The sequence below is a fragment of the Mesoplodon densirostris genome, chromosome 4 (genome assembly GCF_025265405.1).
Source record: "Mesoplodon densirostris isolate mMesDen1 chromosome 4, mMesDen1 primary haplotype, whole genome shotgun sequence".
NCBI classification, from domain to species: domain Eukaryota; kingdom Metazoa; phylum Chordata; class Mammalia; order Artiodactyla; family Ziphiidae; genus Mesoplodon; species Mesoplodon densirostris.
In genome coordinates this window covers 45,425,606-45,569,784 of record NC_082664.1, presented here as the reverse complement: position 1 = coordinate 45,569,784, position 144,179 = coordinate 45,425,606, and the positions used below count along the sequence as shown (strand labels likewise).

At 37.0% G+C, this 144,179-nt stretch overlaps 2 protein-coding genes across 4 annotated transcripts; one reads left to right on the top strand and one right to left on the bottom strand.

Annotated features, from left to right (window-relative positions):
- Positions 1–57,595: 57,595 nt before the first annotated feature.
- EXOC5 (exocyst complex component 5) lies at positions 57,596–112,475 on the bottom strand. Its single transcript, XM_060096160.1, has 18 exons — positions 112,192–112,475; positions 96,819–96,913; positions 96,046–96,193; positions 94,473–94,667; positions 90,782–90,846; positions 88,489–88,517; positions 84,187–84,296; positions 83,630–83,674; positions 83,379–83,519; positions 82,305–82,387; positions 80,448–80,657; positions 78,993–79,140; positions 68,955–69,063; positions 64,871–64,991; positions 63,590–63,676; positions 60,919–61,027; positions 60,507–60,722; positions 57,596–59,847 (listed from the first exon to the last, which is right to left on the bottom strand). The coding sequence occupies exons 1-18, from the start codon at positions 112,216–112,218 to the stop codon at positions 59,659–59,661; spliced, it is 2,127 nt and encodes a 708-aa protein (XP_059952143.1). The 5' UTR covers positions 112,219–112,475; the 3' UTR covers positions 57,596–59,658.
- On the top strand, positions 112,131–136,271 carry AP5M1 (adaptor related protein complex 5 subunit mu 1). Of its 3 annotated transcripts, XM_060096161.1 has the most exons (9): positions 112,132–112,969; positions 119,455–120,100; positions 124,335–124,562; positions 125,136–125,275; positions 126,222–126,307; positions 126,398–126,516; positions 129,367–129,463; positions 132,116–132,194; positions 134,312–136,266. In XM_060096161.1, the coding sequence occupies exons 1-9, from the start codon at positions 112,896–112,898 to the stop codon at positions 134,328–134,330; spliced, it is 1,488 nt and encodes a 495-aa protein (XP_059952144.1). In that variant the 5' UTR covers positions 112,132–112,895; the 3' UTR covers positions 134,331–136,266. The 3 variants fall into 3 exon arrangements, with proteins under 3 accessions (XP_059952146.1, XP_059952144.1, XP_059952145.1); XM_060096163.1 differs by lacking the exon at positions 134,312–136,266 and having other exon boundaries at positions 112,131–112,969; positions 129,367–129,493; positions 132,116–132,198; XM_060096162.1 differs by having other exon boundaries at positions 112,134–112,969; positions 132,116–136,271.
- Positions 136,272–144,179: the final 7,908 nt, after the last annotated feature.

Here is a 144,179-nt window from a genome sequence, read left to right as displayed (position 1 = left end):
GACCGATGTGTGGTTCAAAGGCCCTGCCCCATCGAGGGGAAACTCTGAAGGACTATCCTCACTCCAGAGCTCCCTGAAGGCCAACTGAGACCTGGACTGAGTCTGTATGACAGCTCAGCTTCACCCTCTGCACAACCCTTGCCCTTACCTTCCTCAGTTGTTAATCCCAAGAGCTCTCCTAATAAACATCCTGCATGCTAATCTCCATTTCAGATTCCGCTTCCCAGGGAACTCCACTGTGACAGGATCTGATCAGGTCACCTTTAGAGGAGAGAAGATATGCTCTAGTTACCTCTCTACTCACTCACCACCCGTGAAAAGCAGTGCATTTCCAAAGTGTGTTTCAGAAGAAATATTTGAGTGCTGGAGGAAAACTTAATTGCTAGCCTATCTCATTAGGAACTATATCTCACTTTTCTTTTTCTCCATGTCCCTGGTTCTCTTGCCTTTTCATTCTATTACATTGTGAGTTGCTCAAGGGTAGGGCCATCTCTGTACACCTTTGTGGCATCCTTGGTGCCTTGCAGAGATCATGAAGTGCTCAATACCAGACTTAATGCCTGTGCTCTCCTCTCATGCTGATTAAGTCCCAAATGCATTCATGTCTTATTCCTGCTACTTTCCAGCAGTTCCTCATAAATAAATTATGGGCTAAGGTGATTTGGGGGTGAATCATATGTTAATCATTTATGTATATGTTTCAACATTAAACCCAGACTTTCTACACCACTGCTTTAGAAATCTTGGGACAAGGATTAATGTGTAGTAGGTTGAATTGTGGCCCTAAACAGGTATGCCCACTTCCAAATCCCCAGAACCTATAAATGTTACCTTATTTGGAAAAAGGATCCGTGCAGATGTACTTAAGTTAAAGATGTTGAGATGAGACTATCCTGGATTACCAGGGTGGACCCTAAATCTAATGACAAGTGTCCCATAAGAGACAAAAAAAGAGAAGTCATAGAGAGACAGAAGAGAAGGCGGCAATGTAATGGGGAGGGGGCAGCAGAGACTGGAATGATACAGCTGTAGGCCAAGATGCTTGGGGCCAGCAGAAGCTGGAAAAGGCTAGGGACAGAATCTCCCTAGAGCCCTCGATTTCAGACCTCTTGCCTTCGGAACCGTGAGAGAATAAATTTCTGTGGTTTTATGCCACCAGCTTGTGGTGACTTGTTATAGAACTCCTGGAAAACTAATACTTCTGGGAACTGGAAAATCCAGAGACAGTTCTACCTCTACTGTAAGATCTATGTGTTGGGACTTGGATTTCTACTCCAGCCATTCCCAGACACCACCCTGTGTCTCCCCCTTTGCAGACAACCTCAGCAGCATGCTCATAGGGAGGGCATTGAGGTCACCCAGTAGATTTGCAGATGCCTCTGATGCCTGTGGTGCAGTGTTGGTCAAGCCAGGGCCTAAAGAAAGGCCAGAGCACTAGACACTCCAGAGGAGGGAGACAGAGCCTCATTTGGGTGAATTTTCCAACACTTAAAGATTTTATTGAATTAATAATCCAACGCTCAAAAAAACCAAAACAAACCTCAAGAAAAGGCAGTACTGGGACTTCTCTGGTGGTGCAGTGCTTAAGAATCCACCTGCCAATGCAGGGGACATGGGTTCAAGCCCTGGTCCAGGAAGATCCCTCATGTCGTGAAGCAACTAAGCCCATGCGCCACAACTACTGAACCTGCGCTCTAGAGGCCGCGAGCCACAACTACTGAGTCCCTGCGTGCCACAACTACTGAACCCACGTGCCTAGAGCCTGTGCTCCACAACAAAGACAAGCCACTGCTATGAGAAGCCCACGCACTGCAATAAAGAGTAGCCCCCGCTCGCCGCCAACTAGAGAAAGCCAGCGAGCAGCAATGAAGGCGCAACGCAACCATAAATAAATAAATAAATAATAAGTCTTAAAGAAAAAAAAGAAAAAGGCAGTACTATCAAGTAATGAATCATAGGCCTTGCTGGAGTGGAAAGGAATTTTTAACAATCATAAACCAACCTTTATTTTTGATGAGAAAATTGAGGTGGCAATGTCTTGATGGCCTATGGCCAGATACCTAGTTGGAGTAGAGCCAGAAGCAGGAATTCTAGCCCAACATTCTTCACCATATACTAATGTAGAATCCTGGAACCTCTTTTGTTGGTCATCTTAACATTTCTAAATTACCACAGAGGATTACTTGTCTATGTATTTCAAATGAGCTATATAAAAGTAAAATATTAGTCTTGATTTTGAAAATAGCTGTGTTTTGGATAGATATTAAGAATTCCACACCAGTTTGCATCCTGGTGACATTCAGCTAGATGGAAACAGAAGCAACAGACAAAAGAAAGGCTTAAGAACTGACCTCCCAGCTGCATGGGAAAATGGCTTTGAGATGGTTAACCCCAGCTAGGAAGAGCCCGGGGAAGCAGCATGTCTACACCCTACCCATACATATTCAGATGCTTTGTCAAAAAAGCCCAGTGCTGGAGGATTTCAATTAACAAAGTGGGATGGTTTACCTGATAAAATGCTCCCTGCGTGAGTGTAATTACATATTTATACCCCACAGAGATTTTTTAATTTCTGTTTGGTTTGTTTGCCTTGAAAGTGTTTGTCACTGGGAGTGTTCTTGATGTGCAATTTAAAAGCAGTGTTGGCCAACTGTGTGGCTTGTTTTCATTTTAGATTCATTACAGTTTGAAGATGATGCTTTTCCCCTTGTCTACACACAACAGTGATACTTCCACAAGAAGACAATGCATCAAGGAACAGGAAAAGCATTAAAGGAATACTGTCAAGTACCTGTCTTCTGGTTCTCCCCTAGTAGTTTTCTCTTTTTTAACCCACCAGCAGCTATTAATTGAATCTAAAATGCATGACAATAGGTCTTCTTTTTTTGCAAGTTTGCTTGTTTCCTGTCATCTGTTCATAAAGCTTTTCCTTCACTCCTACCCCATCAATATAGCAAATAAAGCTGAAAGAACCGCAGTCCTTTCTGTAGTTCTCCACCCCTCCATTCCCTGATGAATACACAAACACGCAGATACAGATTGCTGATTCATTGGAGTTGCTTTCATTCCATCACTAAGCAGCAGAGCCCCTGCTATGGGCCGGGGACCACTGTTCAGCTTTGGATATACAGAGATAAGTCTTGGTCCCTGACCTCACGGAGCTATAGGCTAGCAGAGAAGCCAGGCATGGAGAGAAGCAACTATATAGCCTAGCATAGCAAGTGCTGTCACCAAGGTGTGTGTGAGGCACCGTGGAGACAGAAATCAGTTCTGCCCAAGGCAGGCTTCATGGAGGAGGAGGTGTCTCTTAAAGAGATCACCTCGCAGACATGCAAGTTCACCAATTGCTCAGACCAGAGATAAAGCCCTGAATAAGACCAACATGGTCCCCGAATTCATTCTGCTAGGAGGGAGCAAACACTAAGGAAGAGAACAAAAAGGATTTTTCATTGCAAATAATCGTGATCAGTGCTGTGAAGGGACTAATGATAGAGATGACATAAGGAAAGGAACTCCTTTATATGGCTGGTCAGAGAAGGCCTCTCTAAGGAGGTGACATTTGAGTTGACACATGAAGGATGACAAGGAGCTCATCCCGTGCAAAGCTAAGCGGAGGGCAAGTGCCAGGCCCAGAGAGGGGCTGGAGCAGGCAAGAAGCAGAGAGACAGTGTTGCCAGTACAGCAAGGCAGAGAAAATGGGGAGTTCAGCTGGAGCCAGGTCCCAGAGGGCATTCGAGGACGTAGCAAATGTTTGGATTTTACTCTCAGAAATGCAAATCAAAACCACAATGAGGTATCACATCACACCTGTTAGGAAGGCTATCACCAAAGAGATAAGAGGTAACAAAATTTGGTGAGGATGTGAAGAAAAAGGAACCCTTGTGTACTATTGTTGGGAATGTAAATCGGTGCAGCCACTGTGGATAATTCATGGATAATTTTTTGATATTTCTCAAACAATTAAAAATAGAACCGTTGGGCTTCCCTGGTGGCACAGTGGTTGAGAGTCTGCCTGCCAATGCAGAGAACATGGGTTCGAGCCCTGGTTTGGGAAGATCCCACATGCCGCAGAGCAACTAGGCCCGTGAGCCATAAATACTGAGCCTGCGCGTCTGGAGCCTGTGCTCCGCAACAAGAGGGGCTGCGATAGTGAGAGGCCCGCGCACCGCGATGAAGAGTGGCCCCCGCTCGCCGCAAGTAGAGAAAGCCCTCGCACAGAAACGAAGACCCAACACAGCCAAAAATAAAAATAAATAAATAACGAAATAAAAGGAAATATAGTAAGCCCATTACATGTTAACACAGATAGCATATTAAAAAAAAAAAAACTTAAAAAAATAGAACTCTCATATGATACAGCAATTCCACTTCTGGACATGTATTCAAAGGAAATGAAAATAGGATCTTGACAATACATCTGCCCTCTATTGCTCATAGCAGTACTATTTACAATAGCCAAGATATGGAAACCACCAAAGTGTTCATTAACAGATGAATGGATAAAGAAGATGTGGGGTGTGTGTGTGTGTGTGTGTGTGTGTGTGTGTGTGTGTGTAATGGAATATTACTCAGCCATGAGAAAGAAGGAAATCCTGCCATTTGCAACAACATGGGCATTATTCTAAGTGAAATAAGTCAGACAGAAGAAGATAAATACTGTGTGATTTTATACGTGGAATCTAAAAAAGCTGAACCCATAGAAACAGAAAGTAGAATGGTGGTTACCAGGGGCTGGAGGGTGAGAGATATGGGGAGATGTTGGTCAAAGGGTACACATTTCCAGGTGCAAGATGAATAAATTCTGGGGATCTAATATACAGTATGGTGATTGTTGCTAGTAACACTGTATTATATACTTGAAAGACAGTAGGTCTTAAATGTTCTCACCACAAAAAAGAACTGGTGATTATGTGGTGTTATGGAGGTGTTAACTACCATTATGGTGGTAATCAATTTACAATATATATGTATCAAGTCAACACCTTGTACATCTTAAACTTATACAATGTTATATGCCAGTTATATGTCTAAAGTTGGAAAAATTATTACAATAAAAAAGAAAGATTTTATTCACAGAGAAATAAAAAGTCATTGAAGGATTTTAAGCAGGGAAAATATGTAATTTGATATAGTCTGCTAAAAAACATCAGTTTGGCTACATTTGGAGTATGGGTAAGGGAGAAAGAGTTGAAGCAATGACAAAACTGAGAGGGTAACTGGGTAATTCTTTGGTTAGTGTCTATACTCTCTAACAGACTGTAATCTCCATGGGGCAAGAGCAATGTAACAACTCCAGACACATGGTAGGAATTCAAGAAATAATTACTGACTGAATGAATGAATAAATGGCATCCTGCATCAAAACCAGCCTATGCAAAGGCAAGGGAGCTTGCTGACTTTACAGCTTATCACAGACCAGAATACTTTCCATTCTGAGAGACAGAATTTGTGCCATGGCCAGCCAAAGGCATTCCCATACATGCCCACAAGGGAGCCAACCTGCCCTGTGCTTCTCTCATGCAGTTCACCTCACTAACTCAAACATTCATCATCACTAACTCAACATTCATAACTCAAACTCACGGAAAGGGGTATGCATGGGGAGAAGAAGCAACCAACAGACTGAGTTGTGCTGGGCTAGAAAAGACAGTAGTTTAGTGCCATTTAATGCCTACAACTAGATGCAATATGGATCACTGAGTCAAAGACGCACAGACCATGGCATCCCACCCCACCGCTAAGCTGCCAAGTTTTATTCCAAAACATTCTGAGTGGCTCTTGGAACTCCTGTTTTGCTCTGCTCGGTATTTTTTTCTCTTCCCCTTCCTTCCTCGGGAAAGCACCCCTATTTCCTTGTTGATTTCAAATGATTTTTAGTAGAGTTCTTGATCACAGTAAATCACTCTGCTTTTGGCCACAGAGCTGAATGTGTGACTCAGACTTGGCCAATTATGGTATCCTTTGGTCCTGACCAGACAGACTGGTCCAAGAGATAGTACTTGGTTGCTAGTGTCTACTTTCCCTCCACATGGCAAGAATTCCTCTGCAGCAGGAAAGAATAAGACGAATATATAATACAAAGAGAAGAAGAAATAAATGCACAAAGTCAAGAGACAGAGAGAGACAGAACAGACCTCATCCCTGAGGTCCTGGATCCAGCAATGCCTGACCTCCAGGTAACATGACTTAATGGATTTGTATTTGTGTTTAATCTAACTGAAATTGGAGTTCTGTTGATTGCAACCAAAGAGTCCATTTCAGTCCTCTCCCTAGCTCCATCCAGTTCTCCTGTTTTAGTAACCTAGAACAGAAGCAGTTTGCCAGTAGGCAGAGATACTCAGTCGAAAACTACAAGTCAGGTTGTCAATTCTAGCTGAGAGCCAGAGAAACAAGCTCCACATAAAATTATGCTAATTCCATTTGCAATAGGTCTCTGAATTTCCAGCATTCTATATTCATAGGATAGCCTCTTTTATCACACCCAGAAGAGTCCCATCAACAGGGCGTCCAACAGAAGTCCTTAACTGGCTACTATGAATATCTGGGCCTTGAGTTGCTCCCTTCTTAGGGAATTACCTTTAAGAACAAGAGTACTGACTATTTTCTAATAGTTGTGCCAGCCCATGGTGAAGGCTCACTCTCTGGGAGTCAGTATATCTAGATTCTGCCACTGACTGTCATTGTGATCTTAAAGAAATTACCCTTTGCCATGTGACCCCTGCTCCCCTAATCTTCCTAAACTGTGGTTTTTTTTAACTTTTAATTTCCCTTCAAATAGAGTGAACATGCCATTGGATGTTCCAATAAGCTCATGATGGCTACTATGGAGTCAAATTGAGGGTTTCATTACTATCCACTGTTCACTGACATAAAACCAATCAGCAAGATAAAAACATATGCCAAAGAGTAGAGAACTTTGAGTAGGGATGTGTTGTGAACTAGACAAAGGACTTCCCTCATAATCAGATCTTTATAGGGTGGCCTCAACATTTAGTCTGAATTTTGATGCTGAGGACACCTGTAGCCTAAGGCATACTAATATATAAAGAACATACAGACACAATCTGATACTAATGAAAAACGATTTTGGAGCCACTTAGCCTCCTTCTAGGCATTCCTCACTGTTCTTTATCTTTAAAATTACTCTCAAAATTTCACCTAATGCTAATTTTGCCTTAATTTTTCTTAATTATAGTTTACCAGCTAACCAGTCAGTAAGTATGGACTGGGAAGCTCCTATGTATCCATGTTCTGGTAGACGCTCAGTTAAGGGAATAAGGAACAATAGAAGTAGAAAAGGCATGGGCAGGAAGGGTGATATTTGTGGGAGTACAGATACTTCCACAGACTGGCAGCTTTCATGCCACCCCAAGAGGCTGACATACAGATGGAATAAAAGAACCACATGGGATCAACCTTGAGGACCACCATATGGCAAGCCCAAGGCTGTGCAAGTTCTTACCCTGGAGATATGGAGCGCTACCTGGAGAATGTCTCTGGGGAGTGAGAATGGTGGGTGGGAATAATATAACTGGGCAGGCCAACCAGAATAATATAATTGGGCATGGTTACATATTAGTGGTCTCTTGAAAATGTGTCATAAAGCTAGGTTATATGATAGCAATTAATCACTAGGGTTTATTGAGCATTTACAATGTGTTCTGCACTATTCCAAACACTGTACACACGTTATTTTACCCTCACATACTATCCCTATTTTTAGATGGGGAAAGTGAGGCACAGAGTTGTTAAGTGACTTGTCCAAAGACACACAGCCAGTTGATAATAGAACTGAGACTTGAAGTCCATATTGAACCATACTGATGCTCACCAACATGTTGGGATGATATAATTATCCACATTGTCACTCATAATCCATTCCTCTCCTTTGCATTTTACTCACTTGGGGCCTTCATTTCAGGTATGTGACTGATATTTCCCAAGGAGAAATTAAATATCTACATTTATTCTCTTTAGAGATTCTATGTCCCTTTTAAAAGGTGTGAAATTGAGAAATCCACAGACCTCCACAAAAATAAACATCCATATTCTATGCATGTGCACTTCTTTCAAATTTTCACTGACTCTAGCTGTAGGATTTGCCCCACTGACTCCAAACTGAGAACGTGTTCAGTGATCCAGTGACTATAGTGAAGGGTCAGCTCAGGGTCTCTCTTATTGGTATGCAGGTATGACACATTTTAAATGGTGGTGTGTGAAGTTCAAATGCTTGGTAAATTTGCTGCTAAGTCAATAAAAATTCTATAAAATAATAATAATTACATATTTATTCACTAGACTACCTGGAACACAGTCATGTTACTTTAGTCAGCATTCAGGGAAATACAAGGTTTTCATTTTTCTCTTTTTTAGAAGAAAGCATACTGCTGAGACTATTAAAGAAAACACAAATCTCCTAGCTGTTTGGGAAGGCTCCAAAAGAGTGAAAGTGAGCAGTTGTTTCCAGCAGTGTTTAGATGAAAATGTAAAATCTTTGTCTTTAAAAACGTTTGTTTAACTGAGGAAAGTTTACACAACTTGTGGAGAATTACAGTGGAAGAAATTACATTTTGCTTCTACCATCATCCGTTTTCTCCGCCTGACAACTGTCCCCATTTCAGTCTGCTGGGGCATTAGTGATGCTTAAAATGATCAGAAAGAAATAACATTTCTTATTAAGATGAGGAAGAATGCAATTAGCTCAAAATGAGAAATTTGCACCCCTCATGGTCCACACACATTTGGAATAATTTCTTCTAACATAAGTTTGTCAATCAGATTTTTATTCTCATTTCCCCTTGCCCATTGCTAATGAACAGGGTAGAGAATATTTGGAAAGTTTCTAAAACCACTGACCCTTTGGCAAGCACAGAACTCTATATCCTATAAATGTTCAGTAAATATTTGTTGACTAAATTTTTTAAAGTGCCTATATAAATTAGTGATCAATTAGTGGCTAATGATCAATGAATGTATTCATTTAAGTGCTTTTTGGGAAAAACTCCACTTGAGGCAGAGGTAAGGTAATGAATGTTTAGGTTTCTTTGTAACATTCTCTTGTCTCCTCCTCCCCAAATTCCTTCCTTACTTTCAGCCAACCCTAGATATGGGCACCACAAGTAGATGACAATTAATAATGGATGAGCTAAAGTGTGCCAGAATGGCCCCTTTGTTCCAAGTTTCTAGAGCTTAAGTCATAGTATCCCCATTAACACTTTCTTCTTCTCATATTAATATAGAAACTATAAATCCCAGGAAACCATATCTATTCCTTATCATACTGAAATGATAATGTGGCAAAAGGAAAGATACGAAAATACCACATCGGGCTGTCAAATTACAGTTCAGGAGGCCTCTGGTGGTTCCTAATCATGGGATTCGTGTAGGGAAGCTTTTTTAAAAAGCTCTTGATTCTTGGGGCCACCATCCCCCCCAAATCTAATTAAGTCATCATGACAGCTGGGGAGCTAAAATTTTTTTAACTTCCTTTCTTGGTGTCAGCCATGTCTACAAACAATTTCTTCACATCGCAACAGTACAGTCCCTAAGACGTATTCAAGCTCGTGTATTTAGATGACAAACATGAATACAGGAGATATGGGTGTACTAGAAAGCATATATTTGGTTTCCTGTGAAGTAGATACTTAGCTGACTAAGATATTAATGATTAGATTCTAGATTACATTCACTTTATGTTGATTGTTCCGCAATGGCCTGGAAAACAACTGAGTTTTTTTGAAGTAAGCACCTTTCTACTCTATCAAGGTCAAACCTTTTACTTGATGTACTTAACTAACCATGTAAAATATTATATCAGCAAGCCTACGAGGCACATAGAGATATATTCACATTTGCATAATGTCCTCTGTAAGTTAGTCTTTGGTCCTTAAGGGTGTTTAGAATAACTGCATGTAAGAATATACTTAATCCAATCTCATTTTAGCTTTTGCTCTTTTAAGATTTCAAAATTAATAAATCCTCCTGATACTCCAAATTACCATGAGCTTTTATAAGCATAACTTTGTAACTTTAACCCATTTATGAACATACCCCATAGGCAAATGTACTAATGAATAAGAAATAACATTAGAAGTTTAAAAGATGGTCTCTTTATGAAGTAATGTAAGAAAATCCTGTTAGCTGGATCAACTACAAAAGTGCGATTTCTTAAAAAATAGAAAATCCGTCACAAAATTACATGTAATTATAATAACCAAAGGATAGGAAGTAAGAATAGTTGAAGTACCATGCATTATTTAACTTAGTACATGTTATCACTTGCTGGAAGAAAGGAGCCGACAAACTCTATGCCTGTGGCTAAAGAAATTGTGGTATTTTGTACCTGACTTCCTGGTATGTGAATTCTTGACCAAAGCTATCAACACACCTGACAGGCAGACTGTGCTTCAAGCTCCTTGTCATTATCTGCCGGTCCCCTCTCTTCTTTCACACCCTTCTCATTGCCTACCTCATTACATGGTTACCCCATAGAGTAAAGGCAGTGCCAGATGTCTCCTTCAGAGACCAAAGAAATGTTAAAATCAGCTTGATCAACACACTGGAGCTCGCCTTTGGAAGGACAATAAAATTATGAGCTGTATGTTGTCATTATAGGCAGGTGTACATGTGAATTTCTAGCTTTCTTTGATTTTATTCACTACAAAAATGCCATAAATACCATATTACACACACCTCTAGTTTACTGATGAGGACACTGAGACACAGAGGGGATAAATCACTTCCCAATGTCACACAGCTAGTCCCTGCAGGAGCAGAAAATAGAATTTAGATTTGCTGAGATTCTAATCTTCTACAGTTCACGGAAGGGATATCCAAAAAGAGGATGAAGTGTTGCCATAAAGAATTTGAGAGAAAGATTATGAAGAGCAAGAAATGATATTAGATAAGCCCTGAATAAATAGCAAGAGTCCAGCATATGAACCATCAGAGTCTTAATGACAGAATAGAATATCTAGCATGTTATCTGTGGCTGAGATTGCCAGGCTCCATCTGGCCCTGGGAAAGGTGAAGAAGCAGTGATCCAATGGATGCTTCCAGATTGGAAAAGTGGAGGCTGACTTCTGAAGGCCATTCCTGGAACAGGCACTCTCTTATGTTGCTGAGAACTTTCCTGGAAAGCACCTTGGCAATCAAAAGTCTGTATCCTTCATGTTTTAAGTAAAACTGAAACGTGGGCAAAAACTTATGCTCAAAAGCTAACTGTAGACTTACTCATACAGTGAAAAATTAGGAATAACTTAAATATCCAACAAATAAAGAACAGTTAAGTAAATGATGGTGTATTCATGTGACAAAATATTATGTATCATGGGCAAGTGCTTTCTCTATAATGTGTATTGAGTGAAAAACAACTACATACACTTATCCAATAAAAATAAAATGATTCCCAAGAAATACATTAAAATGTTAAGAGTGATTTTATCTCTGAATGGTAGGGCTTTGACACTTTTGCTATTTTCCAAATTCTCTGCAAAGAGCATGTATTACTTTTATAATCAGAAATACAACAAAAGTAAAACATACTATTTTACCCATATTTAACTTTTATATTGTGTGACTTTTACAACAATCAAAAAAAATTTCAAACAAAAAAAGCAATACAAGAAACATTTAAAAATTGCCATACTGGATTCTTATACTCCATTGATAGAAAGATGAATTAGTATGGTTTAGTGTGCAAGGGTATATGTTAGGATGGTCATTGAAGAATTATTTGTAAAAGTAAAAAATTAGAGAAAACAAAAGTCTATTAGCAAGCTATCTTCTAGTTTGAGGAGGGGCAAGGCTGCAGATGGCTTCTTTCCTTTCCTGGGGTAGCCTTTTCTGACCTTCTGTGAGAATGAAGCCTAGGTGACCTAATTTTAAGAAGACCGATGTAAGGAGGATTGACTTCATTGCCTATGCACTGTAAAAGAGTTTTTGTTTTATTTTATTTTGTTTTCTGTGCCTCGTGGAGATTTGGGGACTAGATTAACCGTGTGGATGAAAGGCTCTTGGTGCTGCAGCCAGGCGTCAGGGCTATGCCTCTGAGGTGGGAGAGCCAAGTTCAGGACACTGGTCCACAAGAGACCTCACAGCTCCATGTAATATCAAATGGTGAAAATCTCCCAGAGATCTCCATCTCAACACCAAGACCCAGCTTCACTCAACGACCAGCAAGCTATAGTGCTGGACACCCTATGCCAAACAACTAGAGACAGGAACACAACCCCATCCATTAGCAGAGAGGCTGCCTAAAATCATAAGGCCACAGACACCCCAAAGCACACCACCAGATGTGGACCTGCCCACCAGAAAGACAAGATCCAGCCTCATCCACCAGAAAACAAGCACTAGTCCCCTCCACCAGGAAGCCTACACAAACCACTGAACCAACCTTAGCCACTGGGGTCAGACACCAAAAACAATGGGAACTAAGAACGTGCAGCCTGCAAAAAGGAGACCCCAAACACAGTAACTTAAGCAAAATGAGAAGACAGAAAAACACACAGCAGATGAAGGAGCAAGGCAAAAACCCACCAGATCTAACAAATGAAGAGGAAATAGGCAGTCTACTTGAAAAAGAATTCAGAATAATGATAGTAAAGATGATCCAAAATCTTGGAAATAGAATAGAGAAAATACAAGAAATGTTTAACAAGGACCTAGAAGAACTAAAGAGCAAACAGTGATGAACAACACAATAAATGAAATAAAAAATTCTCTAGAAGGGACCAATAGCAGAATAACTGAGGCAGAAGAATGGATAAGTGACGTGGAAGATAAAATAGTGGAAATAACTACTGCAGAGCAGAATAAAAAAAAAAGAATGAAAAGAATTGAGGACACTCTCAGAGATCTCTGGGACAACATCAAACACACCAACGTTTGAATTATAGGGGTCCCAGAAGAAGAAGAGAAAAAGAAAGGGACTGAGATAATATTTGAAGAGATAATAGTTGAAAACTTCCCTAATATGGGAAAGGAAATAGTTAATCAAGTCCAGGAAGCACAGAGAGTCCCATACAGGATAAATCCAAGGAGAAACACACAAAGACACATATTAATCAAACTATCAAAAATTAAATACAAAGAAAAAATATTAAAAGCAGCAAGGGAAAAACAACAAATAACACACAAGGGAATCCCCATGAGGTTAACAGCTGATATTTCAGCAGAAACTCTGCAGAGCCAGAAAGGAGTGGCAGGACATATTTAAAGGAATGAAGGAGAAAAACCTACAACCAAGATTACTCTACCCAGCAAGGATCTCATTCAGATTTGATGGAGAAATTAAAAGCTTTACAGACAAGCAAAAGCTGAGAGAGTTCAGCACCACCAAACCAGCTTTACAACAAATGCTAAAGGAACTTCTCTAGGCAGGAAACACAAGAGAAGGAAAAGACCTACAATAACAAACCCAAAACAATTAAGAAAATGGGAATAGGAAAATACATATCGATAATTACCTTAAATGTAAATGGATTAAATGCTCCACCCAAAAGACACAGACTGGCTGAATGGATACAAAAACAGGACCCATATATATGCTGTCTACAAGAGACCCACTTCAAACCTAGGGACACATACAGACTGAAAGTGAGGGGATGGAAAAAGATATTCCATGCAAATGGAAATCAAAAGAAAGCTGGAGTAGCAATTCTCATATCAGACAAAATAGACTTTAAAATAAAAAGTATTACAAGAGACAAAGAGGGACACTACATAATGATCGAGGGATAGATCCAAGAAGAAGATATAACAATTGTAAATATTTATGCACCCAACATAGGAGCACCTCAATACATAAGGGAAATATTAACAGCCATAAAAGGGGAAATCGACAGTAACACAATCATATTAGGGGACTTTAACATCCCACTTTCACCAATGGACAGATCATCCAAAATGAAAATAAATAAGGAAACACAAGCTTTAAATGATACATTAAACAAGATGGACTTAATTGATATTTATAGGACATTCCATCCAAAAACAACAGAATACACATTCTTCTCAAGTGCTCATGGAACATTCTCCAGGATAGATCATACCTTGGGTCACAAATCACGCCTTGGTAAATTTAAGAAAATTGAAATCATATCAAGTATCTTTTCTGACCACAACACTATGAGACTAGATATCAATTACAGGAAAAAATCTGTAAAAAATACAAACACATGGAGGTTAAACAATACACTACTTAATCACCAAGAGATCACTGAAGAAATCAAAGAGGAAATCAAAAATACATAGAAACAAATGACAATGAAAACACGACGACCCAAAACCTATGGGATGTAGCAAAAGCAGTTCTAAGATGGAAGTTTATATCAATACAATCATACCTTAAGAAACAGGAAACATCTCAAATAAACAACCTAAGCTTACACCTAAAGCAATTAGAGAATGAAGAACAAAAAACCCCAAAGTTAGCAGAAGGAATGAAATCATAAAGATCAGATCAGAAATAAAAGAAAAAGAAATGAAGGAAATTATAGCAAAGACCAATAAAACTAAAAGCTGGTTCTTTGAGAAGATAAACAAAATTGAAAAACCATCAGCCAGACTCATTAAGAAAAAAAGGGAGAAGACTCAAACCCATAGAATTAGAAATGAAAAAGGAGAAGTAACAACTGACACTGCAGAAACACAAAGGATCATGAGAGATTACTACAAGCAACTCTATGCCAATAAAATGGACAACCTGGAAGAAATGGACAAATTCTTAGAAATGCACAACCTTCCGAGACTGAACCAGGAAGAAATAGAAAATATGAACAGACCAATCACAAGCACTGAAATTGAGACTGTGATTAAAAACCTTCCAACAAACAAAAGCCCAGGACCAGATGACTTCACAGGCGAATTCTATGAAACATTTAGAGAAGAGCTAATAATTACACTTCTCAAACTCTTCCAAAATATAGCAGAGGGAGGAACACTCCCAAACTCATTTTACGAGGCCACCATCACCCTGATAACAAAACCAGACAAAGATGTCACCAAGAAAGAAAAATACAGGCCAATATCACTGATGAACATAGATGCAAAATTCCTCAAAAACATACTAGCAAACAGAATCCAACAGCACATTAAAAGGATCATACACCATGTTCAAGTGGGGTTTATCCCAGGAATGCAAGGATTCTTCAATATATGCACATCAATCAATGTGATACACCATATTAACAATTGAAGGAGAAAAACTATATGATCATCTCAATAGATGCAGAGAAAGCTTTTGACAAAATTGAACACCCATTTATGATAAAAACCCTCCAGAAAGTAGGCATAGAGGGAACTTTCCTCAACATAATAAAGGCCATATGTGACAAACCCACAGCCAACATCGTCCTCAATGGTGAAAAACTGAAACCATTTCCACTAAGATCAGGAATAAGACAAGGTTGCTCACTGTCACCACTATTATTCAACATAGTTTTGGATACATCATATTTTAGCCACAGCAATCAGAGAAGAAAAAGAAATAAAAGGAATCCAAATTGGAAAAGAAGAAGTAAAGCTGTCACTGTTTGCAGATGACATGATACTATACATAGACAATCCTAAAGATACTACCAGAAAACTACTAGAGCTAATCAATGAATTTAGTAAAGTAGCAGTATACAAAATTAATGCACAGAAATCTCTAGCATTCCTATACACTAATGATGAAAAATCTGAAAGTGAAATTAAGAAAACACTCCCATTTACCACTGCAACAAAATGAATAAAATATCTAGTAATCAACCTACCTAAGGAGACAAAAAACCTGTATGCAGAAAATTATAAGACACTGATGAAAGAAATTAAAGATGATACAAATAGATGGAGAGATATACCATGTTCTTGGATTGGAAGAATCAACATTGTGAAAATGACTCCACTACCCAAAGCAAGCTACAGATTCAATGCAATCCCTATCAAACTACCACGGTATTTTTCACAGAACTAGAACAAAAAATTTCACAATTCGTATGAAAACACAAAAGACCCCGAATAGCCAAAGGAATCTTGAGAACGAAAAATGGAGCTGGAGGAATCAGGCTCCCTGACTTCAGACTATACTACAAAGCTACAGTAATCAAGACAGTATGGTACTGGCACAAAAACAGAAAGATAGATCAATGGAACAGGATAGAAAGCCCAGAGATAAACCCACGGACATATGGTCACCTTATCTTTGATAAAGGAGGCAGGAATGTACAGTGGAGAAAGGACAGTCTCTTCAATAAGTGGTGCTGGGAAAACTGGATAGGGACATGTAAAAGTATGAGATTAGATCACTCCCTAACACCATACACAAAAATAAGCTCAAAATGGATTAAAGACCTAAATGTAAGGCCAGACACTATCAAACTCTTAGAGGAAAACATAGGCAGAACACTCTATGACATAAATCACAGCAAGATCCTTTTTGACCCACCTCCTAGAGAAATGGAAATAAAGACAAAAGTAAACAAATGGGACCTAATGAAACTTAAAAGCTTTTGCACAGCAAAGGAAACCATAAACAAGACCAAAAGACAACCCTCAGAATGGGAGAAAATATTTGCCAATGAAGCAACTGACAAAGGATTAATCTCCAAAATTTATAAGCAGCTCATGCAGCTCAATAACAAAAAAACAAACAACCCAATCCAAAAATGGGCAGAAGACCTAAATAGACATTTCTCCACAGAAGATATACAGACTGCCAACAAACACATGAAAGGATGCTCAACATCTTTACTCATTAGAGAAATGCAAATGAAAACTACAATGAGATATCATCTCACACCAGTCAGAATGGCCATCATCAAAAAATCTACAAACAATAAATGCTGGAGAGGGTGTGGAGAAAAGGGAACCCTCTTGCACTGTTGGTGGGAATGTAAATTTATACAGCTAGTATGGAGATCAGTATGGAGGTTCCTTAAAAAACTAAAAATAGGGGGCCTCCCTGGTGGCGCAAGTGGTTAAGAGTCCGCCTGCCGATGCAGGGGATACGGGTTCGTGCCCCGGTCTGGGAGGATCCCATATGCCGCGGAGCGGCTGGGCCCGTGAGCCATGGCCGCTGGGCCTGCGCATCCGGAGCCTGTGCTCCGCAACGGGAGAGGCCACAACAGTGAGAGGCCCACATACCGCAAAAAAAAAAAAAAAAAAAAAAAAACTAAAAATAGAACTACCATATGACCCAGCAATCCCACTACTGGGCATATACCCTGAGAAAACCATAATTCAAAAAGAGTCATTTACCAAAATGTTCATTTCAGCTCTATTCACAATAGCCCGGAGATGGAAACAACCCAAGTGTCTATCATCGGATGAATGGATAAAGAAGATGTGGCAATATATACAATGGAATATTACTCAGTCATAAAAAGAATCGAAACTGAGCTATTTGTAATGAGGTGGATAGACCTAGAGTCTGTCATACAGAGTGAAGTAAGTCAGAAAGAGAAAGACAAATACCATATGTTAACACATATATATGGAATTTAAGAAAAAAAAATGTCATGAAGAACTTAGGGGTAAAACAGGAATAGAGACACAGACCTACTGGGGGTGGGCTTGGGGATATGGGGTGGGCTGTGACGGGGTGGGGGAGAGGCACGGACGTGTATACACTGCCGGGCGTGGGGTGGATGGATGGTGGGGGGCAGCCGCGTGGCGCGGGGGGATCGGCTCGGTGCTTTGTGGCCGCCTGGAGGGGTGGGATGGGGAGGGTGCGAGCAAGGGAGACGCAGGAGGGAGGGGATGTGGAAACAGATGTATATGTATGACTGATTCACTTTGTTGTTAAGCAGAGAGTAATAAAAAAAAAAAAAAGAGTCATGTACCAAAATGTTCATTGCAGCTCTATTTACAATAGGCAGGACATGGAAGTAACCTAAGTGCCCATCAACATATGAATGGATAAAGAAGATGTGGCACATATATACAATGGAATATTACTCAGCCATAAAGCGAAACGAAATTGAGTTGTTTGTAGTGAGGTGCATGGACCTAGAGACTGTCATACAGAGTGAAGTAAATCAGAAAGAGAAAAACAAATACCGTATGCTAACACATATATATGGAAACTAAAAAAAATAAAATAAAGGTCATGAAGAACATAGGGGCAAGACAGGAATAAAGACACAGACCTACTAGAGAATGGACTTGAGGATATGGGGAGGGGGGAGGGTAAGCTGTGACAAAGCGAGAGAGTGGCATGGACATATATACACTATGAAACATAAAATAGATAGCTAGTGGGAAGCAGCCGCATAGCACAGGGAGATCAGCTCGATGGTTTGTGACCACCTAGAGGGGTGGGATAGGGAGGGTGGGAGGGAGACACAAGAGGGAGGAGATATGGGGATATATGTGTATGTATAACTGATTCACTTTGTTATAAAGCAGAAACTAACACACCATTGTAAAGCAATTATACTCCAATAAAGATGTTAAAAAATAAAAAATATTAAAAAAATAATATGGGTTAAAAAAAGAAAAATGTCTATTAGCAGAAAATAGGCAAATAAATTAATAATAATAGTATTAAATTGTTTTTATTATTAAACAGGTTACATGTATTTATCCTTACCATGTGCTAGACACAGTTCTGAGCACTTCAAATGTCTGAACATTTTTAATCCCCACCATAACTCTTTGAAATACATACTATTCTTATTCTCATTTACAGTTGGGATTTTATATTCATATAATATTCATTATATGCAGCTTTTAAAGAATGAGATAGTCTGATGGGCTGACATGGAAATTCATCTGTGATATAGTGTTATGCAAATAAAGAAAATTATAAAAGAGAATATTTAAGATCATTACTACCTTCTTTACTTTTACAAAAGGTGTATACAAAAATGTTTGTAAACATTTGTATACATGAAAAAGTCTGAAACCACAAACTAAATTATTGATAGGGCTTTCTCCAGGGGAATGAGAGTGGAAGTGATGTAGTGACATTTTCCTTAATATACTTCTAAATTTTTATTTAAAACATAAATATTTATTCTCATAATTGAAATATGATTATAGTCTTAAAAGAACAAAGAAGAATAAAATTACCCTACTTTTATACAACTAATACTTAGGAAGACAAAATATAATCCGGCTGGAAAAAATCCACAAGCCACCTAACAGAAGCTGATGTACATAAGCCAAAATATGTTTGCTATTACCTTAGTCAAGGTTATATTGATAAAAAAAAGTGGGGATGCTTGTGAGCGAAGTTACTCAACAAAGAATGAGAACTACAAGTTTAGGGGGTATAAGAGAGCAAAGGGTATTTATCAGTAAACAGAGGAAATTAATTTGATGAGGTGAGACAGTCCTAATATTTAGGATTTGATTCAGTAGGCATCAGGTAACGACTGTTAGTTCTAAGGCAAGAAATGACACGGTAGGTCACAGAATTTAAGAAAAATTCATCTTACAGATGATGTAGATGACATGGCAGGAGAAAAATTCATAGGTGGTTAGAGCTACTTCAATATCAAGATACAAGATAACTAGAACCAGGACTAAGAAATGGAGGGGAAGAGACACATCAGGACAGTTCCATCCTTAGACCCAGGCAAGACGGCTGGGATTCCAAGCTTTAGAGGGTTCTACGTATCACTAAATTCAAAAAAATTAAATTTAGTGAAAAGCACATGGACACGTCTTTCTGGATCCAATGCTCTGCACCAGCATGGCACAACCCATAGCTCTAAACATTCACGCTGCCAACTAACACCGCTTAGGCCTCAGGGAAATGCTTTTCCACCTTTCTTGCCCTATACCCTTAAAACAGAATACAGTGGTGTTCAGGCACCTGTGTCCAGTACCATGAGGGTGGTCGGCTGTGCAGCTGAGGCCGCCCTCCTAGAGACAGATACTGCTTTGGAGCACAGGAGGGCTTCAGCAGCAGGACTGCTTAGATTCAAGAGAAGACAACAACTTACAAAGCCTTACTCCCAGCATGAATGCCACAGATTCTTGCATAGAGAAATATCTTTCCCTAGTAGAGTTGAGCATCCATTTTCTTGCTTCTCTTTGTGTCCCAGTTTGTGGTTTCAGAGTCCTCATAAATTAGTGTATACTGAAAACAATTGCACATGGAAGCTGACAAACATTTTGCTATATTCAACAATTCACTTACTCTTAAATTTGAGGATCTAAATACAACATGTTCGTAAAAAAGATCTTTCCCTGCTGCTAATAGTTTCATTTTGACAAGCATAGTTAATGAAATTGAATTCATTTTTTAAAATTAAATTTAAAAGGTTAGCTTTATCTAAATAATTTTGCTTTAAAATATGGAAATTCATTACTATTTGTATTTTATCTTTTAAACTTTAATACATAAATTTAAATATTTTAGAAGAAAATAACTTTTTGGAAGACCTATTAAAACAATTTCAATTTTTCAAACTAACTTAAATGTTTCAATGTTTATTTTTATTTTAAGTTATATTTTTGCTGAAAACATATTCAAAATTTGTACACTTGAATGCATTTTATTTTTCAGTACTTTAGATCATCCCTGTTAATAGAAAACAAATCATGTGAAAATCTTCATTATAACAACATAATTGGTGATTTTGCTGAAGACAAAAATTTTCATAAATATATACATAATAATTTATGAAATATGTGTATCTTTATTACTCACCTAAACATTGCCAGCCCGTCAACAATACACCCAGATATGTGCAATTATAATTAAGGCACAAAAGCAATGTCAGTTGTTTTTGACATTTTGCCAACTTTCAGTCACATATAAACCATACCTTCACTCACACTTTTCTGTTGTGTCGTTAGGAAGGTATTATTTGTCCAGACAAAAGAGAACATTTTGTTCAATAGTTTGTGAGCTCAATTTTTTTATAACTTGCAAGTATTTAGACATAGGGTACATGGGCCACTATTATTTTACTCTTGCTCTGGGTCCCTCAAATGATAGAGGCAGTCCTGGATTCCAGAGACATTGAAAAGAAAGATATGGGGGAGCATATAGGATACAGGGTACGGGGATCAAAGGAAATCAAGACAATAAGAATAAAAAAGATTATGAGGGGGGTGGGGTGGGGGGTGGGATGAGTTGGGAGATTGGGATTGACATATATACACTCCTATGTATAAAATAGATAACTAATAAGAACCTGTTGTATAGCACAGGGAACTCCACTTCACTGCACAGTAGAAACTAACACAACATTGTAAAACAACTATACCTCAACTAAAAAAAAAAAAAATCGAAACTCATTCTTTTGGAAACTTCTTTAGAGAGAGTAGCATTTTGAATATATGCATAGTGCCTTTGAATAGTATTATATAGATTTCATGTAGTTTTCTCCATATCTGTAGGTTAAGAAAATATCAGTGGGACTTCCCTGGTAGTGCAGTGGTTAAGAATCTGCCTGCCAATGCAGGGGACATGGGTTTGATCCATGGTCTGGTAAGATCCCACATGCCATGGAGCATCTAAGCCCATGCGCCACAACTACTGAGCCTGCGCTCTAGAGCCTGTGAGCCACAGCTATGGAGCCCGCATGCCAAAACTACTGAAGCCCACGTGCCTAGAGCCCATGCTCCACAACGAGAGAAGCCACTGCAATGAGAAGCCAGCACACCACAACAGAGAGTAGCCCCAGCTCGCCACAATTAAAGAAAGCCCGCACACAGCAACAAAGACCCAACACAGCCAAAAATAAAATAAATGAATTATTTTTTTAAATGATTAGTATATTTGCCATGCCTTGCTACTGTTCAATAATATTAAAAAAATCAACTAATCATGTTGACCTTAAAAAAATAAAAGAAAGATTATGAATCTGGTGGTCCCACTGACAAGAAGAGGGAAGTTGAAGAGAATAACCTGAATCTTACTGTCCTGTCATAAAGCCTGGTGAGTTTGGGTAGTTGCAATGAGACATCAACTTGAAGTCATAAACTGAGGGGCTACAAAATCAGAATCAGTACCATTAGTCAGGAATAGCAGAAGGATATCCTCGGGCATTAGCCCCATCAGGACACCACTAGTATAGCAGTCCCTGATGGCCAATGACTAGGATGAACAGATGCTCTGTTGGGTGGAATTAGATTTAAGTATTTCTACTATGGATAATTCCAGAGTAGTTCTTTAATAGAAATTTCAGAAACATGGGCATTATCTCAGAATTTCTGAATCACACCAGGGGTTTTTATAAGCAAATTTTACTACATAAAACATCTAGATCTTTCTTGTTACTGTACTCTGAAAATCACTTCTTTTTCTCTTAAGTAGCCTATGCATCTGTGCATTGTCTTACATTATGTGGGCTCTGTTGCCCTCATCTTCATGTTTCTACATTTTATATTGAAGATACATTTTTCTCTAAGGTTGTCAAACCCTTTAAAAAAAGGAACTAAGCACTGTCTACTTGGCCGCAGGTCTAGGACTTGACTGGTCACTTTTTGTTTCTCATCACATTGGCCCACCACCCAGGTGGTCACAGCCAATGGCTGGGTGGCCACACACTGACCATTTTACTTTCGTGGCCTCAGTCCTGCTGGTCTAATTGATCTCAGTCTCCTCCAGCTTTGCCCTACATGAGGCAGCTCTGGATATGGTCCCTGCAGATTTCAGCAGAGGAAAAAAGATCTCAGCAAAGAACCATGAGGAAGACTACCCCCACCCAAGCATATAACTTAGCCTTTTCCTTCCTTTCACATCCATCTCTCCCCATTCCACCCCTAACTACCACCACCCAAGTCTTCAGGAATCTCCCAGGGTCAAAGCAGTGCTTTTGGCAACTCTGACCCACATCGGGCAGTCTTTCAATACTTTTAACCCTTTAATAGACTGTCTTACTCATTTTTTGAGGTTAAGATGTAGCATCCCTAACCCCTACCCACGTTCAATTTATGTTGTTTTTTTTAAAAAAATTCAGCTCAATTAATCATTTCTGGGATAAGCCTTATTAACATGAGTATTCCCAGTCTCCACCCACACTCTCCCACCCATGCACACACACACACACATCACCCCTACCAGCTGAAAGAATGTAGTCCACTTCTCCCCACTCTCTCATCCTCTAAGCATATTCCGGCATTCGCCAAACCAGTTTGGGCTCTTTGAGAGACAGAATTTGAGGAATGAGTAGACAGAAAAAGGACACAAAAGAAAGAGGAAAATGGCGAAGAATCTTGCTAGTAGGGCCACCTCCATTGCTCTACTTTGTTGTAAAAAATCTAGGGGATGGGAAAAGCAGAAAGGATTTTTTTTAAAAAAAAGAAGCATGAACAGTTTAATTGGTCTACACAATAAAGAACAGAGGTAATGAGGAGGTACAGAGAGAGAAAATACCACAGTATGTAGCATCTAGAAATTATTTCTGGGGTAGGGCTGGTAAGTGAGAGTCTTTAGAACTGTTGTGGGGTATGGAAGAAGAGAAAAGGGGAGAAAGGATTTTTGTCACTGTGGGATATGAAATATACCCCCTAAAATGCTCTTTAAGTGATTTAGTTAAGAATTAGAATTCTTTTATTTCTTGTGGTTGCTGGGCTTCCCAGAATATAATGCCTCACAGAGACTAGGTTAATTGGGCCTTAGTTAATATTTAAGTTACATAATTATAAGCCTCTGGTTAGAAAGGTATTATCAACTCCTTTTTACAGTCCACAGGGTGAAGGCTCTCCACACAGAAGGAAGAGCAGGGCAAAGGCACAGAAATATGTTCAGGCAACAAGGAAAGTTCTAGCTGGTACAGAGATGAACTCAACATTTCCCACTGACATTCTTTCCTTTTTTTCCCCCGTTAGGAATCTTTCAAAAACCAGGTTCAAATGTTTCTTACTTTTCCAGGAAGAAAGGTAGAATTTCAAAATGATGACCTTTTTCTACCTGAGAAAATTTACTATAGGAAGGCTTGCCACATTCTATTCCTTGGCCTGGTGGTGGATCATTGGGCTAAACATTATTTATTTTTGCAGTTTTCTGATGTGTGTGTGTGTGTGTGTGTGTGTGTGTCTTTCACAACAAAAAGGCTAAAAATTATTAAAAGCATTTCTTACCACTGTGTTGGTCATTAATAATTGAAACAACTCAAAATGCTGGGGAAAATGAAAGGGCACTTTTATTCTCTTTGATAATCTGAGAGTTGGGGGAACCACTCTTAAATTTGGAAACACCTAGATTTTCACTTTCACTATTCCTCTCTCACCCAGTTGAGAACACCAGAAAAAGACTGTCTCATTTAAAAACTACTCTTTACACATTTAAAATTGAAAAGGACTTCCCTGGCAGTCCGTGGTTAAGACTCTGTGCTTCCACTGCAGGGGGGACGGGTTTGATCCCTGGTCACCCTGGTCGGGGAATTAAGATCCTGCATGCTGCATGACCAAAAAAAAAAAAATTTAATTAAAATATAATAAAATTAAATGGAAGAAAATCCTGGAAATCCTTACCAAATACTACCCAGCCCCATTATTGTCACTTCACTATTGAAATGCATGTATTTTTTTTACCTTAATAAGGTGATCTAGATATTTGCTTATAACTCTCCCATGTTTATTATTTCAAGAAGTGTGGATTTCCATCTGTCAGAATTTGAAGTCAGATTCCAAAACAGGGCTAACTGAACAAGAACCCATGGAAATTGTTAAGACCCATTCTTCCATAAGGATATAATCCAGCTCTAGAAGCAGCCACAGTCTAAGTATGCCAGATTTGGGGATAAAATCCCTTTTGGTCTGTGAAGAGGGTTAAAATTTTAATCAACTATTTTCTAGCTCATAGAATCCCATATGGTGTTGGGTCATTTTGACCTTGGGAATACTTTGACGCTGCATGTCACTTTTGTTTCTCCCCCTACAGGAAAGCCACAACACCCTCCTTTATGTGAGGAGCTGCACTGGGTGGAAGCTACTCCCAAGAGCCCGTTGTTATCTGCTGGCAAAGCCACCTGAGCAAGTCAGGCGTGAGTAGTTTCCTTGCTAATGGTTTGGCTTGTCATGGTTATGCACTGCTAAGTCTTTGTCAGGAACGGACCTGTTGACAGTGTTGGTTGTTCATGGCTGTTGTTATTAATTTTCTTTCTTCCCCTCCCCTATAGCAATCACACTCTGTTGTAAATGGAAACTAACAAGGAAGCTGAAGGTTGCTCTCCTTCCACTGGTTTGCAAGAGCAAAGAGAGATGAGATGCAGGAGAGAGGAGAGAGAGGAGTGTATCAAACAACCTCAAGAAAGGAAGTTTCACTGGTATGAATTCCTAAGTCTAAAGCAGTTGTATTCTACCTTCGCTGCACATTGTAATCACTGGGGGAGATTTGAAAAGACTGATGCCTGGACCCCTTCCCCATGATTTCATGTATCTTGGGATAGACCTAAGTATTAGAAGTTTTTTTTAAGTTCACGAGATGATGCTGATGTGAAGTCAAGATTGAGAATCACTCTTCTAGACTTGGTGAGTCATCACAATGATGATCACTCTTGAATCATTTCTATCTTCCACTCAGACTCATTGAATTGTACCCTCTCCATCATCATGGGACCATGTTACATTACAGCCATACAGGACCTGCAAGATCAGCTAGTCTTGCCCACTTTTGAGGCAGCTGTGATGTGACAGAAAGAGCATTGGATCTAGGTCCAGGGATTAGACCCTTCTGTTCATAGTTAAATGAACTAGACAAATCTTGAACAAGACACTGCATCTCTCTGTGTTTCCTTTTTCTAAGAAACTGGGCTTCGGGAAATTCAGTGACCATTATGAATATACCTAACTCAGATTCAGGCATATGGTAACGTACAGTTGCTCAGTAAATATTTTTGTCTTTGTTTCTGTTTTTATGGAGGACGGCACTGCACCCCAAAGGGATAAAGTAACTGCCCAGAGCCCTTTCTATTATATCTAAGGCCATCAGCAGTTTTCTTGTTTGGATGTATTTTTTATTTAATTGGACCAGTGAAAACATATCATTTAACTCTTCCCATTGGTCGCCCCTCACCCCCTCCCCCTATCAACATACAAACACATATACTCACAAATGTGGTTGAAGAGGATCTACAGTCCAGGGGCAAACAGATAATTTAAAGCTGCCTCAGGATTTCTAGGGCTTGGACTGCTCATCAAATCCCAGCTCTGAAAACATTCCACTTTGAAGTCCCAGACAATCTATCTATATCTCCTCCATCTACAAAATGGAAAAATTCCACCAGAGATTAATTCTTGCCTGCATAGCACTTTAAAGATTAAAATGCACTTCATAAAAAAAGCAAAGCATTAACCATAGGGCAGAATAGGAAAATTACCAAGGGAAGAGGTAATGGAAAGTGAATCAACCAGAAGGTAAGCCTTTGTTAAGAATGAGCTACACAATTGATATAAACTTAAATTTCCTGTCTTGATCCCTGGAGTATCTGTAGTTTGCCTGATTGAGACTTAACTAAAATCAAATTTCCAGGCAAGGCTGTTGTGTTTATATAAAGGGCAAGCCCATTTTTTAAATTAGAAAAATGCAAGGTAACTTAATTCTTAATTCTTAGGTGAACATTGGAGCACTTTTTCTCTTTCTCTCCATCTCTCTCTCACTCTCTCTCTCATGTGTTGATCTTTACATTCAAACATGTCACGGTTGATGGTGTTTTAAGTAATGCATTAGTACAGCTAAATATCTATCTGTGAAAAAGGCCCTTTTCTCTAGGGCCAAAAGTGCTTAGGGGTGGGAATTCCCTGGCAGTCCAGTGGTTAGGACTCCGTGCTTCCACTGCAGCGGGCACGGGTTCAATCCCTGGTGGGGAACTAAGATCCCACAGGCTGTGCGTGTGGCCAAAAAAAAAAAAAAAAAAGTGCTTAGGGGCCATCAAATATTTTGAAAACAGCAAGCACCATCAGGTACTAATACAGACTCTTGTCCCTTACTATCACCCAAAAGATCCCAAAGTTCCCAAAATGTATCTTATTTGGTCAAATACATTCTAAACCAGGTACATGTTTTCCAGAAAACTGCAAAATCAGCTAGGAGAACATTCTTTACTTGATATTGTAAAGTTTGTCTTTCCCGACTAACTATATTTCACATTTCCACAAAAGGTGCAAGCCTAACTTCTTTCAAGAAACCTTTGCTGCTACAACATACATTGGAATAACTACTCTCCAGGTTTGTGAAATAAAATAATAACAAAAAATTTTAAAGAACAGTAAAAGGCAAATTTCAATATGACAAAAGTAATGATTGGCTGCCGTTGCCTGCCCAGCCCTGTTCTCAAAGATGCTGGAGGGTGGGAAGACAGGCTGCTTGGAAGGAAAAGAGGAGCTATGCAGGTAACCCCATCAGGAAGCAGGGAAGCCAAGGTGGTCACCATGTCCCCAATTTCCCTGGATTGAGCTAATGAAATGGATGCCAACTTTCTGGGAGATTCCTGGAATTGCTGCCTCTTTCCTGGAAGTCCCATTAACCACAGGGCCCAGAATCATTCCAGGTATATTTAAACTGGGGTGGACAACTGCCACCAGGTGGCACCAAACTGCGGCCAGGACCAGGGTGGATTTAGATGGCAAAGACCCCTGTAACTCCCAGATGGCTAGTTGGGCAACCTCACTCTGGTCATTTCATTAATCTTGCAATATGACACCAGGTTTTAAGCAAATGAATTTGTTGGAACATGCTTCTCTCATCACGAAGGGAGTTTTACTCTACTTATTATTGTACTCAATTTTATTATCCAGTTATCTTTGAGTCTGTGTATTTGAACCCCCAGCCAAATTGCAAGCTCACTGAGAGAAGGAATCATGTTTTCTATCACTCTTATATACGCCACAAGTTCTAGTGTGGTACAGATGAGGGTTAGATATTGAACAACTGCCAGTTTTACTGCATTGCTGAAGCTTTAGTACAGTATGAACTGTCTCAGTATAGATTTCTTACTTGTCTACCATGGATACTCTTCCTGCAAATACATCCCTACATACATAGGAGGCCCTGGCACTTGACTCTATCATTGGCCAGACTTTCAGAATACAAGCAGCTCATTCCTTTATCAGAGAAGTAATCAAAGGAATGAAGTATCTTTATTCAAAATATCTTTGGATTCCAGTGTTCAGTTATAAACACAACTTTCTACTTTTTCTGGTTTTGCACATAGCTACTTATCAAATGGCTATTTATTTTTCCCCATTTTTGCTTAGTGATCAAGGAAAATAGAAAACACACAAACACAGACACACATAGTGTCCTTCTCGGAAGGAGTCACCAGCACAAAGGTCTGGAATGTGCTTGGCTTTGCACCCATCACAGCAAGGCATGAGAAATATTGGATTTAGTGTTGTGTATCCACAGATATAAAATTAGGCCGACAGAAGTCTGGATCTGGGCCTCACTCCATACTGCTAACTTGTAGAGCACTGGTAGCCAAAAGGGTTTGGAACGGTTGTCTCTCTACAGATGCTGCCATTCATTTCTGTGGGAACAGGACCATTTACATCTAATTACAGTTTCTGCTTAAATTAACAGGACAGATATGACAGCAAAAACTTCTTCAGACTAACTGGTAGGGAGACCTTTAGCTGACACAGATTATGAAGTAGTTGGCTTGCAGCAAAGTAATGTCAATTTTAAAAAGTAATTTAGAATTCATATGATTCCATCCAACAATTTGCAGCAGCCCGAGAAAAATATGGGGGGGTTTGCAGCTGAGGAAGCAGGCAGGAGCTCCCACCATTTCAGAAAGAAAAATAGATTATCTTACAGAGTCAACAATTTTAGACAGATTAGGTTATTTTACACAGCACCATTATCAGCTAATAAGCGGTGAAGCTGATGTTGAAAACTGACAGTTGAACTTCAGAGCCCTTGTTTTTAACCTTGACTGCCTCCAAGGATATCTAAAGCCCTAACACATGTTGAAAATGCCACTAATAATGAAAGGGGATTCTGTGTCTAATACCGGTTTGATGACAGTTTTACTGGTCTTCTTTCTGACTAGTCAACTTTATGCTGTGGGATCCAAGATGAACTGACCCTTCAGAACTCTACAAATCCCTAGAATGGGTCACTAAGTAGCCTACGGAGTTCATTCACTGTTAAAATTGGCCTCCAGTCAACAAAAGGTGCCAGGTTGCTCTTGAGAAGGGACATCCCAACAGATGCCCAGGGTTCATAGAATTTGCCTCCAAAGTGCCTTCTTGCCTGTTTTACACCATCTCTTTCAGTGCTCTAAAACTATCCTATCTACCTAACCTGCCAATTCCAACCTTTGTCTTTGCAACCTGGGCTCTGATTACCATCTCTCTTTACCTTGATTAAACAACCTGGCAAACAGTGTCTTTGGCACAGGGCAGCCCGAGAGCCATACACTGCCCCATGGACAGCTCTCACCTGGAACAGACCAACCCTGCAATTACTAACAGACATATGGTGGATTGGGATGCTTGTTTCACTTGGAGTCTAGAGAATGACAAGAAGGGACCCAGTCTTGTTCTTTGTGAAAGTAACTACTAAAAATAAAGTTTGAAAAAGGTGTTGTAGGGTCTCACAGCATGCTAGATATAAGTATAGATATATCAGATACGTAGATGCAATATATGGATATATATGCAAACATGCACATATATACTTCCATGAGGAATATACCTCATTTAAAAGTTGTATTTTAAAATGAAGCAATTAAATTCTCTTAATTGCTCAGCCTAATTCCTGATGTGAGGACAGGAAGTCCCTCATTTAAAGGTATAATTCTGGAGCCTAAATCATAGGAGTCAGAATCATAAAGCTTCTTGTCTACAACTAACTGACCTTTTTATTTTTTATCTGATATAATCTTCTACAGTTCAGAATAACAAATTTATTCCAAGAAGCCTCTAGATCAGAGGTCAGCAAACCACAGCCCATGGGCCAAATTCTAGCCCACTGCCTGCTTTTGTAAATAAAGTTTTATTGGAACACAGACACACTTATTTGTTTACATACTGTCTACAGCTACTTTCACTCTACAATGGCTGAGTTAAGTACTTGTGACAGAAATTACACGACCCACTAAGGGAAAAACTCTGTTTCCCTTTTCTACTCATAACACTTCGTACACCACTTCCCCACACCAACCAGTTCTCCAACTCTCCAAACACCAACTGGGTGTACCACAATTCAGTTCTATCACTAACTACCCAGAGTTAGTGCAGACCCCCGGGTTAAGGGCTCGGTCTCAGGAGACTTCCATCACGTCAGATGCCAATCACAAGTCTCAGGTTGTTACCTATGTTTCTGACCAACAGGTTATAAATTGGGGGTTCCTGCAAACCCTTCCTCAGGTTTGACAACTTGCGATAATGGCTCACAGAACTCAGAGAAACACTTAGATCTACTAGTTTATTATATAATAAAGGATACAGATGAACAGCTAGATAAAGAGGTACATAGGGTGAGGTCTGAAAGGTCTCAAGCGCAGGAGCTTCTGTCCTCATGAAGTTGAGGTGTAACACCCTCCCATCTTGTGGGTGTGTTCACCAACACAGAAACTCTCCAAACCCTGTAGTTTAGAGATTTTTATGGAGTTTTCATTGTTTAGGAGTGGTCGAGTATTAACTCCATTTCCAGCCCCAGAGGATGGAGGGTGGGGCTGAAAGTTCCAAGCTTCTAATCATGGCTTGGTCTTTCTGGTGATCAGCCCCCATCCTGAAGCTATCTAGAGGCCCCCAGCCACCCGCCATCTCATTAGCATACAAAAAGACACTCATATCACTCCAGGGATTCCAAGGATCTTAGAAGCTCTTGTATCAGGAACTTGAGTCAAAGACCAAATATTAGAACAAAGGATGCTCCTAGCACCCCTATCATTCAGGAAATTACAAAGGTTGTAGGAGCTCTCTGCCAGGAACTGGTACAAAGACCAAATATATTTCTTATCATACCACGCCCGCAAGACCTGATATATATGCTTTATGACCCTTCTGACCCTTTACAGAAAGAGTTTGATGACCCCCGGGCCTAGATGAATAACACAGGACAGCTTATATGAATAGTTCTGCAACAACAAAAACGTAGCCTCTTGATAGGTCCACTCTAAGACTAACAATAACACCATATCTGATGTCTGAATTCAGGACAGATGGTTCCAAATAGCTAATTTTTTTTTTTTTTTTTTTTTTTTTTTGCGGTATGCGGGCCTCTCACTGTTGTGGCCTCTCCCGTTGCGGAGCACAGGCTCCGGATGCGCAGGCCCAGCGGCCATGGCTCACGGGCCCAGCCGCTCCGCGGCATATGGGATCCTCCCAGACCGGGGCACGAACCCGTATCCCCTGCATCGGCAGGCGGACTCTCAACCACTGCGCCACCAGGGAGGCCCCAAATAGCTAATTTTTTAATTCATATACTTCACACTCAAATCATTAAAAACCCAACCTTGAACTTAAAGACCAAGACATTTTTGCCAGTTACTTTCTCCAGGGGGCACTCAAGTTATAAAATCAAATCATCATTCTTTATTCACACAATCTCAGACTAGAATAAGTACATATTTGCCTGGTTGACTTAAATAATGAAGAATAACTGAAAAAAGCGCAACTCATAGGGTTAATATAAGATCTCCATTTCCTTGGAGGTAAAGAAAAAAGAGCTGGGGAAACAGTGATAAAGTTTCATTTCTCGTTAGAGGGAAAAAATACTGCTTCCAACTAATTTAAATAATTATTTAAATAGCATTTGACTGTGTAATAATGAGACAGGTCTATAAGTTAGTGGTTTCTAACCTTCTAAAATCTCTTCTAAACACAAAAAATAATTGTAAAACATGCACAATGAACCAAATAAACACACTTTTACCTGTGAACTTGAGGAGGACGTAAAGGGAGCTTCCCAAGCTCACACTGTACCAGAGGTGAAGAAGCAGAGCATGGGAAGTTAATAAAGTATGTGCTGGATTCATGACTATATATAAAACCATCTCCAAAACCTTGGGCACATGTATTAAAACTGTTCTCTTTTGAGGAAAAAAACCCAAAAAAACAGTTGTCCTTTTTGAGTCCGGTTCTCATCTTGTTCATTTTAGTCACTTTTCAAAAGGTGTTTGTTTTATTGATGCTAGACTATTGTTTGGATTACTCTTTTGGTTGAGGGGAAGGAGAACAAAGTTTGCAGCATCTCAGGTATATAACTGCCACACTAACACTCATTGCTTCAAGGGAGGTAGAAAAGGGTTTGGGCTGGACATTGCAAGAAGTGATTTGAGTCTCATCCCCACTTCTGTCAAAGCTGTGTGATTTTAGATCTGCCTCAGGTTCCTCATCTGAAAAACATAGATCATGAAAGAAGTCCCAACCTATCAGAATGCAAAACTGAAGGAATAAAATGAGGTAGAAGATAAAGAATAACTCTTAAAACATTAAAGATTTAATAAAGATTAACTTTTTCTCCCAGGGGTATACTACCTGTATTTCCAATTCAAGTCATCAAACATAAATTGAACATCTTCTTACCTCAAGTGTGCCGACAATCTTAATACAGAAAGCCCCAATTTGTTTGGATGTATCAAGATTTGCAATTGACTCCTGTTTTCTCCCAGTCCTCGTTCTCAAACGGGGCTGGTTAAAGTTCTAACCTTTTGTGGGGAGAGGCTGAGGCTTCAGGGGAAAACACTGGGAAGCTGGGAAGCAGAGAGTGGGACCTCATAACCGTATATCCTCCCAGCCCAATCTCCCACCATTGGGTCAATGCAAGGAAAGGTAATTATCTGGAAAATTTTTGGAATTGTTATCATAGTCTTGTTAGTCCCAGAGAGCTACAAGACCCAGAATTATCCCCCTTGATATATAAGCCAGAGTGAAATATCGCCACAGCTGGTGCCAACCAAAGTTGGGAAAGGGATGGATTTGGATGGTTCATTTTTACCCAGAACCCAGCAGCTGGTTGAATAAGCTTGCCCTGTCCATTTCCTTGGAACACCGTGACTCACATCTCAGCCAGTTTATTTTTTCAGCCCTCATTTGTCACCTTATGGTGAGTAATGATGACAAAAATTAGTTTAATAAAATGGGAGTGAAAGTCAAAGATCACTGGCTCTCCCCTGAAGTATTTGGTGGTGAGAAAATGAAAGAATCTAGCATATTGGCTTTAATGGTAAAGCTCTGGTGAAGGGCTCATTGCTACACAGTAGAATCTTGAATTTGTGACCAAATGAAGAGGGGATCTTATTTAATATGGGCCTATCTCAGTGAATCCTAGAGTTGAATAACAGAAACCACCATTAAATTTGTAGGTCCTGAATGGGCCTTTTCAATTAGAACCTTCTGAGAAACAAACTTTTAGGGCTCAAGACCAAAAACAAGATAAGAAAAATATTTTTCCCATGTCTCCCTAATGTTACTATTCAGATATTAAAACCATAGTGGTGATCATATGCAAAAGAAAATATACGATACTGGCTAGTGGTAAAAAATTTACTCAGATCTCCAAGCACATTTTGAAAGCAGAAACTGACACAAAACCCTACTTAGAGAGTGAGTATGACCAACAGTCTCTCAGATAGCCACTCCGGTAGGTAAAGAAAAACTGATAGAAACGGAAATTTTAGCCTTCAGCTCACTGGTACTATCCTCCTTCAGGCCACCAATATGTGTTATGATCAAAGGAAAGGCAATTTAAATTTGTTGGGCAGAATTTTTTCCCCCAGCCTATGGGCAAGGCTGTTTTATTTGCTTGACCCTCTCTACTCCTAAAACTATTTATGGTCAGATATCACCAAATGTGTGAAGAGTCACAGAACAAAATTACATTTCTTTTAACCAAGGGTAGGGGAAATAAGTTAATTTCATGCTATTTCTTGAGGTCAGATAACAAAATGCACATTTACCCAGGAAGAGAAATCATACACTTTTCTTCCCAAAATTGTTCGGCCTGAAAGTAAAGGCAGCTGAATCCAGGAAGTTGATGAAGCAAAGCTCTCAGAGAGAAGTTAGCTGGATGGAGAACCCAATGCCAGCCAGTCAGGCTGCTTTCAGAGCACAGGGCCATTGATAATGGCTCCTTCACTGGGTGACTACAATAAGGTACCTAAGAAAAGCACCTGAAGATCATCATTTCTACTTCCAATGAAGTAGAACCCAGGAGAGAACACAGGTGGTCACAGCTTCCTAGGTAGCTGCCTTCTACATCAGTGGTTCTCAAACTTTAGTGAATCAGAATCACCTGGAGGGCTTCTTATAACACAGATTGCTGGGTCTCACCCCCAGAGTTTCTAATTCAGAAGGTCTGGGGTGGAGCTGATGATTTATCTGCATTTTTAACAAGTTCCCCTGGTGATGCTGCTGCTGGTGGTCTGAGGATCACACACTGAGAACCACTGTCCTAGATCAAGACAAGGACAGCCTAGAACAGGAAAGGATAAACAAGCCCCAATATTTCCTACTGAATTGTATTTGCATGGCAGATTCCATCATACAACACTGATGAACAACCACAAGTCCTATCAATAAAGTTCTAAGAGAGTGTCTTGGATTGATGTTATAGGAGATTCTCACAACCCCAAGGAATTACAGACCACAAAGGGGCCCTTTAAGGGCTTAGAGATTGGTGGACCCAAAGCTAAAATGATAATCTTGAGAGGAAACTGTGGTCCTGTACCTTCAAAGCCACACGGCTCACTCTGATTATCACAAACTGAAGAGCCCTACCCAAGGTCAAATCCACCAACCCAACAGTCCATACAAATCTCTCTGATGTCAGATTCTGGGGCAGAGCACCCAGTGAGTGATGTGCCCAGAGGCTGGTGATGATGACTCTTGAGCTGTGGCTTCAGGAAGGCCAGAGGATGATCTCAGCACATTTGTTCTGAAATGATCCATAGACCAAGAGCAGATGTCTTAAAAATATCCCCCAATAATCCATCCCCTTTCGTCCTATCCTGAAGAGCTTTAACAGGCCCTCCCTGTGAGAGGGCCATGGAAGGGGAAAAAATCCTTTACACAGCATGTTATATAGTTTATAAAGCAATTTTCACATATATTGTCACTCAATGCTCATAATTCTGCCAGTGTATTAGCATCGTTCCCATTTTACAGATGAGGAAAAGGAAATCAACAAGATTTGCCCAAGGTCAAAGACTTGAGATTCAAACCCAGGATGCACAACTTCAGTGCATGATGCCACACTGCCTCTCAGAGGCTGTGGATTAGAGGTAACGTAGCAGCTCTGGAAAATGTTCTAAACAAAAGTCAGGAGGACAACCAACAAAACTAATTAAAATTCTTTATGCCAAGTAAAGTGACAAGTGAATGGGTCAAGGGGCAAACTGTTTGGCTAGCAAATGATGGAGAAGCAAACTAAAGCAAGGTAAAATTGGATTGGTGTTTTAAAAAAGGACATTTACACAGTGATTTTACAATAACAAAACATGACTTATTTCTCTGAGGGCACACTTCAAGGTTCTTATATAAACTGTCTTGAGGGATCCTTAAGCAAACACCTCACTTACCACTACTCCCATAGATATTTTAATACTCAATTTTGTGCTAGTTTTTATTTTAGGATTTTCCAGGTAGAATCAGTACTACAGGAATTAGAAGTGCTTTGTTAGAGGTGGTCAATTTCCGAAACCCGGTGATGTTGAGAATGCTTGTTAAGACAGTTTTTAAATATGTATTCATGAAGATGCACTTTTCTCATAAACTCACTCTCCTCCTCGCTTATCTCTCTATGTCCTGGGTCAGAGCCAGCCTTAGGCAAAATTGACAAATAGAAGTTTATTTTCAGTACCACCTCCTCATTCCTAATCTCCATTGTCCCCATCTCCCTGTAAAAACCCCAGGTACTTCTTCCTACCTCCCTTTGCCCAAGGATTCAGTTTTCTTTCCTTCCCAATCAAAATCTTCCCTCCAGAAAGGATATGATCAAATTTTTCACACTCTAGACCAATGATTGCCAACTTCGGCTGCACATTAACATTACCTTTCACTTTTAAAAAACATATACTAATGCCTAGGCCCTACCCTAGACCAACTGAATCAGAATCTCTGACAATGAAGCCCTGGCTTCAGTATTTAAAAAACACAACTAAAAAACCCTCCAAGTGATTCTAACATGTAGCAAGGGTTGAGAATCACTGTATAGACATTAATGGGGAGGCTTATTGCACTTTCTGGAGATAGTTGTATTTTATACCAAATAACAAAGCCTAACCTAAATTGTGAGATTTTCAGGCAGGCCACAAGACTGATGCAGAGTAGAGGGAGAATTGGAAAGAGAGAAGAGCCCTGTGTTGAAATTGCCCCCAGCCTCCTATGGTTCTCATCTCCACTAGTGAGTTTCATGGAACTGGACATTGGAGGGTCCTTCGAACATGTGTATTTGGATTAGGATTGTTCCGTCTCATGGTCTACTTCTCAGAGACACTGCCCTTTGACTGGCATTCATGCCTGCACTTAGACCCTTCAGTTATCTCTATTCTGTCTCCAAGCTGTCAGATTATTTTTCTTCTTAGACCCAAGTCAAATACCTGCCCATGATTTCCAGCACTCAGCTAAGGGAGTAAGAGGCCCCAATGTATTCAACATGGTAAATGCTGTGGGATGGTTCCTGGGTCTTCCTGTAAAGAGACAGACTTAAAATGAAAAAGACGTCTCTTTCTGCGCAAATCTCATGGGGTGGCAATTTGGTAGGATCATCAAGAAAGCTGGGTCTGGTTCTCAGCTTGGTGGGCTCTGCACCACAGTTTTATCATTGCACCTGAGAGTGATCAGGCCTTCATGAGGTGGCTCATACACAAATTATAACTCCAACATATTCATTTTTATTGAGATCTTTGATTGCCAGATGGACTACTTCTGTTGGCTAGCTTATACCTTAGCTTAGGAAATTTAATTAAAGTCAAGAACTTTCTTACTGAGAATAAAGGTAGAGCAAAGGTACATAACAAAAAAGTGCCTCCACAATATGTTTCCTGAGACCCTACCTAGAAACTCTAGAAAACCAGAGATTACTATGTTTTAGCCATACTCACTGCCTCTCCTCCTTTCCTTTGAAACAGAGACCTGCTTTCTGTGCACTAGATTTGGGGAGTAGCAGAAGGATCAAGCCAAGAGAATACCCTTGTTGAGGAGATATTGCAAAGAGTCAATTACCTGACATCTGATGTAGTTTCCTCACCTAGACCAGTGGTTCTCAAACACTTCTGCACATTAGAATCACCTGCTAGCTTTAAAAAATCCTGAGACCTAGGTCAAACCTAGATCAGTGCCCCTAGGGGTGGGAGCCCATGGCATCAATATGTTAGTTCTAAAAATACCACAGAAATGTGTTGCCAGTGAACTCAGGTTATTTTTTAAAACTGCCCCGGGGTGAGTGCAAAGAAAAGTCAACTTTGTGAACCACTGAACTTTATCTGTTAATCCAATTAGCACATCCACATCAGAGCCCCTTCCTCCTCAGACCTGGCTGGAAATAAATCCTTATTCCCTTTTTGTCTGCCATCCTGCTTAGGAGGGTTCAGGGTAAGGAAAGTTTATATTTATATGTCAAAGTCTTTACATACTTTGTTTCATCAGTTCTGGACATGGGCTGCACATCCCAATCCACAGTGCTGAGCTTCCTAAAAATACATATGTCAACTACAACTCCTTGGGTCTCCTTAATCAGAAACTCTGAGATTGGGTGCTAGGAATCTGAAGACTTTTAAACCTCTTCAAATGCGTTGATTCAAAACTAACTAGGGTTGAGAATCGCTGAGCCATGGAAATCAACCTGGAACTTGTGACATCTTTTGGCACTTTTCATAATAATATCTCTCTTTATACAGAGTCAGATTATGGAGTGGACTAACCAGACCAATGTCTGTGGCACCAATATATTAGAAGTGCTAAAAATACCACAAAATGTGTTGCCAGTGAACTGGGGTCTCTATACATGCCTCCTAACGTAAAGGGCAAAATGTAACATGGTCCCATTTCTACTGAAATACATAAGCTTTTAGAGGAAATTGAAAGGGGGAAAAGGAAGCATTCTTGCCAGTGTTGACCCCTCCCCACTAAACAAATCTTGAACAAGTATATTCGACATCCACGGTGCTCACATATATCAATCCAGCCCTAATTTAAAGTCAGATTTACACTGATGCTATTTGGGTTGTTTGCTTCCACATAGAACATATGAAAAAATAAAGCCAATGGCACTGCCATTTTTTGAGCACTTACTACACACCTGATGCTAAGTCTCACTTCAACTTCTTACTTGCTTCTCACCAAAACTTCTCACTTGCTTCTCACCAAAACTTCTCACATGTAAGGAGAGTACCCATTCATTTATTCATTGATTCATTCGACAAGTATTGACTGCCTGCTGCAGAAAAAGGTAGTATTTGATATTGGTAAGTACACAGGCTTTGGAATGAGACAGCATGAATTTGAGTCCCCTCCCCATGAGATATTGGCTGTATGCCTTTGGATAAGTGATTTATTCCTTCTAAGCCTCAGAGTTTCCTCCTCTGTAGAATAAGGATAATAATATCACCATAAAAGAGTAATTCATTAAAGGACTGAACACAAAATCTGATAACTATTCAGTAAGAGTCATAGCATCAGAAACTATTATCACTACTATGCATGCTAACTGTGCTGCTAGGCTGGGTGCTAGACACCTTTATCTTATGAGTAAATTCACTCATCCATTTGTTTATTCATCTATTTAGTAAGTCAATGCATCAACAAATCATTTTTTAATGCTGTGCTAGGCTGTGGGAGCTCACGGGTAAGAACTAGACAGATAGTAAATAAATGGTGGAAATCAGAGGTGATGAGAGCTGCAGTGGAGGTTTGTGTGTGTGTGAAGGGCCCTGTCAGTGTGGAGGGAGGTGCCAGGAACCTTGCCAGGGGCAGGAGACAAAGGTTTCATGGCACAGGAGACATCGGAGCAGCATCTCCAAGGAAGAGTGCAGCCAGTAACGTGAGGGTGTGAGGGAGGGAGGGGAATACCATGCCGGAGAGAGGGAAAACCATGTGACAGGATAGGTTGCTCGCATGATGGCCATCGCTGACTGGAGAGGAAGGTCCTTGACTTTTCCCCAGATTTGGCATTCTGAGGGGTTGGGATTTAATTTTTGAGCCTGTAGACTTAGGTCTACCTATTATACTTCTCAGGAAATCCTCATTAAGATTTGATGAGTTAGCCTATGCAATTCTTATGAATAAATTGAGCAAAGCTGTAGGCAAGTAGTGTTTTCATCTTTGCAATCACTCAATCATTTACTGGCAAGAAACTGAAGGTCCAAAGACAAAAAGGAAATTTGGGTTTAATAACTGTTTGCAATGGATATTCCAATATGATTTTCATACTATATTTCTATTACTTGGATTTATTTTATTAGCCTTTAAATATCAAACACATGATTCTGCAGCAAAAATGGGCTTTTGAAATGTTAACAGAAAGAAGTATTATCAACATTCACTTATTAGGTTAGAATATATTCTAAACACAAAGGTTCCCATCACTGGGGTTTCTATAGGAAGAAAGCACTGCTAGCGCAGCTACAAAACACAGACCAAACCTGTAGCACTTTGTGTCATTTACCCCAGATCCAGAAGCTGCAAGGGACCCTTTCTGAACACTTCTGCACGCTCCCAGCAGCCAGAATGTCTCCTGGGAGGTATATTTTATACTTAAATCTGGATTAAACTAAGATAAGGGGAAAAAACTGACTTTACAAGACAGTGATTGTCTCTGAATATTGGAGTTGAGGGTAATATTTATTTTCTTTTTATACTTTTTTGTATTTTCCAATTTTCTGTAATGAATGTGTTTTACTTCTTAAAAATTTCCCCCAAATTACATAATTAAAAACATCATAATGAGAACACAGGTCAAACACTAAATCACTTGGGCTTCACATATAGCTCTCTCTTCCCTTAAGCCCATTTTGCTTTGTTTAATTCAATTGCGATGGAGACATTAACATTAGTGATTAAGTGCCTGAATAAAAACCACATTTATTGCTACTGTTGTCAAATTCATCTGTTAAATTTCATTTCTGTTCATTTCCTTTTCTTAGCTGTATCATGTTTTGGAATTTATTACTTAATTATATTTTAGTAATGTGTGTTTTTAAATCAATTTATTGTCACAAATGATAAAACAATAGGAATACAATGGCTGAACACTGATCTTTTTCTTACGAAAGCTTCCCTAGAAACCTTGTAATAGGCGCAGTAGACTTGGAGGTAATTCACTAAAACTTCTCCCAAGAACTTATAACAAACCACACAAAGCCAGTAATGACAACATTTTAATCATTTGGAAATAGCAATGGCTAATATTATACTTTAAGAATCAAATCAGGATTATAATATAATCTTATAGACTGCTTCTTTTCTCAAGAAATTAAATTATAGGGAAAAAAGGTCATCTCCTGGTCATAGTCTTACACAGCAAGAAACATTTTAATTGTAAATGTGTCGTTTAGAGCCTTTAAATTTCAAAAAGATGATGATGAGGATGGATCCTGTGTACTTACTAATCTGTAAATAGAGTACCAGGCCAGGAATCAATTCTGAAATGCAGCATCAATTGCATAGGCTTCCACTTAGTTTTAGTTGAATAAAAGCCCTACTAGATACGCAAATAACATCAAACTTGCCAGATTAAAGAGAGGCCCCTCATACTCTAAATCATGATTGTCAATCATCACCCAGGATTAAGGGATATATTTTAAAAACCTAAAAACAAGCGCTTCCTTTTAACTTCTGCCTACTGCGCATTTTGGATTATCGCCCAGAAATAGTATTACTTGAAACAAGACTGCCTCCCTCCTACCATCTATGAGAAGTGCATTGTTACCATCTGCTGTTGTCTATTTGGAATAAAACTCAGCAAGGCATGCAGCTTAATGTTCAGAGCCCTTCAGCAGACTCTGCTGTGTTTAGAACGCAGCTTCACATTTAAATGGAGCTGATTTTCGGTTTAGTCAGTGTTTTCTCCACATTGCTATCCTCCCCACCAGAAAGAAGCAAATTAGTCTAAGGACTAAGACGACCACAACATATCCACATTGTAAAGTGGAAACTTCCTTTAAACCCTGCAGTGACCAGTGAAGCCTTACTTGTAAACTCTCCAGGTTTATTCAGGTGAATAAGTTTTCCCATTTTGTATTTTCTCATTAGCATTATCCTCTCCAGACATATTACTTTCATTATTAGAAAATATTTTCTTTTAAAAGGCATGTGTTCTTAGAAAATAATACCCCAAAGATGTGATCATCAAAGGGCCTTGAATATAAATATAATAGGGAACTTTTTTAAAGAGTTATAATAGGTCTAACAAACAACAGATTTTGTGAATTTGTATGAAAGAGATGTGCAAATAATATCTCTAAAGTATACACAAGAAAGTAATAACAGGTTTCTTTAGTTAGGGGTAGCAGGGAGACAGAGTCTGAAGTGGGAAAGACATTTACTTGTATATACTATTTTGTGCTTTTTATTTTTAACATAGAAATGTATTAAATATTTTTAGAAATAACCAATAATGCAGTTAGTTAAAATTGTGAAAAAGAAAAAATATATACTGGTTCTTTAAATTTAAAACAAAATCACATTCCAGGACTAACCTTATCAAGAAACAACCTTTTAATAAGATTATTAAAACAAAGTGTTAATTTATGGAAAGTTCAACATTCTATTAAATTGCTAACAAAACACTGAATTACAACCCAACAGGTTGCTTCATTGAATTCATTCATCTACTCCTGGCAAAGACATTCCAAATTTGAACTTAATTAATATTCCTTCTTCTGGTTTCCATAGTTTCTTTTTAAACATGAGTACCAGTAGAAACTGGCAGTAACTTCACCCATGTTCTCAATAATAACCCCCTCTGGCTGTCAATATGTATGAAAAGGAAATTTTTTTCCATACCGAGAAGAGCCCGTATTTTCATGTCTATTGTTTAAAAATATGCTGGTAACATTTTTTTCTCCCTCTTTTTTATTTTGTGTATGTAGTTTGACATACTTAACTCTTTCCCTGCCTGTGGTTCTCACAATGCTCAGCTGAAAAATGAATGTTCAAGAGTAGTGTTGCAATACTGGATCCTAATAATAGCCTCCCATTCTGCCTTCCAGGAACCTCAAAAGAGCAGTGGTTGATGAAACTGGGGCCTGACAATTAACTGTTCTGGTAGAAACCAATATCATGGCTTATTGGTTTCTAAATGTAGCTGGGTGTAAAAGATCTTGTTTCTGTTCTAACACCTAAATGAAGATCTCTCTTGGCCACTGTAAATGGCCTTTATCCTAAGGCCAGGTATTTTCCTATAGCCCAAAGCAAACAGAAGCTGTCTCAGACCTAGTCTGGTACCTCTTCTCTCTGCCTCATTTCCTCTTGGGTCCATGCTTGTCCTTGCTGGGCTGATTGCCCTCCATGAGTCACAATGTCTGTGTCCACTTTAGTCTAGAATGTTCACCTCTTTCTGCCATGATGCTGTTGCTACTTTTAAGATTTTGCTCTTATTTTTCATCTAGCTGCTCCATCTCTGTGCATTTGCACATCCTACACTGCTGGTGAAAATATTTCTGCAACTAAATGGGTCTGTTGAGGTTTACAATAACATTTACAGCCTTCTTGATCTGGGATGAGCTTCATTTTCCTTTGTTTGCACAAATCAGGCCTGGCCACACATCACATCAGCCCCTGTGGTCCCTGCTTGTGCTGTTCTTTGCATTTAGTCCTCAGTGGCCAGTGGTGTCAAAGGTACATATGTAGACCCCACCCAAGAGGCCATGGGGTCACTGACCTCTCTGGCTACTTCTCTTTGGTCTTGCTGACAGCCATGGTTATCCCAACAAGTAACCACACAGAGCAGTCTGTTCTCATGGCCAGTACAGGCTTTGTCTTATCCACTACTACTCTAACTTTGAGACTCGCTGATCCCTGTATTTTCCTCCCAAAAGGATTATTTATCCAATTTCAATGGGTCTGAAGGAGAAGAATAAACTTGCAAGCAAAGGATGGCCAGAAATACAACATGCCAGGAAACAAAAAGACTATTTTATTCCTAGTTGTGTTTTTCTCCAGAACTTTCTCCCTTCTCCTATGATTTTAAATATGAAAAAAATGTGCCTTGCATCAAAACTGCCGTCCCCCCAGAAAAGGCCCAGGAATAAATTAAAATAGAATTTAAATAAAAAAGAAATGTGCTGGCCCTAAATAGAAAATATCTATATAATATCACCAGAGGATAGAAAAGCATACCATCATCTTCTTGAATGGAAAGAACTTAAAAATCTAAAAATGCCAAATTAATACACCAATGTAATGCAGTTTTCAATTAGAATCTCAACAGACATGGCAGACATGCAAATTGTGTATACCTCCTCTGCTTATACACATACTCCACTGTCCCATCAGACTTCACTTAAAAAACATAAGTTCAGGGGCTTTCCTGGTGACACAGTGGTTAGGAATCTTCCTGCCAATGCAGGGGACACGGGTTCAAGCCCTGGACAGGCAAGATCCCACATGCTGCAAAGAAACTAAGCCCATGCACCACAACTACTAAGCCTGCGCTCTAGAGCCTGTGAGCCACAACTACTGAGCCCGCGTGCCACAACTACTGAAGCCCATGCGCCTGGAGCCTGTGCTCTGCAACAGAGAAGACACCGCAACGAGAAGCCCGTATACCGCAACAAAGAGTAGCCCCCTCTCACCACAACTAGAGAAAGCCCAAGAGCAGCAAGGAAGATCCAGAGCAGCCAAAACCAAATAAATAAATTTATTTTAAAAACCCAACATATAAGTTCAAAGACAAAATTATTAAGAATTTCAAGATGATGTCAGCAGAGCTTTAAACCAATTGCAATCCCTTCTGAGTATGGGCCTTGTGTAACTGCACAGACTGCACACATATAAAGCTGATCCTACCATATTGAAAAGAGAAGCTCTTCCCTGCCAACTCTTTTTCTTTATACCCTGATCTGTTTTTTTTCCCCAAAGCACTTATCGCTTTCTAATGTACTGCAGAATTTACTTACTAATTGTATTGTTTCGCTTCTGCTGCTAAAAGGTAAGCTCAACAACGTCTGGGACTTTGTTCACTGATGTATCCCATGTGCCTAGACCAATGCCTAGCACATAGGTGCTCAGTAAATATTGAATTGAGTGAATGATAAACCCTTGAGTGCTGATAGGGCCTTTATCCTAGGCTAGTAAGACTCTGTGAGGTAGAGTTGTGCAGTGATTCATTACTGGAAACATGCCACGTTGACTTCTGAACTTTGGGCACCCTTCCATGAAGAGCAAAGGAGACACTGAGGCCTCTCCACTCACACACTTGTATTGCTGCTCTTTTGCAGGTTTGTAAATTGGGTCAGTTATCTTAAAATGAGTTCAAGTCATTTTTATTGCCCATCTTTGAACGTGGATCAGGCTTTGGGTCTGGCCTAGCCCAACACTTAGGCAACATGATTACTAACTGGCCTATGAATTCTCACCCACTGGCTCTAAATAACAAAGGAAAGCCTTGCTCCCTAAACTCTTCATGTTGGTTCAGGTATTTTCATCCTCTGCTAGTGCTATGAAGGGTCACATCAATGTTCAACTTGCTGCATATTTAAATGTGAAAGGTATGGATTTCTTTGAGTAAGAACAAGTTTGAGAAGCTACCCAAATAAAAATTCATAACATGTCTACTAACAGAGTTGAGCACTGAGCAGGATTACAGGGATTTTCCACTTTTTAAATGTACTGGTTTGTTTTGTGAAATGATCTGGCTTTGGGGAGTTGCTGGATAGTTTGGGTTCCTGGTAGTAGATAAATCCATTATATTCTGAGATGTACCCTTTGTTTGGGGAAAATTATTCAGGATAGTCTCTTGTTACATGAAAGTAACAGTTCATCAGTTAACCTTGGAGAAACAGGTGAAGTCGTCAGAAGACCAAAGCCAGATGTTATCATCTGAGCAGCTTATTTTCCAAGAAGTGTAACATGGTGGTGGTTAGGAGTACAGGTACCAATTGCTGACTGCCCATGTTCAATCCTGGTTCTAACTTCCCCTACCTGGGTGAACTTGCTTTAGGTTTCTCCACGCCTCCACTCTTTTAACCATAAAATAATGACAATATTAGTATCTACCTCATAGAGTTTTTGTGTAGATTGAATATAAAGTCATTAAAATAACATCTGACATAAAGTAAATGTTCCATTGAGTGTTAGCTATCATCATGAGTTCTGTTTAGCAACCAGATGTGGTGTTGGCCATGCTGGGCTCTTGAAGCACTGGAGAAATGCTTTCCTATATGTATATTTAGATAGGACTCTCAGTGTTCCTCTGTAGTGTTATTAAAATGAACTAACTTGGGTTTTGAGAAATCCACTCTACTGTGACTTACCATCTAGTCCCTCTCTCAATCATTTTAAAGCAGAAAAATGAACGGGCCTTGGAATCAGGAGTGTGGGCGTGGGGCAGACAGAGCCTCTTTGAGTCTGGATTTGGCAAATGAAAGTTCTTGGAGAGTTTTGTTGATGGGTGTTAAATTAGCCTCAACATCTGGGAGCCTGATAGAAAGTCCATGGGGTCCCTGATACTGAATTGAAGGCACGTGAACCTGAGAAAAATCACTGCCAATGGCAGAGTAAATCACTTTTGCTGCTATTCTTTGGTTATCCCCCAAGCATGCAGTAAAGCTTTATTAACCTCTACAACCTTAAGTTTGGGGGAATTCTAGGTGTTGGATTGGAATTCTTAGAATTTTAGTATTTTTAAAAAACTGACCTTTTGTAGACCAAGCCAATAAAGCAGGGGTACACTACCTACCTATTTCTGGTTATACTGCATTGTATACTTCTGTAATGTCTGGAGCATTTAGAGCATGTATATATTACTTCAGAATGAGAAAAAATATTATATATACACACATGGGTTTTAATCCACCTACACAGGAATTACTCTAGTAGGTCTTATCCTCTGAGGTCATATGATCTAAATTATTCAACAAACAGCACAAGCCAGGAGGTGTATTATATCCAGAAAGTTCTAGAAAATGTGCCTCTAGATTTTACATTATTTTTAATAGCACCATTAATGGCTATGAATGCAAAACCAAAGTAGTTCTGTTTCAATTACTTTAAATAACCTCTTAATTAGAATATAACTTAAATTCAGAAAAGTGCACAAACTGTAAATGTACTTTTCTATGAATTATTACAAAGTGAACACACTCATGTAACCGTCCCCTGATCGAGAAATAAAACAATACCCCAGGACCTAAGCTCTTGAGCCACCTCCTCGGACACTACCTCTCCTTCCCTTCAAAGGAAAGAGTGGAATTGCTGGGTATGCATATGCAGTAGAAAATAGCAAAGTTATCCAAATAGCAATATATCTGTTCCTACCAGAAATGTATACAAATCCCATTTGCTTCACATTTGCCAATACATGGAATTGTCAAGGCTTCGTAATTTTTGCCATTCTGTGGAATGTGTAATAGTATCTCATTGTGGTTTTAATTTGGAATTCCCTGATAACCAATGAGGTTGAGAATCTTTATATCTATTGGGTGCTGAATATCCTTTGTGTACTGTGATTCAAATCTTTTTCCAATTTTTCTACTGAAATGTCCTTTTCTTAATGATTTATAGAAGTTATTCATATGTTTTGGACAATAATCTTTTGTCAATTATGCATATTGCGAATATTTTCCCTACTCTCTTTGGTCTTTTCAACTTCTTAACTCCCACCAACAAATTTCTTCAAGAATCTTCATGCTTTTAAATCCAGTTCCCCAATCTCTAGCCTCCAGAGATTCAGAGGCTCTTTCTGTCCTGACCCTCTCACTCCTGATTGCAAAGTCTATTCATTTTCTGCCTTAGCATGACTGGGAGTTCCTAATTTATATGTAATTCAAGTTAGAGTTACTTCTGTCACTTTCAAAGAGTTTTTCCTATTCTATTACAAATATATTTGCCTGTTATTTTTCAGAAGCTTTATTGTTTTATCTTTCACATTTGGGTGCATAAACCACCAAGAATTTGTGTATGGTATTAAGCAGGGAGGAGGGATGGAGATTCATAAATATACTACTCCTCAGCACCAATTTTATCATAAATCAAGTATCCATGTATGTGTCAGTCTATTTCTGGACCCTTTATTCTGCTCTATTGGTCTATTTTTCTATCCTTTTGTCAATATCACAGTCTTAATTACTGTAACTTTTTAATAAGTGTTGGTATCTAGTGGTAAAAGTTCTCCAAATTTTTCTTCTCTAAGAATATCTTGGCTATTGTTGGACCTTTGCATTTCCGTATGAATTTCAGAGTCATTCTGTCAATTTCCACAACAAATGAGCTGGGATTTTGATTAGGATTTTATTAAATCTATAGATCACTTTGTGGAGAACTGATTTATAACGTTGAGTTCTGATCAATAAACATCGCCTTTCACTCCTTTTAATTTCTCTGTATAATGTTTTAGAGTCTTATGCATAGAGGTCTTACATGTCTTTCACTAGTTTCATTCTTAGGTATTTGATGTTTTTGTAACAGATAACATTTAAAAATTATCTTCAAACTGTTTACTGGTATAAAGAATAATTTCTATAGTTAATCTGTAGTATACAGATTTTGTAACCTTGCTAAATTCACTTATGATAACTTATCTGTACTCTGTGACTTTCTATGTACATAATCACAATATTGGCCAATAATGAGTTTTATTTCTTCCCTTCTGCCTTATACACACACACACACACACACACACACACACACATATATATATATATATAATTATTTTTTTGCATTACTGTATTGGCTAAGATCTCCACTGATGTTAAACAGAAGTGGTGATAGCAAGCATTTACTGATCTCAGGAAGATAGCTTTCAAAACTATTTTACCATTACTAATCAAGGAAGTCACCTAAGCCTGCTTTCTTCACAGAAAGTCTTTAGTTAAAGACTAGTTAAAGTCTTTAGTTAAAGAATAGCTATTTTTAATAGATATAGAATTGTTAATATTTTCTATTTTATCTTGTATCAGTGTTTTTAAAATTTTTTGAAGGATAACCTTAATCTATTTTTTAAAGTTTATTAGCAAAGAGTTGGTATTATTTTTTTTGCTGTTGTTAAGTTTTTTTGGCTGCGTTGGGTCTTAGTTGCTGCACACGGGATCTTTGTTGCAGTGCGTGGGCTTCTTTCTAGTTGCGGCGTGAGGGTTTTCTCTCTCTAGTTGTGGCATGTGGGCTCCAGGGCGTGTGGGCTCTCTAGTTGTGGCGTGAAAGCTCAGTAGTTGTGGCACACGGGCTTAGTTGCCCCGCGGCATGTGGGATCTTAGTTCCCTGACCAGGGATCGAACCCGCATCCCCTGCATTAGAAGGCGGATTCTTTACCACAGGACCACAGGGGAAGTCCCGCTTTAGTTTTCTTTTTAATGTCTGCAGAATATGTACAGAAGTTTCCCTCTTCTTTCCTGAGATAATATTCGTGCTCTTTTTTTACTTGATCAGTCTTGCAGAGGTTTGTTTCATTAGTCTTTACAATAAAGCCAATTTTTGTTTTTATTGATCCTCTCTCTGTTTTATATTTTATTTTCTGTTATTTTCCTTCCTACTTTCCTATGTGTTTGATGCTTTATTCTAACTTTTTGAAATAGATTTAAATAGTTGTTTTCTGCTTTTCTTCTTTTAAATACATTCATATTTAAGGCTTTAAATGTTTCTCTATGCACTGCTTTGGCTGCATCTCACAAGTTTTGATAAGTTGTATTTTTACCCGTCAGTTCAAATATTTTCTAATTTCCAGTGTAATTTTTTTTGACTCCTGAGTTTAGAAATTGTTTATTTTCCAAGTGTATGAAAATTTAGTAAACTTTTATTTCTAACTTTATTCCACTATAGTCACAAAACATACTCTGAATAATTTCAAATTTTTGAAAACTGTTAGGACATTATAGACCTAGCACATAGGCCATTTTGTAAATTTCCATGTGCACTTGAAATGAATATGTATTCTGTGGTTATGTATGACTATCATTTACTTTTTTATAATCTCCTTTACAAAAAAATCAAAATATTACAATCTATTTTAAAAACACATTTCTCTGTACTGATGAAAGTTAAATATGTATTAAAATTATTTACTAAATATAATCACAAAATTTTAATGAAATTTGTACCCACAATTTTCTTAGTTAACAAAAATATTCAATACTCGGTAAATGATCTCTTGATCAAAGCCATTAGTAATCACAATGAAAATAATTTTATTTCATTGTGTTAAAAAATTGCTAAAGCAGAGTAAAAGGCATCGGATAAAAGGATGACAATGTGTGAGTTTTGGGTTTTCTTAAAATCAGGTTCAGAAATAAATTACCTCTAAAGGATTTTGCTAATCCTTTGGTTAACTATTACCCTGCTTAAGACAACTCAGTTATGTCAAACTTCCAAAAGATCCAAAAATATGCCTTCAAAACATGTCTGAAATCCATCAAATACAATTAATTTGTGGTATATCCATAATTTGTCATTATACTTTCCACATACTATTGCCAAGGAGTCATTTGTGAACCTTAATGAGATAAACATGCTTTCTTTGGGATTACAGTTAAATATGATGGCTGAGAACTGTGTTATAGATCTGCAATGTCTTCCCATAAGAAGATACTTGAGGCCTCCCTGGTGGCGCAGTGGTTGAGAGTCCGCCTGCCGATGCAGGGGATACGGGTTCGTGCCCCGGTCTGGGAGGATCCCATATGCCGCGGAGCGGCTGGGCCCGTGAGCCATGGCCGCTGGGCCTGCGCGTCCGGAGCCTGTGCTCCACAACGGGAGAGGCCACGACAGTGAGAGGCCCGCATACCGCAAAAAGAAAAAAAAAAAAAAAGAAGAAGATACTTGACATCCTCAAGGTTAAAGGTTAAAATTCTGGTTCAGAATCAGGAAGCATTCCTAGCATATAAACAGTCCAACTATAGGAAGTCATACTTCCCAGCTTAAATTTTCTAGAGGACTGGTGTCATTCCATTTGAGTCTACCCATTATATCCATACACTAAAATGCTAGAAAGCTTTCTTTTTTGCTTTAAGTAAAAAACAAAAACTCAACAACTATACATTATCGAAGTATTATTCAAATTTCAAAATCACTCCTGTTTCAAAGCCATAGAGAAAGAAGGGATGTTTTTCTTCTCCCACCATTTCTAGTATTTCTAAAAAGATGATGATTAAAAAGTTTAAAAAATTTTACATGACCTTAACCAAGTTCTCTTGGTGAGAAAATAGATGTTCTTCCAGCACTCATTGACATTCCCCCTAAACCTACTTTTGCTAATGTATATAATGTAAGTAAGTACTGTTGGTATTCAACAAGATATGTAAGCTAAGAATCTTGGAATCTTTTTTTTTTTTTTGCGGTATGCGGGCCTCTCACTGTTGTGGCCTCTCTCGTTGCGGAGCACAGGCTCCGGACGTGCAGGCTCAGCGGCCATGGCTCATGGGCCCAGCCGCTCCGCGGCATGTGCGATCTTCCCGGACCGGGGCACAAACCCGTGTCCCCTGCATCGGCAGGCAGACTCTCAACCACTGCGCCACCAGGGAAGCCCTCGGAATCATTTTTGATTCCCTCTCTTCCTTGCCCTCCACATCCATTTAATCAACGATAAGCCCCATTGGTTTAATCTTCAAAGCGTTTCCTGAGTCCATCACTTCCTCTTCATTCCTGTGCTACTCCCCCAGTTCAGGCCCTCAGCATCCAGATGAATGCAGTAGCCTAGCTTCTGCTCTCTTCTACCCTCTCACCCACGGCACACATTCCTATCAGCCACCTTTTTAAAGAGTTGTTTATGTCATTCACCAACTTAATCATTAATGGTTGGTTCTCTATTATTTTTATGATAAAGCCTAAACAATTAGCAAATTAGCATAGCAAATATTCCAGGCTTTACTTGCCTTTCTGACAGACCACATACCCTAAGCTCTACTCACATTCAGTGAATACACCAGTGACTCATGCACCACACCTTTCCAAGTGTGAGTCACATCTACCTGGAATGCCCCTCTACCTGTTCCATTTCCTGAAATGCTCCTTGACTTTTAAAAGTCTAGTGTGAAATCTTCTTGGAGGTAACAGAACAAAGTGGTTAAAGCACTGGCTCTGGAAGCCTGTGGTTATAGTTTGAATTCTGACTCTGTTATTTCTTAGATATTTAACCTCTGTCAAGTTATCTAACTTCTCTGTGCCTCAGTTCCCTCATTTGTAAAATGGGGATAAAAACAGTACCTACCTCCCACTGTATTAAGCACAGTAACAAATGTATTATTAGCAAGGTGTCTGACACATAATAGGTGTTTAATAAAAGGTAACTTTAATAGTTTTAATTACCTACCCTCCCCACCAGCCCACAAATTTAGTAACAGCTCCCTGTGGATTCTCACAGTACTTGGTTCCATGCTACTGTTATAGCACTTATTATAGAATACTACTATTGGTGTATACATTAACTTTCTCACTAGGCTACACTCTTGAGGGCAGGATCTTATTACTTAATCTTAATATCCCTAACTTCTAATACAGTACCGGACAAAGGACATCTCAATAAATGTTGGTCAGATGAAAAATGAGCCAATGAGGTGATCCCACATAGGACTGGAAATACCTTCAAAAAGCTGACAGAAGTGGTGAGGATGAAAACCACAAATGTCTTTTCTCCTCACTTTACAACACTCGCACAAGGTCACATAATTAGCAAGTGACAAAGCCAAGATGCACATCTGCCATTTGTCTGATTCAAGAGCCTTAGCTCTTAATCAAAGTGGTATACGGTCACTGCAAGCTGGCAGCACTGGAGGAGGATCTAGCTCTCAGATACTCTCAGTTGGGCTCAGACATGACTTCTTAAGCTAATCCATTTCTGACATCACTATACACTCTCAACAGAATGCCTGCATTTGGAATTACAGAATTTTAGCCTTAGCAGTGATCATAGAGCACTAACAAGGAAACTGAGGATTAAGTATTTTGCCCATATATAGACTCCTATTTCAAATGAAGTTTAAGATGTATTAAATCCAGTCTAGATACAGACTCCTTTCTCATATAAAGTTGATCTTACTTAAATATATTTTTATTTGCTGGCCTACAAAACAATTTTATGATAATTTTCCTTTGAATTTTATTAGTAATAAAATACCAATATCCTATTGGTATTTAGTCCTTAATGGTCAGATTTCCTTTCTCAGAAACAGTTTCTCTGATGTACTTTATTAATTAACAACTACTCATAGTAGCAAGGACACATATTATAGAAAAACATATGATATGATTTCAAATTTAATTCCTTAAAATGTAAGCCTCGTGTTTTTGGCATAAACACTTTACCCTTCTCAATTTAGCTTTATTAATTTGACTACAATAAAAGAAAATACACCAAAAATAGTTGTTTCTGAATGATGAAATTATGAGTAATTTTTATTTAGAATTTTTAAATCTTTACATGTTTTCTGTAATGACGGTTTTCATTCCCCCAACCTGTCCTAAAGCCAAAGCCTCAGAGGCTGAGTGGAGTGAGGAAGTCCCTCCTCCTGCATGGGGGAAGAAAGAAATACAATATGTGGTACTGGAGCTCAAATAAGGTGAAAAGGGTGTCACACAGTAAAGTGTATGTGTATGTAAATTTAAAACATATACACGTATATACACACATAAAGCCCTAGAGCACCATCCACTGAGGAGTGTGGCACCGATATCTCAATTATAAGCACATCTCATGCACAAATTGTAGTTTCTAAATACCAATGTCCACTAAAAGGCAGAGAAACAGCTGATTCCAAAGATGGGGCAGGCAAGTACAAAGTAAGTTTGGAGAAACCTGTGTGCCCAAATGTAAGAAAGTACTTAAAAAATGATGGCAACTTGTCAAAGGACACAGGAGCCAACTTGAAAGGGCTCCCATTGACCAAATGTGGGATGATTTGAGATTCAAAATAAATAACAGATTATAATCCATTGACTAGAAAACCGTGAATTCATACTGATATTAATAACCTGAAATTTTGATTAGGAGCAGGATATATACATAGCTTCAAACTACCTCCTCACAAAATACTTACAAAGGGAGGAAGTAACTTTACAGTGAAGAAGCCTGATAGGTAGTACCTTAAGCAAGTGATCAAAATGAGTATCATCAGAAATAGTGCACTGAAATTGTGCACTACCTCACAGGATGCAATGAGAACACAGAATTGCTTTTGTAATAACCCTGCCAAAAAAGCACAACTGGAATCTATTCACTAGGAAACAGATAAATCAAATTTAGGGACATTTTACATAATAATTGGCTTATAATCTACAAAAGTGCCAAGGGTAGTAAAAGTCAAGGAAAGACCGAGGAACCATTCCAGAGTGAAAGAAACTAGAGACACTATAACCTAAGACAACACATGATTTTGAAGTGGATCCTTATAAAACATTATTGGGACAACTGGTGAAACCTGAATGGGGTCTTAGGATTAGATGGGAGTAATATATCAATGTTAATTTCCTGATTTTGATGGTTGTATTGTGGCTATATAGGAGAATTTCTTCTCTTTGGAAATACAAAAGTATTGCAGGGTGATGGGGCATCACGACAGCAACTTACTCTCAAAGTGGAAAAATTTTATTTGTACCATATTTACAACCTTTCTGTAAGTTAGAGATTGTTTCAAAAATTTTTCTTTAAAAAGCAGAAAGCAAAAAAATGAATCAATAGATTCTTATTAAAGAGCTGATAAAGGAATTCAATGATTAAAAAGACAATTTTAATGACGAAGTCTGTCCAGGTCCTGGGTCCACTGTGCACATATATGTTCTTCAAAACTGTTTTAGTTTTGTGTCATTAATTCACCCAGAAATTCTTCTCACACGACTTTCAGAATCTTAAACATACACACATACTCACACACTCTTCCTGTTAGTTAGGATAGCGACATGTTCATAGGTGCTGTTCAGTAGAGAGAAGCTATGTGAGTTCTATTTTTATCAAACAAAAATGTTTTTAAGTATTACTATAAAAATAACTTCTCCCCCTTGTGGCAAAAATTGAAAATACATTCTACTGAAGAATCCTAATATAGAGGCACTTAGTATTATTCCTTATAAAGTATTTTCACATAATTTTATGTGAATCCTCTAGCACACAGCATTTGCAAACAATATACTTAAGAGGTAGTTTCACAGTTTTCTTTAGTTCAGCATTGTCCAGATTCTATTTGGGTAATATTCTCTATAGCAAAAAGCTGCAGGTTTGATAGACTACCACAACAAGATGCCAGAGTTCAAAGAAACCAAATTTACCCACAGTATAAAGATTAAAATGACAGGCAGGTAAAAAGGGATGGCTCCATTCCAAGGCACCTGCCTATTTAAGATTACAGGGGCATCAAGAAGGCTTCCTACCTCTCAAAGTTTAATCTAAAATATCTGAAAGTCCACCACTGGAGATTAATTCCTTGGAGTTGGTTCCATCCAATCTTCAAACTTAGTTTATTAATATGAAGATACTCTGGAAGAAAGACATTTTCCTTCATTTAAGATTGCCAATGGTGAGAACAAAAGGAAGTCACTCATCTGAGTATAAATGAAACTTAATTTAACTCATTCCAGATTCTTATCCTTATTCTTAACCCTCCATACTTCTTCCTATTAAGTGACCAGTCACTGATAATTCTATGTTTTATTGACCTTCCCGTGATTATAAAGTAATTTAAGTGGTTTTTGAAAGTAAACTTAATTCCAGTTTCAGACTTTTAAATTAAAAGTGGCTCAGTTGGATACTGTCTCTTCAACACAGTAATACAAATATTAGTATCTCGGCTAAAATGAATTATTGACAATTTTAATACATGTTTCACAGTACATATTAATATAGGAAAATACATGTTAGCAGCAGCATAATGTTGACCATGTTCTAATCCATTCCACCTGCTCAAATATTAGTAAAAATAATTATATATTTGTAATGCATCACTGCTGTCTAGTGCAAATCTATGCCTTCTGAATAAATGACTTTCCTCTGAGCTTGTTTGCTGTTTGGAGTATGATTGTTATATATTCATATTTAAATTAGCTTTGTATGGTGAGGCAGACTGCAACCTTCTAAACCACTTAGAAAATGAGCAAGTATGGTTAATTACTTGTCTCTCCCCCACAAAAGTGTTATTAATCACAAGAACTGAAGTTTAGTGTTACCTCCCAGATAACAATGTTAAAGTATACAGGGCCTAGTTTAAAAATATCAATCTTGTTAAGCCCAGGGTTATCAACTCAGCTGCTTCAAATCACCAATTAAAATTCTTACTCTCTAATGTGTCAGGTTTCTCTCCTATATACACTTGAGAGTTGTTTCTCCCCTAAATTTGGAAAGAGAAAGATTGATCAGTGGTAAGAATAAAAGTTAAGAGTTAAGGCAATTTAAAAAAGATTAAATATGCAATATTTGATTACATAAAAATGACTGCCTATTGCTAATACATTGAGTACATTTTTCTCCATGTTTTCCCTCCAGCATTAGCCATTTAAAAACTACCAATGCACTAAATAAACAACAGAATTGGCAAGCTTGTTACATTAAAACAGTCTGTTTTTGAAGGTAGAAATACTGATTTCTTCATATCTTTCAAGGTAGAGTTTTCATTCACTCCCATGTTACAAAATATGGTACAAAATACCTGAAGTCTTTCTGTTGCAAAAATTATTACTCAGTATTATGATTATGCAAAATAACTCACTAAAGAACTTTTTGATGGAAAGATTTCTAGTAGGTACACACTTAATATTCAATTAAAATTTCATGACCACTTATAAAATTTTAAAAACCAAATTTTATGAAAGTATGACCACACACCGGACACATTACGAAAAAGTCTAACAGTAAATTAGGTATTAGCCCTGTATCTCAACTTCATAATCTAAACACTACAATGAGAACCAAACATTGGATGAAAAGAAAATTAGACTAAGCAAAACTGAGCCTATCAAACAATATTTTATGTTGCATAAGGAGAACAGTGTATAGAAGATAAAGTGTGAGAAACATTCAGGTTTCTATCTGAGTCTTTTACTTAGCTGTAGACCTTGAGCAGATCTACTTAAAACTTTCTGTGCACGGGGTCTGTCAAATGGAGATAATAGTACCCTACTCCTAGGGCTCCTTTTAAACCAAATGAGATAATGTATGTAAAGGGCTGAGCACAGTGCATGGGACTAAAGTCAATAAATATAGCTATACTTTATTATGCATCAGAATTTTTTAAATGCTATTTTTACTTTATGTAGAATTATTTACAGTAACAATATGGACTGGTCTTTTCCTCCAAAGTACACAACATGTTTCAGGACAGACTTCTTCAAGCAGAGAGAAGTACTACAGGGACTGAAATATAGTTAAACTAATTGGATGAAAGCTCAGAATGCTTCATATGTCAAATTCTCCACTAGAAATCACTATGCTTCTAGAAAATATGTCATACTTCTGAGTCAATGGGCAATAAACGGTAATACATAGAATATTTTCGTATTAAAAAAAAAGTTAAACTCCCAGATCTGAGCTTTTAAAGTCACTAACAAATTACGCACCCAGGGAACCTTACTTACTCTCATGTGCAGTTCAAGCATGCCTTAAGCACTACTTCATAAACATGACCACCTTAATGGGTTTTGTGGCATTTCAAGAACAAAAATCTCTTTATCTAGATAGGTGTAAATATTTCACCATCATAGATGAGAAAAAGGCATTTTAAGGAAGCAGTAAATTCTCCACTTTGAGTCGATCTACTGGCTAATTATTTTATGGTGAGTGAGAAGGCTGATATTCAACGAGTGATATATTTAAAGTGAAAGGAAAGGGATGGTCTAAAATATACCATGAATTAACTTACTTAGAAGCTCTTTTTAAAACAAGAAAGGTGCTAGGGATTTGCAAACATGGGGATACTCAAAATGAGGCTACTAATAACTGTCTTGAAATAGTCAGATAACCAACTGTCTAAAGATACATCCAGCCATTATTTAACAATTCCTCATAAGAAGTATTCAGCTACTTTGGTTAGCTGTCATTTTCAATATCATAACTTATAGAAGCTAGACTTCCTTCTTAAAACCTGTGTTCTGTATTTCACTTTCTGTGTTATGAAAACATAATACACTCAAGCTTTTTATCGAGTGTTTCTGCATTTTCTAAAAACGCAGTGTTTAAGAGTCTATTTTCAATTTCAAAACATTATCTAAACATTGCATGTTAGCTCATGTGAAACTAGGGAAAACTATAAAGATTCTCCTTATTCAAATGTTGACTAAAGTTACTGATATACAAAGTTCCATTATCGCTACCTAAAATTTTACCATGTGCATATGAAAAACATTTTACTTATTGACCATCTCTTTTGAGCCATATATTTTGAGCAGAATTTTGTAGTGTCCATTAATATGAAAAATACTTTCAAAATGAAATCCAACGAATGCAAAGAATGCATACTGCTTTATACATCAAATTTTTTTTCCTTTGAGAAAGACAATCTGTTTCTAATTTTGATTATATAGTCAAGTATTTTTCTGCTTAAAAAGGAAGACCTATGCTATGAAAAATAAGAAACATCTTAAAAAGTTAAATAAAAAATAATTTATAAAATTCAGTATGGATGTCCTCAAAATGTAAAAATGGAGTGAAATAAAAAAAAAACAATTGCAGGGAATTTGTTTATTGAGCATTAATGTTAACACTTCTAAATTAAGTAGTCACTTATGAGTTTTCTTTGTTACTGTCCTGTCAATGGACATAATGGAAAATATCGCACAGAACTCAAACATGGAAATAATAATTAACGAAATATCTAAGCAACAAATATATGTTTTACATTTAAAAAATTAATCCAAACAAAATAGTTTGAAGCACTTTTCTGATTTGGAAGTCTTAAAGTGTTCTCTCATGTTTTATTTGATATTTTTTTCCCTTTTTTATTTTTTTACAAATTGACACTGTGTACAAAGAGTTCAAGTGGCCAGTAAAACTACTGCTTTAAAATTGTTGGCTTTAAGTAACAGAGGTATAATTTGAATTCACATCAGAGCTTTCTAAAATGGCAATAGTACAAGCATATGACTTTCTCTAGTATCCAAAACCTGCTCTGGCTTTCCTTTGGCTAAGGAATAGAAAATTAGACAGCCTTCTAAAGCTGCCACAATTTCCTAAAATGCTTTGACAAAAGTTGGCATACTTCATTTCTCTTGCTTACCCTGATAACACTGGGCTAAACAGAAAATGAAGAAAATTCAGTCAATAGTAACTTAAACAGTAGCTAGCTCGCTCTGGACCTGGAAGTTTGGGTAAAGTTGATGAACATTCAGAAACATATTCTTAAAATTAGTTTTCCAAAATTAGGCCAAAAAGCCTACATTAAAGGAAAAAGAAAAGTCAAGAATGAGTTGAACATTAAAGTTTATCTGTTCCTGAAGACTACGAAAAATACAATGAAAGCTGAAACACTACATATAGCTAAGAATGCATTCTCACAGAGCAAGTTTACAGTTTTTAGAGCAAAGATCTTTCTAAATTTCTGCTTGATGTTTAAAATTTTATAAGTGATTTATTATACCACCATATTAAGCCAATTCAATTAACTACATTCAGTAGGAATCGCTTCAGAAATGCCCTGAAAAAGGTGACAGAAACTATATATTTAAAAAGCAACTAGTCCTTGCAAAGTTTATCTCGAGACTTAGAATATAATGCTAACTATCAATTTCCAATTCCTCTTAAAATAGAAGACTACCTGCATGTTTAGCCATTCCATCTTATTCCAGTTTTGCATAAAGGTAGAAATCTTATAGGACTGCATTGTTGCTAAACACTGTCAATACTTCTCATATGCACCATTTAGACCATACCTCATTTTTTTACTTCCCTTATAATATTAAAATAATGAATAAATATGGTCCTTTAATTAAGATCCTACACCTTATCTTAAGCAAAATATAAAATAAGGTAATTTTATTAATTTCTTGCTAGCATTGGCTTAAAAATCTGTTTACCAAATAAGAAATTGTAAACATTTAAGTTTTTTTTTTACCCAGAAAGCAGATGTATTCTGATCCACTGCTAATACCTACATAAAACATTTCATCATTTTAGTTTTGTTTATAGCATTTTTCTTGGAATAGTATTATTGTTGTACCTCAGAAAAATCCAATCAACCAACTACAAAAATTATGCCCAATTGTTAATTAACCTTCTGAAAGAAGCAAAAAATTCTCTAGGAAAACCTAAAATAACCTGATTCACTATTACCAGTGCTGAAAAGGTCATTGAAAATTGATAAATAACAAATGTAGTTTTGCTGGACTTTACGCATCTTTAGTGCAAAACAGGATGGTGAAATTTCCCAATGGACTATGTTAAAGAACATGAACCAGAACACTGGTAACATCTCATTTGCCTTCTGACACTAACATTTTCCAGGATGAAAACAATGACATATAGCTTTACAGAGTTTGAAATTTATAAGTTCAAAAACGGAATTAAAATCCAACTTAAGGGAAAACAGCAAAATATGCTTAGTAGTGTCCAAATTTCAAATAAAATCTCAAGGGTAAGTATGGCTGCTGTTTTTCTAAACAGTCATTTTTCAATAAAATGTTGGCTGTGTCATAAGAAACCGCCTGTGCTTTCTATCAACCAAGGCCCGCTGAAGTACAACACACTGCCCTGTAAATTCAACCTCAGCTGAAATGTCGAGCAAGGCGGGCAGATCTATAGTCAGCACGAAGTTGTACGAAGGAGTGAAGAATGTTCTTGTCCAGATTAGCAAGTTGTTCTCCTGAGCAGACTTGCTTTAAATTATCTGGGTTTACTACCAGAAGATTGCAAAGTGCATGCAGAGTATCAAAAAGCTGTAATACCAGAGGAATCTGAATTGAGATAAGAGAAGGAAAAAAATAACATTGAAACAAAATAATGTTTAGTTTTACAATCAGTTTGTTAATTCTTCTCACTTATGTACTATTATTCAGGACTTAACTAATGTTGGAGAGTTCAATGTTAGAATTTTTTAAAGTTCCTGAAGTGTTAAAACTCAAAATACTTCAGACATTATAAAACTCACTATAATCTTTTTGAAAAGATTCATATTATGCCAATTTTCTTAAATAGTAATAATAATCATTTATACTTTTGTAAACTAGAATTAGTTATTGTTGATTTAGCAGGTTTCTTAAGTAATTTAAACATTAAGGGAAACTGATTTCAGAGAGATGTACATGAAGAAAGAACATATTTTCCTGATATCTGATATATGCAGCATTAGTCATGGGCATTATTTAATAAGGTCATTCGGACTATGGAACTGAAATATGGCCTTGTCTAAAATAAAGCTCAAAGAAAAATGTGTTAATATTGAAAATATGACTGCAACAATACTTTTTGAGTTAGGAAATGTTAGATCTGTCTCACTACAATGTCAACAAAAGTTATAAACTTTTCACTAATGATTATAAGTCAGTACACATTTTTTATGATCTGACTTATGTTCTTGAACCTATTTACAAGTTTGATATTTGTGAATACATACCTTGAAGTCTTTGGCACACTTCCTATATTCAGCAACATCACAAATTGCTAACATGCCACCCATACAACTATAGGAATATTGTTGAAGATGCTCATAAATAAGTCGATGAAAACGTACTCCAAGTTCCATCAAAACTGTATCCACATTCTTCCCATCCATGGAATTTTTAATCTTCTCCACTTGTTTTCTTACATAAGCACAGACTTTAACACAGGCCTGTAAAAATTTTTTCTATACTTATTACATAGAAATGTGTATCAGCTTAGCTAAGGAGAAAATACATATAGTTTCTCATTAATCTCTAAGTATAAAATAAAAAAACTTGGAGCATAATAAGATACATCAATGAAATGTTAACAAAAGTATAAACAAAGCAAATATTCTTAGTAGCATACTGAATCATTTTACTCACATTAGTGTACTGAATCAAAACATTGTTTTCATCTTCTGGCTTAAAATCTGTTTTCTTTTGTTCTGCAGTCAAGATATGCTTCATTTGTCCAATCATACAATTTAATGTCCTAGAGAATTGAGAACACCATGTATTTGATCCATTTAATTTACTTTATATTTACTTTTATTTATATTATTTATAATAAATTAAATTTAAATTATTTAATTTCATGTCACCATTAGACTTTTACTATGGGTATACTTCAGATTTTAAAAAAGTAAATTCTAGGTCATGATATCACAGACCTCTTAGTTTTATTAGCTTCCTGCTCAAAACACAGGGCAAAGATTCATTTGCCCATTACTCTATTTAAGGAAATCTTAAAGATCTTAGAAGACTGTCACTAATTTGTTTCCTTAACAACTATATTTGGAGAATGCTTAGGAAGGTAGTAAGATAGAGGGGCTTATGGGGGATGGCCAAAGTTTAGAAGAACAGGTGAGAAGAACCCGAGTTTCACAGTCTAAGGACAAGCAGGAGGCTGAACAAGTGATACTGAAGACCCAGTTGAGAAATGAGAGTATGTATTTGTAATGGCACAAATAATGTTTGAGTAATGTGGTATTCTCCAACAGCAATCAGCCATCCGGTTATGGGAATAAAAGAGTCTGCATTAATCCAGATTTTAGGATCTGTAAGATAATTATGGTTAAAGGAAATAAATTTTAGGGTAATTACAAGGGAGTAATTAAAGAGATGGACCAAGCAATCTAAGCACAACAATGAATGAAATAAAGCTGGGAAAGGATAATAGATTGGCAAAAGACAAAGATATTAAGGGCTAGAGTTCCTGTAACTAACTTATATTCAAATATGTTTTCTTGAATAGAAGAGAAAGGAGTAGAATTACAGTAAATAAAAATATGCCCAAACCTAGTAGCATGGGCTTTAGAATTTGAGTCCCAAATATCCAGCATTATGATCTTGAGCAAACTACCTCATTTCTTTAAGCTTTCATTTCCTCACCTGTAAAATGGGAATAGTATTTCCTACTTAATAAATGAAATTATACAGGTAAAGATCCTTGTACTGTGCCCGGCACATAGCAAATTCTTGATAAATACTGAGTTGGCCAAAAAGTTCGTTCAGGTTTTTCATGGTACAAAAACCCGAACGAACTTTCTGGCCAAGCCAAATAGTAGCTATTATCATCATCGATAAATAAATGCCCACCATCATCTCAAAAGACAGAGATCCACTGCTCCATATTATGAACAGGTAATTAACTACAATAAACATTACAAAAATTTTTGGGGGCTTCCCTGGTGGCGCAGTGGTTGAGAGTCAGCCTGCCGATGCAGGGGACACGGGTTCGTGTCCTGGTCCGGGAAGATCCCCCATGCCACGGAGAGGCTAGGCCCATGAGCCATGGCCGCTGAGCCTGCATGTCTGGAGCCTGTGCTCCACAAGGGGAGAGGCCACAAGAGTGAGAGGCCTGCGTACCGCAAAAAAAAAAAAAAAAAAATTTTTTTTGGAACGTAGAGTCTGCATTCACTTAATGGAAGTTACTTTTAGAAAATCAGTATATTTATTTAAAGCATTTCAGATATTAGCCTGACAGTTCTAACTGAAAATAAAACCCTCTATGTTACATACCATTTTTTTTTTTTTGGCAGTACGCGGGCCTCTCACTGTTGTGGCCCCTCCTGTTGCGGAGCACAGGCTCCGGACGCGCAGGCTCCGTGGCATGTGGGATCTTCCCGGACCGGGGCACGAACCCGTGTCCCCTGCATCGGCAGGCGGACTCTCAACCACTGTGCCACCAGGGAAGCCCTAAATACCATTTTTAAGGCGTTTGGAGAGAGAGGGGGGTAGGGTGTGTGTGTGTGTGTGTGTGTGTGTGTGTGTGTGTAGGGTGTGTGTGTGTGTGTGTGTGTGTGTGTGTGTGTGTGTGTAGGAGGGGGCATTTACAAAAACAGATTTTAAATAGAATCTGCTTTAAAAGTAAGTCTAGGGCCTCCCTGGTGGCGCAAGTGGTTGAGAGTCCGCCTGCCGATGCAGGGGATACGGGTTCGTGCCCCGGTCTGGGAGGATCCCATATGCCGCGGAGCGGCTGGGCCCGTGAGCCATGGCCGCTGAGCCTGCGCGTCCGGAGCCTGCGCGTCCGGAGCCTGTGCTCCGCGATGGGGGAGGCCACAACAGTGAGAGGCCCGCATACCGCAAAAAAAAAAAATAAAAAATAAAAGTAAGTCTAAACATACTGACTTCCATAAATAATAAACCTGGAAGCCAATAAAAACAACATTCTAATACAGATGAAAGCAATATGTAAAATTAAAATCAAACGTTATAGCAGGATGGTGGAATTAAAATAGACTTTTTTCTTCTCTGAAAATCATTTTCATGTTGTTACAATGGTGTTTTTACAATTGCAAGAGATAGCACAGGGAGATCAGCTCAGTGCTTTGTGACCACCTAGAGGGGTGGGATATGGAGGGTGGGAGGGAGGTACAAGAGGGAGAGGATATGGGGATATATGTATACATATAACTGATTTACTTTGTTATACAGTAGAAACTAACACAACATTGTAAAGCAATTACAGTCCAATAAAGATGTTAAAAAGATTTAAAAATAAAAAAATAAACACAACAAAAATGCAAGAGAAATAGTAAAACTAACAACTTGCCTATCAATGCCAGTATCTAATTTCATCTCCATCTGTTCAATTATTTCTTTTTTCTTCTGAAGGCATTCAGATAACTTAGGAGAAGAGCTATTGAATGTTTAAAGGGGGAAAAAGATCACATTAGTAGCCTTACAATTCTAACAGTTTTTCATAGGCATGTATGTATTGCTATATACCTACACACACACACACACACATACACACACATTATTTTAATTTGCTCCCCAATCCAAGAAGCATATAAATAGTAAAGTAATTATTTAGTATTCACTATGCCCAATTCATTACAATAGTCACGCTAGGAAAAACTAACCCGTTAAAAGAGACGGAAGAGGAGGATTTAGATTTATTACTTTCATCTGTGAGGAGACATCCCTTTAGAATATAAACATGTGATTTTGAAATTCTGAAATTATTTGGTTTCCTTTTTAATTAAATTTCTGGTATATCAGTAAGAAAAATCACAAAGTCTTGAGAATATAGCAAATTATACTAATTAAAATTTGCAGACTAAACTAACACCCAATTCAATTGTATTTAGCTTTCCTATATTAAAAAAAATGAAAAAGAAAAGCAACTTGGTAGCCATATTTACCTTCTGAATATTACCTAAATGTCAAAAAACACCCAAAATATTAAAGAATATGCAACCCTAATAATTACACGAATTCTTTGTTATGTGACATTAGAGCTCTTTAAAAAGTAAATTTCCTTTCAAAATGTGATTCAGGGATCACAAGTAATCTTTATCTTTGAGATTGTTTCTAGACTAATTATTTCTTGGCATATCAACATTTATACAAAATGTCTAGAATTTTATTTTCTATATGAATATTCTTCCCCTTTAATTATAGTGCTACACATACAATTTTAAAAAGCATGTTCACATATATACTACCTTATTTAATCCTCACATGCTTTAAAAGTTCACATAAATTGATAGGAAGATATAAACAAAACCTTATTTAATGCCTCATCAAAACCTGTCCTATTGATCTCATAAAATTGTTATTGTACATCTTTTTATTATAATAAGTGGGAACAAGCTAGAAGTTGTCTTTCATATCAGATTTAGGTTTATGACACATTCAGTAAACCAAAATTAATACCACAGAAGGAAAACAGGAAGGCAAGAAAGAGGAAAAGGGCTTTTACTTATTCCACACCCTCTTGTTCCTGTTTGATGTCTTAACGAACATCTATTACTTTTAAATTTTAACAAGAAGTAGAATATTATAATATTAATTGAAACACCAATGAAAATCGGACAATTTGACTAACCTTATTAGTGGCATAAGGTGATCATTAAACTGCTTGTCAAAAAGATGAAAAATAGTATTGGCCTGGTGCACAACATCCAAAAAATAGAGATTTGCATTCTTAGAATCTGAAGAAGGAATTCCTAAAGTTGGAAGGCATGTATATGTTAGAATCATAATAAAGAAATTCATGTAAGCAACAGAAAAAAGAATGTGGTTTTATATATACAACATGCATAAAAGTAACTGCTGTTTCATTAAATCAGCAATAATTTTTGTGGACAGAAGAGTAAAATTAAGCTTGTTAATAATTTAATAAAATTCATCCAAAGTTTTTACGTCCAAATTTTCACTATCTACTCAAGTCTTCATTATTTGCGGAGATAAATAATAAATAAATAAATAAATAAATAAATCATCTTGAACTATACCTTCTCCTTCCCTTTCCTGCCCTCCTATGCCCAATGATTCATGAGCCATGAATACACTTCTACCATTTTTCTTATAACCAGGCCTCATTACCACTGATAACAGTTAAAACTTAATTTTCTTATTAGTATCCTGGTTCAAATCTCCTTATCTTTTATGCTATATATTGTTGCCATAATAATATATTTAACATATTTCACTCACCATGTTCTCTACTATTTCCTCAAAAATAATTCAAAGTCTCCTCACTGTCAACATAATAAATTCCAGATTTTCAGCACTGTATTCAAGCCACTTCACATTCTGACCCCAAAACAGACAGCTAATCTCTCCAGATTTCAGTTTCCTCTTTTATAAGAGAGTAATAGTTAAACTCTAAGGTCCCTACTAACCACAGACATTTATGTTTCTAGCTAAAGTTCAAAGACATAAGGAGCTAGGAAAAATACTCACAGAAAATGAGAAAACAAAAGTTTAATACCTAGAGTTCTTTACAGGAGGAGGATTTTTTTTCAAAGTTTTAAAAATGGAAAATAAAGGTGTTTTATTTTCCCATAAACGACAAAATCATCAATTGATAAGAAAATTAAAGGCTCCAACACAAATTTACAAGAGAAAAAAATAAAGTCAGTACACATGTAGAAAATACTAATCCTTGCTATTAATGAAAGACATGAAAAGGCAATAGTGATGTATGTTTTTAACCATTAAATTATTAAAGTTTTTAAAGAATATTCAGTGTTGTGCAGAAAAGCTGGTATAATCATACATGCCAGCAGCAGTATAGATTAGTGGGAAAAAAACCCTTAGGAAAATAGTTTATACGTATAAAATTTTTTTTTAATTTGCAACACACTTTGATCTGTTAATTTCACTTCCAGAATTTTATCCAAAGAAAATAATTCAAAATAAGGAAAACACTTTAAGCTCTACAATGTTCATTGTAGCATTATTTATACTACTAAATTGCTGAAAAGGGGCTTCCCTGGTGGTGCAGTGGTTGAGAGTCCGCCTGCCAATGCAGGGGACACGGGTTCGTGCCCCGGTCCGGAAAGATCCTGCGTGACACGGAGCGGCTAGGCCCGTGAGCCATGGCTGCTGAGCCTGCGTGTCCGGAGCCTGTGCTCCACAACGGGAGAGGCCACAACAGTGAGAGGCCCGCGTACCGCAAAAAAAAAATTGCTGAAAAGATCCAAGATGTCTAATAATAGGGGGTGGTTAACTTTATAATATATATGCATGACAGAATTTTATAAAATCATTAGAAATAATAGCAGTATGTACTAACTAAATAGCTGCATGAAAAATGTTTATAAGGGACATTCTCATCCTACCAGAAAATTTTCTAAGCCCTTCCAAATTATGAATACTGCTATTAAAATGAAGAAGCTAGGCTTCCATACTAGCTAAAGAACAACTCCTTCATACCATATAGAATCAAATTCATGTTACTTTTTTATTATCTTCTTTAATCTTCACATCTTTGAGGTGGATATTATTATCCCAATACAAATTACCACATTAGCTTATTTGTAAATGGCAAATGTTAAATACTTGATGTCAAGTTTCTGCTGCATGGGGTGGAGGAGGGGGGGAAGCAGGCTACAAATGCTTATCTACGTCCTGCAGGTTAAAAAAAAAAAGGGTAAGAATAAACCAAAGGTTACTGAATTATGGGTAATTTTGCTTCAACCTTAGAAACTTTATGGAATGATGTTATATACAGTCAAACATTTTTGAGCACGTGCTATGTGCTTTCTAGGTGCTAGCCTATAATGGCAATTAAGACAGATAAGATTCCTAAGACAGGTAAGATTCCCGTGAAGTTCACTATTCAAGAGAACTTAAATGCTGTTCTCTCTACTTAAAATACTCTTTCTCCAAATATTCAATTTACTCCTTCACTTCATTCAGCTCTCTGGATCATGTCTCCTCAGAGAGGCCTTTTCTGACCAGCCTTTCTAAAAAAGCCCTCTGCCCCTGAATTCCCCATCCTACCTCCCATTACTATTCTCTATTCCTTACTCAATTTTATTTTTATTCATTGAACTTACTAGTCATTTGTCTATCTTTTCCACAAGAATGTAAGCTGCATGAGTACAAGGGTAAGGACTTAAGCATGTGTTCAATGAGTGAATTCTGGTGAGTGAGGCAGATATTAACAAATGAAAATTTCATTGTAACAAGTGTTATGAAAAAAGTTAATTCAATGATGAAATAATGCGTAACTAGGCTGGGAAAGGGGTATCACTTTAGCTAGGTCGATCAGCAAAGGCCTCTCTAAGAAGGTAGCACCTTAGCTAAGATCAGAAGGGTGAAAAGCCAGACATGACAAGAGCTGAAGGAAAAGGACTGGGGGGTAGGGAGATACCAAGTGCAAAGAACCTGAATGAGGAAAATGAATGAAGGCCAAAGGGGCTGGGGTAGTGAGGGGAAATGCAATATGAGATGAATATATAAGAGGAGGCCAGATCAAAAGCTATACTTTCTTTTTTTTTTTTTTAATTAGTTTCTGCTTTATAACAAAGTGAATCAGTCATACATATACATCTGTTCCCACATCCCTTCCCTCATGCATCTCCCTCCCTCCCACCCTCCCCATCCCACCCCTCCAGGCGGTCACAAAGCACTGAGCTGATCTCCGTGTGCTCTGCGGCTGCTTCCCACTATCTATCTACCTTACGTTTGGTAGTGTATATATGTCCATGCCTCTCTTTCGAAAAGCCATACTTTCATAAAGAGTTTCTTCTTGTTTTTCCCCTAAGAGTAACAGGAAACCACTAAAGGGTCTTAAGCAAGAAATTTTAAGACCCTTGAATTTATAACATAAATGTTACATGGAGTCAGTTATTTGGAAAGGTAAGAATGTACACAAAGAGACCAGTTAGGAATGGATAGAGATGATGATCTTTAAATCAGGGTGGCATCAGCGGAAATGGAGAAAAGTAGACGAATTTGAGTTATGTTTGGCAGTATACAGACAGGATTTGCTGACAGACTGGCTCTCAGGTTTGATGAAAAGAAGAATTATGATAACTCCGGGGTCTGGGCCTTGAGCAAACAGTAAATAGTAATGCCTTTTAAAGACATGGAAAAGAAGGGGAAAGGAAGAAGTTTAGGTGGAAGATAAAGAGTTTCATTTGGGATATATTAAATTTGAGATGCACACAGAACAGGTAAGAGAGGTCAAGGAGGCAACTGAATTAATGGGACTGGAATTTAGGGAAGAAGTCATTATTATCCTATTAATACCAGTAAACCCAGAAGACCAAAAATAAAAGAAAAAATTTTATATGAATCTATTCCTCTCCAGGCTTATTTTGAAAAGGCTCACTTTCCTTTCTAAATCTTACTTTACTCAACTGTCTCAACCAGAATTGCTGTCACTTCCATTTCTGCTCCTTTGGCATTTCATAGCTTACAGCATTGTATTACATTCTTCCATTCACTGTAGTGACTCATGTAGCCCTGGTCAATGTAAGCAATATGAGAACTGTGTCTTTCTATAGCTTCTAGCATCTGACAAATCCTTGTTACAGAAGCTCAAAAAGCATTTCATCGCACTGAACTGCTTTTGACAGATAGAGTTGAATATATATAAAACATTATGCATACAGTTAAACCAAATAGGATCAAAGGAATTTAACATGAAGTATAACACAAATAAATATACTTACCAGCAAGTCCTGTTTCCAAGGCATAATCAATATGTTCAATACATAAAAATTCCACAAGAATGGTAAAAATTCTAAAGGCATTCCTTGGTAAATCAGAAGGATCAGAGAGCTTTAAAAACAAAAACCAAATACATCATTCCTCAAGTTTACCTTTAAAAAAAGGCAATTTTTTTTTTTTTAGCAATCAACTTTGTATAAGACATAGTCAGTATTCAGGTATCAAAATGATAACTTAAAACTCTTCCTGCCCACCCAAAATGCCTTTCTCATATACATACAGTTTCAAAGCCCCGTGTCTGTCTACAACTCTCCTGGCTTAGACTAGATCAATGTTTTTCTGACCTGGATTGTAACCCATTAGTGGACTGTGACAAGAAAGAAAGAGAAAAGAAGAGAGAACCAAGAGAAAACAATGTCTAAAGTACACATTAAAACCAAATTATGTTTTAATGAAATAAACACATACAAACATAACATACACACACACATAAATACATATAATAAATGTACACTCAACTGCCATGTAAAGTGCCTTTCTTATTGTGAGTCACAGTAAAAGAATTTTGAGAGCCACCAAATGAACAAATGCTATTCTAGTAAAACTCAGAACAAAAAAGATTCTTTATTTTATTGGAGGGTGGGGATGGGAAATCAATAACAGACACACTATAAAATACAACAGGCTCAAATCCCACTTTCATCACTTCCTGGTTGAGTGAACCCTTGAGATGTTATTTAACCCCACCAAGCTTCAATTTCTTCATCTGTAAGGTAGGAATAATATTAATAGTACTTATATCCTAGCCTTGAGGTGAAAATAAAGTATGAAAATGCATGTAAGGTATTTTTAGCTCAGTGTTTGGCATATAATAGGTTCACAATAATAAATTTTCATTTTGATGTTGATGTTGCTGCTGCTGATTAACTACTTAGTAAAGGAATCATTAGTAATTATGCTGAGAAAATTAAATCCCTCTTTAAAAGTTAGAAAATTACCTCTCAACTTCTTATAGCTGTTTCCTATATTATTTATCAATTGATTGTTGCCTATTTGTAGTCTCCATTTGTGATCCACTCTCAGAGTAATGGGCACTGAAGTGCATAACCCACTTTAAATTCCCTAAATCTCTACTGATTATAAATACTAATTTGGTATTACTCAATTCCCTTCCTGGTCTTCTTAATACAATCCTAACCTTTACCCTTCATCAGTCTCTCTACCACAACCCTCACCTCCCTTCTTTGCTCACTGATGCTTAACAAATGCCCTTAGCAAGCCACAAAGAATAAATTTAATTTTTCACATTCCTCCTCTCTACATCCGTACATTCATGCATAACTCATTGAAGAGGTAGACTGAATATGTGTAAGGATATAGAAGACATAAACAACACTGTTAATCAACTGGACCTAACTGACATTCATAGAATACGCTATCCAACAACATCAGGATGTACATTTTCTTTAAGTATTCATAAAACACTTTCCAAGATGGATCATATTCTGGGCTAAAAAACAAGTCTCGATAAATTTAAAATGGATTCATATCACACAAAGTATGTCCTCTAACCGCAATGGAATCAAATTTAAATCAATAACAGAAAGACATCTAAAAAATCCCCTAATATCTGGAAATGAAATAACACACTTCTAACCCACTCTTGGGCCAAAAGAAATCAAATGGGAAATTTAAAAGTATTTTGAACTGAATGAAAATAAATACAACAAATTAAAATTTGTGGTATGCAGCTAAAGCAGTACCTTAAAGGGAAATTTATAAGACTAAATGCCTATATTAGAAAATAAGAAAGGTCTCTAATCAATGTCTCACTTCCACCTTAAAAAACTAGAAAAAGAAGGGGAAATGAAACCCAAGTAAGCAGAAGGAAAAGAAGTAATAAAGAGTGGAAATCAATGAAATACAAAACAGAAAACAGAAAAATCAATGATACCAAAAGCTGATTCTCTGGGGAAACCAATAAAACTGATAAACCTCTAGCCAGAATGATCACACACACAAAAATACCAATCTTCAAAAATGAATAGGAGACATCGCTAAAGATTCTAGAAACGTTAAAAAGATAATAAGCTACTACATATAAAATAAACAACAAGGTCCTACTGTAAAGCAGAGGGAACTATATTCAATATCTTGTAATAACCTATATTGAAAAAGAATATATATATTATGTATATATAACTGAATCACTTTGCTATACACCAGAAACTTAACACAACACTGTAAACAAATTATACTTCAATTAAAAATCACACACATGGACACACACACAAAATCAATTGACCATAAAAAAGATAATAAGGCAATACCATGAACATCTTAATCCCAATAAATTCAACAATTTGTGTGAAATATACAAATCTTAACAGACACAAACTACCAAAGCTCACTTAAAAAGAAACAGGTAACTAAAATAGCTCCATATCTATTAGAGAAGTTAATTTGTAGTTTAAAACCCTCACAAAGTTAAAAACTGCAGGCCCAAATGACTTCACTGGTGAGTTCTACCAAATATTTAAGGAAAATATAACACCAATTTTACATAAACTCTTCCAGAATATTGAAGAGGAAGGAACATTTTCCAACTTATTCTATGAGGCAAACATTACCCTGATACCAAAACTACACAAAGACATTACGAGAAAAAAATATGTATACGTCAATATCCCTCTTGAAGGCAAACACAAAAATTCTTAACAAAAGTTTAGCAAACCTAATCCAACCCTACATAAATAGGATAATACATGATGACCAATGGGGTTTATCAAAGGAATGCAAGGTTAACATTTGGAAATCAATGTAATCCAACCACATTAAGAACAACAATAAAAAAAGCATTTGACAAAGTCTAACATCTAATCCTTATAAAAACACCCAGAAAACTAGGAATAAAAGAATTTCATCAATCTGATAAACAGCATCTATGAAAAACAAATGGGACCTAATTAAACTTAAAAGATTTTGCACAGCAAAGGAAACCATAAGCAAAACTAAAAGACAATCTACAGAATGGGAGAAAACATTTACAAATGATGCGACTGACAAGGGATTAATTTCCAAAATATACAAACAGCTCATAAAGCTCAATAACAAAAAGACAAACAACCTAATCAAAACATGGGCAGATGACCTAAATGGACATTTCTCCAAAGAAGACATACAGGTGGCCAAGAGGCACATGAAAAGATGCTCGACATTGTTAATTATTAGAGAAAGGCAAATCAAAACTACAATGAGGTATCACCTCACACCAGTCAGAATGGCCATCATCAAAAAGTCTATACATAATAAATGCTGGAGAGGGTGTGGAGAAAAGGAAACCCTCCTACACTGTTGGTGGGAATGTAAATTGGTAAATGTAAATTGCAGCCACTATGGAGAACAGTATGGAGGTTCCTTAAAAAACTAAAAATAGAATTACCATATGATCCAGCAATCCCACTATTGGGCATATATCCAGATAAAACTATAATTCAAAAAATTACATGCACCCCTATGTACATAGCAGCAATATTTACAATAGCAAGACATGGAAACAACCTAAATGTCCATTGACAGATAAATGGATAAAGATGTGGTGTGTGTATGTATAAATTTATATATATATATATATATATAAAATGGAATATTACTTAGCCATAAAAAAGAAGGAAATAATGCCATTTGCAACATGTATGGACCTAGAGACTATCATAGTAAGTGAAGTAAGCCAGACAGAGAAAGACAAATCTCATATGATATACCTTATATGTGGAATCTAAAAGAAAAAGAAACGACACAAATGAACTTATTTCCAAAACAGAAAGAGACTCACAGACACAGAAAACAAACTTATGGTTACCAAAGGGGAAAGCGGGATGTGAGAGGGATAAATTAGGAGGCTGGGATTAACATATACACACTACTATGTATAAAACAGATAACCAACAAGGACCTACTGCATAGCACAGGGAACTATACTCAATATTATGTAATAACCTATAAGGTTACATATTTATATGTATACATATATTATATACATATCGCTGTGCTGTACACCTGAAAGTTACATGATATTGTAAATCAACTATATGTCAATAGGGGCTTCCAAGGTGGTGCAGTGGTCAAGAATCTGCCTGCCAGTGCAAGGGACAGGGTTCAAGCCCTGGTCTGGGAAGATCCCACATGCCACAGAGCAACTAAGCCCATGCACCACAACTACTGAGACTGAGCTCTAGAGCCCTCGAGCCACAGCTACTGAAGCCCACGCACCTAGAGCCCATGCTCCACAACAAGAGAAGCCACCACAATGAGAAGCCTGTGCACCTCAACGAAGAGTAGCCCCTGCTCGCCACAACTAGAGAAAGCCCGTGCGCAGCAACGAAGACCCAACACAGCCATAAATAAATAAATAAATAAATAAAATTTAAAAACCTATACATCAGTAAAAAGACTTTTTTAAAAGAAAAACCTACAGTTAGTATCATATTAATGATAAAGACAAGAATAATGCAGTGTATAGGGAGGGTGGGAGGGAGAAGCAAGAGGGAGGGGATATGTGGATATATGTATACGTATAGCTGATTCACTTTGTTATACGGCAGAAACTAACACACCAGTGTAAAGCAGTTATACTCCAATAAAGATGTTTAAAAAAAGATTAAAAAACAAACAAACAAACAAAAAGAATAATGCAAGGTGTATGCTCTCGCCACTTATAGTCAGCATTGTATTGGAGGTCCTCACCAGGGCAATAAGGCAAGAGACAAAACAACAGGCATCTACATTGGAAGGAATAAGTAAAACTGACTTTATTGGCAGAAAACATTATATTCTATACAGAAAATCCTGTGGAATCTACAAAAAATGCTATTAGAATAAGTGAGTTTAGTCAGGTTGCAGGTACAAAATCAACATATAAAAATCAACTGTATTTGAGAACTCAATATTGCTAAGACGTCAATTCTCCACAAACAGAGCTATAGATTCAAAGCAATTCCTGTCAAAACCCCAAACTTTTTTTTTCCCCAGAAACTGACAAATTGATTATCAGACTTATACGAAAACGCTTTCTATGGTAATGTTAGAGGACTCACACTACCCGATTCAAGATTTATAGTTACAGTGATCAAAACAGTGTAGTATTAAACTTCCAGAAGAAAACATAGGCAGTACATAGGTCTTAGCGATATTTTTTTGGATCTGTCTCCTCAGGAAAGGGAAACAAAAGCAAAAATAAACAAATGGGACACAGTCAAACTTAAAAGCTTTTGCACAACAAAGGAAACCATCAACAAAACAGAAAGGCAACATATTGAATGGGAAAAGATATTTGCAAATGATATGCAAGGGGTTAATATCCAAAATATATAAAAAACTCATACAACTCGATATAAAAAAAACCTAATTAAAAAATGGGCAGAGAATCTGAACAGACATTTTTCCAAAGGAGACAAACAGATGGCCAACAGGCAGATGAAAAGATGCTCAACATCACTGATCATCAGAGAAATGCAAATCAAAACCACAATGAGATACCACGTCACACCTCATACAGAATGGCTATCAAGTCTACAAACAACAAATGTTGGCAAGGATGTGAAGAAAAAGAACCCTGTACAATGTTAGCAGGAATGTAAACATTCCTACTGGCACAGCCACTATGAAAAACAGTATGGAGGTTCCTCAAAAAACTGAAAATAGAACTACCATATGACCCAGCAATTCCATACCTGGGTATATATCCGAAAAAAAACAAAAACATTAATTCCAAAAGATACGTGCACCCCAATATTCAGAGCAGCATTATTTACAATTGCCAAGATACAGAAGCAACCTAAGTGTCCATCAGCAGATGAATGGATAAAGAAGATGTGGTATATATATACAAGGGAATACTACTCAGCCATTAAAAAAATGAAATTTTGCCATTTGCAGCAACATGGATGGACTCGGAGGGCATTATGCTAAGTGAAATTAATCATACAGAAAAAGACAAATACTGTATGATATCACTTATATGTGGAATCTAAAAAAATGCAACAAACTAGTGAATACAACAAAAAAGAAGCAGACTCACAGATGCAGAGAACAAACTAGTGGTTACAGAGCAGGGGGGCAGGGGGCAATGTAAGGGTTGGGGAGTGGCAGGTAGAAACCACTGGGTGTAAGATAGGCTCAAGGTATTGTACTATGTGGGGAATATAGCCAATATTTTGTAATAACTGTAAATGGAAAGTAACCTTTCAAAATTGTTGAAAATTTTTTAAAAATGTATTTTTTTAAAAAGAAAGAAAACTTAAGGAAACAAACAAAAGAAAGAAAATATAAGAGGAATCTTTGTGACCTTAGGTTAGGCAAAGATTCCTTAAATATGATATCAAAAATACCTCCCATAACAGAAAAGTGTTAAATTGGATATCATCAAAATTAATAACTTCTATTCTTTGAAATACTCTTTAGATATGAAAAAGACAAGCCACAGACTGAAAGAAAACATTTGTAAATCATATATCAAATAAATGAATTTTAACCAGATATACAACTGTCAAAAAATAAGAAAACAGACAACCCAATTTTGAAAAACGCACGCAAAATACACCAAATAATATACATGAATGGCAAATAAATGCAAGAAAAGATGCTCATTTTTAGTCATTAGGAAAATGCAAACTAAAACCATAATAAGGTATCATTATATACCTTATTAGACTCTAAAATAAAGACTGATCATACCAAATGTTGGAAATCATGTAGAACAAATGCAACTCTCTCATATACTGCTGGAAAGAATGTCAAACGAAACAACTTTGAAAAACAGTTTGGCAGTTTCGTAAAAAGAATTACCATATCACATCATATAGCTACTCAGGAGAAATGAAAGCATATGTCTGCATAAAGACATATGCATGAATATTCATAGCAACTTCATTTGTAATAGTCAAACACTGGATGGAGCCAATCTAAACTGCCATTAATAGGTAAATGGATAAACAAATTGTGGCATATTCATTAAATACTACTCAGCAATAGAAGAACATACTAATTAATACACACATGAATGAATTTCAAAACATTTATGCTGAGTTAAAGAATCCAGAAACACATGTATACACTATAATATACTATAATCCCATATATTAAAAATTCTAGAAAATTAATCAACTTCTTGAAAAATCCTATTTAGCTTTCAAGACTCAGTACCGAAGCATCCACTTCTTTTTGAAAACTAATCTACAGTGAAGCAGATCAGCAGTTGCCCAAGGACAGAAATGGAGGCGAAAGGGAGATTTTAAAAGGGCAGAAGAAACTTTTGGAGGTGGTGGATCTGTTCATTATCTTGACTGCGTTATAGTTTCACAAATGTACACATAATTTACCAAAGTTATCAAATTGTACAGTTCAAATACATGCAGTTTATTGAATGTCAATTATATCTCAAAGTTACTAAGTTTTTTAAAAAGAAAGGAAAAAAACACCAATCTGCTCATTACACTGCCCTTTTTAATATCCTTTAAAGCTTCCATCATCACCTAACAAGGTCAAGTCCAAATTTCTAAGTATGGTATACAAAGAGTTTTTGTCTACATTTTCAACCTCCTTATTACTCTCCCCATATCCTTTTTTAGTTCAAGCATTTCATACTGCTTGACTGATATCTGTATGTCTTTGTGTACGTAATTTTCTCTAGTCCTGAAACAGCCTGCCAGAATCATCCTCTTGAAGATATCCTATTTAGCTTTCAAGATCTAGACCCCAAATGTCTCCTCCGTTTTAAAATCCTTCCTGATACTCTTTCTCAATTCCTTAACCAGGCAGAGCTCGTTGTTTCCTCTTTGGTCCCAGCAGTGTTTACCTACCTTGCACTAATTCTTTATATGTCTACCTCTTTCCTCCACACTATTCAAAAGTAATGTAAATGTCCTGTATTTATAACCTCAATGCCTAACATGGCAGATGGTACAAAGTAAACACAAAATAATGTTTGTTGGATCAGACTGCAATGAATTAAACTGATTTTCAATCTCATGACTTTCCAGACAGAGGTCATGATTTAGACCTAGTTGCTGTGATTCAAATAAATATGTTGACAGCTTCATGTTTGATAATCCAATGCTTTAGAAACATTTTAATATATTTCCAGTATTCAGAAAAGTACAGATATTACTGTTCCAAATATACCCATCACCTGCCCAGATGTGTCATATCTTACCATTTCTCCAAATGTACTTCAGATTTTCTTCCTTTTGGGGGGCAGGAGTTATCCAACATTATACATATAGATAACATCCCTTGGGTATTCCTCCCAAGGCAACCACTACTCTGAAGTTGTTTATCACACCCATGCTTATGTATGCTCCTGAGTAATATAAAGTATTGTTTTACTTTTTAAAATTTTATGTTGTGGTATACTGAATATATATTTTCCCCATTTTGCTCTTTTCACTAAACATTGCATTTTTGAGATTTATTCATGCTGATGATACATATAACTCTAGTTTAGTCATTTAAATTGGTATATAGTTTTCTAGTATATGAACAATGTCAGTTTATCAGTCCTCTTTACAGCACACTTTTGTTTGTTTCTAATTTTTCACCATGACAAACATAGCTTATGATGTTAGACATGTCATGTGAACCTACAAATTTCTCTAAGGAATTAACAAATTACTCTCCAAAGTATACCAATGTTTACTTCCATTGGCAGTGTATGAGAACTTCTATTGCTCCACACCCTTACCAATACTTAGTATCAACAGACTTTTTACTTTTTGCCAACCTATCGAGAATGATATAGTATTTTCCCTGTTTTAAGTTTCATTTCCCCACTAGTGAGACTGAATATCTTATTGATAATTTATATTTTCTGTATTTATGTGTAGCCTTTGACTTGTTTTCTATTGATTTATATTTATATGTATAATTTATATTGATTTACTATCTATCAATATAAGTATATAGACAATATACATCAATGCAAATAAAAAATTAAGACTGCCTGAACTCTCAACTTCATACTTAAGAAGTATGTACCTCAGTTTCTTCCTCTGTAAAACAGGAATAATAACCTCACAGAAATGTTACAATGATTAAATGCGTTAATAACATACCTAAAGTGCTTGGAATAGTGCCTGGAACATAGTACGTGGTATACAATTATTAACCACTACTATTTGTTTTATAAATCTTCTGCTAGTAATATTGGTTACAAATACCTTCTCAGAGGCTGTGACTTACCTGTTACTTTGTTAAAGTATGTTTGTGGAAGAAATTCTAAATTTTTTTTTTTTTTTTTTGGCGGTATGCAGGCCTCTCGCTGTTGTGGCCTCTCCCGTTGCGGAGCACAGGCTCCGGATGCGCAGGCTCAGCGGCCATGGCTCACGGGCCCAGCCGCTCCACGGCATGTGGGATCTTCCTGGACCGGGGCACGAACCCGTGTCCCCTGCATCGGCAGGCGGACTCTCAACCACTGCGCCACCAGGGAAGCCCAGAAATTCTAAATTTTAATGGAGTCAACTTTTCCATTCCTTTGATATCTGTGTTCTTAAACATCCTTCTCTCCCTAACGCTCTATTTCTTTATAAGACAGGTCTAACTTTCCCTTTCATATCTTGATTTAATATCTCACTAAAGAAAATTTGACACGCTCAACTTTAAAATTATGTTAAGGGCCTCCCTGGTGGCGCAGTGGTTGAGAGTCCGCCTGCCGATGCAGGGGATACGGGTTCGTGCCCCGATCTGGGAGGATCCCATATGCCGCGGAGCGGCTGGGCCCGTGAGCCATGGCCGCTGGGCCTGCGCATCCGGAGCCTGTGCTCCGCAACGGGAGAGGCCACGACAGTGAGAGGCCCGCATACTGCAAAAAGAAAAAAATAAATAAATAAATAAAATTATGTTAAAATATACTTCTAAATAATTTAAAAATAATTCTGTTCCCCAAGCAAAAATCCTTTTTATTACAATAAACAATTGTTCCCAACCAGAGAAAAATTAAAATACACAACTATATACAAATAAAATAAATTTACAATTACTCTTACCCTATGACATCTTTCAAAGGCTTGCTTGGTTTCTTGTAAAAGATTAACCACCACTTCTTGGGATAGGAAAGTCTCTCCATGAGTATCGATACTTGGCCCCAGTGGTAAGTTGGTACGCTGTCTAATTCTCTCTTTCAAATCTTGAATACTAGTACATAATACCAACAAATGAAAAAAGAACATTACTATACATAGATTTCAATTTCAAATACTCTCAAACTTAGTATACATGAACTAAGAAAAAGAAAGAAGAATGAAAAATAGACCAACAGCCAGGAGCCCTAAAACTTTTAATTTCAGTAAGTAGTTCTGTAAAGTGAAGAAAGCATTAATCTCTAAACAGAAGACGTTTGTCTGAAAAATGAGTAGATTTGGAGTTATTATCTCTAAAGTCTCTTTCAACTCTACAATTCTGACTCAGTAGCCCAAAACTCCTTGTCTGGTTTCCTTAGGAAGTGGGCTTTTCCAAATAAGTTAATATTCCAGATAACTAAATGGTCCTGCTTAAAACAAACTCTAAAATTTTAAAGATTTTTAAACATATTAACCATTTAAACATATTGTACATTTCTTCATTATTATTAAACATAATTTAGCTTTTCTCAATGACTGAGGGTCATTAAGAACATTTATTACATGATAGTATCTTTAGAAAATTACTTTTTTTTTGGTCCTAGAATATATAGCTCCAGACTGTGAACTAATTTTTCAAAAAATTCTTATGATTGTTTTTTAGGTTTTCTCTTTTACTTGCTACTGCCTTTGAGATGTCACTTCTTATTCCTAATTATAATCTCTCCATGATCACTATTTAATATATGACAAACTGGGAAACAAGAAAATGATTTGGGTGTGCATTATGTGAACTGTCAACTCTGATTATATGGCTCCACAGAGGTCATTCTGATTCATCCTAAAATCAACTCAATTCCAGATAGTTGAGATCTAGATAACTGAGTTGCCACCAATTCTTACAGCAAATCATTTAATTTTATTCTAGTAGGTAAGTACATTCACGTTTTAATGTATCACTTAAATAATTTTATGCCCAAGTCATGAAAAAGCTCAGGGTACAAAACTGTGAACTATCTGCATTTTTTTTTTAACCACACCTGCAATAGCAGCAATAAAACAATGTGCTTCCTAGTCAATAACCTGGAATAATTTACTCAGTCTAAAAAAAGGAAGGCAGGCAGGAAGGGCGCGAGGGAGGGAGGGAGGGAGGGAGGAACTCTTTATGGTACTAGTATTCTGCTTTACATTTTAACAATGTTATGTAGGAACATTTCAACATGTGGCTTGAGAGACAGGATTTGATGAATGGTGTAAACAAACTGAATTAAAAAAATTCTTCACAGAAAATTCTAATGACTATCAATATTTCACAAGTTTGTCCAAATATAATAGCTTTTAATATCTTTAGTTTTAACTACAACATTTAACAAAAACACTTACCCTCCTGTGCCAATCGATCTCTTTTGATGGTTTTTTGAATCATAATAGCGCTGTAGGATCATAGCACTTCTGCTTTTCAAATATCCAGTCTCCACTTCAATATAGTTCTCCAAATAGGAAATGAAAATGGACTTGATAAGCTTAGACAAGAAAGTCTGTTTATCAGTACCTAAGTTAAACTCCATCAACTTGCTGGAAAGATTTGTGGTTCTTTTCATGCAAAAGAGAGAAAAAAGATTAATGCATTTTTTAGGTTTAGTAACAATATTTAAGAAATACATATTTTTATAATGTGACTTTTTTTTTTTAAAAGAAGGTGTTGGGGGTAGGAGTTTATTAATTAATTAATTTATTTTTGCTGTGTTGGGTCTTCGTTTCTGTGCAAGGGCGTTCTCTAGTTGTGGCAAGTGGGGGCCACTCTTCATCGCAGTGCGCGGGTCTCTCACTGTCGCGGCCTCTCTTGTTGCGGAGCTCAGGCTCCAGACGCGCAGGCTCAGTAGTTGTGGCTCACGGGCCTAGTTGCTCCGCAGCATGTGGGATCCTCCCAGACCAGGGCTCAAACCCGTGTCCCCTGCATTAGCAGGCAGATTCTCAACCACTGCGCCACCAGGGAAGCCCTATAATGTGACTTTTTAATAACTTATGTTACACCACCATTTCTTAAACCCTGGGAAGTTACTCAGGATGCAGACAGCGACTGTATAGGGTTATATATGTTAAGTAGAATGAATATTACAAACAACATCATGGTTTTGAAAACTACCATAAACTCCTAGAGATGACTCAGGAGAGGAAACTGAGGCAACCAACCAGACTAGAAATGGCAACAGTGGCAGAACGGCTTCAAGTATGTCATTCATGACATGGTATCCAAGTCAAAATACTGAGAAGTCTATGTGCTGTTCATTCTCTTTCGTCTTTGTCCCTGGACTTTCCTCTAATTTTCTGTTTCTCACTGTTGAAGATAGGCTCACAATAGTGCTGTTGCTGAGATGGACTTCCTGATTATAGTTACTTTCGAAAACCCTCTTCTCAAAGCGATGACAATAAAGAAAAGCAATTGAGTTGGAAAAAAACTCCACATGAAGCTTCTACAAAGTATAACACTGCCATTTACAAAAGTACAAGACAAATTTTCACATCAGACTTAAGTCTGAAATTGTCACATAAGAGTTCGTCACTCTGGGGGCTTCCCTGGTGGCGCAGTGGTTAAGAATCCACCTGCCAATGCAGGGGACACGCGTTTGAGCCCTGGTCCGGAAAGATCCCACATGCCGCAAAGCAACTAAGCCCATGCACTACAACTACTGAGCCTGCGCTCTAGAGCCCGTGCTCCACAACTAGAGAAACCACTGCAACGAGAAGCCTGGGCACTGACAAAGAATAGCCCCCGTTCGCCGCAACTAGAGAAAGCCTGCACGCAGCAACAAAGACCCAACACAGCCAAAAATAAATAAAAATAAAATAAATAAATTTTAAAAAGTTTGTCACTCCCTTTCTCAACTTTTAAAGTTTTAACTGCAGATAAATATAATTATACTAGTTCTTAAAGAAAAAAATTAAAGAATAATGAACTAGCTTACAATTAAAATCAGAAACAAAATTCTCAAGTCTTAAACAAGATTTTTATATTTCATTAAAGTACATTAATATAAAGCATAATATCCAATTCCTTAAGTTAACATGCTAAGAATGCTGTTCTTGTACAATACTAGTCTATACAGCCAAGTATTTAATGTAAAAGGTATATTGCTATCTGACAAACTGTTATTCAAAAATACCTGAATACTTCCCCATTTTTTATCTGAAAAAAAGAAAATGTGAGATATTACTATTTTCTAATAATTAAAAATATACCTTGTATATAAATCGTAGAGACTTTTGAGATACTGCTCTGCATCAGACTTCCTACATTCTTCTAACTGGTCTTTCACAAAGCTCTAAAAAAAAAAGTCAACATTCTGTCAATTAAGTAAATATTAAATTATATAGTCAATTTTTTTTTCTCTAGAATTACTCCATATTCTTGAACTGTTCTGACTTAAAGTCCAGTGGAAAAGGCAATGCACAGAAAAGAGACCAATATAAAAAAAATAGGTTTTTAATTTTTACTGCCTCTCATATTTACTCATACATCTTATCAGTGTTGGGAATAAGCATTAAGAATCTCAAATACCTTGTCTTTTGAAATCTGCCTATCCTGCCTCATGAAGTACATTGGGGAAAAAAAAAAGATCCCAAAAAACAAAACCTGATGCTATATCAATATGGTCAATTCCTTACAGCAGCTTTTCCCAAACTGTAGTCTAAGTTAACACTAGTGTCCTTTGAGACATTACTATAAAATTGGGAAATGCTGTACATTACATCTCCACTTCTGGAGAATCACAATACATATTAGTATCTTTAAAGGCTATTAAAAGTCCTGAATTGTGTTTTAAAGACAACACTTATTTAATGTTGCTCAATCCATTGGTAAACATAGTTTAGGAAATGTTGCCTTAAAGTATAGAGCTATGGAAGTCAAGGTTGTGAATGAAATTCCTCTGTTTTCTTTTAATCTTAGTACCATATTATAAAACACTCTACAGATTGAGCTTGTAATTCTTGTTCAATTTCAAAAATGCCATCTATTGGTCAAGGTAAGCAACCAATAAAAATGAAAACTGAGGCTAACCTACCACAACCTGACACATATGTAATTTCAAACACATGCTCTAATGACACTAAGTGATAGTACCTTTTTTCTTGGTGAACAATAAAACATTTTTTTTTTAAAGCATGACACTGTCATTCCTTTCTCCTACACTTAATAAGTGGATTACTATGCCTAAGGATATTATACAAATAAACTAAATTTTAAAAACTTTTAAAACATAGAGGAAAAAAATCACATATTGCCTTAAGTACTTAGTCATTGTTTAAAATTACCTGTAGTTTGATTTCAAATACATTTTGAATAAGTTTAGCCAGTACTGTTTCTGGATTACTAAAGATATCTCCAACTTGTTTGTTCACCCGTTGACAGAGTATTGCTGCATCTTCAAATATATCGTTTCTCAAGTAAGCACCCTAAACAGCAGAGGAATTTTACACTGAATATATAATTTTAAAATGCTTTTTTAAAACACAAATTTAGCATAAAATAAAATAAAATCCAATAAAGTGTACTGTTATGTTACCTCCTGGCACTGCTTTATATAAACATCAACACAATGGGAATAACCCTAGGAAGAAGAAAGAAATATACATCACTGTTTTGGTTCAATTATAACAATAATAACAACAATGTCAATAAAAGAGGTATTATATGTAATAAAGCTATGTCTATGCCTCAATAAATGGCCAACGGTAATAGCTACTCTCTGGTTCCTATATTCCAAACTTAAGGTCAATCTTTCTTGCTTTTGAATTATTTCATCAAATGTTTGACTGAAAAAAAAAAAAAAATTAAACACCCAGAAGGCAGACAATATGATTTGCCATGTCAAACTACATAAAAATTCAGTGATAAAATATTAATATTATTGAATATAAGATCCTTATTTAAATAATATTAACTACCTAAAACTTAATATCATTTCTGGAGAAAGATACAAATGTACATTCAAATTATTCCAAATAATGAAAATTATCACTGACTCATACACCTGGGGAAAAACAGAGACTATAATATATAGAATTCATATAACCTAGTATTCTTTAAGACTAATCTGCAATTTAAATTTTTACTATTTACCTTAAAATGGAGTAAAACGGCTGCTACTTCTCTCATTCTGGATATTTCACCTCTTCTTTGAGCACCGGTAAACTCCTGTATCAGTTGGCATTCTAAATCATGGTATTTACCTAAAAACAGAAAGTCATTCAGCTACAATGAGACAAAGTATCCAAGTTATTTATGAGTATATGGTTTCTTTATAAATATAATGATTAGGAATCTAACTTTCTTTTAAAAGAATTGCAAAAACTATATGAGATTATAGGTAGTGGATCAAAACTCTATAATATACTGTGGTATATAAATCTGTATTTTCAAAACCACAAAAACCTTCCCAACTGGTAAAACAGGTGAGCTCCTATAGTCTGACTGCCATTTATCACTGCTACGTAAAAAAGCAGCTGGCTGGCAAATCGTTCTCAATGGTGAAAAGCTGAAACCATTTCCTCTAAGATCAGGAACAAGACAAGGTTGTCCACACTCACCACTATTATTCAACACAGTTTTGGAAGTTTTAGCCACAGCAATCAGAGAAGAAAAAGAAATAAAAGGAATCCAAATCAGAAAAGAAGTAAAGCTGTCACTGTTTTCAGATGACATGATACTATACATAGAGAATCCTAAAGATGTTACCAGAAAACTACTAGAGCTAATCAATGAATTTGGTAAAGTAGCAGGATACAAAATTAATGCACAGAAATCTCTTGCATTCCTATACACTAATGATGAAAAATCTGAAAGACAAATTAAGGAAACATCCCCATTTACCAATGCAACAAAAAGAATAAAATACCTAGGAATAAACCTACCTAGGGAGACAAAAGACCTATATGCAGAAAACTATAAGACACTGATGAAAGAAATTAAAGATGATACAAACAGCTGGAAAGATATACCATGTTCTTGGATTGGAAGAATCAACAATGTGAAAATGACTATACTACCCAAAGCAATCTACAGATTCAATGCAATCCCTATCAAACTACCAGTGGCCTTTTTCACAGAACTAGAACAAAAAATTTCACAATTTGTATGGAAACACAAAAGACCCCGAATAGCAAAAGCAATCTTGGGAAAGAAAAACAGAGCTGGAGGAATCAGGCTCCCAGGCTTCAGACTATGCTACAAAGCTACAGTAATCAAGGCAGTATGGTACTGGCACAAAAACAGAAATATAGATCAATCGAACAGGATAGAAAGCCCAGAGATAAACCCACGCACATATGGTCATCTTATCTTCGATAAAGGAGGCAGGAATGTACAGTGGAGAAAGGACAGCCTCTTCAATAAGTGGTGCTGGGAAAACTGGACAGCTACATGTAAAAGAATGAAATTAGAATACTCCCTAACATCATACACAAAAATAAACTCAAAGTGGATTAAACACCTAAATGTAAGGCCAGAAACTATCAAACTCTTAGAGGAAAACATAGGTAGAACACTCTATGACATAAATCACAGCAATATCCTTTTTGACCCACCTACTAGAGAAATGGAAATAAAAACAAAAATAAACAATGGGACCTAATGAAACTTAAAAGCTTTTGCACAGCAAAGGAAACCATAAACAAGACAAAAAGACAACCCTCAGAATGGGAGAAAATATTTGCAAATGAAGCAACTGACAAAGGATTAATCTCCAAAATTTATAAGCAGCTCATGCAGCTCAATATCAAAAAAACAAACAACCCAATCCAAAAATGGGCAGAAGACCTAAATAGACATTTCTCCAAAGAAGATATACAATTTGCCAACAAACACATGAAAGGATGCTCAACATCTTTACTCATTAGAGAAATGCAAATCAAAACTACAATGAGGTATCACCTCACACCAGTCAGAATGGCCATCATCAAAAAATCTAGAAACAATAAATGCTGGAGAGGGTGTGGAAAAAAAGGAACACTCTTGCACTGCTGGTGGGAATGTGAATTGGTACAGCCACTATGGAGAACGGTATGGAGATTCCTTAAAAAACTACAGATAGAGCTACCATATGACCCAGCAATCCCACTACTGGGCATATACCCTGAGAAAACCATAATTCAAAAAGAGACATGTACCAAAATGTTCATAGCAGCCCTATTTACAATAGCCCGGAGATGGAAACAACCTAAGTGTCCATCATCAGATGAATGGATAAAGAAGATGTGGCACATATATACAATGGAATATTACTCAGCCATAAAAAGAAATGAAATTGAGCTATTTGTAATGAGGTGGATGGACCTAGAGTCTGTCATACAGAGTGAAGTAAGTCAGAAAGAGAAAGACAAATACTGTATGCTGACACATATATATGGAATTTAAGAAAAAAAAATGTCATGAAGAACATAGGGGTAAGATAGGAATAAAGACACAGACCTACTAGAGAATGGACTTGAGGATATGGGGAGGGGGAAGGGTAAGCTGTGACAAAGTGAAAGAGCGGCATGGACATATATACACTACCAAACGTAAGGTAGATAGCTAGTGGGAAGCAGCCGCATAGCACAGGGAGATCAGCTCGGTGCTTTGTGACCGCCTGGAAGGGTGGGATAGGGAGGGTGGGAGGGAGACGCAAAAGGGAGGGGATATGGGAACATATGTATATGTATAACTGATTAAATTTGTTATAAAGCAAAAAAAAAAAAAGAATGGCCATCATCAAAAAATCTACAAACAATAAATGCTGGAGAGGGTGTGGAGAAAGGGAACCCTCTTGCACTGTTTGTGGGAATGTGAATTGGTACAGCCACTATGGAGGTTCCTTAAAAAACTAAAAATAGAACTACCATACAACCCAGCAATCCCACTACTGGGTATATACCCTGAGAAAACCATAATTCAAAGAGTCATGTACCACAATGTTCATTGCAGCTCTGTTTACAATAGCCAGGACATGGAAGCAACCTAAGTGTCCATGGACAGATGAGTGGATAAAGATGTGGCACATACATACAATGGAATATTACTCAGCCATAAAAAGAAACGAAATTGAGTTATTTGTAGTGAGGTGGATGGACCCAGAGTCGGTCATACAGAGTGAAGTAAGTCTGAAAGAGAAAAACAAATACTGTACACTAACACATATCTGTGGAATCTAAAAAAAAAAAATGGTTCTGATGAACCTAGGGGCAGGACAGGAATAAAGACACAGGCATAGAGAATGGACTTGAGGACATGGGGAGGGGCAAGGGTAAGCTGGGATGAAGTGAGAGAGTAACACTGACATATATACAATACCAAATGTAAAACAGATAGCTAGTGGGAAGCAGCTGCATAACACAGGGAGATCAGCTCAGTCTTCTGTGACCACCTAGAGGGGTGGAATAGGGTGGGTGGGAAGGAGACGCAAGAGGGAGGAGATATCGGGATATGTGTATATGTATAGCTGATTCACTTCGTTATAAAGCAGAAACTTAACACACCATTGTAAAGCAATTATACTCCAATAAAGATGTTTAAAAAACAAGCAGCTGCCTGGGAAAAACCTTCTGGATGTCATTTGTGATATCGAGAGACAGGAAAAATCTTAAACCTGAATTTATGGAAAGGGTGAGCAGAATTATAAAACACTTTACTAGAGTTCAGATGCCTTTACTACAAACAATGGCAGATTCAATACCAAGGTACACCTTAAGACAACGTGGTATTTGATTCACTACATTCTTGAGGCTATTATGGTACACTTTTGGGAAAACAGGTGGTCTTTGAACTTCAATGACTTCCCAAAACAGTGACTTAGACTACCACGGGAGCCTGCAATTATAGCATCTTTTCAAGAAATTCAGAATGGTCTGCTTAAAATACAATCCAAAGATCAAGAATCAAGCTATCATGTAAGGAGTTAAATAGGTACTGAAATGGTCATTACGAGCTAGCTTTAAAAAAAGAGAACCTACATTAGAACTGTATGTATGAATATAAAAACAATCCCCAAGATACATTGTTAAATTAAAAACACAAGGTATGGAAGCTATTTGTATAGTATGCCAAAAACACAAGGTATGGAAGCTATTTGTATAGTATGCCAAGAACACAAGGTATGGAAGCTATTTGTATAGCATGCCACCAATTATTTTAAAATAAATGCGGACAGCAGAATTAAATTCTACACATTACATTCATGATTTATGTCTTATGCTTGTATATCCATACAATATTCTGGAAGAATACTCAAGAAATTGATAACAGTTGTTTCAAGGAGGAGGAATCAAACTCAGGGATGGGGTGGGAGGATGACATTGTTCCCACTCTCTTCTTTTACTATTTTCTTTCTTTTATACAAGTAGTTTGATTACCTATCCAAAACAGTTAAATAAACAGAACCCCACTTACTTGCAATTTTGGATTTAACTTCTGAAAATCTGAAAGATAAAAACCAGTGATGAGGCTCATTATTTGTGACAAATGTACCATAGTAATGTAAGATGTTAATAAAAGGGGAAACTGGTTTTGGGGGTACATAGGAACCCTCTATACTAAATGTCGTCAGAAAAAAGGAAGGAAGGTGGGGAGGGAGGGAGGGGAGGGAAAGACAAAGCCAGAGGGGAGAGAGTACTGATAGTAGGAAGCATGCCATGTAACAAAACTGAATTTGGGCAATCCAGATGGGGTCTCTGGTTCTCACTGAAGAAATTCACATTGAATAACCAATTCCCCCACCCCTTTAAAAATTTTTTTCATTTATTTTTTGATGTGGACCATTCTTTTAAAAGTCTTTATTGAACTTGCTATAATATTGCTTCTGTTTTATGTTTTGGTTTTTTGGCCCAGAGCCATGTGGGATCTTTAGCTCCCCAACCAGGGATCAAACCTGCACCCCCTGCATTAGAAGGTGAAGTCTTAACCACTGGACTACCAGGGAAGTCCCACCAATTCCCTTTTAAAGGGAGGAATTCTGCATGAGGCATTAACAACTCAGAAAGCCCCAACAACTGGGTTATTGTCCCTACTCATATTCACTGGCATTTTAAATTCACTTGATATTTGTCTATTTTCCCCTCAGTTGGGATTTCCTCATATGACGTTCCACTATTGTTACTTAAAGAAAAACAACTATAAAATAAGCATACACAAATGAGTTATTTTAAAACTAGAAAAATAAAATAGAAGCCATAAAAAGGACCCAGCAATGTGCCTAGCATTCAACCTCTGGAAATTCAAAGACTAAAATATCATACACTACCACACACTAGAACTTTTTTCAAATCGTAAGTATCCAGGGGGAATGCACAACATGGAAAATTAATGTTGAGAGATCTTATGTGATTAGTTTGAAGAGACAGGAAAATGGCTGGCAAAAGAGATGCCAAAGACAGATGAAGAAGCTAATAATTTAAAGATCTATACAAAATTGATATCAAAGTCACAGTGGATCACAAAGTATGATAGGCCATACTGATCTTTGTGAAAAAATTAAACTTGATTAGGCTATATATTCAATTCTAAGTCTTGATAGGCTAAAACAAAACTGTAAGAGAAGCATGTAATTGAGAAGCAGGAGAAGATGAGTATATGCCTCTGTGTTTGTAGGGGTGGGAGACAGATGAAGCCAACAATTATGATGCACTTATTGTGAGGTACACATTTTACCCATTTAAGTAAATGGTTTAACTCTGAAATAAAGTTAAAGAGAGGTTTTTTGTAGGTGACATTAAAAATCATTGTTCATAATGCTGGACAAGTATGAAATTATTAATAATAGCTAAATGATAGATGATTATTACTGCTAATCCTTTATGATGATACAAAGTTCAGAGTAAAATAAGATATATTTGGGGGTAGGGAATTCACTTTCACTCTATGTTTGGGACATAATGGACAAGCTTTAAGTATAGCAATACATTTACATTCTACCTGTACCTCAGGATTTTCAAGCATTACCAAAAGAATAAAATATGTATATTATCTGTTAAAAGGGAAGACATGTTTTCCAGATATTTAAATGGGAGAACCACTGTTAACAAGATTTTATTAGAGTCTGACATTCCATGAACTAAAGGAAATCATGAAAGAATTTCCTTCTCAGTGAAGTTTCTTTTAGGATGAACCCATTAATACCTAACTTAGCAATGGCCCTAGGGCCTTGCATCTACAATAGGACTTCTTAACCTGAAGTCCCTAGGAAGGAGCCTACAGATAGGCTAAAGGGTCTAAAACTCCATGAAATTGTATACAACAGCCTGTGTATCTGAATTTCTTAAGGAAATTTCATAGCTTTCACCAGCTTTTCAAAGGTGTCCAAGACCCCTAAAAGCTTAAGAATTCTCATGTAGACAGAAGAAAAAGGAGCTCAAGAGCCCCATGTTTAAACTTTCTCTGTCCCCTTCTAGTCTATTTATCGAAGTCCAAAAAAAAGAAAATTTAAAATCTTACTCCAATTTCAAAATTCTCTATCAATTTTTTCAAAAGAAAAATGTAAGATTGAAATTATTTCAAGATATATCATTAAATTTAGTTGTTAAGATACCACATTTTTTTCAATCAGCTATTACATACTGTACCTGTACAAAGGCAGTCCTCAATAAGTTCTTGTTGAATTAATGAGCAAAATCATACAGGAAAAAGTACAATTTTATTCCATACACTACACCATATACCCAAATTAGCTCTTGAGAAATAAACTTGCCTATCAAAAGGTAACTCTTGGGCAATTAGGTGCAGCTTCTGAATGATGTCTGCTGCCTCCTTTATCTATTAAAAAACAAAAGCAATAATTTAAAAAAATCTTTATACATATCAAAAAATAATTCTATATTTAAAAATAGTAATATTCTTCTATGTATGCCCACAGACCCTCACCCAAACAATTTTCTTTAAAAAACACAACAAATAAAATCTTATGAGCAACAGGAATACATCTGGGGTATCACCAATAATGAGTCAATAAAACATAAACATTTGTCATTATTGTACTGAAATCTTGTGATTTTATAATGCCACAATCCCTTCCCCATGAAACCTGCAGTTCAAGTTTACTCCAAATAAATTCAAATCATTGACTGCTGAAAGCAAGTTTAAGTATCTTCTGAGTTTGTGAAATGATAAACAAGATTTATGAAAATAATTCAGATCATACTGCTGTATAAGTCCCATTTTAAGTGAAGAAAATAACAACAAAATGCCTGTCATTTAATGAACATATAAAGTTATAAAACTTGTTATAAAAGCAAAGATTACGTTTAATATGAAGTTTCTAAAATGGAATATGGTACAGAAATGTTTGTACTTATTCCAAGTTGTGGAACTGAAGGATTTAGGCAAGGGGTCCAGAATTCTTAAAATGCAGACATTTGTGCTTATAAACACTAATGTATAGGGGAGTTATATAATGTTTACTTTTTAAAACAAATTTCAAATAAGTATTGAGTTTTATTTTGGCACACCTTTAAGTAAATGATTTTATGATCATTCACTTTCTTTTACAATAAAAAAAAAAGAGAGAGAGAGAGACTCATACAAACGTGAAGGAAGAGCTGAGAACATTAACACAGATCTTTCTAACCGAGTACTCATGTCAAGTCTGGCAAGCAACTGTGGAAAACAAAAGCAGGACCAAACGATATTGTTGTTTTGCCCAACAATAGTAAATATAGATAGCATTTCTGCTTCAGTTATCTCTTCTCTCCTAGTCAGCACGTCACTGTCACTTTCAGTTACCAGATGCTCACTCTATCCTACTGAACATGGGCACAGATACCACTGCATTATCTCTTTTCACCATGCCATTTGGTTGTACTAGCAATGTCCACCCTTTTCTCCTCACTGATACTCCCTTCAGAAAGGACCTACATACATGTTTTATGTTCCTATCAGGAGTTTGTTCTTGTTGTTTCAAGAGATGGAAGTCCCCATTACGCAGTGTTTGCAAACTTCACTTAATATAGTAAGAAGTATAGCAGAGTAAATAACACTTGATTTTATGGAATTCCCACATATAATTATTTTATAAAAATTGTTTCAAGCACAAGTAGCTCTTAAGGTCATCCATCAGTTGAAATATAGTATAAAAGTACAGAAGCTTTCAAAACCACAATCTAATAACTTGCTTACATCTGCTACTGATGTTAGGGTAAGGTGAGAGACCACCCATGCTAACAGGTTAAAGATAATCAGGGCCATAAGGCATTATCTACATGAAAAACAGTAAGTTGTGATGCTAAGAAGAGAAACAACTAACATACTTTGTAATGACAGAGGTAAGAGGGAATATATACTATAGTCATAAAATGGGTTTTTTTCCCAGAGAAGAAAATTAGAAGATTCTGAGAAGCAAAGATTAAAAAAAAACAAAAATGACTTTGAGGCAGGAAGAAAAAGGAAAAAGATGTGTTGTTATCTTTTCGCTTTCTAATTCCTTCCACAATCACACACCTCCCTAACTACATGGGTGATTTTCCTTTTCTTTCCATTGGGAAGGTGGCTGGCACACAGTGCAGAAATTGAGATACTTAGAAGTTTATCTAATAATTAGCAATCTAATACCATATATGATGTTCCTAAGTGTAGTTAACTGTGATAGTACCAGGCCGAAAGTAATGATTCAACAGTAACCCAAAACTTATGGGAGATATGAGAGAAAAACAAGACAAAAGAGGACTAGAGTATAAGAAAAAAGGAACAAGATGAAAGAAAATGGGATACGGTAGAGAGTGAAGCAAAGGAGAGAAAATAAGAGGTAGCTTAAGCACTGTTAGCTCTACTTGCTCTTCAAAAATTACTGACAGCTAGTGACCAAGTGAATGAAGTAGCAAGAATATGAAGATTTTTTCTTCTTTCAATCAAAATCTTAAAAATTAAGAGACAATAGTAATACCATGAACTACACAATTACTTGAGGATAGTTAAAATGTTTAAAGAAAAGTGTAAAAAACATAATTTCATTATTCAAAACATTACAAGCAATACAAATCAGGATAAAAATATGTGTAATCAGTCAATTTTAAAATATCTATTTTTCTCTAGATTCTAAATGGCTGCCTTGAGCTGCATCAAATAAACAGACCAACTCACGTTGGTAAAATATCGGCATTTTATTTATAACAAAACCTAAATATACTCTACAATCCAACAGGTATAATCCAAGGTAACCCAAGGTATAAGACTTGAATTATATAAATTTTATATATATATATATATAAAAATTTTTATATGTATAAATATGTACTTTTATAATACATTAGAAATAATGTATGCTTATATTTAGGAAACATAAAATAAAAGCATTCCATAAGCTATCCTGAAAAACAGTTCAGTGTTCAAGCTGTGTGTGTGTGTGTGTGTGTATACACTATTATATATAAAAATCACATGAATATATAAAAGGTAGATATTGCCAGTATTTTACAAGTGTTTAAGTATGATAATGTTCTTGATGTTAATCTTATGAGTTCTACTTTATATTACAAATATAATTCCTGAAACTCATTATTTAAAATACTGCCTTTTCTTTAGAGGAGTTATCTCTACATATGTAACCATTCCTTTCAAAGATCTCTAAAACTTATAAATTCTATACCCCTATATAGTTCCTACTCACAAAAAAATGTGTCGCTTAATTCAAAGTGAACTTCAGTACTACTTAGTTTTTTAAATTCCACTATCTGAGATATCCCATGGAGTACACTCAGAAAAATTCTGGAAGACTGTATTCAACATATTAGTGGACAATGTCACTATGTGCATATACCATCCATAAGAATGTCTATTTTTTCATGCATTTTGATTTTTCCCCCGAGGGGAAGAAAGTGAGCTAAATAACCTCTTTCAAGATTGTAGAGCAGCCAACACCATGCAACCTTAGACCAGGATTAAGTGACTAGTGCTATAAAAAAGATTAACATGAACAATTAATTCAGATTTTTCTATTCTCTTTGATCCAAACTATGCTTTAATTCTTTGTAAAAGATCTTTATTCAAGTAACAAAAACTAGAAGCTCTGAATTCCTTGCACAGAAAAATACTTCAGCTTGTCAATGATTTAGGTCAGACCACCCCCTCACCCAATGGAATGTGACTATCAAATTCTGTTAATATTATAAGTCAATTATGAGAAAGAAATATTTATTAAAATAGTTACCTCAACATTTCTAAACCATACAAATTTTATAAACAAAAATGCCAGGCAATCCAACTAAAAATTTGAATATATATAGCTGATCAGCAATCTGTAGACAAGTGTACATTTCAGAATAATGACTTTTAATAAGTCAGCTACTCAGTGATTTGAAGTCTGACTCTGGAAAGAAATAACTGCAGTTCATAATTAGGGCATTGTTATTAATGCTATAATTTGCTTTTATCCTTCTGACAGTGCTCACCTTTTCAGAATTTGTAAAAACATCAGATTTCAATTCTCCATCTAGAAACTCATTAAAGTATTTCATCAATTTCTGAGCCTCTACTGCCCGTTGTCTGGGTGTGTTTACCCCCTCCAACTGGTCTCCAAGGTGACAGACCTTGGTTGCTACATAGCTGATGTGCTCATCTAGTTCTTGGAAATGTTGGAAGGCAACCTAGGAAAAATGTGAACAAGAATAAAATACAATCAGAGAACCCAGATAAACTACTAATACTATCATTATTACCAAGGGGAATCTGCATTAGAAGTATTTGGAAGCTATCACCTTAATTACTTAAAAACACATTTTCTATCTTATGTAAATTACTGACTTTATTATTTTCTAACAGTTACACATGCTTAAGTGAAGGAATCTAAATATATGAAATCTGAGCAGAAATCAGCTTTCTAACCCCTAACACTAAAGAACAAACAGCCCCTGGGAGGCAGCAATGCTAAACATGCTCTTCTTTTTTTCTTTCTTTTTTTTTTTTAAATAAATTTATTTATTTCATTATTTTATTTTATTTATTTATTGTTTCTGGCTGCGTTGGGTCTTTGTTGCTGCTTCGTTGCTTTTCTCTAGTTGCAGCAAGCGGGGGCTACTCTTCGTTGCAGTGTGTGGGCTTCTCATTGCAGTGGCTTCTCTTGTTGTGGAGCATGGGCTCTAGGCCCGCGGGCTTCAGTAGTTATGGCATGTGGGCTCAGTAGTTGTGGCTCGAGGGCGCTAGAGTGCAGGCTCAGTAGTTGTGGCGCACGGGCTTAGTTGCTCCGCGGCATGTGGGATCTTCCCAGACCAGGGCTCGAACCCATGTCCCCTGCATTGGCAGGCGGATTCTTAACCACTGCGCCACCAGGGAAGCCCTAAACATGCTCTTCTAACTACATTTACAAAGGGCAATCAAGTCCCACATCAGGTCCAGGCTGTGAAAGAGGCTCAGTCCAGATTAAGTTTAGGGTCTAAGAATGGCTAAGAAGCTTGGCCTACTTACCCCAGAGTCAGTCTAGAGATCTAGTTTTACTCCCAAATGGACTGAGGAAGAGTTCTGTACATGCTTTTCCCAATTACACCAGCATTCTCATTAGAGTATATACCTCATGACTTTTGTGAAGCTTCCCAGACAGTTTCCTCTAGGGAAAAACTTCATCCAGGCAATAGTTGGTCTGGTATTATTATTTTGCTTTATGATTAAATGAGAATGCAAATAAATACCTAAACATCCAAGCTAATCATGACCCCCTAAAAATACAGGTCTACTGAATTTTCATTCTTAAAAGTTTGCACTGTTAAAGAGGAAGCAAGGACCACACTGTAATGGATACCACCCCATCCTAAGGGAGTACTGTGATCCCAAACCAACACTCAGTAGGCAAGCAAGTGCACCAAGAGTGCCTGATAACAATTTATTAACATTTTATCCCATGAGATGGGAGCAGTATAAAGAAACCTCAACAATTCTGTTGCATTAGATTTTTTTTAAAAACTGAAAACTGAAAGGAAATAAAGATATTAAAGCCTGTATAAACTATTCATTATTTAACTAACTGTTTACCTGATTGCTTTTCTGGAGCTCTTGTACCTTCCTGGCAAACTCCTTAGCTTCTTTCTGACACTGTTGCTCTAGTTTCTCTACTTTCCTTTGAATCCTTTCATCCATCATCTGGAGTTCTTGAATATGATTTACAAATTCTTCTAATAATCTAACAAAGGAAAATTAGAATATGAATCAATCCATCTATAACTGATCACTAGGAAGTGACCAGTTCACTTATAATTGTAAATAAAGTATTAGTGAGCATTCCTTGAGGTAAGGATGAACATGTTAATTTTCTCTTCAGCATCCTGTTAGGGATTATCTCTGACATAAATGAAAACCTCATAGGGAATCTCCATTAACCCCCAGAATTGAAACCAATTTTATAGAAATAGTTAAAAAGGTAAATCGTACTATATAAAAATAATACTGTGCATTCCAGGGTATGGTGAATTTTTGTTCCCCCAATTTACAATACTTAAAACAACATATTCAACATGTTTTATTTTAGAGGTACAGCCAGACATTTCTAATTTATTACTAATTGGAGAAAATATTAAATTCTCATAATGCAATAAAATCCCTTCCCCCATATCACTTAAAGTCCTTCTCTAAAATAAAAGAAACATAAAAGGAAAAAAATAGATCTCAAACTTCTAATGCTTCTTCCTTTTATTGGCCAGTTGTTAACTCCCTTTACATGAATGTTGAAAGGAATTCCAACAGTCACCTCTATTCCAGATACAAATTTGTACTAGATTGAGTCTATGAAAAAAAAATTTTTACTTCACCTTTTAGGATCAAAAGCTTCAGGTCCCCCTCTAGAGCCTCCTCCTGGGGTTCTCCATACAAGACGTTCAATATACTCATCTGCCACAAAAGGCTCCTAGTTTACAAAATAAATGTTCCTTTAAAAAGTTTCACAGGCCATGATTTAATACTACTTACAAAAATGAAACAGTTTATACCATGTGAGAACTTAAAATTAAATTACTAATTAAATACATCTGTATTATTAAAATGTACAGGCTTTTTCAATTTAAAAAAATCTTCAATAAACAAATTACTTAATGAAAATTAGTATATTAAAATATTAAAGAGTATTATGAGCAGGAACATACCAAAGGAAAAATGAGTAAGGGACACAAACAATTTATAGAAGAAATACAAATGGCCAAGAAACATGAAACATATACAGCTTTACTAGTAATCAAATAAGGTCAAGTTATCACTTTTTTTTTCTACTTTTTGCCTCACAAACTGACAAAGTTTTTCTTTTTCCTTAATTATAATATGCCTACAGGAGAGGGTAAGCTGAAACTCACTCTCATTATTGTTAGAAATGTTAAAAGGTACAGTATTTTTGGAGGACAGTAGGTAACATTTTGGTAACATCAAAGTATTACAAATGCTCATACCCTTTAACCCAGTAATTCTACTTTTAAAATTCTAAGGGAAAAAGCAGATATGAACACAAAATTTTTGTATTATATATAACAATGAAAAATTATTACACAAATATTCAACAAAATCATTATTGAAAAATTATAGTAAACTTACAGGATAAAACAATTATGTTCCTATTAAAATCATGTTGTAAAAAAATTTTATGAAATGAGAAAAAAATGCTCATGTATAATATCTGATATTAAAAAAGCAGGATAGGACTTCCCTGGTGGCGCCGTGGTTAAGAATCCGCCTGCCAATGCAGGGGACACAGGTTTGAGCCCTGGTCAGGGAACATCCCACATGCCGCAGAACAACTAAGCCCATGCGCCACAACTACTGAGCCTGTGCTCTAGAGCCCGCGAGCCACAACTACTGAAGCCTGCAAGCCTAGAGCCCATGCTCCGCAACGAGAAGCCACCGCAATGAGAAGCCCGCACACCGCAACGAAGAGTAGCCCCCGCTTGCTGCAACTAGAGAAAACCCGCACGTAGCAATGAAGACCCAACGCAGCCATAAATAAATAGATAGATAGACAAATATGGAAATTTAAAAAAGATACATGTACCCCAATGTTCACAGCAGCATTATTTATAATTGCCAAGATATCGAAGCAACCTAAGTGTCCATCAACCGATGAATGGATAAAGAAGGTGTAGTATATAAATATGATGGAACACTACTCAGCCATAAAAAAGAATGAAATTTTGCCACTTGCAGCAACATGGATGGACTTGGAGGGCATTATGCTAAGTGAAATAAGTCAGACAGGGAAAGACAAATACTGTATGAAATCACTTATATGTGGAATATAAAAAATACAAGCTAATGACTATTACAAAAAAGAAGCAGACTCAGAGATATAGAGAACAAACTAGTGGTTACCAGTGGGATGGAAGGGGGGCAATATAAGGGTGGGGGAATGGGAGGCAGAAACTACTGGGTGTAAGATAGGCTACAAGGATGTATTGCACAATGCAGGAAATATATACAATAATTTGTAATAACTGTAAAAAAAATTAAATATTCAGATTTATCCAGGTGCTGACATGTTTGAAGATTAAATCCTAAGGATGAGTTAGATATCCTGCAAAGTAAAAGTTTTGGCTCTCTAATATACAATTAATTCATTTAGCGAACATATCATTTATATAATCATACCTGTAGTCTACCTCACTTCTCTTGAGACAAAGAGTTGACATGTCTAACAATTGTTAATTTACATATATAAATTGAGAAACAATGACTCAAAGAAATTTATGTTTAGAGCTACTTAGAACTTTAGAAAGTCTGATAAGCACATGAAATACTTCAGAATTATGATAAGGTGGTGATGACAGCTGATTTTTTTAAGTGTTTACTATGTGCCAGATATGTGCCTAGCATTTTGCAAACTTAATCTCATTTAATACATACTTAACAAGTCCATGAGGTAGGTTCTATTAATGTTGATTCATTTTATACCTGAGAAATTATGTGATACAAAAAGGCTATTTAATCCAAGATCACATATGCTTATCTGATTTCAAAAGTTCAAGCCTTCACTTCTGGTAAAATAAAGAGTTTCTTCTTTAAAAGAGGTTAAATTTGTTTAGGAAGTAGCAGCTCTTCAAAAGTCCACTGTACTAAGGGTAAGCTGGGACAAAGTGAGAGAGTGGCATCGACGTATATACACTACCAAATGTAAAATAGATAGCTAGGTGGAAGCAGCTGCATAGCACAGGGATATTAGCTCGGTGCTTTGTGACCACCTAGAGGGGTGGGATACGGAGGGTGGGAGAGAGGGAGACGCAAGAGGGAAGAGATATGGGGATATATGTATATGTATAGCTGATTTACTTTGTTATAAAGCAGAAACTAATACACCATTGTAAAGCAATTATACTCCAATAAATATGTTAAAAAAGTCCACATTACTTTCATTAAATTATATAGTAATCGTGCTCCTTTTCCCTGTCATTTTTTACGCATAGATACTTGTGTAAACACAGTACTTAATAATCTTAGTTCTCATGTGTGGTTTTTTGTTGTTGTTTTTTTTGGGGGGGCCACACCATGCGGCACGCAGGATCTTAAGTTTCCCGACCAGGGATCGAACCCATGCCCCCTGCGGTGAAGCACAGAGTCTTAACCACTGGACCGCCAGGGAAGTCCCAGTTCTCATGTGTTATTAATTTCATTTATTAGTTATTGAGAGTAGTTTCAGTTTTCAATTCAACGTTACACTGTTCATTAATCTCAACAAACCAGTTTTATTAAATTATATGTCAAAAAACTTACAAATCAACAAGTATTATTGACAGTGAAAAAAAGCAAGCATTTTTTCATATGAAATATTTTCAAATTTCTCAAAATACAGTATTCCTTCATTCAACAAATATTAATTGAGAGCCTACTACAGGCTACTCACTATTCTAAATATTCTGGAGGGCAGGAGAAAAATCTCTGCTCCACTGGATTTCAGGGAGGAGAGTAACAGACAAATGAGCAGATATATGAAAATGTAATAAGAATTATGAAGAAAGCTAAACAGGATATAGACGGATGGATAAGAGTGGAATTATTTTTGGTAGAAGTGATCAGGCAATGCCTCTCTAAGAAAGTAAATTTTGGGCTTCCCTGGTGGCACAGTGGTTAAGAATCCACCTGCTAGTGCAAGGGACGTGGATGGGTTCGAGCCTTGGTCCGGGAAGATCCCACATGCCGCGGAGCAACTAAGCCTGTGTGCCACAACTACTGAGCCTGCATCTAGAGCCCGCGAGCCACAACTACTGAAGCCTGTGTGCCACAACTACTGAAGCGCACATGCCTAGAGACCATGCTCCACAAGAGAAGCCACTGCAATGAGAAGCACACGCACCACAACAAAGAGTAGCCCCCGCTCACCGCAACTAGAGAAAGCTCCCATGTAGCAACGAAGACCCAAAGCAGCCACAAATAAATAAATATTAAAAGAAAAAAAAAGTAAATTCTGAACAAAGAACTAAATGCAGCTAAGGAATAAGTCATCTGAGGAAGGAATGCTCCAAGTACACGGAACAAACTTAGTATGCAAGTAATGACAAGAGGCCAGTGTGACTAGAACACAGTGAGTGAAGTGGAGAATAGTTGTAGGTGAGATCGAGAGGTGGTGAGAATCCACAGCTTGTACTAAGGTCCTGAAGGATGTACTATAACATATTCCCCATTATCAACTGAAGAAAAGGCCAGGTTCCCAGGAAGAAGGACTCTGCAATATGCTGGCAAATATATGCAGTAATGATTCTACTATTCCTTCCCCCAAAAGCAGTTACAACAATTTACTTGAGTAACTATATACTAGGGAAAGGGGAATACTCAAACTTTTTGAGGTCTGTTGTATACAGGGTCCTAGCTGACATTCTTGATTGACTCAAAGCACCATGGACTCAAGAGACATATGGGAGAAGGACATACGGGAGCCAAGTAATAAACACATTCCTAGCCAAAGTCAAGCTCACCATCAGTCCAATGGGCCATTAGCCCAACTAGTGGCCATTTCCCCAGTTTGCAAACCTTTAATAGGAACAGACACACTTGATGGCCAATGCAACTTCCACATTGAGTCCTTGATTTACAGAGTAGGAACTATTATAGTGGGGAAGTCCAAGTAAAAGTCTCTGAAATTGCCCCTCCCTACTCAATGTAGTAACCAAGTGGAATGGCAAAAATTAGTCCCACTCTTAAAGCTCTAAAGCAAGGATCAGCAAATTTTTTCATAAAGGACTAGATAGTATTTTAGGCTTGAGAGCCACAGAGTCTTTGTTACAACCATTCAACTCTGCCTATGTAATACAAATGCAACCATAGGCAACACATAAACAAATGGTCTAGCTATGTATCAATAAAACTTTAAAAACAGGCAGGTATCCCATGGGCTGTAAATTTGCCAACCCCCATCTAAAGGATGCAGGGGTAATGTTACCTATCATTTTCTCATTTAATTCATCAGTCTGGGTTTTGCAGAAACCAGACAAATCCTGGAGGATGACTACCTCAATAATCAACCAAAAAGTAGCCCCAGTTACATCTGCCGTGCCACATGCAGTACCTCCCAGCCTCATGCTATATGGCTAATGATTTAGCTGATACGTTCTTTTCTATCCCTACCAGCAAAGAGGATCAGACAGTTCATGGTCACATAGAACTGACAACAGTCTACATTTACTGTTTTGCTTCAAGGCTGTATGAACTCTTACCCTCTATTAAAACATGATCTGTACTGTATGGACAGTCTGCAGAACATCTTACTGATTCCTCATATGAACTGACATCATGCTAATTGGGCCAAATGAGCAAGAACTGGCTAGCACACTGGAGAAGCTTGGTAAGACACACGTGATCTGGAGACTGAGATGTATACTCTATAAAGATTCACAGGCACAGTGTATCAATAAAATTTTTAAGGTAGACAGGGGAGGCTGGGACAGCGCATCCAAAGTAAAGGACAAACTATGGCACCTTGCACCTCCACCACAAGGAAGGACACATAACACCTGGTAGGCCTTTTCAGCTTCTGGAGCCAACATATTCCACACCCACTCTGGCACATATATCAGGTAACACAAAAACAGAAAAGGGATCTGTGGAAGAGGGGGCCATACAACCTAGCAGACCCAATAGTATTAAAGAAATCAGCATTTACTAAAGTATTAAAGTAATCAGTGCCAAGAAACAATGTCATGTGGAGTTATAGCAAGCTCCAGTGGGATAATCACAACACAGATCCCTGGATTGTGAAGGAAGATCATGCCATTTGCAGCAGAATTACACATCTTTTGAGGAACAACTCCTGGTACGCTTCTGGACCCTGGCAGAGAAGGTACACCTGACCACAGGACACGAAGTGACCATGCATCCAGAATTATAACATGAGGTGTGTTCTAACAGACTCCCCAAGTGGACCTAGGAACTATCCATCATAAGATGGAAGTAGTAAACCCAGGATCAAACATGAACAGAACCACAAAGCAAACTGCATAAGCAGGTAGCCCAAACTCCCATGTCTTCCACTACTATTGCACTAGCATCCTTCCCTCAGTTCACATGTATGGCCTTATGGGAACCTCTTACAACCAGATGATAGAGAAGAAAATAGCATAAGCTTGGTTTATGAAGAGTTGGCTAAGCATGTGGGTGCCAAATGAAAATGGACAGCAGCTCCAATTACAACCTCCCTCAACAGTGGCCTTGAAACTCAGTGGCAAGAAAAAAAAAAATCCTCCCAAAAGGCAAAGCTTTGGGAAATACACCTGGTCATCCTCTTGGGTGGACAGAAAACTGACCTGCACTTAGAATATATATGGACTCACAGACAATGACAAAGGGCCTGGCTATCAGAGGAAAAAGACTGGAAGAAAGAGAATGGGAAAGTCTGGGGTACAGGCATGTGAATGGATACATGAGACTGGGCATGAAGTATGAAGATCTTAGTACCACATGTTAACGTTCACAAGAAGACACCAACCAAGTAGACAAGATGACTCTGCCAGCTGACACCAGCCAGCCTCTGCCCAGCATTAGCACATTGCACACATGAACAGAGAGAACACAGTTCAGAGATATGGCCCCAACAGCATGAGGTCCTACTTAGCAAGGCTGATCCATCTAGTGTCAAAGCCAAAGATCTAGCTTAAGAGTGACAGAGACCAACTCTGAGCTCCTAAAACAACCCCATCCTTCAAGTAGGCTAATCAGCCATGTGGTAGCAAGTTGACTACACTGGGCTCTTTCCATGCTGGAAGAGTAATTCATTCTAACAGGAATAGAAACATTCCAAATTGAGTTTGCCTTTCCTCAGAGGAAACGTTTGTTCTCCTGGCACAGGATCTCATATATCAGACCATGGGACCCATTTAACAGCAAAGGGGGTGACCATAGAATCAACTGGTCATATCATAAACCATACCACCCAGAAGCTGCCAGTCTGATAGAGCACTGAAAGAGCCTGCTGAAGGTATAACTGAACTACCAGTTCAGAGACAATGCTCTATAAAGATGGAGCACTATCTGCCAAAATGCAGTATACATTCTGAATTTAAAACCTTTATACGACGCTGTGTCCCCAACAGGAAAAACACATGAGCCTGGGAACAAGGAATAAAATCGGAAGTGGCCCTGCTCATCATGACTCCCAATTTGTTCTTGCTATTCCTGCAATTCTAAGGTCTACAGGGTTAGAGGTCTTAATCTCCAAAGGGGGAATACTTTTGTATGGGAACATAATTAAGAGTCCCAATAAACTATAACTGCAAGTGCTGCCTGGGCATTTGGCTGCTTTTATCCAGGGAATAAAAAACAAGAAGAGGAGTGACCATCTTTGGCAGGGCAACTGACATCATCAGAGGGAGGCAGGGTGGCTACTATACAGAGGGGGCAGGGAACAATATGTTTGACACACAGATCTCCTTGTAAGGATCTTGTGATACTCCCTTGACCAATTCTGAAAGTACACGGACATGTGCGCAGCCCCGGCCTAAGAAGAGTATGGTAACCAGTTAAGCCACCAAAAGCAGCAGAAGTGCTAGCTGAAGGTGAGGGGGAGTTAGGTCGGAGAGTAAAAAATGGAAAGTGATATTGGTTGCAACCTGAGACCACATGCAACAGTAGGGGCCATAGTTTATCCCACTAACCACCTTCTAATTTTCCTCCAGGATAAGAACCCCAACTGGAGTCTAGAGGAGCTACCCCCAAATGTATGTGAAGACATGGAGTCTAGTGGCACAGGGGTGGTCTGCGGTGGACAGGTGTCATCCAGATCTCCCTTCAAGAAGGGTCTTGCTCTAGCTGCTAGCAGTGCTGTCAGCACAGAACCTTCACCTGGCAGTATTTTCAGGGATCCACTCAGCTGCAGAGAGCCACTTCACTCAATGTCATACTTTTCTCAATGTGGTCTATATCCAATGCCTAAATAAGATGGGGATATAAAGGCCTGACCACTTTGGTAAAAAGCAGGACAACTCTGATAGGTAATTTTAGTTCCAGATCTTCCCACAGGGATCATCACCATTGTCACTGGGCCAGCATTGTACTGATACTTCTTCTAAGGCCCAATCTTGCTTCTTTACCCTGTCCTTTCACATGTATTTATCCCAAGTGTACTTTCTAATAAATATTCTGCACACTAAACTCTCTCTCAAAGTCTGCTTCTCTGAGAAAACCTGCAAAACTGTACTAGTCAAGAGATGCTAATGACTCAGATGAAAGTGGCAGTAGAGGGGGTACTGTGATGTGGCCCGGTTCATGACATTTTAAAGACTGTACTCATACAAAGTGCTGATGAATTGGATGTGGGGAGAAACTTTAAAAAGGAATCATGATTACTCATAGAGGTCTGCAGCCTGAACAACTGTCTGAATGGTAAGTGGTGCTATTTAGTGAGACTGGGGAAAGAGATGGAAAAGGGAGTAGGGATGTAAGAGTTCTATTCTGCATATGATATGCTGAAGATGCCAATTAGATATACAAGTGAATATGCAGAGCACAGAGTCAGAAAAATAAGTTTGTATTACTGGGAAGAAACTGGCGTTAGATATAATCTTAGAGTTATTTAAAACCTCAGAACAGGATGAGATCATCTAGGAAGAAGAAGGGCATGCCAACATGTGGAGATAGAAGGAGGAAAGGGATCCAACAAAAGACAAAGTAAGGGAGACCACTAAAGGAGGAGGAAAACTTAGGAGACAATAACATCCTGGAAACAAAGTTCAGGTGTCATCTTTAGAAGCAATCAAATTATCAACAAGAGTTTAAGATAAATCAACTACTGATTCCAATGGAATGGAAGTTCCAAAAAAGCAAAAAACAAAACAAAACCTTTGCTGCTTACAAAGCCAAATAAATCCCAATAATTTACTTTCTAATACTTAGCATTGCTGCAAAGGCATTTACATTGAGAAAAAGATAGTCAAATTAACAAATTCTCCAAGACCTCCAAATGACCAAGTCCTCCTAAGAGGATTCTCAAAGACACCTGTAAACAATTACCCCAAAAATCTTTTAGAATTTCGTGAACCTGACAAAGGTATATCTTAATCTCTATTTTTCTGTAGTAATTAAAAGCAAATGGCCAAAACAAAAACAAAAATCTAAGTGTGTACTACAAAGATACTATCATATTAAATTCAACTTTACATAATTGATTACTGTGTTGATCTATTAAACTGATTTCCTATTCTTTACAAATGCTACCAATTGTAATAAAAACCTGGAGTTTGTGGTCATTTCTATTAAAAATTAAGACCTTAAGCCCTTGGGCAGGAACATAAATCCCTAATTTAACATTGTTTCCTTGAGAAAATCCAACCAAACATTTATATTTTCTTATAGTAGCTTTCCCAAAAATAGATCCAATAAAATATGTTACAGCCACCCACAAACTCAGAGAATCTATAATATTTTCGCTTGCTTGGATTAAAAAATAAGGCTCAGAGGATTTCAGAAAGAAGTATTTCTGTGTCCTATTAAACCAACTAACAGGTGGGTTCAAGTACTTCCTATATAAGGTGCTTTTCTTAAATTCATTGTGCAGACCACCGCCAAACTAATCTTTAAAACACTATTCCCCTTTTAGTCAGAAACTTCCCTATGCAATTCCTAAACTATGAAGTTTACACTCTTAAGTCTGCCCTTGAAGTTCTTATATTACACTACCTAACCAAATTTCTTTGCACCCCAAAATGAACAGGTACACTACCAGCAGCCTCCTCTAGTCTTCTTTTCAAACCCATGCTACTTCTGCTTCCTTACCTGTGACCAGGTAACTCAACCCACAAGGATACTTATGGGGAAAGGGTTCTTTCCCTAGATGATCTCCACTGATTTCTTCACTCTTAACCCCTATGAGGCTTAAAAATTCAAATGCCAACACAAAACAATATATTACTGCCATTTTGTCATTTATTGTTTTATAGTAACATTTGTATGTTTTTCTCTTCTCCACAATTAAATTGAAAGCAAAGGCAGGATTTGTCATACACTTCTCTTGCTTTCCAGCTGTGGTCAATAGAACAATGTTGAGCAAACCACAGATACACAATAAATCAAACCACTTGTTATCGGGGCCATGGCCAAATCCCCTGCACAGGACCTTGAAAATCAAGACTTGCTTCAGAGATCCAAAACCAAAAAGGCAGGACCACCACCCTCCACTACAGAAATAAAAAATAGGCATTCTACAGTGTTATAAATCCAAGATTCTACCAGAAACCAAATATGAACTTTATGCAATTCTGGCACTGGAACTAAATGAATTTTATCACATTTGGCTCTCCTTTTAACCACATTTGATTTGATTATCATGAGACTATGTGTTTCATGGTGGATTTAAATGAATTACATTTATTGAATATTGATTCTTTTGAAAAGCACTACAAACGTTCCGTTTCGTTTCAGACTAGCAAAATGGGATTCATCCTACCCATGGAAAGGTAGAAAGCAAGCACACACAAGACAACTAAGGGACTAAGTGATAAGCGTACTAGGAGCATCTTCTGTTCCAGTGGTCGTCAACCCTGGCTCCTCACACAGACCTCCTAAAACTCTTGTAATTTCCTGAGTGACAAAGGTGATAGGAGTGGTTTACACAGAACTTCTAAATCCCCTGGAATCTCCTGGGTAATAGGAGCATCTTTTGTCCTACTGAAGCAACTCTTGGTGGGCTCCTGTATGGGGACTGGTCACCAGAAAGATAAGCATGATTAGAAGCCTGGAACTTTCAGCCTCACCCCTTATACTCTGGGAAGGGGAGAAGGGCCAGAGATTGAGTTAATGATTATCCCTACATGATGAGACCTCCATAAAAATCCCTAAAGTGTGGGGTTCAGAGAGCTTCCAGGTTGCTGAACACATCAAGGTGCTGGAAGGGTGGCAGCACCCAAGAGAATGGAAGTGCTGCACTCCTTCCCCATATCTTGTCTTATGTACCTCTTCCATCTGGCTGTTCCTGAGTTTTATCTTTTTATAATAAACCAGTAATCTAGTTAGTAAACTGTTTTCCTGAGTTCTGTGAGCCGTTCTAGCAAATTACTGAATCTCTAAGAGGGGGTCATGAGACCCTCCAATTTATAGCTGTCAGTCAGAAACACACGTGACAACCTGGACTGCAATTGGTATCTGAAGTGGGGGCATTTTTGTGGGACTGAGCCCTTAACTTGTGGGATCTGATGCTAACTCCAGGTAGACAGTATCAGAAATAGAGTGAATTGTAGGACACCCAGTCAGTGTCGATTGGAAAACTGAACTGAATTGTTGTGGAAGAAAATCCCCACACATCTGGTGTCAGAAGTGAAGTAATATTCAGAGTAGTGGTAGAATGTTGAGAGAAGAAAGAGTTCTTTTTTTTTTTTTTTGACTCCCCCAGCTAGATTTTTAACTCAAACCATCTTTTAACTCCAGTACCTGGAAGGATTTCTGGCCTAGGGTAGGTAAGGTAAGGTAAGCTAAATGTTTACTGAATGAATACATTTTCTCATATACATGATACTGTAATTGGTGGTGAGGTTCCACAAACCCTTGTTTAATAGCTAATATGTCTAAAACAAGTAGCATTTCAGCACCCTGAAGGTAAAGGAGTGGTCCTTACTTGTATATCTCATGTTCATTAAACATATTTAACTAGTTAATTGAACAAGAGAATAAGTCTTTTTCAAGAAGTCTGTTTAAATAGCTTTTGTTACTTAGTTTGTAAATCTAAGAGACATAAATATGTTTTTACACAAACATGTTCTTAGCTATTCAAATTCTAATCTGGAAGTCAAATAGCCTTTGTCACCACAGTCAAATTACATGACCTCAAACACTATTATCAAGGCATTTACGTTTACAAGAAAGAAAAAAACAACCAAATTCCTAATCCTGGCATTTAGAACCTCTACAATTAAACCCCAATTACCTTACACAGCACTCCTTTTCTTCATGCATGCTATATTTCAGCTAAAATGAACTCTTCCCTTGTCTCTGGGGTCTACAGTTACCTCCCTTTATATCTTGACTTTTATAGTCTTGTCTGCTTTATACATATATATATAGTTATACATCTATCTTCTCTCCCCTTATTTAACAGTAAGGGTGAGTCCTATATATAATTCAACATTTTCCAAAGTATGTTCCATAAAATTCACAAAATTAACAGTAGAAAGTAAAACAGTCTCATGGTCAAAAAAGTCTGAGAAATGAACTTCTTAGAATATTTAACATACTAAGGTATATTGTAAATCTCTAATGAAACAAAGCATGCCCATACCCAAAACTTCCTTGGGCTCTGAACCATTTGGGTTTTTTGCAGCACATCTCATAGGATTAATATGTATACAGCACACCCTCTGAGACATGCAGCCTCATTAACATAGTAGGTACTCAACAAATATTTGTTGAATGAATGGGTAACGGACCCTACTTAACAAAGAACTTTCCCATAAAGGTAGCTTGCCCAAGCAGAAGAATAGCCATTGTCTCCAGAAGAATGACAGGAGAGAAAAATAGCAAGTGAGAAGGGAGTACAATGTTCTCAGTAGTGCAGTGAAAAGAGAGGAATACTTATGATAACTGAGAAAAAATTTACTATCCCCGCCACTTTTTATATATAGAGGACATAATCCAAACCACATAGGAATTCCTGTTTAGAATGTCCAACCTGAGGTGATCACTTAGAAACACTGCAGACAGAACTTTTAAACCATTTCTGTCAACTGAGGAAATATCCTGGAGTTTGATTTTGTTGTATGAAGGTGTTTATGTTAAAAAAGAAGTCTCACAGGACCAATAAAATTTTAAAAGAAATAGGATTAACATTTATGAAATTTCATGGATTCAAAACATAATTTTGTATTGATTTAACTTGTTTTTCAATGTGAAAAAATTAAAACACAATTCAGTTTATTGGTGCATTAAAGCCAGGATGCAAAAACTAAATATCCTTGACTACATCCTGACATCTGTTTTCCACAGTTCTCCAGCTGTGACTAAGAAAGGGAAGCAAGAGAAAAAGCACTCCCTGACTTGTCCTACAACCTAGGTCCTAAGGCAAAAGCAACAGGAAATGGCAGTGACAAATGAAGTTTGGTTTTTGTTTTCTTTTTTTCCTTCTCCCTCTAAAGCAAAGAGACCAACTTTTCACTTAGGGATGAAAACTTATTCAAGAGTAGAATCCACTGTAGGGATGAAAAGATAAATACACTTCTTAATCATGACTATTAACCTTTAATTGTAACTATTAAGGTAACATGCTTTAAAATTTTATTTATTTATTTATTTATTTATTTATGTATTTTTGGCTGCCTTGGGTCTTCGTTGCTGCGCGCGGGCTTTCTCTAACTGCGGCGAGCGGGGGCTACTCTTCGTTGCAGTGCAAGGGCTTCTCACTGCGGTGGCTTCTCTTGTTGCGGAGCACAGGCTCTAGGCACACAGGCTTCAGTAGCTGCGGTGCGCAGGCTCAGTAGTTGTGGCTCGCGGGCTCTAGAGCGCAGGCTCAGTAGCTGTGGTGCACGGGCTTAGTTGCTCCACAGCATGTGGGATCTTCCCGGACCAGGGCTTGAACCGGTGTCCCTTGCACTGGCAGGCAGATTCTCAACCACTGCACCACCAGGGAAGTCCCTAAGGTAATATGCTTTTAATTTTGATGAAACAACAAACTACATATGGTCAGGAAAGAGAAAGTCACATGAGTTAAGATCCATAAGCATGTTCAAGGTCGTTCTATGAACATTGTGGACAAAGGACTAGTCTGTCTCTATCATCACTGGTAAGTGAATATTACCTGCTATCATAACTGGAGTCACTGAGTTAACTTAAACCCTAATTTAGTTTAACTGCTTTACTAAATGGCAAGACCCTAGAAAGCTAAATATACTACAGATATTTCTCTACCTCCTCTCCTTCCCCCATGGTGGGGGCGGGGGGAACAGAAATCAAATATATTTTCAAGAAAGTATATGTGGACTCATGGGATCAAACATTCAAAGGAAAAAAGACAACTGGGAACGTCAAGCAGGATCCATAAACCCAAAGGTTAATGCCTTCTGAACTGTATGACAAAATAACAGTTTTCTATTAATAGCTGGCTGGTCCCATATTTCATTATATTAAAGGCTTCAAGTTCATAAATTGTTTTCTACCTTTACAAAAATGTGAAAATAAAACAAGGAACTACAGAACTACTTAGTATCTTGCTCAGGAACACACAGTAAAAGCTTGTAGCAAAAAGAATGTCTCCCTGCTCCTGTGTCAATCAATAAACATATGGCACAATTTTGGAGTTAGAGAAATTAATGTAATAATATATCCCTACACTTAAATCTGAGGAAATGTAATTAATATTTCCCAATTCTTTCTTACACTTATATTCCTTCACTCATAAATTACTATTTTATTACAACTTATAAAAATGGCATATACTATTCCTCAATAAATGCATGATCTATCCAAAAGCTGACAGAAACCCAAAACATAGTTAGCTAACAAATGAAAAGTTCCCAGTTGTTGTAGAAACTGTGGCATTCAGATTTTAAGCCAAAAAAAACAAACAAAAAAACAAAACCTGCTGAATCTCACGCAGAAAAAAGGATCCAATTTTCACTTATGGAGAAATTATCTATTGTCAACTGTAGTCTTCTTAATTATTTCTTACACTTTTATTATTCAATATGAAACACAAGCACACATCAAAAAGGTTCTTCCTTCCCCTTCCTTCACAGCTCAGTTTTCATTTCTGTCACAAAAGAAGATCCCCTACACGTTGTTAGGTGGTCTAATTAGAATTTTCCTATTCTATCATCTCAAGCATCACAGCTTCTCACACTGGATTCCCCTAAACTTAATTTTAAGTTTTAGAGACTGAAAACGGTCCAAGAAACACATTAGAATCTCACTGTCTCACGCGTTAAGGATTCTTTTTTTTTTTTTTACATCTTTACTGGAGTATAATTGCTTTACAACGGTGTGTTAGTTGCTGCTGTATAACAAAGTGAATCAGCTATACATATACATATATCCCCATATCCCCTCCCTCTTGCGTCTCCCTCCCACCCTCCCTATCCCACCCCTCTAGGTGGTCACAAAGCATCGAGCTGAGGGGGGTTATAATAGACTTCAATTCCTCAAGACCCGAACACAAATGTTAATTTTAACTTCCTTCAGTCGGAAGGGCTTAGTAGGCCTTTATTGTCGTAAAAAATACTACAGCCTTTTCAAATGGAAGGGTAAACTGGTAGGCAAGTGAGCGCCGCTTCCAACACTGGCTAACGGAGTCATTACTCAACCACGAGAAGCGCCTAGTCGTCCCAATCTCAAGGGAGGGCCCTAGAATATCACGCGGGGATCCAGGCGACAAGACGGGGCTCGCCAGACCTGGGTCAGGCTCCTCTTTCCGCGCCCTAAGTCAGCCCTTCCCACTCTCATCCCGAGTTCATCTTCCAACGCCCAAACCCCGAGGCTCCCTTCCAGCCGTGCGGACAAAACCAACGCTCCTCCGCTGGGACTCCGGGCTTGCTCCCCTGCCCACCTCCCCACCCCGGTCCCCAAGCCACCCCTCCCCCCTTTTACGCTCCGCCCGCGCCTACACGGGAGCCACCACCCCACCCCTTCCCCTTCTCACCTTCCTTCCCCAGGGCTGCTCCCGCAGCCGCGAACGCCCGCTCCTCTGCCCGCCCACCTCGCGGCTCGTACCCCGGGCCCGCCACTCCCTGAAGAGCTGCGGGGACCCACCTCGAAGAGCTCGGCCGTCGTGGCCATCCCGGCCGGCTGAGAGGCTCGCCTCGCACTGGATGCCGTCTCTTCTTCACATGCTGCGCCTCAGCGGCGCCGCGCACAGATCTCCGCTCGGCTCGCCAGCTCCGGCTCCCAGAAGCCGCGGGCCGCCCCGCTTCCCACAGAGCCCAGGCGGGGCGGGAAAGCGGCCATGAAGCGAAGCCGCAAACGCCTGTCAGCTGCCTCCCGGCGCCGCCCGCGCCGCTCCCATTGTCACCGCCTCGTACGCCGGAAGTGGAGCTGCGCGCGCCCGGGTGGCTGTTGGGAGGGGCCGGCGAGGGGGAGAGCAGCAGGCGAACCACGAAGAGGCTCCCCGCGCGGGCGAGTGAGGAATCATGATCCTTGCGGGCTACCGTCCCGGAAGTGGGCTCGAGAGGAAGAAAGTAGAAGGGTTGGTGGGGATAAATAGATTTCCGGAGGTTTTAAGGGCGGATTCACAGAACTTTTTGTGGCGTGTGTTGTCCAGCGCGGGCTCAGAGGTTTTAGTGACTTCACCTGAAGGAGTTAGTTTCTCTGCTGAGCCCGACCTGTCTGTGGTGGGGCAGAAGGTGGCTCTAGATGCGTGAGCCTCGGGGCTTCTGGTAAAAGAAAACGCCTGAGAAAGCCGGTCTGCGCTCTTCGGTGGCCACCTTAGAGAAGAGCTGATGCCTTAGTGGCTTATCATGGCCCAGCGGGCAGTGTGGCTCATAAGCCACGAACCGGGAACTCCGCTTTGTGGCACCGTCAGATTCTCCAGGTAAACGCAAATCTAAATCCTCAGGCGTGATGTATCGGACAGATGGATGGTGTAGCGTAGTTTTGTGATGCTGTGTATCCCTGGTCCGACACCTGGGCAAGTTACTTAACATTTGTTTCATCTGTTAAGTGGAGATTGTAATAATACTACCTCATAGTATTGTGAGAATTATGAGTTGATGCCTGGCACATTTTAAGTATTATGTATTTTCTTATATTAATGTTACTATATCGTAACTCCACCTACGTAAGATTGATGTGGAGATGACGAAAGGAAAGGAAACTTCCTGAGCAATAATAAACATGTTTCACATTTTTCTACTTTAATAAAAATCATTCAAGGATATTTTAACTTATTTTTATGGAAAGTCCTTGCTGAGCAGTATCAGGCTGTTACTTTCATCTTATAATTATTTTTCGTTCCCAGAAATTCTCAGATAGTTTACTTTAAAGTTCCTAATTGTTGAAAAAAATTGAAAAACTACAAAAAATTAAATTGAATTCACTTTTTTCAAATGGTGTGAACTGATCTGGTTCCACTTTTAGAATTTGCCACGTTTTATCAAACTAGCTCTGTGAAGAGAATATACAGTAACTCACTGTAAAATATGGGTGGCAATTGAGTGATCTGTTTCTCCTTTTGTTCTCAGTGGTGGACAGTTCTTTCTTGCAAACATTCATTCTTCCCTGAGAAAAGCTCTGTAGTGAAGTAGCTAGTTCTGAATCCAGATTGAGGCTGACAAAGATGAGTGTAATTTTAAGTGAAAAGTGGTAGGCAACGTGGATATGAAAAATTCCCTCTTTCCTACCTTAACAATTTTTGTTACTGAAGGCATCGAGCCTTGGAGTTTACCATTTTCTCTGGGATACCTGGCTTACATTTGTTCTTTTTGTTGTACCTCAGGAGGTTAATAATAATCTTCAATATGGTTCATCAGCCTTATTGGTCCATCCATCCTAGGTACTCCTGCTTTACTTATATATTCCCTTTGGTATCTTTATCCTTTTGTTTGTGTGTTTGTATTTTTCAAATTATACAGTTAAGTGTGCTATAGATGTCATTCCCTTTTCTTACGTTTGTCAGATTTCTCAGCACTATTTTTAGGAAACATCCAGGTTACTTTGTGTTCATCTAGGGCATCACTGTCCAGTAGAATTTTCTTCAATGGTGGAAATGGGAGATGTTCTAAATCTATACTGTCTAATATTGCAGCTACTGGCCACATTTAGTTGTTGAGTTTTTGAAACGTGGTTATTGTAACTGAGGAACTCAGTTTTTAATTTTGTTTCATTTTAAGTTTAAATAGCCATGTATGGCTAGCACCTACCATGGTGGATGGTGCAGATCTAGGCCATTGCATCTACTTGCTCTGTAGTACTCCATGGTTTACATCTGCCACATTTTACATCTCCCCTTCCCCTGGTGGTGATCTCCCAGATTGCCCCCAACTCAGCTATCAAAACGGTGCTGCAGCAGATAACCTCAGACAGTTACATGGGGGCATATCTATACTGATTTTGACTAAATATTACCAAGTAATTAGCTCCTCAGAATACTTTGACCAGTCTACACTCTCATCAGCAGTATCTCTATTCTTTCCTAACACTCCACTTTTTGCCAGTACTGGTGTAAAGAATATCTTACTTTCATTTGTATTTCTCTGTGTAGCAACAGCCTTTGGGTTTCCTCTTCTGTGAATTGCCTGTATATATCCTTTGTCTGTTTTTTTCTTCAAGAGTTGCTGGTTTTTTCCTGTTAACTTGCGGGAGTTCATTGTGTAATCTTGATATTAGTCCTATGTCATTTTTAGCTATTATAGATATTTTATCTTAACTTATTGTCATTGTTAATTAACTTTTCATTACCCTTGGTTAAACAGAAATCCCTAGTTTTGTTGCAGTCAAAGTAGTTAGCCCTTTGGGGGAATTTGTTGAAGTCTTTTCCTACCTTTATTTCCCAAAGATATCTTACTACATTATTTCCTCTTGACTTTATCATTTTCTCTATTATATTTAGGCCTTTAATCCGTCTGTAGTCCATCTTTGGATGCGGTGTTAAGTAGTATTCTCATTTTGTTTTTCTCTGTGCTGTGGGCCAGTTTTCCTAACATCATCTTCCAAACAGTATGTATTTTCTTCATTGAATTCTGGGGCTGTTGATAGTAGTTTATTATGTCTCCCATATAAACATTAGTCTGTCTTAGTTCTATTACTTTGTTCTTTGCCAGTACCATAGTGTATTTATATATGTGGCTTTGTAGCTTATTTTAATATCTCGTAGAGGTAAGATTTTTGTACTGTGTACAATAATAAGTTTCTTGAAGAAGTTGTGCTTGTTTTCAGAGTTCTTTCCCACTGTGCTCAGAATATTTCAAAAGAAAAATTCTTTTTTGTTTGGATGGACTTTTCAACATCTCTATGAAGGCAGCAAGTTGGGTTCAGATAATTAATCTGCCACTTATTTATCCTGTATCATTGAATGAATTAGTTAGGTTTTTGGTTTTTTTTTTTTTTTCTGTTTTCTGACCTCCTGGGGCCAGAGTTAGAGCTAAACAGAATGCACTGGCCTGTTATCCACATATTTGCCAAAGGATAATGGCCATCACTTAAGATTTAAGAATGCAAATGATCTTTCCTGTATCTAGCTACTTTTTCCCCACAACAGAACTTGATTTAGATTCTGATTTAGAGATTTGCTGTCTGGATAGATAGTAACAGTACCAGCTTAAGTCTAGCTTAGGTTGGTATTGTTCCCTATAGTTGCAGGGCCATTTAAAGTTCAAGTCCTGTTTTAGAAAAGGCCTAGAATAACTCTGAAATGACAGGTTGAGTCATCTGGCAAAGTATTTATTGAACATATATTGAGACATTCTATAAGGTCCCAGATAAACTTATTTTTACAATTTCAATCATGAAATTCTTACACTTAAGAGAACTTTAATTATCCTCTAGAGGATAATAGTCTGGACTAGAGTTCAGTCCAGAGTTTTTAACTATCCTTATCCAAAGACTAAGAGAAAGAAGTGGCATTCACCTGCTAGGCCATTACTGGAGGGCTAGCTAATTCTTCCCTTTCCTCAATCAAGAAAATGCATCAGAATGTAAATGAGTGAGGTTCACTAATACATGGATAACTTTGAATACATTCTTATTTTTCTTTTTTACAATTATTAGTAAACGCCAATATTTTATTAGTAGTATTAGTGAATTAGTAGAAAAACATTATTTGGCTAGGTCTGTTCTTGATTCTTGATGAGAATTGCTTATATGTTCTTTAGCCACTCCCTTATTTTACAAATAAGAAGACAGACTTAGGGAAGTTAGGCAATTTACACAGAAGTTAATAGCAAATAAATGACTTTGTTGTGGACTTTGGAGTGGAGAGATAAGGAATCGGGTAAGTACTTTTTTTTTTTTAATTAAGAAGGTGTGATCTAACATTTTTGTAAATTTGTTTCCCCCCAAAAAAGGATGAATTAGTAACTTACTGTTCAGGATAGAGCATTCAAACCATAAAAGATTATTCATTTTATTCTTTTTGTTACCTCATAGTATCTTCCAGGGCCATAGAGATAAACCACTATTACTAAAATGCTCTTACATGTTTTTGTAGGGGTTAGCAAGAAGACTCAGGGCACCAAGTGTACTCAGGATACTAGTGAATCCACAATGTGGAGGATTAAATTGAACCACTTTTTTCCATCCTACTCTACTAAGATGGAATCAGAAAAAAAGTCCTGAGGTGGGGTGGGAGAAATTTATAAAGAGGGTCAGAAGGTATACTCTTTCAGTTATAAAATAAATAAGTCATAGGGATGTAATGTACAGCATGGTGACTATAGTTGAATTATACTGTATTGCATATTTGGAAGTTGCTAAGACAAGAAGTCTTTTTTTAAATTAATTTAATTTACTTATTTTTGGCTGTGTTGGGTCTTCGTTGCTGTGCGCACTTCATTGCGGCTACTCTTCATTGCGGTGCGCGGACTTCTCGTTGTGGTGGCTTCTCTTATTGTGGAGCACGGGCTCTAGGCACGCGGGCGTCAGTATTGTGGCACGTAGGCTCAGTAGTTTTGGCTTGCGGGCTCTAGAGCGCAGGCTCAGTAATTGTGGCACATGGGCTTAGTTGCTCCGCAGCATGTGGGCTCTTCCCAGACCAGGGCTCAAATCTGTGTCCCCTGTATTGGCAGGCAGGTTCTTAACCACTGCGCCACCAAGGAAGCCCCGACAGGAAGTCTTAAAAGTTTTCATCACACACAAAAAAATTTTGTAACTATGTAAGGTGATAGATGTTAACTAGACTTACTGTGGTGATCATTTTGCAATGTATACAAATATCAAATCATTATGTTACATTCCTGAAACTATTGGGTTGGCCAAAAAGTTCCTTAGGTTTTTTTAAGTAAAAATAAAAGACACATTTTTCATTTTCACCAAGAACTTTATTGAACAAGGTATTCACTGTTTTGTTCCACTACCTTCTGCCATTTTTCAAGCAGCTTCATAATTCCATCTTCCCAAAACTTTTTATCTTTTTGAGCAAAGAACTGTTCCAGGTGCCTTTTACAGTCTTCCAGGGAATTTAAATTTTTTCCATTAAGAGAATTTTGTGAAGACGGAAATAAATGGAAATCCTGGAAATGTCTGGTGAATATGGCGGATGAATCAGAACATCCCAGCCAAGCTGTATCAGTTTTTGCCTTAGTCATCAAAGAAACACGCGGTCTTGTGTTATCCTGATGGAAGATGATGCGTTTTCTGTTGACTAATTCTGGACGCTTTTTGTCGAGTGCTGCTTTCAGTTGGTCTAATTGGGAGCAGTACTTGTTGGAATTAATTGTTTGGTTTTCCGGAAGGAGCTCATAATAGAGGACTCCCTTCCAATCCCACTATATACACCATCACCTTCTTTGCATGAAGACCGGCCTTTGGTGTGGTTGGTGGTGGTTCATTTCAGTTGCCCCATGATCTCTTCCATTCCACATTATTGTACAGTATCCACTTTTCATCACCCATCACAATTTGTTTCAAATACAGAATGTTTTCGATATGTTTCAGTAGAGAATCGCATGCGGAAATACGGTCAAGAAGGTTTTTTTCGCTTAACTTACATGGAACCCAAACACCAAAGCGATTAACATTACCAAGCTGGTACAAATGATTTTCAACACTTGATTTGGATATTTTGAGTATGTCGGCTGTCTCCAGTGTGCTATAACGTTGACTGTTCTCAGTTAATGTCTCGATTTGATTGCTATCCACTTCAACTGGTCTACCCAATGGTGGAGCATCATCAAGCAGGAAATCTCTAGCATGAAACTTTGCAAACCACTTTTGACACGTTCTGTCAGTCACAGCACCTTCTCCATACACTGCACAAATCTTGTTTTTTTGTGTTTTAATTGTGTTTTTACCTTTCATGAAATAATAAAGCATAATATGCTGAAAATGTTGCTTTTTCTTTCTTTTTCAGTATTAGAATGGCCACACAGAAATTCACCAATTTTGATTTTTTTTTAAATGAACACTGATATGACAGCTGTCACAATACAGTCTAACAAAATTGTTTCGAATGAAGTTAAAGACAACTAAGCACTACTAGAGCCACCTTATGGAAAAAAACAAATGAACTTTTGGACCAACCTAATGATATAATGTTATATCTAAATTATACCTCAGTTAGAAAGTGGGGGGGGAAGGGGAAAGGAAAGACAAGACAAGAAAATCTTCTTTGCAGCCTTATCTGTAACAATAAAAGAAGTGATGTTTCTACCAATGGGGGTCCAGGTAGATTGCAGGTCCTTAACCCAATGGAATACCATGCAGCTGTAGCTTTATGTGACCTAACTTGGAAAGTGAAAAAAGTAAGTTTCACTGCAAAATGTATCATTCTGTTTTTTAAAAATGACAGTGTGTTTATGTTTATGCTTTAAAAGCATTGAAAACCTTCTAGAAGGATGAAACAGTAAACCCTTGGCAGTGGTTACTCCTGGAGGTAGGATTGAGTGGGGAGAAAGATGTTCCCTGTGATTAAAAAACAAAGGAAAGGAGGAAATAAAAAGTAAAATTTTTTTTAAAAAATAAGAAAGAAAAAAAAGTCCTTATAGATGCCTAAAATGTATACAGGTATACACGCCTTGCTTAAGTGCGAATCTGAGCAGCCAAAGACTAGGATTTTGAATTAGAACCAGGTACACTACCCATTTAAAAAATCAACTAAATTGAATTTTTTAAAATAATAGATAATGATACTTTATCATTTGAGATATATCAAGTACACAACAGGTAGTTGTTTTAGTAAGAATTTAACATGTAATATATTTTTTTGGTTGTGATTTTTGTTTGTTGGTGTGTGTATTTGTTTGTTATTGTGTGTTTTGTTGTTATTAGTGTTTGCCTTATGTTTTGTGTTTGTTTTTAGGTTTTGAACTTCCAGTTTTATTTTACTTGCAGGAATTAATTTTGTTTTTGTTTCCATTAATACAGACGGTATCCAACTGTTGAAAAAAGAGCCAAAGTCTTCAATGGAGCAAGTTATGTGCCTGTTCCTGAAGATGGTCCCTTCCTTAAATCACTGCTTTTTGAACTGAGATTATTGGATGATGATAAGGACTTTTCGGAGAGTCGTGATAGCTGTTCACACATCAATAAAACATCCATTTATGCACTCCCGATAGGAGGTGAAGAACTCTGGCCAGTTGTTGCTTTCATGAAGAATGGCATGATATACGCTTGTGTTCCACTGGTTGAACAAACTTTATCCCCTCGTCCACCATTAATTAGCATTAGTGGAATTTCACAAGGCTTTGAACTTCTTTTTGGGGTACAGGGTTTTCTTTATTCAGGTCAAAAAAATGACAGTGAGCTAAATACAAAATTGAGCCAGTTGCCCGACTTGCTTCTACAGGCTTGTCCCTTTGGCACTTTGTTAGATGCCAACTTACAGAATTCATTGGATAGTATTAATTTTGCTTCTGTTACTCATCCACAAAAACAGCTGACCTGGAAAGCTGGAACATACAAAGGAAAACCACAGGTTTCTATTTCTATCACTGAAAAGGTAAAATCCATGCAATATGATAAACAGGATATAGCAGATACATGGCAAGTCATTGGAGTTGTCACTTGCAAGGTGAGATTTTCTCTGGTACTTGTTTTATCATAGCACTTAACGTTTATGGAGAAAAGTAAAATTTGCCGACTTTATTTTACATCATAATGTGACATTCTTGATTCTTATAAACAGCAGTCATTAAATGTTATGTTCACATGAAATTTTATAATGTTATCTTTTTGCATTTCTTACTAATTATACTGGCTATATGCATTTGACCCTTGAACAATACGGATTTGAACTGCATGGGTCTACTTATACATGGCTTTTTTTCACTAAATACATACTGCATTCAGTACTATAGTATCTGCAGTTGGCTGAATCTACAGTTGGTTAAATCCACAGATGCAGAACCTTGGACACGGAGTGCTGACTCTAAAGTTATACATAGATTTTGACTGAACAGAGGGTCAGTGCCCCTAACCCTCGCATTGTTCAATGGTCAACTGCATTGCTGTGTAATGCATTGACCTGTTACCACAACCAATAAACATTTATTATACTCGTAGTTTCTGTAGGTCAGGACTTCAAGAGCAACTTAGCTGGGAACTTCTAGTGTGGAAGTCTGTCACACTCAAGAGTTCAGCTGGGGCTATAGTCACCTGAAGTTATGACTGGAGCTGGAAGTTCTACTTGCAAGGTGACTCAGTCACATGGCTGGCAAGTTGGTGCTGATTATTGGTAGGAGACCTCAGTTCCTTTCCATGTGGACTTCTGAACAGGCTGCTTAAGAATGTTCTCACAACTTGGTGACTGCCTTCCCTTTGATCAAATGATCATACAGACAGACAGCCACATGAGGCACAAGTGAAAGCTATTGTTTTTATTACCTAGGCTGAAAGGTCACATAGTATCACTTCTACCACTTTCTGTTCATCAGAAGCAGGTCACTTTGTCTGGTCCATGTTCAAGGGGAGTGGTATTAGCCTCCATCTTTTGAAAAGAGTAGTGTTAAAAGAATTTGTGAAAATATTTTAAAGTCACCATACCTATTTTCCATTTTTCCTAGAGGGGGGTGAAATTGACAAATCTCTGACTTAATATCTGAAGCCATTTTCAAGGGCTCACGTTTTATTTAAACAAGTCACTAGGTTAATATAGGGGTCTGTGGTTTAAGGTTAGGTAATAGGAAAAGGCAATGAAAATAACAATACAGTTAACAGTGATCAGTGCCACATTCAATAATGATCAAAAACAGAGCCCCTCCAAGAGAATGTCTACAAGTACATATTCTCAGGTGTCTGTTTTTCTGTTATCTTCCTTTATTCTCTGCACTTATTAATATAAACTTTTAATACATCATATTAATGTTGAGTAGTTAAGTGCAAATCCAATAGATAAAAGTAGATTTCAAGAACAGAGAATTAGAAGAGTCCTGGCAGACAAATTGGGTCTTTTTTTTTTCCTTTTTAACCTTAAAGTGACCTAAAAATTTATGTGCCTGTTTTAAACTCACTTCTATTATGATCAAAAATACATTCCAGTTATTAATTTTAATAGAAATAATTATCATAAATGTCTCCAAAATTAAGGTGTTCACAGATTATGTCATTCATACCTCTTAAAGCTGTTGAATCTACGTTTCTTGTAAGTTCTGTAAAATATAAGTAGGAAAATTCACCATCTCTGTTTTTCATTCTGTAGTAATGAACAGGGAATATGTTTATATAATTTAATACTAATTAATATTATGCTATTTAAATATCTCAGTTCATTGATAGGCTGACCCTAGTTTATTGCTTCTGGGAATTTTAGATTGGCTCCTATTCTTGGTCTAATACAAATGATTATTATGGGAAACTTTCATCTTTAAAAAACTTTTTTCTAAAAATAAAAATAGTGAGGGTGTACTGAAACTCATGAACGAAATGTTTCTTTAGGGTTGTATGTAAATAGTATAACTGTTAGCCAAACCATTTTTTAAGTATTTAAAGGAGTTTTGTTATGAAGCCTATTGTAAATGGAAATAATAATCTTCATTTTATCTCAATCCTAGTAGGAAACCTGGTGAACCAAAAGCCAGTGGACTGAAGTTCTAGTCCTCATTCCACCACTAATCTCTCTGTCTCTTTGGAAGAGTTACACAATTTTTTCAATCTTTTCTAATTTTTAAAATTAGATAATTTTATAATTATAAATTTTATAATTTTAAATTAAATTTTAAATTTTAAATTAAATTTTATAATTAGGAATTTTATAATTCCTAATTAAAAGTCCAGATCTACATATGCCAGATTGGTTTAAAGGGTAGTATACAGATTTCTTCTAGAATGGATGTCCTCATCCCGTAGTGAAGGGCTAGTGCTCTGGTATTTCAGATGCCTAGATAGCAGATAATTTGTTGGTTATTTCCATAATGGTTGCTGTTTCTCTGATTCCTTTTATTATGTTAGAGTGTTAGTGGATAATAAGTATAAACAGAATATTTAAAAATTTTGATACTATTTGCTACTAATATTTGTTCATATATTATCTCCATAAATATCTGCCAAAAAATAAAACTTTTTTCTTTAATTCTTGCTATCCACATATAGAGAGTGAAGTAGCAGATGATTTAAAGTTGAAAATACTAAAATGTTCTTAAGTTTCGTAGTAGTTATTTGGCATTTTTATTATCAAGTGGGATTGACGTTATTCTAACTATCACTGAAAGACCTTTATAAGTCACTATACATGGTACTGTTCATAATGCTTGCCTGCTCTCTAAATGCTTGCATTATACAGCAGATATATTCATGATTTCACACATATGTCAAGTGGTAGATAAAAAAATAAAACATTTCCTATTAAAATTGCGAACCAAAGGTACGGTTCATAATTATCAAAAGATATCCATTCAGCAAACATTATTGGAGCATCTCTCGCTGCGTTGGGTCTTTGTTGCTGCACATGGGCTTTCTCTTGTTGCAGAGGGCGGGGCCTACTCTTCGTTGCGGTGCGTGGGCTTCTCGTCACGGTGGCTTCTCTTGTTGTGGAGCACGGGCTCTAGGCGTGCAGGCTTAAATAGTTGTGGCACGTGGGCTTCAGTAGTCATGGCTTGTGGGCTTCAGTAGTTGCGTCTCACGAGCTCTAGGGTGCAGGCTCAGTAGTTGTGCCACATGGGCTTAGTTGCTCTGCGGCATGTGGGACCTTCTCAGACCAGGGCTCAAACCCATGTCCCCTGCATTGGCAGGTGGATTCTTAACCCCTCCGCCACCAGGGAAGTCCCTGGAGTATCTCTTATAATTAGCAATGTACTGGGCACTCGAGATACAAAGAAAAATATAATAATTCTTGCTTTCAAGAACTTAAAGCTTAAAGAAGGAAACAGGAGCACAGACATTTGCTCTCACCTCTAGAGAGTGGGCAGTTAATGCATAATGCAGACTATGTATATGATAGTGGAACTAGCTGCTTGCATTTGGAGCTAAGCATTATACCTACTGAGTTCCACCAACTCTTAAAATATTGTACAAGTCTAGCCAAACAAAACTTATCAGTAAGCCTTATATGCCTCAATTGGACAGTTGTAACTGGGTGCTTTAATAGAGGTAAATGTCAAGGTTGAGTTATAAAGGAAGAGCCTGACCGCCCACCGCCCCCCCCCTCAGCACACACACAAGGGAGGTGTATCAGTCTGGCTGGGTCAGAAAAAGAGCCACTATAGATTTATGGGAGTAAAGGTGTTTAGTATAGGAATGAGGGCTTACTCACGGATAAGAAGAGCTGGGAGAATAAGTCTCTGATCCTCTGACAGTCCCCAATGTGTCTCCAGCATTACTTGCAGGGTAGAAAATGATTAAAGAGATAGATGGGAACCAAACAGCAAAAGGCTTTAACAGTAATACAAAACTGAGGGGGAACTATTGAGAGGTTTTGATATGGATACAATATAATTAGATTTATGTTTTATTAAGATAGCTCTAGCATTGATGAAGGATGGATTGATTAGAGGAAAGCGAGTCTAGGTACACTTAGAGGGCTATGACAGAAATTGTAAGGGCCTGTACCAGTGTAACAGGAATGAAGAAAAGTTGCTTCTTAAGGGTTTTAAATGTAAGCAGACGGCTCTAGGAAGGCTCTCCTGGTCTCTGGCTTGGTTGTCTGAGAGCATGATAGAATCATTAACCAGAACACAGAAAGCAATGAGAATAATACCTTGAGAGAAAAGTGAATTAAGTTGTGGAAAGTGACTCAGATAAATTAAGAAAGGCCTCATTCAGAAGATGTATGCTTCAAAGATCTTGGTAATATCTGTTTGTTTGTGTTGCAGTGTGATTTAGAAGGAAGTATGCCAAATGTTACCATCAGCTTGAGTCTCCCCACCAATGGATCTCCACTTCAGGATATTCTGGTTCATCCTTGTGTGACATCTCTCGACTCTGCCATTCTGACTTCTAGTAGCATTGATGCAGCAGATGATTCTGCATTTAGTGGGCCTTACAAATTTCCACTCACTCCACCTTTAGAGTCTTTCAACTTATGCTACTACACTTCTCAGGTAAACAACCTTGGAGAAATTGGGACTTTGCTAATTTTCATATTTATGAACTCTGTTGTAAGCAAATCATCCATACTTTTGGTCCAAACAAGAACTTTTCATGAGTTATTTACCAGAAGATTCGGATTGTTTCTCTTCAAACAGTTATTGATGACCCATTAAGCTACTGCTGATCTGGGAGGGTTGAGGAGTCAAGATACAAGCAGGGCAGCAGAAACTGTGGGCGGGTGTCAGTGATCAATATGTCTAGTGCATGTTCTGTGTTGCAGGTCATAGAGAACCTGGAGGAAGGGAATCTGAACAAGCAGGAGTAGGAAAAAGAATGTATCACACACCTCTGTAAGGCACCTTTCTCACCTCTGGAAATAGAAAGAGATGCAAGAATCCCTGACCTTAGAAGGAATGTAGCTTCATCATCTATTATCAAAATAACGTGAAGTAACCCATTAGTCATTAAAGTCATATCTGTATATAATGACTATATTACTGCAAGGCTCTTTTCTCCATCACCACTGATATTTTAGACCCATTAACCTGAGAATTAGATAAAAATGTGTTTATGTTTGTTTCCAGGTCCCTGTGCCACCAATTTTGGGTTTTTATCAAGTAAAAGAGGAAGAAGTACAACTAAAAATAACAGTTAATTTAAAACTTCATGAAAGTGTGAAAAATAGTTTTGAATTCTGTGAAGCTCGTATACCTTTTTACAACAGGTAGGAATAAAATAACATGATGCCATGATCTCTGCCTTCTTTAGTACATTCCCACTGCCCTATAATAAATTATCTTGGTTTTTACCTTATTTTAAGGTCTAAAAATTTTATGTTATTTAAATGTATGCTGATTCTTTTTTTTTTTTTTTAATTTTTTTTTTGCGGTATGCGGGCCTCTCACTGTTGTGGCCTCTCCCGTTGCAGAGCACAGGCTCTGGATGCGCAGGCTCAGCGGCCATGGCTCACGGGCCCAGCCGCTCCGCGGCATATGGGATCCTCCCAGACCGGGGCACGAACCCGTATCCCCTGCATCGGCAGGCGGACTCTCAACCACTGCGCCACCAGGGAGGCCCTGTATGCTGATTCTTAACCAAAACATTGTCATAAAAATAATCTCTTTATTTTTAAATATCGTCATTTTTCTGGTTAAACTACCAGCTAGTAAATTATAAACTTCAGCCAGTGTAGCTTCTTTTACTACTGGCTTTATTTCTAACAATTTCTCTGTACTCAACATACAGATCAAGCCCAACTAAAAAACCTGGTGAATTAATATCATAAGATTACTTCCTTATCAGTTCTACTTTTAAGTTTGTCCTACAGAATAGTTCTTTTCAAAGGATACATAAATACATAGTAAAATCACAGTTTTAGTGTTACGTCAATCTAGGTGCCTGTATTAATACATTCTGCATGACTTTGTAGTTATCTTTAGAATTAATAATGAAATGTATAACATCACCAAAAAAATGTTTATTGTGTTTCAGTGTTTTCTGAGATATAATATTCATTATTTATTCTACTCTATTCTGCAAACTTGAATACAGATCTGCTTTTATGTTGTCCTTGTATTAAGTAACAGTGGCAAGATTTGACTTACATCTCTTAAAACTGTTATATCTATGATTATTTTTTTCTTTCCATTTTGTCCATTTCTTTTTTAAAGAGGTCCAGTCACACATGTGGAATACAAAGTTAGTTTTGGCCAGCTTGAAGTATTTCGAGAGAAAAGCTTATTGATCTGGATTATTGGTAAACCAGGTTTTGTTTTGTTTTTTTTCATTCATTTGCTGTAGAATCTATTTAATTTATAATAGTTGATTGATGTATTTCTGTTTTTAGGACAAAAGTTCCCAAAATCAATGGAAATTAGTCTTTCTGGAACTGTAACTTTTGGAGCCAAGAGCCATGAAAAGCAGCCATTTGACCAGATTTGCATTGGAGGGACAGCATATTTAAAGGTAAATATATTTATATGGCTCACTACATTAGAAACCTTTTCTTTTGTTCCAAATTGCATATAATTGATTTTTAATGTTTCCTAACTTTTTTTTTTTTTGGAGTTCTGTTCTTTTTGTCTAAGTCCTCTGCTAGATTTTAGTAAGATTCTTTTTGTTTAGTAATCACTTTCTATTTCACTTAATACTTTAAAATTTTTAAGGTGAAAGAATTATGTAAAACCTAAATACCTCAACTTAACCTAGTTCTACACAGCTCTTAGATATCACATTTGAGATTTGTATCAAAGAATTTAAGATATAGTCTTTGCCCTCTAGGGATTTTTCAATGATGCATGTCAGTAACTGATCAGGACTAACTGCTTTTGGTCTTTCAAAAAAAAGACTGAGCACTTCCAACCAAAGTGGTCAAGGAAAGCTTTGTAGTAGAGATGGAGTTTAGGCAAAACTCTGAGGCTCAGGTAAGCATCGATATGAAGCCTTGAATGTTGACTCTCGTTTGTATAGGTGAAGAAATGACTTAATCACAGGAATGAAGGATAACAAGGCATGTTTAGGAACCAGTGCTAGAAACAGTCACACAGAAGACTGAATAAGTGATTTAGGTCTGGATTATAGAGGATTTGAATCTGGCTTTCATTGCTTTGTTAGAAAATACTATACTTTTTTTGAGTACGGGAGTGGTCCTTCAGAAAGCGATACTTTATGAGGATCAATCTGAAATGGATGTGAGGAAGGTGAATGAAGAAAAAAACTAGAGACAAAGAAACTATTTTTTAGCTATACTAGTATTCCAGATGAAAGGTAATAATAATGCTGAACTAGTGTAGTGTCACAGAAAGAGAAAGGAAGGGAGAAAAAGGAATAGAGCTGTGATAAAGGTATAGCCTTTAATCTCACTAATTAAGTAGAAAGGTAAGAAATAGTTTTAAGTCAAAGATGATGTCATTAAAAAATTGTGACTTAAACCAGACTTGAAGCTCCAGGAGGGCAAAGACCATGTGAATCTCATTCATTCATTGTTTTATTCCCAACATCTAGTTCAGTACCTAGCACATAAATATTTGATGAATGGATGTACATACTTAGAAGAAAGTTCTGTATCTTAGAAGAAATATGGAGAAAGTTGGGAGGGAGTGGGCTTCATATCACGTATGTTGCTGGTAATAGCAACTTAGCCCAGTATAAGTGTCCAGTAGGTGGCTAAAAACCTAAAGCTTGATTCTCAAGAGAAAGCTCAACTGTTTTTAGGATCTAGGAGTTATCCATGGAGAAGAAATAGTTGAGGCAGTAGAAATAAACAAGGTCAGAAAAAGATAAGAGAAAATAGGAGGAAGGTTCAAAAGAATCAATGAGGGAAAGTGAAATGTGATCAGAAAGGTAGCAGGAAAACCTAAATAGAGTAGTATCAAAGAAATCCAAGAGAGATTGAAATCTATATGTAAAAGCAACTAGGGGAAATGGTAATGAAGTCAGAAGTACACTAGTGATATTCATTTCTTCTGTATTGGCTTCAACTATGTCCACGAGCTTTGTTTCAATAATTATTATAGAAATTCCCTCTTCCAGATGTTTTTCAGAAAAAAATGTGAGATGTTACTATACTATATGTTTTTCAAAGGTAGGAATTATGACTCTTCTATTTATTTTCATCACCTAACCAGTTATAGTCGCATCAAAAGTGTGTAGTACGTATTTGTGTTCAATGAATAGATTTATTTTTATAATATCTAGTTATGTGGGAATCAACCTTGTCATAACTTCCAGCATCCAGAATTATACCAAACAAGCAAGCAAAAGCTCTTTACTATTATACAATTTGAGTTGCAATAGGGAAGAAATTGCTGAGAAGATCTGAAAATTACATCTATGCCTATGATCAGTTAGTTTGGCAATCAAAAAGGGAAAGATAGGAAAAGAGAGAAATTTGCAGGGAAGGGAGAAGGAAGAAAAAAAGTATAGAAAAGCTATCAGGATATTGCCAAATCAAAAGCTTTTAGCAGCAAAGATGAGAATCACAGCAAAAGGAGGCAGGAGTTCTGTAAGAATAGACCTTTCATGGTTCATGTGAATATCATTGTGGCTCAGAGACAGCCCAGCACTGTGCCTTCAGAGAAGGTACTAATGGCCCTCTCTATTATAGCCCAATATATTAATTGGCATTTATACTGATATCACATCACCATATTATCAATTAAATCTAGGAACTTTCATTCATTACATTTTAGAAAGGTTAGTTATGTAAAAGTTAAATTTTAGTTTTCTGAAAAATTAAGTAGAGCATTCCATTCCCTCCAAACACCAGATAAACTGGTGTTTCTGTTTTAGTAATTACTTTATTGTGTTCTGCTAAAAGGTGTATAAAAGAATTATGATCTGAAATCTATCACAGCCACATAGCCTTAGAGATAGGAGAGAAAATACAGAACACCAAACACCATAGGGGAAGGAGCACCAGCTTTTGTAGTCAGTCAAGTCTGAGTTCAAATGCCAGCTCTACTACTTACCTACTGGGATGCTAAGTGTTTCCATCTCTGAACCTCAGTTCCCTCATTTGTAAAATAGGGATACCTTGCAGTGCAGATTACAGTTTATATTAGTGAAGGGCCTGGTATGTGTTAAGCACTTCATAATGGCAGGCTTACAAAGAAACGACCCTAATGCAAAAGGGAAAGGTGAGTGTATATGTGTGAATGTGTGCACTCGCACACAAATACACACAGTATTATTTGTGATTTTTATTTTGTGAACTCTGTGAAATAAATTCCTAAACTTGTGTCAAGGGAAAAAAATTTGACCATCATTTTTACCAAATAATCACCTTAATTTGGTACATTTCTCTTCTTGTTCTAGCTTCATTTTAGGATCTTAGATTACACACTCACTGGATGTTATGCGGATCAGCATTCAGTTCAAGTTTTTGCATCAGGAAAACCAAAAATAAGTACATGTAAGTTGTACAGATTCAAACTAACTTAAGGTAATTAAAGTGGTGTTATGTTATTATTAACTAAGATAAAATTAAAATGTGACAGAAAAAGATCAGAGAATAATACCGATTTATAAAAATTCAGGGGCTTCCCTGGTGGCGCAGTGGTTGAGAGTCCGCCTGCCGATGCAGGGGACACAGGTTCGTGTCCCGGTCCGGGAAGATCCCACATGCCGCGGAGCGGCTGGGCCCGTGAGCCATGGCCGCTGAGCCTGCGCCTCCGGAGCCTGTGCTGCGCAACAGGAGAGGCCACAACAGTGAGAGGCCCACGTAATGCAAAAAAAAAAAAAAAAAAAATTCTGGCCTAATCCATCCTGTGTAACAGTTTATGTACATTGCCCTCTGCCTTCTCCTATTTGTAAAGTGGTCTGGATGAGCAAGGATTGACATAGAGGTGGGCTCTAGTCTAAAGTTGGATTTGCTTTGCTCTGCTTATAATTTACTCTTTTACTCTTGGGCAAGTTAGTGAACTTCTTATTTAGTTTCCTCATATATAAAACAGAATTAGTAGTATTATTTACCTCAGGGTGGTTAGGAGGTTTAAATAAAATCATATCAACCACGCACTTAGCATAATGCTTAGCATGTGGGATGGATTCAATAAATGGATTATTACTTAAAATTTTAAATATTTTTAGCAAATGTTGTAGTCAATGAGCATTATTTAGTACCCTGTTTTACCAAAAGGAGGGCAAGAGAAATGTGTGTGTGTGTGTGTGTGTGTGTATATACACATACGCACATAGTACAAATGGAAATATAGGGAGGGGAAACAGCAATTTGTAGATGAATTCAAAATTATCTAATTCAGATCAAATACAGATACGTGGCATAGAACAAAAAAGTAGCTAGAATGAGGTAGAATTAGCTAAACATAAGCAGCAACATTTTTGCCTCATATATTAAGGGGAATAAAGCTATTTAGGTAAGTATTTCTTAAACTAAGGGTTAGGGTCCCTAGGAAGGATAAGACAAGACTTTGTACTTGAAAGTTTCTAAAGAATTACAGAACTCAGAACTACTGAATTCTAAGCAATTACCTGTGAATGGCAATAATAAATTCTATGTAATATAACCAGAATAAGCCATATTCTTTACCTCCATACATCCCTGTGCTTTCTCCTACATCATTTTTTGCTTGCTTTTTAGAGAAATTCATGTATATGGAAGAGTCTTCATAATGCTTTTTTTTTTTTTTTTTTTTAATGTAGGTACAATACAGTTGTTAGTTTGGACAAACCAGCAGTTTTGTCTAAATGCACACAGAGCAGTATTTTAGGTTGTCTATGGGAAATATGTTGTCTCTTTAGATAATGTTTAAAATATTGTATCTTATTAATATTAACTAAACATGTTTTAGTAATATGCAGAGATTATAATACAGAATGGGCTGTTTCAGTAATTCACCTGCTTCTTAATATATGAATGAAAGAGGTCACTTTAAATGCATAATTATTACCAATCTTTTATTTCCTTCTTCTGTTAGTTTCAGAGCATAACTATCACTTTGTGCAACTATGTAAAAGCCTTTATTTTGCCATCATCTTGACAATAAAATCTATATTCATAATATACAACTTAGTTCTGAAAATAGTTTAATAATGCTAATAATGTTAATTTAAATAATAATAGCTGATGTTTATTGCTTACTATGTGCCAGGCACAGTTCTGAGTATGTAATGTGTGCTAACTCATTAATCCTTACAGCGCCCTACGTAAGTGTTGTTATCTCCATTTTACAGATGAGGATGCTGACGGAACAGAGAGAATAGGGTCACATAGCTAGTAAATGGCAGAATTGGACTCAAATCCAAGCAGTCTGTCTCTAGACCCTGACCACTTAACCAATTATGCTATGTTGCCTCTCAATGTCTTAACCAATATGCTATGTTGCCTCTCAGTGTTACTAGGTTCTCAAACTGAACAAACAACCAAAAAAAGGCAATGAGGTAATACATCCTACCTCTATCCTTTTCATTATGAAGAAGGTAGAAAAGGCAGAATTGGATACATAGAGATGTATGGAATAAGAACTTACATATGTGTAGCTCCAAATGAGCATTATCGTCTCAGTTTTACATATCAGAAAACTTTAAAGAGGTTTTCATTTGTCCAAAGCTCTTAAAACAGAAACCTTAAATTTGATCAGAACTATAAGAAACCACTGAAGCAACCTTTTTAAAACGTTACTAGAAAGTTGGGTGTGTATTTCCATCTCTGAAATTTTGAATGCATAAAGAATAGCAAGATCAGAATCAGAACTGTGGTGAAGAGGTTACAGAAGGGAAACAATAAAACTATTTTTAATGTTTTTGTAGCTGAAGTAATGGTCTGTAAGAAAATTTAGGGAAGATGTGAGAAAAAAATTAGCAGATTTGGCATGAGGGATTTTGGCATATATAAGCTAAAAGATGGATTATTCATGTATTTAATGAAGCCATATTTTTAAAGTGGTGAAAGTTATAATAATGCCTTGATAAAAATTGAATTGAAATGGATATCTCAAAGTATTGCCTTTCTTGAAATAATTGTGTTCCACAATTTTAAATATCATGACTTTTCTTTCTCATTGAATTTTTAAGATAATATAATCTTACCTTTTTTTTTTTTTAGACCGGAAACTAATTTCTTCTGACTATTACATCTGGAATTCTAAAGCTCCTGCTCCAGTAACATATGGATCATTATTACTGTAATTGTCTCATGTTTAAATGGGATTTATACAATAGTAACATAAATTAAACCACAGTCTTTTATTTTTAAAGTGTATACATATAGCCTATGAGTGAAAATCATTGATTTAATTACAAAATGCTCTTGTTCAATGTTTTTAGTCTGATCTAGTTTGAAAGAACATTTTAAAGGCTAATGTATCCAATTTCGTTACCCTTTGATTTTACTCAAGTATGATTTCAGAGCATAAAATGTAGTGATTCACTTTCAGCTTATTGTAGACTAGTCTTGGGTTACCCTGCCATACATGTTTCTTCCTGCCCCTGTGGCAGACATGGCTAATCAGTCACAGCCCTCTTTCTCCACTGAGCCTTCCTGGATATGGGCTTAGGCTCCTCAGTGCAGAGCTGCAGGCAGCTACTCCCAATGGACTGTAGATGACGTGCAAGATAAAAAACTATTTGCTCTTCCAAACCTAAGTGCTAAGTGCTAGTACAATGTGTTGTTACAGAATACCAGAGACCACATTAGAAACAACTTTGTAGATCTCTTGAGAAAACAGCTGATGAAAATGAAAGAAAATTGTTTAAATAGTAACCTGTTTTTAATCAGAACTATCCTACTGACTAATAAAGAATCTGCATAATTCTATTTTGTTTATCTCTGTTCTGGAGTTACTTTTCAGGCAAGCTTATTAATCTGCCACAATAACATTTTGTTTAGTAAGCATATTAAGAGGGGTGGGATACCTTCAGAAGATGAGCACAGTGTTTTGTGATTACTGAATATCTGCAGCCAAATTTTTAAATATAAATTTAGATATAATATTGGTCTTTTCCTGTTTTATTATAATTCATTAATGAATGAATTCAGGTAAAAATTCAAAAGCTATTTTATGGGTAGAGTGTATCACTTAAATCTTATTTCAGTTTCATGTAGCACATTTTCTTTAAATTTGTCACCCTTGCTTCCTTATTGGCATGCTCTGGGTTTCTTCAGGAACCATCCAGTCATACTCTTTATTCTCTACCTGTCTTTACAATTATTTGTCACGTTCTGTTTTCAAAGTAGTTCATTGTCAAGTTGGACTTTAAATGACCATTCAAGAAAAGATGAAATCTCAAGAACCTCAAAACTTATTCCATGTCAAGTTTCTTTTTACAGAACAGAATTAGAAGAGTTATAAAAAAAAAATACACATTACAGATTAATATTCAATTAAATTATATCTTGGTTTCTTTTTTTTATGAGTCTCTTAAGGAAAAGCTTAGAAAAAGCTGCTAACTTCTTGAAAGAGAGCTATGGTAGTTTGAAAGGAGATGGCATAGAAATTTAGGATTTGAAATGTAATTTTTAAAATTAAGGTCAATCCTACTCATTATAAACTCATTTTCTGCAAGACATTATCATGGCATAATGTTCTATGTTCAAAATTATCCCAAGTAATGAAGAAAATAGAGTAACTTCCAGACCAGGACTTTAGCTTGTTATTCTAGGTTAATCATAGATAATCAGTAGTAAAAACTTTCCTTTTGAAAAAAGAAAAAAATCATTCCCTTTAAGTTTTTTGATCTCTCTTAAACTCAAGGAAAGCTTAACATTTCACTTATATTAATGGAGCCATTTGTACATCTTGATTGCATAAGTGTTTAGCAAAGTATACTAAAATAGGGAAGAAGCATTTATCTAGTGAGTAGGCTGAGATTCAGTATAATAATCCCCTAGGCAAAACTTTATAAGCAATCATAAAAACCAATGAATCTTTGATCTGACATTTCTAGAAACCTGAGGAAAATCTAAGGAGTACTGGAAAAGTGTAGGGACAATGGGGAACCTGATGCCATCTGTTGCCATTCCATTCTAACATAACGCTACAGAACTAAAACTAACTCATGTTTTCATCCTGTTGAGATCAGCTGGGCACACTATGATGCTTTGATTTTGTCTAGAAACCTGTCACTTCAGGATAATTTCTGAAGACAAAGTCTGTTTCCCGTTTGGTAGGTGACCTGTTTAATGTTTTCTCTGTGTCTGGGAACTCCTTAGTGTAATTAGCGACCTTTGAACTCCACAACTAATCCTGAGCTATTTTGTATTCCTTACTCATCTTTAAGGCTGGACCTTTCTTTTCTTCAGAGTCCGCTGCCACAATTAAAGAAGAAACAGCTGCATTTCAAAGGGATTCCGATTCCAGAAGCTTAATCGTGATTGACATGTTCTTATTCTAAGCTATAAGACACTCTAAGAGTCCTTTCTTGGGTTAAAACTTCAATCATTTTCTAAAATATTATCTCGCTATGGATTTTATTCATTTTCTTTGATAACTATTCTTTGCATTTTTTAACTTGAAAGATGCTGTGTGTTTGCACTGAATATGAGCACCTACTTCCAGTTAAAGGTTTGGATGGTGTCAGACCGCTAGATGCAAAATTACTAAATTCCCTTTAGTGCCAAAATATGATTATGAAATCTGATGTCTATCATATGGGTAATTATTCTTCAGTAGATCCAAAATGTACAAAAAGTGTTACATTTCTGAAAATGTACTCAAACTTTTTAAAGTCAGCACTACCCTTAACAGTGTAAGACGATCCCCTTATAGTGGTGGGCATTTTTTACCTTTTATTTTTAAAATAATTGATTCAAATATCAGGTTTGAAGTAAATAACCTTATCAGGAATTCTTAAATTATTTCTTTTTAATTTTAAATTAAGCATTGGTCTTACAAAATTAATTTTTTCACACCAACTCAATATTTTCAGTAAGGTAAAATTGTGGTTTTATATATACATTGTATGATTTAAGATATTTCAAAGCACAATTTAATACATAGAACAACTACTAGTATTTTTCTTCTAGTTTTTATTATAGTATTTCAGAATCCTTTATAGATATTCATGGACTCCTGCACCACCCCTGGGAGGAAGGTAGGTCGAGTTATCATCCAGAGTCTCTGCAGGGACCGCTGCCACAGCAGAATGGTTGTTTCTAAGACAAAGGTCAGAAAAGGGATGTTAATAAACAGTTCTCAGGTTTAAGGGACTTTTTTAGGATTACATCTTAAATTCCAACAAATCAGATTTAGGAGTTACTGAAAGTGAAATTGATCCATCCCTCATCCAAACTTTGCAATACTTTCCTGTTCTGACATCATTTAGATAGTTAGCTGTATTATCAGATTAGAAACCATTGTACCAGGCTGCTGAAAGGAAAAGGAGGCAAAAAGCTAAACATGGGATGAATTCTGAACCTTTTAACCTGGCTGAAGTACGTAGGTCCCTGTTATGCAAATACCTTCAATCCTCTGCTAAGTTCAGTGGAAATAATTTTCTTGAATGACAGGTTTATTCAGCAAGGATTCAGTTGGTGATTAATCCCCCTTTGATCTAGGGTATTTCACTTAACTACCAGTTACCTCGTTCTGACAAAGTGCAACTGAGATTAGGGAGATCACTAGAACACTACCAGGGTGTGCGTTTATTCTCTATAACCTTTTAAAGCAAGGGCCAAGAATGCAATTTATTTTCAGTATTTGAAGATGTAAAAGTCCTGTCTGCTAAGTTAGAAAGTCAATTGAATACCAAATGAAGTTTAGTTCTTATGTAATAGAACAAACATTTCTTTTTACTTTGCCTAACAATGATTTTAGAAAACATAGGCTTTGAAGAAACAAAGACTACAGTTTAAGTATATCTTCTAGTTTTGTTTCATATACTAGAGTGTATATTTATTGGCCCTGAGATAACCCAAAAATCAAAGCTACGACTTACACTGAGAAAATGCTTCTATTTTATTCAACTGCACAGTTTCTCCCCATCCGCCTCCATTAAAAAATGTCATGGTATGTGGTAAAGAAATCCAATTTGGGAAAACATGTCGCAGTACACAATTATTCATCTTAAGACTTCTTATTTCAAAGCTTTATTTAGCTTTGTCCTTTCTTGAAAAAGAGCTTGTTTCGTTCCCATGATGAATCAAGATTTTTTTCCTAAAAGTACCATTACAAAAATACTTCAACCTGATTATTTTAAGTTATCAAAATAACCATTTTTGACAGTACTGTTTACGATTTTACTATTTTTTTCTGCCTTTTTCTCATTTAACTGGGTACCCTTCCTCCATAACTTTAAACTTTGAAACATTCTATGAAATTTTGCACAATATTTGAAGAATAAAATGGTAAGATGTGTTTCTTGACTAGTTTTATTATTATAGATAGCATTTTTTAAATGCTTTGTAATTGTTCATTCTAGTATCAGTTTGCAAGTTATGTATTTGGATAATTTTCTTATACCTTTTTTTGGCTCAAACTTTTTGTGATCCAATTTCTAAATTGAAACAGTGACTCAAATAAATGCATATCTAACTTAAGTTTGTGCCAAATGAACATCTCTAGTTTGAATTTAGTAACCAAAACGTTTCTAAATATCTTTTGATAGCAAGTTACTTAACCATGGTAAAATTGAGGATCAGAAAAAATATAAGATGGAAGGCAGGATCCCCTGGCCATGTTGCTAAGAAACTAGTATTTTTAATAATTAACTTACTCTATGCAGTAAATTCTTAGTTAATAAAATGTTGCAATATATTTTGATATATGCTGTCAGAGAAAGAATGTATTTATGTAAAACATAGATGTATGTGTGTACGTATTTATATAATGTTTTATGTTAGTGTGTACAACTTGGTGGGTTTCCCTATGAAATATTTCATTATGTCAGAGGAAGAAGAATATTTAAAGTTAAATATTCAAATGTCTTCTTGCAAACACAATGTTAGTCAGTAGTAATGAAGAGGTGCATAAAATGAATATTACCAAAGAACTCTTGAGATTACTCTTATAAAATGGTTAAAACTCTTATGAGTTGAAAGCTTTTCAACTAGCTTCTAGTTTTTTATTTTCAACAACTTTTATGGATATGATAACATTATTGTCTATATATAGCCTGGAGCAATGCAATGCCTTATCTGTATTACTAATTTACTGCTTTGTAAGCAGGTTACTTTGAGGTCCAGGTTGACTCCTCTCAGGCCTTGGCCAATCCGTGTAATTGATGGTAGTGTGGTGTTAATATATGATGCACAGCATTTACATGTTGACGGATGCCCTGGGGTGGAAACCACCTGCTGAATTGTTTTTCCAGTAGGACATGAAAATTTGTATATCTTAATAATCCATTAAACATTTAAAATCAAACTATGTTTCCTATAAATGTCTTCTCTTTAAATGATAGTTTCTGTGAAAAAAAAAGGTTATTTAGTTAACACACTACTAATAAATAAAAATGAAAAATTATTGTTATCCCTCTTAAATTTTTTACTTTTTCTTTCAAGTGACTTGAGTGCCCTCTGCAGGTTATATAAAGAGATAACTAATGACTATATTTTTAAACCCTGTGATTTTTCCCTTTTCGAAGCAAAGCCTGGTAAGTGTGATCCATTTTATTTATATTGTTAACTTTGTTAATTTGCCAGTGATTGAAGTAAGAGTTTCTTTTCTTTGCCAGTTTTATAGTTTTGTTTAGTGTGAAGAATGTAATACCATTGAATTTCCCAAATCACTTAGCTGGCACTCTTTAAATGTTAGAACTATAGTAATACACATTCCCTCACAGAAAGCAGATTGGGAAAACATTCAGCTATTTCGAAATTTATTGAAAATGTGGAGAATAACTTGATTATTTCCCATTACATTTTAAGAATATTATACATTGAAATAAAATATGCCTTTTCCAGTATGCATCATGTAAATTTTAAAAATTACATGAGTTTGGGGCCTCCCTGGTGGCGCAGTGGTTGAGAGTCCGCCTGCCGATGCAGGGGACACGGGTTCGTGCCCCGATCCCGGAGGATCCCACATGCCGCGGAGCGGCTGGGCCCGCGAGCCATGGCCGCGGAGCCTGTGCTCCGCAACGGGAGAGGCCACAGCAGTGAGAGGCCCGCGTACAGCAAAAAAAAAAAAAAAAAAAAAAAAAAAATTACATGAGTTTTATTTCTTAATCTTGTTGATGAGTGATGATTGTGTTCAAGCTCAAAACACGAGGCTACTTAGAATTTCTTTAAACAAAGTTAAGATTGAACAGATAATGCTTTGGTATTATTGTTGTAAAGGTCCACTAACCAGAAAGAGTATTTCTATTTGAAGAACAAAAGGCAAAGGTTTTGTATCTGAGGCACTCATTTCAAAGAACCCATACTTTCTCAATGAGTATAACAGATTTGTTTCTAAAGGATACAGGAATTCATTTTGTATATGAAACTATAGAACTGGAGCACCAGTGGCACTTCTGATTCACTTAAAGCTGCCAGGGAAACTAAATATGACGAGAACAAGAGGAATGACTAGATCAAGTTAATAGAAATAGTTCTGCAAGCCACATAATGATCCTGATCATCAACCTTGAAAAGTAAATTAGAACAAGCAAATTGCTGTTGAAAAATTCTTTCAGCGCTCTGCTGTTGCTACTCAGCTAGTCATGACTCAACCAGAGACAAGGAAAAAATGCACTCAGTTTTGCATTAACAAAGGAAACATTATTAAAGTGAATGTTTACATTCTGTTTATTGAAGTGTTCAAAGAATATTTGTTGCATCTTCAAGCAACCTGCTGTTGTCCCAACTATTACAGTGCATGAGTGATAATAAAAATGAGTCATTTGTACATTTTAGAAAAGTAAATAAATAGCATTTAACTTGTGTTTCTGAGCTATCTTACTTCAAAATATTTAAGTATTAATACTTTCTCTTTTAAAGATTCTTGTCACTAAGAAAAGTATCCTATTAAAAAAAAAAACCTCATTCATTTGAATACACCTTTGAATTATTTTCAAATGCGTTATGTAACTTTCCTCCCAGAATCTACAATGCATAAGAAATAATCAACTGAAAATAATTTTTTAAATGAAAACAATTGTGAAATTACTTGAGTGTGTAATTGAATATATAATATGTGCATTGGAAAAATAGCTTGATAATTATGAGAGCTTTTTTGAGCTACATTTATCTTGAGCTACTTCATAAGAAAAAGTTGAGAATTAAACAAGACAGCAATTGGAAGCAGGCATACCAATCTGACGTTTAAAAATTTAATAAGTATTATATGTACTGCTAAAATTGGGGGAAAGTCAATAATTAAAAATTCAGAATTTTAGCTTTCATCTGTGGAAAATGAACAATCTAAATCACTTTTATATTTTAGAAGTGTAGTGTTTAATAGGGATTTAAATACCATATTTTACTTGGTCCCTTGCAGGTGTTATTGAATACAATTCAGTATTCTGTAATCTCTTATGGATTGAGTAATTTTTGAAGAATTGTCTTCTTAGATTCACCAAGATGACCAGTTGTCAGTCTTCTGTATTTCAGCCTAAAAATCTTTCTATCACACTTAGCAAAGATTATTAGCTTATGCTATAGGCTCTTGAGAACCTCTTTGCCAGATATGTTATTACTTACCATTTCTGTAGTATTTACAGAGCATCATATAAAGTATAGAAATAATTGATAAAAATATTTAATTTGAGTTAACCTGGATATTTTATATTTAAAATGAATATCTTATTTAACATTTTTCTAAGGAACTTCAGTCTTTGTTCATAATTCTTAAAGTTTTTTTGAATCTAAAATAAAGCAAATGCCAAGCTTCTAACTCCGCTTTTGCTAAGGAAATCACCGGGAGAAGTGGTTAATAATGCTAACAGCTTGTTAACTGGTAGCAGCAAGAGGACTTTTTAACTAATGTGAATATAAGTGGCTTCAGGCCCATAATTAAAGTATTTCCCTCATACTAAAATGGTAAGTCATTTAATTTAATGTTAAAGGCCTAAACAAAGTTGAACATAACATATGATTTGGATTTAAAAACTGCTGAGTAATCCAGTTGAAATTGAGAACGTAGTTTAGTCAATAAAAACTCATAATTAATATTAAACTTTTACTGTGCTCCTATTATATACCATTCCAGAACTAGACAAAAAATAGTACCTGATTTTGAATGGTACATTATAACTCCTGCAATGTGTTAGCACTGTAATATGGAAGACTGCTTCTATACATTGTTTGTACAGAAATTGTCCAAAGAGGTGTGATGGTTGAAGTTCACCAGGCAGACAAAGGGAAGAAGGGCATCCCAGGGACAATGTCATATCCCTGGAGGTCTATCTCTCCAAAAAGAGAATCCCAGAAACCCAGAAACATCTAATATAGTAAGTGTATACATTGCAAGGGAATATTTTTTGCTTCTAGATGTTTGATATTTGGATATTTAGATAAATATAAACTTTAAAGGATTACTATATTTAATTTCCTCCTTAATATACAGGCATACCTAACGCATTCCTAAAGACTCAAATATACACTCACACACTCTGTCTCCCCTCTCTGCCTCCCTTCCTTGCTAATTTTGAATGCATGTTCACATGTGCTCGTATGAGACTTACCTCTGCATTATCAATGAAGAAAATGTAATGATGTATAAATAGGATTATACAGAAAATATGTCAGTGAAGAGCTGTTATGTAATTTGTTGATATGCTAATACACGTTATACTCAGTCAGTTGATAAACTAAATTTGATAAACTAAATTTTTTTTAGTACACCCAGATATTATAATATAACTTCTGTATTTTTGTCATTACCCACTGCAAGTGGGTAATGCAAGAAGTCATGAAACAGAGTTAATGCCAATCTAAAATGCCATGGTCTAAAAAGTCATAGCTTTTTAGCATTTTTATTTTTTTAATAGATCTTTATTGGAGTATACTTGCTTCACAATACTGTGTTAGTTTCTGCTGTACAACAGAGTGAATCAGCCATATGCATACAATTATCCCCATATCCCCTCCCTCTTGAGCCTCCCTTCCACCCTCCCTTCCACCCTTCCACCCCTCTAGGTCCTTGGCAAAGCACCAAGCTGATCTCCCTGTGCTATGCTGCTGCTTCCCACTAGCTATCTGTTTTACATTTGGTAGTGTATACATGTGGATTCTACTCTCACTTCACCCCAGCTTCCCCCTCCCACCGTGTCCTCAAGTCCATCTATGTCTATGTCTTTATTCCTGCCCTGCCACTAGGTTCATCAGTACCGTTTTTTTTTTTTTTTTAGATTCCATGTATATGTGTTAGCATACGGAATTTGTTTTTCTCTTTCTGACTTACTTCACCCTGTATGACAGACTCTAGGTCCGTCCACCTCACTACAAATAACTCAATTTGATTTCTTTTTATGGCTGAGTAATATTCCATTGTATATATGTGCCACATCTTCTTTATCCATTCATCTGTCAATGGACAGATAAATTAAAAAACTAAAGATTTCAGTTCACATCCAGTAGAACTGTGGAACACATTCTTAGCCTTGTTTCATTTGAGTATATATATACATATATATATACATGACTGTGCATATGTGTGTAAGTAAAGCAAAAATGCAAGCTCTAGAGCACTGCTCTTAAATATTAGTTTGCAAACCTTACCCCACCTTCCTCACCAATATTTTGAACTCCTTGAGGACAATGACATTCATCTTTGCATCTTTGTATTCCCAGTGCCAATAGAAACAGAAGCTTGGTCTTGATTCACTAACACAGTGAAATGTTAAATATGAAATAAAGCAGATTGTCCTCCCACCTGAGACAAATCAATGATGTCGAGTGATTATGGTTTTGCATGTGTGTATAAAAAGTCCGTTGGGCAAACAGTAGTTCCATTCACATTCAGCACAGGTGATTTCTACCCTGTGATTGCCATCTCTAACACTATTTGGAGGGTTTGTCACCATCTGTGACACTGCTCTTCAGACACAGTGTGCAGCGTTTTGGCTCAACCTGTTAGACCAGCAACAGCGGAGGCCTGCAGTTGCTGCCCACCACAGGACACATTCTTTGCAGTTATGCTTCCGTAAACCCTAAAGCATTTGGCACTCTCATCTTAGAAATTCCCTTCTGGAACTCACTCTACAATGGCTTTGTGAGCTCCCCACTATTCACCGGAGTCAATCCTGGTTTTGTTCAATATAATATGACCTGGTATGCTATGACTCCCTTCACCTCATAAAGTCACAGCTTTCGGTGAGTCTCATATACTGATGAAGTAGAGTTGCCAGTATCCAAGAATTCCAAGTGATTATTTTGAAGATTTCCATTTATCATAAAGGCAGAATGATGTAGAGGAAATATATAATCTTTGAAGTCATAGAGGCCTGATTTCAAATCCCAGCTCTGCCATTTACAAGCTGGATGGTCTTGGATAAATTACTTAATGTCTGTGGTCTTCACTTTCCTCCAAGCTTCATAGGGTATTGTGAGCATTGAATGATACAGAGTTCTAAGTACATAGGTATTTGATTAGCGTTCATTCCCTTCTACATCAAAGATTAAAAATGGCCTTTTCATGCAACTAGTTATTAGTTATGCCTTCAGACTATCAAAATTATATGAATTGTCCATTTGGCCTTGGTTTTGAATGTTCAGCTGTATATTGTATTGCAGGAATGCCTACTCCATTGCTTGAATGGGTCTTTGGGAGTTAATAAAGTGGCCGTAGAACTCGGTTTAAGTGTTTATATAAAGTTTGCTAAAGTTTAACAATTCATCATTATTCATGGAAAGGCATTTACGTAAAACTCACATATTATAAGGTGACCTAACAGTCATATTCTGCCAAAAGTGGGATTGAACGAAAATAAAATTCATCCACGGGAACATTGAACAAATGCAGTAATAACCCACAAACTATTAACAGAGCTCAATTAACTTCTGGAAGGCTTTTCTTTATAATGTCCAAGATACAGTCTGTACCATTCATAACTAATTGCTATGTGTGGAAGTCATTTCTTCATAAGTTGAACAACTGATTAAACCTGGTAAGGAAATAAATACATTCAGAATATTCTGACACACATTATTTATTATGTAATATACGGTACTAGACTCTAGGGGGAAATAATGTAAAGATTAAACAAAGTGCTTGCTTTCCCAGAATTTACAATCTGAAAGAAAGAAATGCTTTAAGTACCAACTCTTATCTCTCGAATTTTCTTGAAGTTTTTTTCCTAAAAATAATAGAAAAAAAAACTTTAATTGACAACATAATTTTTTTAAATGGCGATTGCTTGATTTGTTGATTTAATGAAACATTTGAATCGTCAAATTTAGCTTCCTAGAAATCTGAAGTTTTGGATCAGGGCATTTAAATCTTAGTAATGCTAAAAAGGGTTGAAAATAATTTGTTCTCTTTTAACAGAATAGGAACATTTTGTTTTCTTTTATTCTACCAGCCCTTTTGCCCAAATTAGCTCTATTGAATAAAGTACTCTGAGCTGCAGCTACAGATTTCTAATAGCAGTGGACATATTCCTTCATCTTCTCTAGGCCTGAGTCGCTACCACAACGCGAAGACTGTCTGATATCTGAAAGTGGAAAAGTGAATGGCATGATAAAACCATCGAGGCCTGTATGTGACCCTCAGGAAACTCGTGTTGAGAACCACTCCCCACACCCAGGGAGGGAGGAGCTTCCTAACTTCCCAGTCCTGCACCGGAGGCTTCCCTTGGGATGCCCAGTTGATGGTGCCTGAGAGCTTCCTAGAGGCCACATAAACTCACAGCTATTAATAGTTATTTCTCTTTATGTTTCTATTTCTAGCAAACATGCTGGTTGTACGTTTTTAATAGTAATATAAAGTTTCCTCCTTAAATATATTGATAAATTTTAAATAAATACATATAAAGTAAAATATAGAGTAAATAATAGTTCAGGTAGTATTTGGCAACAGAAAAGTTGAAGCTCAAATGGGTACACAAAAGTTACCTTGAGCCTTTTTGAGAATGTAAGATTGACGCTCAGGGAATCTGAAATCAGGATGAGTCTTCATTGTGCTACTTAACATAGTTTTCCAGTAAAGCCCTTGGAGGGGTTAGTAAGCAGTGTGGTCAGTGGAGAATATAGTGTGACTTTCAGGTTAGGCAGACACAGTTCAAATGCCATCTCTGTTTAAGGAAACCTC

Coding starts and splice junctions, on each gene's coding strand:
- EXOC5 (XM_060096160.1), bottom strand. CDS start 112,218: ATGGCCACGACGGCCGAGCTCTTCGAG. Junction 96,194..96,818: donor GAAGCTTTTGATCCTAAAAG/GTGAAGTAAAAA, acceptor TTCCTTTGTTAG/ATTATTAGAAGAATTTGTAA. Junction 63,677..64,870: donor CACCTTATGCCACTAATAAG/GTTAGTCAAATT, acceptor AACATTCAATAG/CTCTTCTCCTAAGTTATCTG.
- AP5M1 (XM_060096161.1), top strand. CDS start 112,896: ATGGCCCAGCGGGCAGTGTGGCTCATAAGCCACGAACCGGGAACTCCG. Junction 124,563..125,135: donor TATGCTACTACACTTCTCAG/GTAAACAACCTT, acceptor GTTTGTTTCCAG/GTCCCTGTGCCACCAATTTT. Junction 126,517..129,366: donor GAGGGACAGCATATTTAAAG/GTAAATATATTT, acceptor TTCTTGTTCTAG/CTTCATTTTAGGATCTTAGA.